This window comes from Suncus etruscus, chromosome 19 (assembly GCF_024139225.1).
Source record: "Suncus etruscus isolate mSunEtr1 chromosome 19, mSunEtr1.pri.cur, whole genome shotgun sequence".
Lineage (NCBI taxonomy): Eukaryota > Metazoa > Chordata > Mammalia > Eulipotyphla > Soricidae > Suncus > Suncus etruscus.
This window is the reverse complement of record NC_064866.1, coordinates 29830090-29974268: the sequence shown is the minus strand read 5'-3', so window position 1 is coordinate 29974268 and position 144179 is coordinate 29830090. Positions and strand designations below refer to the sequence as shown.

Here is a 144179-nt window from a genome sequence, read left to right as displayed (position 1 = left end):
CGGGAGGATTAAATGTTAGTAAAGGGCAGTTACTATAAGAGAATGCTAGACCTTCCCTAATATATCTTAACACAAACTTCAGAATGCTCAAGTTAATTGCAAGTACATTAGTTGCTTATCAACAAAAATCTAAACAACTGGGGCCAGAGAGATAATCCAATGGGTAAGGTGGTTGCCTTCCATGTGACTAATCTGAGTTTGATTTCCAGCATCTTATATAGTCCCTTGAGCTTGCCAAGAGTGATTCCTGTATTCAGAGTCAGTAGGAATTCCTGAATACTGCTGGGTGTGGAAGACCCCAATCTAAACAGCTGTAATATTGAGTACAATAAAATTATTAGATAAGCAATAAAACAATTCAGGAATTATCATTTATAGTCAAGAAATATATGTGTAAATAGAAACATATGTACATAAAACTTTTCTGTGTGTCCAGATCTATATCAAGATCTTTAATCCAGGGCCAGAGCAGTGTTGAAGTGATAGAACATTTGCCTTGCATGCGGCTGACCTAGGACAGACCACAGTTCAACCCCCTGGCATCCCATATAGTCACCCAAGCCAGGAGCATTTTTTGAATGCATAGCCAGAAGTAACCCCTAAGAATCACCTAATGTGGCCCGAAAACCAAAAAAATAAAATAAAATAAAATGAATAAGATCTTTAATCAATTTGGAGTTGATCGTTGTGCATAATGTTAGATGGAGGTTCGCTTTTTTTGCATGTGTCTGACCAGTTGTCCCAACACTTGCTGACGCTTTCCTTGCTCCAATTTGTGTTTCTTGCCCCTTTATCAAAGATTAATTGATTGTATGTCTGAGGAACATTCTCTAATAGTCAAGTCTATTCCATTCACCTGAGGCCTGTCTTTATTCCATTATCATGATGTATTAATGATTATTGCTTTGTAGTACAATTTAAAGTTGGGGAAAGTGATGTCTACATATTCTTTTTTCTAAGGGTTGCTTTAGCTATTTGTGGGTGTTTATTGTACTAAATGAATTTCAGGAGTGTTTGATCCACTTCTTAGAAGAAAATCATGAGCATTCTTAGTGGAATTGCATTAAAACTGTGCAACGCTTTGGAGTGTGTTGCCATTTTAATTATGTTAATCCTCCCAATCCATGGAACCATAGGTATATAGAAGAAAACATAGGTAAAACACTCCATGACATTGAGACTAAAGGCATCTTCAAGGAGGAAATATTATTGTCCAAACAAGTGGAAGCAGAGATAAACAAGTACTACTATATTAAACTGAGAAGCTTCTGCACCTCAAAGGAAATAGTGACAAGGATACAAAGGTTATCCACAGAAAGGGAGAAACTATTCACCCAATACCCATCAGATAAGGGGCTAATATCTAAGATATGCAAGGTACTGACAGAACTTAACAAGAAATAAACATCTAACTCCATTAAAAATGTGGGGAGAAGAAATGAATAGACACTTCCTCAAAGAAGAAATACAAGTGGCCAAAAGGCACATAAAAAAAAAAGCTCCAGATTACTAATCATCAGGGAGATGCAAATCAAAACAACAATGAGGTACCATCTCATACTACAGAGAATGGCACACATCACAACAAAACAAGAACAATCAGTACTGGCAGGGATGTGGGGAGAAAGAAACTTTCATTCACTGCTGATGGGAATGCCATCTAGTCCAGTCTTTATGGAAAACAATATGGAGATTCCTCAAAAAACTGGATATTGAGCTCCCATATGACCCAGCTATCTCACTTCTAGAGATATACCCTCAGAACACAATTACACAATGCAAACATGCTTTCTGCACACCTGTATTCATTGCAGTGCTGTTTACAATAACCAGAACCTGGAAACAACCCAGATGCCCAACAACAGATGAGTGGCTAAAGAAATTGTGGTGCATATACACAATGGAATACATCAGGAAAAATGAAGTCAGGAAACTTTCCTCTACATTGATGGACATGGAAACTATTATGCTAAGTGAAGTAAGTCAGAGGGTGAAAGTTAGACACAGAACAGCCTCACTCATGTATGGGATTTAAGAAAAATAAAAGACAATATTGTAATAATACCCAGAGACAATAAAAATGAGTGCTGGAAGGACTGACCCATGGTATGAAGCTTACCACAAAGAGTACTAAATGCAGTTAGATGAATAACTACACTGACAATGATCATGACAGTGAGTGAGAGAAGTGGAATGCTGTCTCAAATATAGGCAGAGGGTGGAGAAGGAGGGAGATAGTGGGGCATTGGTGGTAGGAAGGTTGCACTGATGAAGGGGTGTAGATTTTTATTTTTTTTGTTTTTTTTTTTGTTGGTTTTTTTTGTTGTTTTTTTTTTTTTTTTGGTTTTTGGGCCACACCCAGCGGTGCTCAGGGGTTACTCCTGGCTGTCTGCTCAGAAATAGCTCCTGGCAGGCACGGGGGACCACATGGAACACCAGGATTCGAACCAACCACCTTTGGTCCTGAATCGGCTGCTTGCAAGGCAAACACCACTGTGCTATCTCTCCGGGCCCAGGTGTGGTTTTTTTTTTTTATAACTGAAACCCAACTACAAATATATTTGTAATCATGGTACTTAAATAAAGATATTAATAAAAACTTTTCTACATGTATTTTTGAATTTTTATTTTATAGTAGGTCAGGTAATATAGCTGTAATAGAATTGTTTTTATGCTCTCCATACAAAGTTACAAAGTTACTGTGCTCCACCACCACTAAAATACTCTCTATCACTGTCTCATGCCATCCTTTAATTGGCCTGTCTCCTCCGCTCCATTCCCTCCCTAGACTGCTACTTAGTATTCTCAATTTTGAAGTTTTACCCTCATTCAATATTGTCTGTCTCCTTATTTGATTCCTTTGTACACCACCTGTGAAGAGATCATATGATGTTTGCTCTTCTCCCTCTGATTTATTTCACCTAACATGATATCCTCTAGTTCCTTTCAAATTTCTGCAAACTACAATATTTTATTTTTTCTTATAGTTCTATTACATTTCGTTTATATAGAGATCACAAATTCTTCATCCAAATGTTCACCTGCCCTTAGGCATTTGATTGTTTCCATATTCTGGGTATTGCTTTAAGCTACAAAAACATAGATGTGTTTCTATTGGAGATTGAGAGATGGCATAGCGGTAAGGCATTTGCCTTGCACGTGGCCCACCTGGGACTGAGTCAGGTTTGATCCCCTGCATCTCATATGGTCCCGAGTCTGACAGGAGTGATTTCTGAGTACAGAGCCAGGAGTAACTCCTGAACCTGCCAGGTGTGGCCCAAAAACAAATAAACAAACAAATAAGTAAGTAAAATAAACATAGTGTGTTTCTGAATGCTTGTGTGTGTGTGTGTGTGTGTGAGAGAGAGAGAGAGAGAGAGAGAGAGAGAGAGAGAGAGAGAGAGAGAGAGAGAGAATGAAATAGTTGCCAAGAAAAGTCATATGGAAGCCCTATTCTTATTTTTCCTTTTTGAGATGTCTTCATACTATTTTCCACAGATGCTTTATTAAATGACATTATCACAGCTGTGAACAAAAGGGCCTTTCTTACCCTATTCCCACCAAAATTGGTTGTTTACAGTCTTTTTGATATATTTAACTTTCCCTGGTGTGAGTTGACATATTTGTCCTTTGATATGTACATCCCAGATAACAAGTGACAATGAGCCTACTCTATGCTCACTGGCCATCCATTTTCCTGTGGAAAGGGTTTGTTCATTTTCTCTTTCAGATTTTGGTATGGATTATTAATTTTTTTGTTCTGTGGAGCTATGTGAATTCTTTGAAAATTTAGATATTAGTTCGTTATATCTAATCTATATGTCTAATAAGTATTCATTTAAATATAAATAATAAATTATAAATAAATTAATATAAATAATAAATTGTGCAAACACTTTCTCCCAGTCAGTAGTGTCTTTTAATTTTATTTTTGTGTGTGTCTTTTAATTTTAGTTTGAATTTCTCAGACCGTGCAAAATAATTTTAGTTTGATGAAGCCCCATTTATTTGTTTTTTTTTTTTTGTGGTTTTTTTTTGGGGGGGCCACACCTGGCGGTGCTCAGGGGTTACTCCTAGCTGTCTGCTCAGAAACAGCTCCTGGCAGGCACGGGGGACCATGTGGGACACCGGGATTCGAACCAACCACCTTTGGTCCTAGATTGGCTGCTTGCAAGGCAAACGCCACTGTGCTATCTCTCCGGGCCCTATTTAGTTTTGTTTTTATGTTCACCAATAAAGCCAAATCATTGAGGGTCTATGTCCTAAAGAGTTATATTTAATGCTTTCACCAATGTATTTTGTGTAACATGAACTTATCTTGAGACCTTTAATCCACTGTGAGTTAACTTATATGTATAATATGAGATATGGATCTAGCTTCACTTTTCTTTTTGACATGCAGCTATTCAATTTTCCCATATATTCCCATTTCCCAAATTTTCCCATTTCTTGAAGCACCTGCCCTTACTTCACTTCATATACCTAGTTCTTTGTTGCTGTTGTTGTTGTTGTTGTTGTTGGCTTTTGGGCCACACCCTGTGAAGCTCAGGGGTTACTACTGGCTATGCGATCAGAAATCGCTCGTGGTTTGGGGGATCATATAAGGCACTAGGGATAGAAATAAGGACTGTCCTGGGTCAGCCGCATGCAAATTAAAAGGCTTACCGCTGCGCTATCACTCCTGCCCCATATACTTACTTCCTTATTACAGATTAACTTTCTCTATATTTGAGGATTTATTTCTAAATTCTTACATCTATTCCTTTGACCTTTATTTTTTATCACACTCTTTTGATTATTATTACATTATGTTATGACTTAAAATTAAAGAATAGAATTCTTCCTATCTTCTTGCATTTCAGAATTGTTTTGATATTTGTGAAGTTTTGTTACTCCATATTCATTTTAGTAGCATTTTTATGAGTCCTTGAAAAATATCATTTAGATATATATGAATATATAAATAAAATATTAGTATAATACATTGTTATAGTATCATTAATAATTATTTTATAAAATATATACCTATATAAACAAATATATTTATATATAAATATCAATATATTTTGATTGGAGGTTGCATTGAATCTATAGATTGTTTTGAGGAAGATTGTTATTTTGTCAATTCTTCCAATGCATGTTGAAAAATGGGTTTGGGGATATAAATTCTAGATGAGGTGATGTTGACATAAACCAGATTAATCTTTTTCTCTAATAAATTTTAATTGAATCATCATGAAGTACAGTTACAAAGTTGTTCAGGACTGAGTTTCAGTCATACAATATTCAACACCTATCCCTTCACCAGTAAACATTTCCTATCACCCATATTTCCTGTTTTCCTCCTGCCTTACGCCTCTATACTTCCGGTTGCTTGATTGCAGGCATTTTTCTTCTTCTTCTTCCTCTTCCTATCTCTTCCTTTTTTCTTTTAGACACTGGTTTGCAATATTGTTACTAAAGGGGTGTCATATATATCACTTTAAGCACCCAGTTCTTGTCCAGAGTGATCACTTCCAGCTATCATCGCTTCCAGTATCATCAGCTATAGCTGATATTTTATCAGCTATAGTAGTCTCTAGTCTGCCCTAACTGCACTCCCCCACTATTTTGCAAACTTCCTACCATGGACCAGTCCTGCTGGTCCTTGTCTTTGGGTATTATTCCCATACTATTTTTTAATATTTCACAAACGAGTGCAATCATTCTAAGTCTATCCCTCTCCCTCCTATTTATTCCTCTCAGCATAATATTCTCCTTATACAGCCATGTATAAAAAAAACTTCATGACTTCATATTCCCTAACAGATATATAGTACTGTATTGTGTAGATGAACCACAGTTTCTTTATCCACTCATTTGTTCTCAGGCACTTGGGAATTTCCAGATTCTGGCTAATATGAATAGTGCTACAGTGAACATAGGAGTGTAGATGCCTTTTCAGAATTTGGATTCAATTTTCTGGTCCGTTTTGTTGCTTTGTCACTTAATTGCTTCATTTAGTCCATTGACAGTGAGATAGATAATTGTCATAGAATTTTGTGCTCCTTTTGTAGAAGTTTGGTGTGTTTGTGGAATTTGTCTTGCCTAAAGTTCTCCTTCACTTTGTTTAAGATTTGTTTGAATCTGTAAAATTCCTCAGCTGTTGTTTATCCATGAAGTTGTGTATCCTTCCTTCAGACATGAATTAGAGTCTTACTAAACCATTCATTTCATTGAGTTTTTTTTTCACTATGTTCCATCACTGCTTTCAGGCCTGGAGAGTTGCTTGTGGTAAATCTGCTATAAATCTTGTGTGTTCCTCAGTAAAATTTTTTTTATCTTACTGATTTGAGTATTCATCGTCATGACATAGATGTGGCTTGGGTTTGGGGAGGAGCTGGGCCACACCCAGCAGTGTTCAGGAGTTACTTGTGGCTCTGTGTTTAGAAATTACTCCTAGTGGACTTGGGGCACCAGCTGGGGTGCTGATGATCAAATCTGGGTGGGCTGCATGCAAGGCAAATTCCCTACTCACCGGTCCAAAATGGTATTTTTATGTGGATATCTTTTAGATAGTATTCTTCAGGTGTTCAGAATGTAGGTCCACGCACTCTTCAGCTCTAGAAACTTTTCAGCAATGATATCTTTGTCAATTCTTCATAGGGGTTTTCTTCCTGGCTCTCTGAGACCCCAATGATTCAAATATTGTTTCTGTTAAATTTATCCCAAAGTTCTATTGTCTGTTTATTTTTAGTTTTTTTTTGCATCGTTTTAGTTGTTTGGAGGTTTTCTGCATTTTATCTTTACTGTTGCTCTGCTGTGAAACCTTCCAATAAATTTTTTCATTTTGCTTACCAAAATCTTCAGTTGTGATATTTCTGTTTGTATTGTTCCCATTTCTACTCTTACGTCCTCCTGTGTTTTATTGGCAGTATGTTCCACTGTTTCTTTTATCTCATTGACCATCCTAAGCATTTCCACTCTGACCTTCATTTCCAAGAATTATAGAAGCAATTAGTACTGATTGGATCTGCAAGACCCAAGGCATTGTGGGGTTTTATGCTGCTTTACTTACCATGGTTCTTTTTGCAGTTTCAAGTTTCTTTTTTTCTATACCACTGCTAAGGAGGTCTCAGGGGAGATTATATGGATGAGAGATTAATTTACAACCACTGGTCAGGCTTACATGACCTGTGAACCCTTGGGCATGGCTTCTATCAGAGTGGCTAGGCCAAAGTTTGTTCTTTCTATCAGATCTACTGCATGCCACTGGCCAGATTAAGATCATTAGGGGCAATTACAAGCATTTAATGATAAAGATGGAAGGATTTTTTCAAGTTCTGTATTTGGAATAAAGTGATATTAATTGTACACCTGGTGCCATAAACTGTATAGAGCAAGAACTATATATCATTTGGGACTGCGTTTAAGTTTATATACATATATGTATATACATACATAATACATACATACATAAATATATATGCATATGTATACATATATATATAAATACCTTGATGACACTATTAGACATATTTGTTCTACATTACTGGTTATCTCAATGCTGTCAGTCTCTCAAAATCATCCTTAGTACCACAGATTCTTGCTACCTTTACTTACTAGAAATCTCTCCTTAACAGATTATATCTTTGCATGTGTGTTTTTTCTTGTGCAACATATGGATGCCAAGATAGCTTCTTAGATTACAGGAAAAGTCAGTAATTTGGGATAAAAAAAAAAGACAAAGAACAAAGAAGGTATTGCTGGTTGAATTTGTCCATTAAACTCCCAACTATAAATGCTTTCCCCAAGGTTTTACTCAGTAAACCTCTCCTCATGTCTCATTGGATCAAGTAGCCCATATAGGAGAATGAGGTTAGTGTGTGTGATCCAGAGGAATTACATTTTCTTTCTTTTCTTTACCCGAGGTGCTCTAAAGGGATGCTTAAAGGGCCTAGGGGCCCTACTATTGATTAAATGCAAGGATTGAGGGTGGTGGCAGGGATAACTTGGGCCACCCCCAGCAGTGTTCAGAGGTCTCCAGGGCTGCATCTAGTGATACTCAGTGGATTGATTTTATCAGGTGGTGCCAGAAATGGAACCCAGAAATATTAAACATGGTTCTATCTCCTGGTCTCTGTAATTGAATTTTTTATTTTCAGAATAAGAGGTCTTTTTTTCCAAAATCAAAGAATTTCTATTGGTAAGAGGTCCAAAAAAAGATTCTCTTGCAGAATCTAAGTGATGTGCATTGATAATATTATTAGACTACCGGGGCCAGAGAGTACAATGAGCAAGGCCTTACATATAAATAAACTGGGTTTGATCCTCGGTACCCAGGACAGTCCCCTGAGCACCATTAGTAGTGTTTTCTGAGTACAGAGTCAGGAATAAGCTCTGAGCATGACACATACAAAAAAAAAAAAAAAGATTGCTAGATTAATGACAAAATCTGTGCCACTGATTATTTGTAAAGCTGCTCCCTACAGAGTTTGGCAACTGCATATAACAAAATTGTACTGCTACCATGATGACACTGAGACATGATGGTCTGAAAGATTTCACCAAGAAGTTGTTTGAAAGAAATAGTTTAAGAGAGGAATATAGAAGGGAAAAGGGTGGTTATGGTTGGTGCTAGTGTGCTCCAAATTAGCTTACAGGAAATCAAATCAAATGAAGTCTATAGCAGATGGTGATCTGGCTTGGTTGCTTCATTAATTATAGGTTACTTTAAAAAGTAGAGAGATGGAGGAAAATTTAACCAGCAGTGAGGGAAAAATACATGTGTGATATATATGTAAATACATGGATATTATGGTATATTAAATATTGTCATACCATGTAATAGAGTTTACTATAATACCACAACAGTAATACAATGTATGTTATAATATATTATACCATATAAAACTGTATATCATATAAATAATACTGTATGTTTTATAGCATACAAAATACATACTATACTTATATTTATTAAAGCAGGAGGAAAATAATATTTTGAAACACATTTATCTTTGCTATTAGGAAAGCACTTGTATAAACTCTTCATTCTGAAAAGTTAGGCCCCAGGAACAGATTTAGAAAGTAAAAAAAGAAAGTAAGAAAAACTGAATTGCTCGGCAAAATTTAAAATTTTGTCTGTTCACTAGAGAGGCATATCAAGGGATCCTCGGACTTGGAAGAAAAGAAGAAAAAGATGGAAACATGAGTCCCTCACACCAGGTCCTACTTCATAGAGAAGTACAGCTTTCCACTGGCAGTGGCAGATTTGAAGGGAGGGTCCACCTGGTTCTGAACTGAAGTATCAGATGCTATTGCTCGAAGCCCCTGGACCACATTGGGGACTGGGCCACTTCCTTTGGTTAGTCCTCAGTGTGCTAGCTCCCCCTGCTTTCCCAGAAAGAGCTGGTAAACAACCTCAACCCTTCTCCTGCCCTCTAGGCCTCCTGCAAGTAGGCCTGGTTGGGTTGCTAAGACAACTGTGCTTTCAATTTCCTGATAAGCAGAGACAACTGGGTCCCCAAAGAATTTGCATTTGGTTTCCTTCATATACTACTACCAGAGAAAAAGAAATAAAGCAAAAGCAAAACAAAGCTGATTTTTAATGGTATGACCCCATTCTCTCTGGGAACCTGCTGCTTAGGGTTTCTCATAAATTGATTGCTGCAAAGACTATACACATGAAGCTCCTCATCAGCTGAGTTCTATGCTCTTCTACTGCTACTAGCTGTCCATATAAGGGACAATCTACACCAGTGAAATACATGGTAACCACATAGGCTCAGAAACAGCAAAAATGGGCCAGAGAAATAGCATAGCAGTAGGGCATTTGCCTTGCAAGCAGCAGATCCAGGGTGAACGATTCAGGTGATTTGAATCCTGGCATTCCATATGGTCCTTCATGCCTGCCAGGAGCGATTTATGAGTGCAGAGCCAGGAGTAACTCCTGAGAGACACCAGTTTGACCCAAAAATCAAAAAAATAAAAGAGAAGAAGAAGAAGGAGGAGGAGGAGGAGGAGGAGGAGGAGGAGGAGGAGGAGGAGAAAGGAGAGAAAGAAAGAAGAAAGAAAGAAAGAAAGAAAGAAAGAAAGAAAGAAAGAAAGAAAGAAGAAAGAAAGAAGAAAGAAAGAAGAAAGAAAAAAGAAAGAAAGAAAGAAAGAAAGAAAGAAAGAAAGAAAGAAAGAAAGAAAGAAAGAAAGAAAGAAAGAAAGAAAGAAAGAAAGAAAGAAAGAAAGAAAGAAAGAAAGAAAGCAGCAAAAACAAAGTGCTTTTATAATTAATTTCTTTTGGGTTACAGTAGTAGCCTACAGCTATGTCTAGTGTGAAAATTCCAGAACTCCTTGGTGCTGGGCTCAGTTCTGTGTAGTTTACCCAGTTGGGTGCCTAGCATCCTCAGGAAATGACAGATCCATGAAGATACATTAGAAAAAGATGTAAAGTGAGTGGAGAAATAGAAAAAGAGCGAAAAGATTATGGTGTTTTTCTCCTCCTATTAGAAAATGAGACAAATGATGTATATCCACTAAGGCTGAGATGGTTTCTTACTCTTCAGTTGGTCCATAATTCCAGAAATACAGATTTTGTGGGGCCACAGAGTTTGGGTCTCCATTCAGTTTAATTTAGTTTGGGAATAGGTGTCAACTGTGCTCATAGAGTTAAATAGATGTGTGGGAGCCTATGGGTGTATCTGTCTTTAATTATGACCAAGATAGGATGGTATTCTTTGCATGGACAAAGGGGAAGGAGAAGAGAGGCATCTCTCAGATCCAACTGGGCAGGGAAAGTTAGGATGACAGGCCCTTAATGGGGAGGGGGCGTAAAGACTCTGTGAGCTTCCCCTTTATTCATAGGCTTGTCTTGTCAAACGTTCAATAATTTCCTTAGCCCTCTATGCTGAGGCCCCACTGAGAAGATAGCCCTTCAACAAGATTGTTCAGCACAGGCTGAGCTAGTGGAGAGGAAGGTGAGAGAAAGAGCTTTGATGGGGAGGGGTCCTACCTTCTTAAGCTTTGCCATTACCTTGAGCATGGAAAGTCAGTATCATTAATCAGTGAACAAGTATTAATGATTGAGTGGTTCTGGAGCTGTGCTTATCTTACTGTTCTTATTTTCTCTACTTAGTAAGAGATAAAGCAGAGGAAGGGGTAATAGAAGACAGTAATCAATCTAGTCTTTTGAGCTGAAAAATGGGAGATTGACTAGAATCTCCTAGCTTCTGGTCCTAGTAATCACTGAGAGATAACAAGGCTTCACTCCCCACTCTCCACTCTTCACTACCCCTTACCCTCAACCCATCCCAAGTAGACTAGAAATCAGCAGATTCAAATTCTCCAGGGTGATATTTTCCAATTGTTGAGACCAGGTCAGCAAAGGTGCCAGTGTAGACAACTTGGGTCATGCGAATGTCTGTGACGCTGTACCTTCATTTTTTTTTTAATGCATAATTTTTTTTTATTTAAACACCTTGATTACATACATGATTGTGTTTGGGTTTCAGTCATAAAAGGAACACCACCCATCACCAGTGCAACATTCCCATCACCCAAGTCCCAAATCTCCCTCCTCCCCACCCAACCCCCGCCTGTACCCTAAACAGGCTCTACATTTCCCTCATACATTCTCAATATTAGGACAGTTCAAAATGTAGTTATTTCTCTAACTAAACTCATCACTCTTTGTGGTGAGCTTCCTGAGGTGAGCTGGAACTTCCAGCTCTTTTCTCTTTTGTGTCTGAAAATTATTATTACAAGGGTGTCTTTCATTTTTCTTAAAACCCATAGATGAGTGAGACCATTCTGCGTTTTTCTCTCTCTCTCTCTGACTTATTTCACTCAGCATAATAGATTCCATGTACATCCATGTATAGGAAAATTTCATGACTTCATCTCTCCTGACAGCTGCATAATATTCCATTGTGTATATGTACCACAGTTTCTTTAGCCATTCGTCTGTTGAAGGGCATCTTGGTTGTTTCCAGAGTCTTGCTATGGTAAATAGAGCTGCAATGAATATAGGTGTAAGGAAGGGGTTTTTGTATTGTATTTTTGTGTTCCTAGGGTATATTCCTAGGAGTGGTATAGCTGGATCGTATGGGAGCTCGATTTCCAGTTTTTGGAGGAATCTCCATATCGCTTTCCATAAAGGTTGAACTAGACAGCATTCCCACCAGCAGTGGATAAGAGTTCCTTTCTCTCCACATCCCCGCCAACCCTGTTTATTCTCATTCTTTGTGATGTGTGCCATTCTCTGGGGTGTGAGGTGGTATCTCATCGTTGTTTTGATTTGCATCTCCCTGATGATTAGTGATGTGGAACATTTTTTCATGTGTCTTTTGGCCATGCGTATTTCTTCTTTGTCAAAGTGTCTGTTCTTTTCTTCTCCCCATTTTTTGATGGGGTTAGATGTTTTTTTCTTGTAAAGTTCTGTCAGTGCCTTGTATATTTTGGAGATTAGCCCCTTATCTGATGGGTATTGGGTGAATAGTTTCTCCCACTCAGTGGGTGGCTCTTGTATCCTGGGCACTATTTCCTTTGAGGTGCAGAAGCTTCTCAGCTTAATATATTCCCATCTGTTAATCTCTGCTTTCACTTGCTTGGAGAGTGCAGTTTCCTCCTTGAAGATGCCTGTAATGTCCTGGAGTGTTTGCCTATGTGCTGTTCTATATATCTTATGGTTTTGGGGCTGATATCGAGGTCTTTAATCCATTTGGATTTTACCTTTGTACATGATGTTAGCTGGGGGTCTAAGTTTAATTTTTTGCAAGTGGCTATCCAATTGTGCCAACACCACTTGTTGAAGAGGCTTTCCCTGCTCCATTTAGGATTTCCTGCTCCTTTATCAAAAATTAGATGGTTGTATCTCTGGGGAACATTTTCTGAGTATTCAAGCCTATTCCACTGATCTGAGGACCTATCCTTATTCCAATACCATGCTGTTTTGATAACTGTTGCTTTGTAGTACAGTTTAAAGTTGGGAAAAGTAATTCCTCCCATATTCTTTTTCCCAATGATTGCTTTAGCTATTCGAGGGTGTTTATTGTTCCAAATGAATTTCAAAAGTGTCTGATCCACTTCTTTGAAGAATGTCATGGGTATCTTTAGAGGGATGGCATTAAATCTGTATAATGCCTTGGGGAGTATTGACATTTTGATGATGTTAATCCTGCCAATCCATGAGCAGGGTATGTGTTTCCATTTCCGTGTGTCCTCTCTTATTTCTTGGAGCAGAGTTTTATAGTTTTCTTTGTATAGGTCCTTCACATATTTAGTCAAGTTGATTCCAAGATATTTGAGTTTGTGTGGTACTATTGTGAATGGGGTTGTTTTCTTAATGTCCATTTCATCCTTATTACTATTGGTATATAGAAAGGCCATTGATTTTTGTGTGTTAATTTTGTAGCCTGCCACCTTGCTATATGAGTCTATTGTTTCTAGAAGCTTTTTGATAGAGTCTTTAGGGTTTTCTAAGTAGAGTATCATGTCATCTGCAAACAGTGAGAGCTTGACTTCTTCCTTTCCTATCTGGATTCCCTTGATATCCTTTTCTTGCCTAATAGCTATAGCAAGTACTTCCAGTGCTATGTTGAATAGGAGTGGTGAGAGAGGACAGCCTTGTCTTGTGCCAGAATTTAGAGGGAAGGCTTTCAGTTTTTCTCCATTGAGGATAATATTTGCCACTGGCTTGTGGTAGATGGCCTTCACTATATTGAGAAAGGTTCCCTCCATTCCCATCTTGCTGAGAGTTTTGATCAAGAATGGGTGTTGGACCTTATCAAATGCTTTCTCTGCATCTATTGATATGATCATGTGGTTTTTATTTTTCTTGTTATTGATGTTGTGTATTATGTTGATAGATTTACGGATGTTAAACCAGCCTTGCATTCCTGGGATGAAACCTACTTGATCGTAGTGGATGATCTTCTTAACGAGGCATTGAATCCTATTTGCCAGGATTTTGTTGAGGATCTTTGCATCTGCATTCATCAGTGATATTGGTCTGTAATTTTCTTTTTTGGTAGCGTCTCTGTCTGGTTTAGGTATCAAGGTGATGTTGGCTTCATAAAAGCTATTTGGAAGTGTTTCTGTTTGTTCAATTTCATGAAAGAGTCTTGCCAAGATTGGCAGTAGTTCCTCTTGGAAAGTTTGATAGAATTCATTAGTGAATCCATCTGGACCTGGGCTTTTGTTTTTCGGCAGACATTTGATTACTGTTTTAATTTCATCAATGGTGATGGGGGTGTTTAGATATGCTACATCCTCTTCCTTCAACCGTGGAAGATTATAAGAGTCCAAGAATTTATCCATTTCTTCCAGGTTCTCATTTTTAGTGGCGTAGAGTTTTTCAAAGTAGTTTCTGATTACCCTTTGAATCTCTGTCATATCAGTAGTGATCTCTCCTTTTTCATTCCTGATACGAGTTATCAAGTTTCTCTCTCTCTCTTTCTTTGTTAGGTTTGCCAGTGGTCTATCAATCTTGTTTATTTTTTCAAAGAACCAACTTCTGCTTTCGTTGATCTTTCGGATTGTTTTTTGAGTTTCCACTTCGTTGATTTCTGCTCTTCAGCTTTGTTATTTCCTTCTGTCTTCCTATTCTTGGGTCCTTTTGTTGAGCATTTTCTAGTTCTATTAGCTGTGTCATTAAGCTACTCAGGTAAGCTCCTTCTTCCTTCCTGATGTGTGCTTGCAAAGCTATAAATTTTCCTCTCAGTACTGCTTTTGCTGTGTCCCATAAGTTCTGAGAGTTTGTGTCTTTATTGTCATTTGTTTCCAGGAACCTTTTTATTTCCTCCTTGATTTCATCTCGGACCCACTGGTTATTGAGCATGAGGCTGTTTAACTTCCAGGTGTTAAAGTGTTTCTTCTGAGTCCCTTTGGAGTTCACAAATAATTTCAGAGCCTTGTGGACAGCGAAGGTAGTCTGCAAAATTTCTATCCTCTTGATCTTATGGAGGTATGTTTTATGTGCCAGCATGTAGTCTATCCTGGAGAATGTCCCATGTACATTGGAGAAGAATGTATATCCAGGTTTCTGGGGATGGAGTGTCCTATATATATCCACTAGGCCTCTTTCTTCCATTTCTCTCCTCAGGTCTAGTATATTCTTGTTGGGTTTCAGTCTGGTTGACCTGTCCAGTGTTGACAAAGCCGTGTTAAGGTCCCCCACAATTATTGTGTTGTTGTTGATATTATTTTTCAGATTTGTCAACAGTTGTATTAAATATTTTGCTGGCCCCTCATTCGGTGCATATATGTTTAGGAGAGTGAATTCTTCGTGCTCTACGTACCCCTTGATTAATATAAAATGTCCGTCTTTGTCCCTTACAACCTTCCTGAGTATAAAGTTTGCATTATCTGATATTAGTATGGCCACTCCAGCTTTTTTATGGGTGTTGTTTGCTTGGATAACTTTTCTCCAGCCTTTTATTTTGAGTCTATGTTTGTTCTGACTATTCAGGTGCGTTTCTTGTAGGCAGCAGAAGGTTGGATTGAGTTTTTTGATCCATTTAGCCACTCTGTGTCTCTTAACTGGTGCATTTAGTCCATTGACGTTGAGAGAAAGAATTGTCCTGGGATTTAACGCCATCTTTATTTCAAAATTTGGTGTGTCTTTTGGGTAGTCTTGTCTTAGATTAGGTCTTTCAGTTTTTCTCTTAAGACTGGTTTTGTGTCTGTGAAGTTTCTGAGCTGTTTTTTGTCTGTGAAACCATGTATTCTTCCGTCAAACCGGAAAGTGAGTTTTGCTGGGTATAGTATTCTGGGTGAAGCATTCATTTCATTCAGTCTTGTCACAATATCCCACCACTGCTTTCTGGCATTGAGCGTTTCTGGTGACAGGTCTGCTGTAAATCTCAGGGAAGCTTGCTTGAACATGATTTCCCCTTTTGATCTTGCTGTTTTCAGAATTCTGTCTCTATCTGTGGGATTTGTCATTGTGACTAGGATGTGTCTTGGGGTGGTTTTTCTGGGGTCTCTTTTGGTTGGTACTCTTCGGGCATGCAGGATTTGATCACATATATTCTTTAGCTCTGGGAGTTTCTCTTTAATGATGTTCTTGACCATTGATTCTTCCTGGAAATTTTCTTCCTGGGTCTCTGGGACTCCAATGATTCTTAAGTTGTTTCTGTTGATCTTATCATAGACTTCTATTTTCGTCTGTTCCCATTCTTTGACTAATTTTTCCATTGTCTGCTCATTTGCTTTAAGTTTTTTGTCCAATCTCTCCTGCTGTATGGAATTGTTATGTATCTCATCTTCCACAGCACCAAGTCTATTCTCAGCTTCTGATACCCTGTCCCAGAGCTTATCCATTTTGTCATTCACTTCGTTTACTGACTTTTTCAGTCCTGTTAGTTGACATGTTATTTCAGTTTGGAGTTTTGTCATTTCTGCCTTCATATTTTCTTGGTTCTTATTAGTGTTCTGTTCAACTCGATCCATGGTTTCTTGGAGTCTGTTGAGCACCTTCCATATTGCTAGTCTAAAGTCCTTATCTGAGAGGTTGATTAGTTGTTCAGTCATTATCTGGTCCTCAGAATTGTCATCTTCATTCTCTATGTCTGATGCTGGCCTGCGTTGTTTCCCCATTGTCACACTTGTATTGTGGGTTTTTCTACGTGTTGTGGTGGTATTCATTGTCTATATGATGTAGGCAGCACACTCCTCTGGCTCCTCCCTTTCTGGATGGGCTGACTTGCCTCTAAGGGAGGGGAGTCCTCCGTGGATGAAGCCTCACACTGGGTCAAATCTTAGGCCCGAGCATGCAACAGAGAAGACAGTCCAGAGAGAAATGTTTGCTTCTGTGATATAGCGCCGTTCTTAGTGTGATTTTTCCTTCTTGTTTCAATGGAGTTCTTTCCTTAGAAAGAGTGCACGGCCGCGTAGCGAAGCGGAGCGGCCGTGCTCCGCTGGAGCCTCTTTTTGCCCCACTCGCAAGTGTTTCACGCAAGAGGACAGTAGACAGACATAGACAGGTCACACTCACAGTCTTTCACAGCTGAGCCCCACTGGGCCGGTGTACTTTCGCGGATTTTCCCCGCCTGGTGTCACACACAGGGAGCCAGCTTTTGCAAAGGTTAGCCGGTTTTTATGCTCTGAAGTCCCTCCCTGAAAATGGCGTCTGGGTGAGCGAGGTTTCTGGAGGCTCTTTTTGCCCCACTTGCAAGAGTTTCACGCAAGAGGACAGTAGACAGACATAGACAGGTCACACTCACAGTCTTTCACAGCTGAGCCCCACTGGGCCGGTGTACTTTTGCGGATTTTCCCCGCCTGGTGTCACACACAGGGAGCCAGCTTTTGCAAAGGTTAGCCGGTTTTTATGCTCTGAAGTCCCTCCCTGAAAATGGCGTCTGGGCGAGCGAGGTTTCTGGAGGCTCTTTTTGCCCCACTCGCAAGAGTTTCACGCAAGAGGACAGTAGACAGACATAGACAGGTCACACTCACAGTCTTTCACAGCTGAGCCCCACTGGGCCGGTGTACTTTCCGACGCTGTACCTTCTGACTTGACATTTTACCTTTCTGAGTTCTACCTGTCAATAAATGGACAGAATAACTGGTGCTTAGTGAAGTGCAGAGAGAGGAACAAACCCGGTGTGGAATCCAAGTAGGCCATAAAGAGATTCAGGCAAAGCAGAAATAAAATTCAAAGTGATCAAAATAAAGATTCATATGCAAGATGCATACCTTCTCAAAATAAATGAAAAGACTGGTAGAAGATGTGTTATGTGGGGGAGAAAAGCTACCATATTCAAGAGTTGCTTGCTTTTAGGGGTTCAGCTTTTTAGCTTATGACTCATCTAATGTAATGTTGGAATGAACGTGCAGGCTTTGACATCCATTCAGAGACTCAAAACAAATCTGGATTCTTAAAATACCAGTTTTTGTTATGTGTATGAGAAATTTTTAAGTCCTTCTATGTAGTTCTGAAAGATCATACAAAGAAGCAGTAAATCAGTAAATGCATAGCCAGTGCCTTTGGCAAATTGTGTTTATTCAGATAAAATTGTTTGATTCATGATACTGCCTGGATGTAACTGTAAGTACAGGCAAAAGCCCCAGATATCCTTTTAGGAATTCCTCTGTATGGAAGAAGATAAGTGTGCCTGTAGTTACAGGTTTCTGTCTGCTTCCCTCATTTAGCAGGTCAACAAGTTTCATTTGTAGAAAATGCTCACATGTTTACAGAAGGATTCCACTTGTTAGAATTATACATTCCCTATTATAAATTTGAATCCTTAGAAGAAAGAATTTTTAAATTTTCTAGCTATAGGTAAAAAGTGTAAGTAGTTTTTAAATTTTTCTGCCATTTTTTGGGGGAGATTCCTGGCTGTGCTCAGGCATCCCTGTCTTTGTGTTCAAGAATTATTCCTCGTGTTTTTTGGGGGTGGTACTGTGGATCAAACAAGGGTAAGCCTCCTGCAATGAAAGTACCCTATTCACTGTATTATCTCTTGAGCCCTCAAGTATCTTTCATGAATTCCAAAAATCCTCATAATCTACAAGTGCTTCTTCCCTCCTCTGACACTGATGGTGGATTCATTTCCCCAGTCTGTTACATTTATATCTCTGAGTATTGTGACCTCTCTTATGGCTAGCATCTGTTCCCTATAGGAAAAAAGCAATGACAACAACCACAGTGGCTAAAAGTTCCAGATATTTTTTTAGGAATTCCTCTGTATGGAAGAAGATAAGCCTGCCTGTAGTTACATAGGGGATCTGTTTATGGCCATTCTAGAAGTTTTTGTGTACAAGGCCTCTCTTGTCAGCTTCATGAAAGACTCCAGGCTATTGCTGGTGGGTTTATCTAGTGTTCCAGAAACGTGAAGATATGGTTCCCATAAGAGTGTGAATTAAAGGTATGCTTGTTGCTTTGTTGCTTTGAATGCATTTCTTTGGTGGTGGTAGTGGTGGTGGTGGCAATGGTGGTGAGAGGGTTCCCAAGCAGTGTTCAGGGGCCATTCCTAGATACACTTGGCTCATGTAGCTTATTGGGACAATGCTAGGATCCCAAAGTAAGTATAGCTTGGTGCAAGCTGTGCCCAGACCACCAGGATCCACCCTAGGAATGCTCTGAGTTTCCATGGTTACATCTAGTTTGCTTCAGGACCATGCAGATCTGGGGGTTGAACCAAGATACACTCATACCTCTATAATATCCCCAATCCCCATTTTTTTTTTTGGATAAGGAACTTCTCCAGCAGTGCTCAACTGAGGGGATGGATAATTTAAGATTTAGACTTGCAATATGGTGATACTCAGCTTAGCAGAACTGGTGGTCACCAGGGCCTCATGGCCATACTCAGAAGACCATGTGGTACTGGGGTGTCTGTAGCCTTTTGAGTTATCGTCTGCCCCCTGGGCACATTTTTTTTAACACTTAGAGTCTGTTCTTCATTTGTAGAGTGGAGAAATAATGTGTAGATCAAGAAATTACTAATAATGCTTATTTGAAAAACTATGTTTGTGAAATGCTTAATATTATCCCTGAGATACATAAAGAGCCCAGTCTACAAGAACTATCTATTATTTAGGACATGGCTTAATAAATACTTATAAATAAAATATTGTTAACAAAATTAATTATGCTTATTCTCAGAACTCGCAATAGTACCAAAAATACTCTTCTTCTTTTCTTCTGAATTTATTCTGTATCACTAAAGCATGTTTTAAACTTAGGCAATGCTAAATGTTGAAGTTAATAAATAATGCTATATTCAGGGCTGGGGTTACTGCTCAGTGATTGTTTTGCATATATGAGTTTGATCCTTAGGACTCCCCTTCCCTTCTACCCTTCCAAAAAGCAAAGAAAATGATACAAACTACATTGTTCCTTGTCTTTGATATTCTGAAAAAGGCAAAACTATGGAGATAGTAAAAACAAAACAAAACAAAACAAAAAAAAAAAAACCACCAGAATTGGGCCAGAGAGATAGAATGGAGGTAGAGTGTTTGCCTTGCCTGCAGAAGGACTGTGGTTCGAATCCCGGCGAGCCTGCCAGGAGCGATTTCTGAGTGAAGAGCCAGGAATAACCCCTGAGCGCTGCCAGGTGTGATCTAAAAACCAACCAACCAACCAACAAACAAACAAACAAAAAAACATCAGAATTTTCAGAGATTCTAATTGAGGGTTGAACAATTTATTCTGTTGAATAAACAAAATGCAAGCTTTTTACAATAGTGAAACCATCCCATGAGCTATTGTAACAGTGAAAATATATCATTATACATTTTCCAAAACAAAAAACATAGGGGACAAAACTGACTCCTAAAATAACTATGGAGTAACAGTATAGTCCCACAAATACCAATAAATGGCTCACATTAACAAAATATGTTAGGAAAAAAAACTCACACAAGGTAGAATGAGGGAATGTATAAGAATTCTTTTTACTTTCTATTCCATTTATCTGTGTACCTGAAATCACTCTAAAACTGATCTATTAAATGTTTGAAAATAATTTCCACTAATGCATGAAATATCCCAATTTCACCTTTTAGAAATGAGATTTGATTCTTGGTTGAAGCATTTGTTTCTACTTCCTATTTATGAACTGCCTGACATTACTCTTTTTTTTTTTTTGGGCCACACCCGTTTGACGCTCAGGGGTTACTCCTGGCTATGCGCTCAGAAATCGCCCCTGGCTTGGGGGGACCATATGGGACGCCGGGGGATCGAACCAAGGTCCGTCCTAACCGCTAGCGCTTGCAAGGCAGACACCTTACCTCTAGCGGCACCTCACCGGCCCCCTGACATTACTCTTAACCCCAGTGACTCAGAATTTTAACATCTTTCTCATTGAAAGGGAGAAAAGGGATCAAACCTTACACATAAGTTTTCTTTTGGGGATTGGGGAGGGGGCACATCCTGCAGTACTCAGGGGTTACTCCTGGTTCTGCATTCAGAAATTGTTCCTGGCAAGCTAGAGGGACCACATAGGATGCTGGGGATCAAACCTTGGTTCATCCTAGAACTATGCTGTCATTCCAGCCCTACACATAAGTTTTCTGCCTATATCTCCCAGGGCTTCCCATATCATGTGTATTGCCTGTACTGACTCATTCAAGTCTTAAAATAATCCAATGATATAAGTACCACACTTATCTCCATCCAAATCCATTATCAGTATAACAAAACTAGTTATTGGTAGAGTATGGTCAATTCAGCTGCTCTGGTTTTAGAGTTTGAAGAAAGTATCAGAAACCCTAACTATTTTTTTTTATTAACAATAAAGTAAATGATTATGGTTGGTGGGTGTGAGAGAGGGGAAGCCAAAAGTTGGGAAGAATTCTAGCTCTGGGATGAAGGTACTTTAGCTACTCCCTAAATATGTTAAACTCCTGGTGACACACTTTTGGGTAGTGAAGTCACTTCAGAATATAAAATAAACAAGTTTTTGCACATGATGATGAGAATGGCCTTGTTTTTGCAAAACTGCATTTTTGTTTTCTATCTTGCACATTTTTGAGATTGTATATAAAATGCATTTTGAAAACAATGTTTTTAGCTAGGGCTGGAGAGCTAGCACTGACTGTAAGGCACTTGTCTGGCATATGACTAACCTGGTTCAATTCCTTTATTTACATTTAGTCCTCTGATCACTACCAGAAGTGACCCCTGAGCTCTGAGTCAGAACCTCAGCACAGTCTGAACATTACTGGGTGTGTCCCCCAAACAAACAAAAACAAAAGCAATTTACCAACAAATGAATAAGAAGAGTTATTACCTGGAAAATGAGTAGTACAGAATAAGTTTGCTCTTGCCCTATTTCAACAGTTTCATGAGAATTCTTGTATTTTGCTTTTTTAGTATAAATGTGCCACATTTCTTCATTTGTTTTATTTTATTTATTTATTTTGGCTTTGGAGGCTACATTCAATGATGCTCAGGGTTTCTTCTGGCTCCGTGCTCAGGGATCATACCTAGGAGTCTTAGGGGACCATCTAGGGTACCAGGGATCAAATTCAAGTCTGTATGTAATGCATGAGCCTTAGTTGCTCTATCTCTCTAGCCCTCTGCTTGTTTTAAAGGAAGTTGTTAGCTTGGACTTTAAAATAGATAGCAAAAATTAAGGCAAAGCCATATTTAGCCAAGGGGGTGAATTTATCATAAACAATTACTCTACTACACAGAGATGCAAAATATGAGTGAAGGCAAGAGCCAGTACTTGGGAAAGAAATGTGTGTTTGCATATGAGAATACACAGAGCGTAGGGAATGGAAACAGACCATGTAATTAAGGACCAAATTGTATAGTTTCCAAGCATATGCAACTTTTAGAATCTCCTGGCTATGACCAGACAGTTTAATACTAGGCTTGATTCCTTCCTTCTGCTCACCCCCACAGACTGACAGGAGAGTTCCTAGAGATGTAGGAGCTGGTGGTTTGGGAGTCATTTCCATCAATGCCAAATATATTTCAGCGAGGGTGTCTCTTTGCACTAGTCCCCACACCTAAAAGGAGGCAAAACTGGCTGTGAATGGACAATCTGCAGGTGTACACGTACAGTACAGGCTGGGCTCTTCCATTCCAGTCTACTCAGATTCAGATCTCTAGTCCTGGAGCCAGAGCAGAAAATCCAACAGCAAACTGGTCAAGAAAAACTTAGTACCAGATCCAGAAAGGTAGCACAGCGGTAGGGCTTTTGCCTTGCATGCGGCTGACCCGGGACAGACTCAGGTTTGATTCTTGGCACCCCATAGGGTCCCCCCAAGCCTGCTAGGAGTGATTTCTGAATGCAGAGCCAGGAGTAACCCCAGAGCTCTGCCAGGTGTGGCCCAAAACCAGGAAGGAAGGAAGGAAGGAAGGAAGGAAGGAAGGAAGGAAGGAAGGAAGGAAGGAAGGAAGGAAGGAAGGAAGGAAGGAAGGAAGGAAGGAAGGAAGGAAGGAAGGAAGGAAGGAAGGAAGGAAAAGACTTGGTATCTAGACCACTTTATCAATCAACTGAAAACCAGAAGGCTGGAAGAAGAGCTAAAAAAAAACGTGCTTTGGGATTTGGTATCAGAAGATAAGTGTAGATGATGGTACATCATGTGGTCAATGTCATCATCACTTAAATTCACGTTGCTTTCGGGTTTATAAAGAGCATCCAAGCTATTGCCCAAATTTTAAGGGTTATTTTCCCCCAAGTCCTATGCAGGGAAGGTGACCAGTGGTCCTCAAACTATGGCCCACGGGCCACATATTGTATTTGTATCTGTTTTGTTTCTTCATTGCAAAATAAGATATATGCAGTGTGCATAAGAATTCGTTCAATAAGTTTTGTTTTTACTATACTCAGACCCTCCAGTGGTCTGAGGGACAGTGAACTGGCCCCCTGTTTAAAAAGTTTGAGGACCCCTGATAGACCCTCTCTCTGAGCCCAGCACATCCTCTAACAGTCCTGTATGACCCAGAAGACACCCTTCATTGGCTTCCTTATTTTTTTTTTTATAAATCTTTATTTAAGCACCATGATTACAAGCATGTTTGTAGTTGGGTTCAGTCATAAACAGAATACCCCCTTCAACATTCCCATCACCAATACCCCCTCCTGCCCTCACCCCTGCCTGTATTCACGATAGGTATTCTACTTCTCTCATTCTTTAACATTGTCATGCTAGTTGTTAGTGTACTGTAGTTATTTCCCTACCAGTGTTCACCACTCTGTGGTAAGCTTCAAATCGTGAGCTGGTCCTTCCGGCCCTTCCAGCTCTTCACTCTATTGTCACTGGGCCTTATTACAGTAATGTCTTTACTTTTTCTTAAAAACCCATAGATGAGGGAGACTATTCTGTGTCTATCTCCCTCTGACTTATTTCACTCAACATAATAGATACCATGTACATCCACGTTTAGGAAAATTTCATGACTTCATCTCTCCTGGCAGCTGCATAATATTTCGTTGTGTATATGTACCATAGTTTGTTTAGCCATTCATCTGTTGAAGGGCATTTTGGTTGTTTCCAGAGTCTGGCTATTGTAAATAGCGCTGCATTGAATATAGGTGTGAGGAAGAGATTTTTGTATTGCATTTTTGTGTTCCTAAGGTATATCCCTAGGAATAGAATAGCTGGATTATATGGAAGCTCAATTTTCACTTTTTAAGTAATATGTACCACAATTTCTTTAGCCACTCATCTGTGTTGTTTCCGAGCCTGGCTATTGTAAAATAGCGCTGCAATGAATATAGATGTGAGGAAGGAATTTTTGTATTGTATTTTTGTGTTCTTAGAATATATCCCTAGAAGTGGATGGAATAGCTGGATCATAGGGGAGTTCAATTTCCATTTTTTTGAGGAATCTCCATATAGTTTTCCATAAAGTCTGGACTAGACAGAAGACATTCCCACCAGCCTTCACTCACTTCTTGACCCCAAGTGCAACAGCCCCCCAACATCTGCAGACAGATGCTGTCCTTTGGGCAGGAAGGACAAGTGGGGGGGGGTTGGAGGGCTGAGAACAGACTAGGGGCTACAGAAAGGAAGTGGGGTGAGCCCAAGTAGTTAGTTGCAAAGCAAGCCTGGGACTCCCGGGTCGCGTGCAGGGACGTGTCCCGGGGCCCGGGGATTTGGGGGCGCGCCCCGCGGAGGATGGCACCGCCTCTCCCGGACGCACGTCGTCGAGCGCGGTCACCCCACGTCGCCTTCCCGGGGCCCCCGGGGCCAGGCGGGCCCGCCCAGGTGCAGCGAGGTGCGCCGCTCCGCCGCCCCGGATCCCCCGCGGGAAAGCGAAAGTGTCGGGGTGCGCCGGGGGCGGGAGCCGGACTCGATCGCTCCAGGGGCCATGGACGGGCTCGGCCGCCGCCTGCGAACCAGCCTGAGACTCAAACGCGGCCGAGGGGGTCAGTGCCGGGCCGAGGGGAGTCGGGGAGGTGCGGGGAAAGAAGATGGGAGTGAGTGGGCTGCAGGTGGAGGTGGGTCCAGGTGAGGTCAGCTAGGGACGGGCTGAATGGAGGTCAGCGTGTGGCCAGGCCGCCTCTGAGCAAGCCCCAAAAGAGGCAGCTAGTCTGCGGAAATGCCTTGGGGCCCCCCGGGGCCACGTGTCCTTTCCACCAGGAACTTGGGGTGTAACCGCAAGGCAACTGCAAATAAGGCAGAAACCCTTCCCTCCCATCTGCTGGGTGGGGGAGACCAGAGGATGTGGGTGCCCTGACATGGAACCTCTCAATGAACTCATCTCCCTCCCAGGGACACCCCACCTGTGGGTGGAATGGAAGCTGCTTAGTGGCCACTGTATGTTTGTGTGTGTATGCCTCCTTCCTTTCTTTCTCTTGCATTGGAAGAAGAGAAGAAAAATCCTTCTTCCCCATCCTCTGGAGGTGGTTGATGTTAGAAGCCCTTTTCTTTTTCTCTTTACACGTTTCCTAATTTGGGAAGGAAGACCTGGTGGGGTTCATGCTTGCTTTCATTCATTTGACATCTGTGGCCACCAGGCCCTTCCTAGGTGACTGGAATGTCATAGTCTTTAGTCACTGTCCAGAATGAGCAAGAAAAGCAGGTTGGGAAAGTCATAGTGGCATTTTAGAGAGTTTCCTCCTTCCGTGACGCTGGAAGTCAAGAGCAAGACCAGCGCAAGACCAGCTCACCCCCTCCAGTCCCAGACTTGTGGAAACTTCAGAGCACCATCTTTCTCCTGTTTTATTTTACCATCCAGGCAATTGTGCCTCCACTCTTGTGGTCCTTCCCAAGTAGGGATCAACTCCATCTGGTAGTACTACCCCCCAAAAGGAATCAGCTCCACCTAGAAAGGTTAGTGACACCGACCCACTCTCTCCCTGGTTTCATTGGCCTCCCTCAACCTTCAAAGATCTATGTGAGGGATCCCATATGTTCCAGACTCCCTGCTCCCCTCCCTACCCACCAAGCAGAGCCGGTTTTGCTGCCTGGAGTGATAACAGCTGGAATTAACTGTCCTGAGCTCTAGCACCTGGGCCTTTATCCCTCTCTCAACCTCCCAACCAACATCTGCATGCCCCCTTTTAGGGATTCCAATTTTCTTCTTTGGCCCTTTTCTCAACTTAGATATGTGTGTGTTAGGAGTGAATGAGTGAGTGGTGTGTTTATGTGTGTTTGTTTGTTTATGTGTGTGTTGGTATGTAAATAATCATAGTTTTCAGGGTGGGGAACCACTTGTCAGTAGTTCTGGAGGAAGAGGTTACAAAAACCTCCTCACCTATATTCTACAGTTGGGAACCTTTGTCAGGTGACTGGGAGGAGCTTCCTGTGGCAGAACAAGTGGAACCAGAGTCTGAACTTCCCTAGAAAAGGTGGCTCCTCCTCAGCTACAAACAGGACTATCATTCCTTTGCTGTGTGTTGGGGATTAAGGAAGGCTAATTATGTAATTATGTGAAGTCTGTGTGTATGGTGGATTCTAGCTCTCTTCTGCTTTTCTCGTCTGTTGAGAACCCCTTTTGAAAAGGGACGTGTATGAAGAGAGCAGATTTTCAAATATATTCTGGGTTCTTAACTTAAAGGTTTGGACATTTCTCTGATTTTTTTGTGACTTTTGTGGTTATGAATGCTTTCCTGATAAAGCAGGAGAAAATTGATGGCAAATGCAGCCCCAAGGATTCAGGGAGAGAACAATTTCCTGAGATGAGTGACAAGTTTTCAGTTCTCAGTCATTTGCAAACAGGAGGCACGTTGCACTGGGTGAAGGTTTGTTGTGCTCTGCATCCGGAAGTCAAGTGTGAGCTTACAGGCTTCATTATAGACTTGTCCAGTCATTTCTGCTTATTGCAAATAGCCCCTGAAGGATTCCATGCCTCGGCATCCCAGTCTTAACAGGATGCTGCTTCCGCAAACAGATGGTGAGGCTTGCCTGGATCTGTTCAGGTTGCAAGTAAGGTGTAGTTCTGTAGAGCAAATGCTCTGCACTGCTCAAGCTATTTCAGCTTTCTATACATCTTTATTGACTATGACAGGCCTCTGTGCTGGAGCATGCCTGGAACACTGGTTTTTGCTGGTTCCCACCATTGCCGGGTATAATGCTCAGGAACAAGGCAGCTATCATCCCTCTCCTGAAACCCTGCTTTCTTCCAGAGAACTGCTATTTCTTGGCAAGTAGGAACACTGATACCAAAACCCACTGCCTTTATGGTTCCTTAAAGGGCATTTTCCTGGTTCAAGTTTTTTTTTTTTAACTACATGCATTTGTCATTCAATGATTTAGGGGGGAGGGGACAGAGTGTACAGGTGATTGCTTTGCCCAGCACCACATACGGTCCTCTGAGCACTGCCAGGAGTGATTTCTGAGTGCAGAGTTAGAAATAAGCCATAAGCACTGCCAGGTGTGATTTCTGAACAAAACAACAAAGGTTTCAATGGGAATTTAGGATAATTTATTATTATTATTATTATTATTATTATTATTATTATTCTCTGGGCACTAGGTACCCCTGAAGGTGCCAATAGAGCCTCAGGGGCTCTATTGCTATTAATTTGGGTGGAACCTTTTACTTGGCCCAATAGAAAAGGGCATGGAGCAGTAGGGAATGAGACACTTTCCCCTGCCACCAAGTTATCCTCAATCTGCTGTAACTAGTTCCCTACTATCAGCTTGGGGAAACATCTTGAGTCAGTCCTTTCTATTTGGCAAGAAGGATTATTTGCCAGAGCCCCAGAACAGGGTTCAGAGAGAAGTTTTTCCTAATCAGCACGGTGCAGGAGATGAAAGCCCCAGCAGAGTTCAGAGTGCCAGCTCGGAGATGGACTTTGCTCTTTTGGGCTACTACAATTGAGGCTTGTAGATCTGAATTGATTAGCAGGACTTCCTCTTTCATCAGGACAATTTCATCACTCACAGGCCAATTCCAGTGCTCTTCCATGGGGAGGCAGTAACCTCCCAGCTCTAGGGGTTTTTGGTCCCATGCACTTGCTCGGGGGCCTGAAAATCCTGGAATGCTCAAGGCAGTTTACAACCTTACAACATGATTTGGCTTTAGCAAAGAAAGTGAAAGGTCAAGAATCTAATTCCAAGGGATATAGGCTGCCTTTCTTTGGCCTTAAGGTTCTCAGGCCTTCTGCACTCATGGGAGATTTTGGTTTATTTTGTTGTCTGAATTTGAGCCTTGGGTGCTCAGGCTGTGAACGCAGAGTCACTCCTAGAAGGCTAGAGGGGATCATATAGGATGCTGTGGTCGGCCACATATAGGCACCTTACCTCTCTGGCCCCAGCATTTTAAATAAACCCTGTGCTAAGCTTGTGGTCCACATTCAAAGCCCTTAGCCCAGCCCATCAACCCAGTCTTGGAGGAGTTAGTTCATGACCTTTTCTCTCACCACACCCCTGGCCTCTTGGGAGGAGCTGAGATCTGTGCTGCATTGCCAGGATGCTGCCTGTCAGTTCGGCTCCTTTGCTGCCTTCCTGGGCCCTGTCATATCCTTTGTGTTCAGCCTGTGGGTGCACAGGATGACAACTGCTCTTTCCAGTTTGGAGGATCACAGAGTTTGGCTTTATTGAATTGCGGTTGGAGTTTGAAGCAGCAGCCTCTTGCTCTGGATTTTGGTAGCCAGTCAGTGCTGGAGAAGGAAGTTCCCCATGCCTCGCAGATTTAAATCGATGGATGGACCAGTGGTAGGAGGAGTGCTCAGACTCTTCCGCAAACGGGGACCCCAAGCAGGTTTGGACTAGATTACCCACTTCCTTTTTTTCCCCCCCAAAATTGCTTCCTTGAAATTTGTCTTCTTCCCTTTCTTTTTATAGCCTGACCTCTACGAGGCTTCTCTAGGGCCAGGTCAGGAGGTTTGCCAGGATGGTTTTTAGAGCCTCTTATGCTCAATGTGGGGGCTGGTGTGTCCACTGTCATTTGTCCCTGAACCCTATTCTAATTTCTTCTGATTAGTTTTAGATCTCTCCCCCTCTTGGGTGTAGTCTCAGTGATTGGGGGGGGGGTGTCGCATATTTTGACTGTGGGGCTGACTTACTTGAGTTGTAGTGCATATAGTGTTACAATTAATGATGATGTTTTGGCATGTGCAGTGTGTGAAGGTGGAGGTGGGAGGACGAGGTTAATGGAGGATGGGAAAGGAATAAAACTCTTTAATATTTGCATGCTTTCAAGATAAGGTCTACATCTGAGCTATCTTGGGGTTCGCAGTTCTGATTAATTTTTTGGGGGGGTTCACACCCAGGGGCACTCAGGGATTACTCCTGGCTCTGCACTCAAACGTGGCTCCTGGAAGGCTTGGGGGACCATAGGTGATGTCTGGATACCCGAGTCCATCCCAGGTCAACCGCATGCAAGGCAAATGCCCTACCACTGTGCTATCCCTTTGGCCCCGAGTTCTTATTAATTAAACATAGTTGACATAGTTCCAGGACATATTCTTGGCTTCTAAATTTCTAGTTTCTTTGCTCTTGGTTCCCCTGCAGGTTCTGGAGGTTTCAGGTATTTCAGGGCAGGCACTGGAAATTGCCCAGTTGGCTCTGATCCATGACCTGAGGTGCGAGGCAGGCTTAGCGTGGGGCAATGCAGCAGCAAAGGGAACAGAATTCACCCTGAGTCTCAGACTACACTTGGGAAGGCCTGAATCAGCGATATACTGAACAGAACCTGTGTCTGACTTTCAGGACCTCCCCAGGACAGTGCTGGGGCCACAAACAAGGAACCAGAAAGGACGCAGGAGTACAGTTTGTCCAATCTTTCTGGAGGCCAGCACTTCTTTGAATACCTGCTGGTGGTTTCCCTCAAGAAAAACCCCTCTGGAACCAAGTATGAGCCCAAGATCACCTACCAGTTTCCCAAGGTAAGGACTTGAGGCAGGAGGAAAGGAAACAAAGGCTTAGGGGTGTTTGGGAAACAGTGGTAGGGTGCCCCCCTCTTTTTTCTCCAACTTGCCCCAAGCTTGCTGCTTCTGTTTCCTCCTAGCCCAGCTCTGTTATCACTCACAGAATCTAGGTCTGGCTTCTGGATGATGAGCTGGCCAGATGCCCTGGCCCGGAAATGAGACTAGTACATCTGCCACTTGGGAATCTCCAGGTTTCTCCAGATTCCATCCACAACCACCTTTGTCTTACCTGCTGCCCGATTCCTGGCCGGAAGTTCCTCCCTGGGGTGGGAGCAGCCTTTGGGGAACCCCAACCTGTGGCCTCAGCCCAAACATCAGGTTCATTCTGCCTGAGGCAGTGGTGCTGGTTGGTTGCAGGGCAAATACGGGGCATCCTTCTCTTTAACCCTTTAACCTTATTTAAACTTCATCCTCAACTGATCTGCTGGCTTTTCTTCTTGGATATGCATTTTCTCTGTTGCGGTTGCCTTCTCTGTGCCCTTCTGAACTCAGGGTGGCCTCAATCCCTTTCCTTACACAGGTAGCTTCATGAGTTCCGATTCACATCCTTGGTTTTGGCCCAGGAAAGGCTAAAAACAGTTCTTGTCACCGGACTCAGAATGAGACCTGTGCACACAGAGACAAGACCAGGATCTCTGAGTCTCTGTGCCCATGAAAATCTTCTTCCATGACTGTTAGCCCCTCAAACAAGCCTGCCAGACTCAGGTCTTCTACCCAAACCCCTAGATCTCCCATCCATTTGTCTCTTCCTATTTCTTCTAGAGGGAGAATCTGCTTCGGGGCCAGCAGGAGGAGGAGGAGCGGGTGCTTGGCGCCATCCCTTTATTTTGCTTTCCAGATGGGAATGAGTGGGTACCACTTACTGATTATCCCAGGTAACTTCCCAGCTATGAGATGGGGGAGGAGGCATTCCAAGGATTGGGACAGGTGTGGGCTGAGTTCTGTGGCCCCTTCCTATGCTGAATGTACTTGTCCCCTCCCATTCCTCTCCTGTGCACAGGCACCGTGTATATTCATTTATAAATGTCTTGCTTGTAGACCCTCAAGCCCAGGCTCTCAATGAATAAGTTGCACCTCACTCTGGTTTAGGAAAGAGATGATTTTTTCTCTTCTACCACAGAAGGGAGAGTTACAGTGTTTTGTTTTGTTTTGTTTTTTTTCTTTAACTCTGGCAGAATCTAGACTCAAAAAAATTTCATTGGCTTCAGGGAAGGGGCCCTGGCCATGGGCCTTATAGAACAAGCATGGAATTGATCAGTTGAATGATTTGGCTCTGAGTTGGTTGATCCTCTCAGATGGTCAGTTCCTACATCTTTGAAATGAGAAAATCACTCACGGGGTTGTTTAGCAAATGAAATGAGCAAAGGCATTCAGGCTTGACACCAGCCAGCACTTAATATGCAACCTGGGGTTATTATTACCCTTGGCTCCCCCACCCCCACCCACCTGTCCAAACCCCTCAGATGCAATCCTCCTTCCTATTTGAGGATCTAGCCAGCAAGTGCCAACTGGATGTTGTCTGTTCTTCCTCAGGGAGACCTTCTCCTTCGTTCTGACCAATGTGGACGGCAGCAGGAAGATTGGCTACTGCAGGCGCCTCTTGGTCTGTGCAGCTCAAAATTGCCCCTCCTCCCTACAGGAGGCTGATTCCACAGCTGGGTTTGTTCAAGGTTGAGCTACAAAATCCCAGGCCCTCAGGCAGCAGTGGTTGTAGCAAGGGCACAGTCTCGCACCTGCAACCCTGCAGTATGGAGACAGGCTTCCAGCCTCTCCCCCTGAGGGACTTTTGCTGGCTAGTCATTGGCCTTAGCTCTCCCTGGTGTTCATCATGAGCCCCTTTCTGTGGGAAACTCCATAAGAATCCTCAAGCTAGCTGTCATGGTCTAGGCTCCTGGGTCTTCAATAGCCCACACACTAATATTTGAATCCTGATGTTCAGGTTTGGAAACCTAGGAGGGTTCACTAAGTTGCTGTCACAGTGCTGACCTCTCCAATCACTTTCAGTCCTGGGGAAGCTATAATCATAATCATAATCATAATTATGCAAGGAATCCATTCCTCAGCCCTAGACACCATGGTCAGGCCCACTCAGTCCCAATCAGGTGACGCTGATCCCTAGAGATACCGTGGTACTAAAAGCATCTCTTTGTCCCACAGCCCGCAGGTACTGGCCCTCGACTCCCGAAGGTGTACTGTATCATAAGCTGCCTTGGCTGCTTTGGCTTATTCTCCAAGGTAAAAGAGACTCTGCACCTCTAACAAGTTGTCCTATGTGTGCTCCCCAAATCTTCCTGGAATTGTACCCTCAAAACCTTCTCCTCTGAAGAGTCAGTCAGGAGGATACTCTTGGAAAAAATGGAGGCAGCTTATGTCTGGGGTTCAACTTGATTTTAAAAGAAAGTAGGAATGAAAATGGAGGCAGCTTATGTCTGGGGTTCAACTTGATTTTAAAAGAAAGTAGGAATGAAATCTAAAGTACAATGCGCTCCCTTCCCAACAGAGGCCTCCTCTCCCACTGTGTTCAGTTTAGAGAGCAATGAGGGTGATGGCAGAACCCCAGATTGGGAATTAGGAGTTTTAGGAGACATCTGCTCCCAAGTTTTAGTTTTCTGTTCTGCCCTATACATATTGGGGTCCTTCATCTTCCATTCTCCCAGGTTGGTAAGATGCAGAATAATGATGAGGTAATATGGGAGAAGTTAAAGAGCTTCTCTTACAGGAAAGCTCACACAGAAAACTGCCTGACTGTGTAAAAGGACCTTCTGCCAACTCCTGTTTCTGTAGTTTGTGTAAATGCCAGAGCTCGTGTGCTGGGGAGTCCCTCATGAGGTGGCAACTGTCAATGCACCAAAGGATCCAAAAAGACCATTGAATATCATACATTTAAATGATGTGGATTCACTTATCCCTGGACTTTCTTTTCTAATTGGTTTATGGACTACAATTGGCTGTGCTCAAGACTTAGTCCTGGTGGAAATCAAGGAGTGCAGGGCCGAGAGATAACATGGAGGTAGGGTGTTTGCCTTGTATACAGAAGGACAGGTGGTTCGAATCCCAGCATCCCATATGGTCCCAACCTCCCCCTTGCCTGCCAGGGGTGATTTCTAAGTGCAGAGCCAGGAGTAACCCCTGAGCGCTGCCAGATGTGGCCCCAAAACAAAACAAAACAAAAAACAAGCAAGCAAACAAACAAAAAGAACAAAAGAGTGCAGGGGATATTAACTGGATTCACTGCATGCTAGCAACTTAATTTGCTATCTCTCTGGCCCCATCCCTGAAATTTTTTTTTTTTGAGGGATCGACCACATCTGAGGGCTTAATGTTAGCTCTATGTTTAGGGATCAATCTTAGTGGGCTCTGAATACATTACTGGGTGCCAGGAATCAAATCCAAGTCAGCCACATGCAAGGCCTTGTCTGCTGTACTATCTATCAGGCCCTTCATCTTTGGATTTTCTTATAAAAAGATGATGTAAACTTTCAAGGTGGTTAAATACAGTAATGTAAATATATTTAACCTTCCTTATGACTTTTTTATTTCATTTTCTTTTCTTTAGCATACTTTAAGAATATAGTATGGAACATACATACCACACATACTAATTATGTGTTGACTGACTTATTGGCAAGATTTCTTTCTTGTCAATTGGCTGGTAATAGCTAATACATTGGGAATTCAGTGCTTATACAGGATTTCTAGCTGTGTAAGGGGTTGGCAGTCTGAGAATTTGCTGCATTCTAGAATGACTCCTAGGAGGGGAACTTTTTGCTGATGTTGGAGGAGGGGAGGAACAGTGTTGGTAGAGGATGAAACGAGGTGAGATAGGAGTAGGTGCTTTCGTTTTGACTGCTACTGACTTTGGTTTGATCCTTGGCACTACTGAAAGTCCACCAAACACAGCCTAGAGTAGCTGCTGAGTACCTGTATGACTCAGAAAAAAAATTAAAAAAGATCAAACTATTTAGCAGAAGGCCTAAATGGCTTAGCAGAAGAACCAGTTGGTGGTGGGGCCTTGGACACACAGAAGATGACCTTGTATCCAAGGGAGGCCAGTGGTGGTCATATTCCCAGATGCCTCCCTTTGAGCAGTGTACCCCACTGCCTCCAACACCATATTCTTTTTCTGTGCAGATCCTGGATGAAGTGGAGAAGCGGCATCAGATCTCCATGGCAGTCATCTACCCCTTCATGCAGGGCCTTAGAGAGGCTGCCTTCCCCGCTCCTGGAAAGTCTGTCACTCTCAAGAGTTTTATCCCTGACTCAGGCACTGAGGTGGGTTAGCAAAAGGGGAGAGAGTTGCTCTGGTTGAAAGCTGGGGCTAACTGACTGCTTCCTCATACTGCTCTATCACTGCTAGGTCTTAGACTCCTGCCAGGCCAGGCAGAAGTTGGCAACAATTAGGGGTACCTGTGAAAACGAGCCTGACTTGTCTGATCTTCCCTACCTCAAGTTCCTAAGGATCTAATTACTTTTAAGGACGCCAGGTTTTCATCTGCAATAAATTAACCAAGGAACTGAAATTCTCAGTTCTAGAAGGGACTCTGTCCCCAGACCTTTATCGACCCCTGCCTTTCCTGTATCTCTCTGTCTGTCTGTCTCTTATTGTCCAACTCCACCCCACACCTCAGCCCCACCCCTAGCCACACAGGCTTGCCATTGTTCTCAGGCACTCAGTTTGACCTCTGCTATTCTGGTTAATCTGTGTGTCTCAACTTTGGTTTCTCCAACTAAAAGGAAGGGCTTTTACACTTACTCAAAAACTAAGCATGGGGTGCTTTATAGGGAGGGACTCCATATTCTGCGGCCTTTTGAGTGTGGTGATACCTTCTTTCTTGTATCTCCACAGTTCATCTTGCTAACAAGGCCCCTGGATTCCCACTTGGAGCATGTGGATTTTCGTTCTCTAGTGGGATGTCTCCGTTTTGAGCAGATTCTCCAGATCTTTGCCTCTGCAGTGCTGGAGAGAAGGATCATCTTTCTGGCAGATGATCTCAGGTGGGTGTAATGTTAGGGCTCCTTGGTACTGCTGGGCATCCCTTGTGCCCAGGGAATAGGTGTGAAGGTCTTCACTTGAAATCACACTGCAGGACCTGATTGCTTGCCTCCACATTTTAGTCCACATAAGTGCTAGAGACATAACTGTTGCAATCTCCTTTTTCCTGACTTTACACACGTTTGCCACTTCCTTTAGTCAGGATTAAAGTTCCTGAATGAATTCTGAGAAGTATCTACCTGACTTTTTGCCAGTAACAGCCAACATGATGACTAGTTAAGGTGGCCTTGTAAGACTCAGGGAAGTGAGGACAGAAGATAAAGAGCACATGGGTAATGCATGTATATGTCTTCACTCATCACATAAGAACTTGGTGTATGTCAGTTGTTTGCTAGATGCCAAGCATTGGGAAGGTGCAGACACACAAGACAAGGTCATTGACCTTAAGTCATTGACTTATAAAATTCTCAAGTGGTTGAAAGTATTGTGTTGAAATCAGTCAAATGAGGTTCAAAACCCATGTGGTTCCCTTTAGGTTCTTAACTTCCTGAAGTCATGATTTTTCTTATCTCTAAAATGGAGATAACAATAACAGTTACCTAATAAGGGTATGTTGAAGAAGTGTAAATGAATCAATATACAGTAGGGTTAATTAATACCTTAATAATAAATCCACTCATGGATCTATCCTTGTGTATCCTTGACACACAGAGTACATCTGAGTAGTTTCAAGTTTAAGAATGATAAGAGAGAATGGGGAAGGTAAACACACATACACACACACACACACACATACACAAACACACAAAATCCAAAATAATAAGAAATTGATTTAACCTGAATAGAGAGAAAGCTTGAGCCTGACTTTAATTCTATATTTTAAGGAAGAAGAAAGAAAGGATGTTAGTGGTGAAACGATTGGACCAGATCAGGAGAATGTCATGTATTTTAGAGGAATGGAAACTTGGGCAGGGAGTAGGGTCTAGTTGTTACAAATTCCACAAAAATTTGATAAGCAATGGAAACTAACTGAATGCCAGCTCATCCTTGAAAGGAACTGTGTCATCTTTTGCTTTGGAAATATCTCTTTGCTATCAGTTAGACAGGGAGATTTTTTTGTAGGGAATTGGGGCTGTGACGTTATCCCCTGAGATCTGTGTTTAGGAAGTAAAAGTGACTCAGGTGTCAGTTGACCTGGAGCTGTGGAACTACTGGTAGGACACTCTTTCAAGGTTAACTTTCTCAAGAGAGAGACCTCTTCCTTCCCCCTGAGATTTTCTGCTCTCTGAAGCTCTGGCTGGGAGGGGACTTTATTCTGAGCTCCATGTTCAGAGACTTGCTCTCCCCAGCACATAAAGTGCCTCCTTGATGCCAAGAATTAAACATGATTTCCACATCTGTGTTTTTACTGGCCTTGACTGTTCAGATAACTTAAGAGCCACTAAAGTAAATGAAGTCTAGAGAAGCTAAGGAGCTTTGTGTAGCAAAGGGCAGAGGGAGGTGCTGAGTCCTCACTTACGGGGTAATTTCGTAGAGATGCTTCCTTAGAAAGGTTCAGACCGTGCTCATCTGTGGGACATTCCCGGTAGGAATCGTCTGGCAGAGGTTCCTGGAATCTAGGAATTTCCCTAGTTAGCACAAGCATTGACCTGGTAACTTTATTTATTTGGTATTTTGATTCGCATCCAGTGGTGATCAGGGCTTCATCCTGTCTGTAAGCTCAGGGATCATTCTTGGAAGGCTCAGAGGCCATACATAGTACCAGGGATTAAATATTTAAGGCAAGTGCCTTAACATTCATGCTGTCTCTTACCACATACCCAAGCTATAAACTAGCATGGCCAGAGGGAATCATAGGAGGAAAGACAGGATGAGATTGGACCAACACAAACAGACTTTTGCTTCAATTTTTACCCCAGTGTTCACATATTTATTTCTATAACTATACTGTGAGTTCCTTTCTGGTGGGGTCTTATATTTTAATAGGGGCCACCCCTAGTGTGTCTTGGAGTGTTTGGGAGCAACTCTTTGCAGAACTTGAATTGGTATGGGAGGAATAAGAACCAATCCCACAGTGTTTGGGAAGGAGCCTGTGGTGCCAGAGCTGGAACTCTGGGCCTCAGCCATGCCAGTCTTGTCTCTATCTCTTGACATTGCTCCCTGGCCAGCCAGAGCAGTCTTTTTTTTTTGGGGGGGGGTCACACCCGGCAGTGCTCAGGGGTTATTCCTGGCTCTATGCTCAGAAATTGCTCCTGGCAGACTCAGGGGACAATATGGGATGCCGGGATTCCAACCACCGTCCTTCTGCATGCAAGGCAAACACCTTACCGCCATGCCATCTCTCCCAGCCAGAGCAGTCTTAACATAGCTTAACTATATGCATATCTTCAGCTCAGTTGTGAGGCTCTGGAAGAGGATGTCAGTGATTGTTTGAATAAAGGCATTTATTTTTTGTTCTTTCCTCTCTTGAGTCTCTTCTAGTTTGGGGAGTCATGAGTGGAGAAGACAAAGTAAAGGATTGAGGAGAATATCTTGGCTACTAGGTTCCATTTCCCCACATTCTATCATCATGAGACCGGCCTTTGCATCTTCCGGACTTGCTTTGAACATGCTCAGGCAGCACTCCTAGAAGCTGCTGTTATGGGTGGTGTGGAAGTGGAGGCCTAGAGAAGCACTGACACCTGTTTTCTGTCCCAGCACCCTGTCTCAGTGCATCCATGCTGCTGCTGCTCTGCTTTACCCCTTCAACTGGGCACACACCTATATCCCTGTGGTCCCTGAGAGCCTTCTGGACACTGTCTGCTGCCCCACACCCTTCATGGTTGGAGTACAAATGCGCTTTCTGCAGGAGGTCCTGGACAGCCCTATGGAAGAGGTAGGATGTGCCAAGAAGAGGGCCTGGTTTGATGCCAAATACACTGGAATTCCCCTCCTTGCAATGCCACTAGCTATGCTGTGATTTCAAGTTTAAAGCATGTTGCTCACTCTCTTTTGACCTGAACATCCTCATCTATAAAAGAGGGACAGTGTTAGGTTCCTAGGGATGACTTGTGTTTTTCGGGAGTGGGGTATGTGGTATGTGGGGTGCATGGAGAGTGGGAAATAACCTTCATACAGGCATATATACTGTCTGCCCCTGGATTCTGTGTATCTGCCTTTGGTTCAAAGGGACAACATATGGTTTGTTCAGAGGTCATCCAGCTGTTCCAGGCAGCTAGTCCTGATGAATATACCCCAGGGTGTCCCCTTATTCATCAATGGATTTGCCAAATGCTCTATTCCAACCCCCTATGCACCCCCACACAAATGCTTTAGGAGTGCTTGGGTGAGCTAACAGCTCTCCTTGAAAATTATGACTTCAAATGCAGCTTTTTGTAGTGAGACTCATCTTTTATTAGTGCCAAGTTTATTTGGTTAATGAGGATATAGGTCCATAACACCTTTGATTTTGTTGTTATTTCTTGGCAACTTCCCAGATACGCCAGAGGGCTTGTTGGTGAAAATGGGCTTTAAGAATTTAAATGTATTCTGTGTTGAAAGGACAACTTAAAACTTTGCCTTAAGCTGTCAATATATACCTTCAAAGGATGGCATGCTATCATCCCAAGCCAGGAGAACTATGTGGGTGCATGTATGTACACCCAGAAACCACAGGTTACAGTGTAGACAAAGGGCCCACCTAGGAGAGTGGCTGGGTCAAAGGAAAACTAGTACAGAGATAGGGAAGGAGTTACGGGGTGGGGTGGGGAGAACTTTTCCTATTTTGCATGGAAAGGATTTCAGTTTGCATCCAGTTGACTGCCCCAAGCAAGATTGAGAACTCTAAAGCCCTTACTCTGAGCACTGCTGGGAAGCCAAGCAGCAGGCTTTTCCCCCTTCCTTGCCTCCCTGGCTTCCCTATTCTCCTCAGAACTGCTGAGTACACTTGCCCTTTGAACAAGCCTTTGCCATGTGACTAATTGGAACACAGTATAAGCCCCATGTTTAGCAACTGATTCTAAAATGTCCCAATCCCCAAAGTTAGGAAATTTCCTGACACAACAACTCTAGCTCCCCAGATGCTGTGACCCCTCCCAGTTGGGCAGGAAGACACCAGAGGCCACAAGGACTGAGACTTCAGTTCCTGCTCCCTAAGAGGAAGGCAGAGTCTGGGGGCCAGGGGTAGTACTGGGAGGAGTCAGTTGACAGACAGTAAGAAGCCCAAATATTGGAAAGAATGCTAGTCACAACTTCATTTTTCACACACTCATCTCTAACTCAACTCTCTATTTCTAAGCAATTCAGCAGTTCAGGTCTGAACTAGTTTTTTTTTGTTGTTTTTTTTTTTTGGTTTTTGGGCCACACCCGATGACGCTCAGGGGCTATGTGCTCAGAAATCGCTCCTGGCTTGGGGGACCATATGGGACACGAGGGGATCAAACCGTGGTCCGTCGTGTGCGAGTCAAATGCCCTACTGCTGTGCCACTGCTCCGGACCCAGGCCTGGACTAGTTTAACTTATTTCCCTAATGGTGGCTAATGTTGGCACCTCCTGTCTCTTCCTTTGTTTTTGCTTGTTTTGGGGTCACACCTGACACTGGCTTACTCCTTGCTCTATGTTCATCGATCACTCTTGGCAGTGCTTGGAGGCCATAAGGAATACTGAAGATTGACTTGGATCTGCCACATGTGAAGCAAACACTCTATTTGCTGTACTATTGTTCCAGCCCCACCTCCTGCCCTTTGACATATTTTCCAGTCTTTTTATTTACTTTTCGTTTGGAAGAAGGGAACGAGGGAGATTATTTCTTTCATTGTCTACACCCAGGAATACCAACTGAAGAGGGGTCTAAATGACCAGGATTTAGATAATCAGCTGCAGTTTTGGGTGGATGTAAGGGAACGACTTTAGAAATTTGTGCCTGAGTTAGAGCTGGTGACTTGTTCGATGTCCCCAAGCCAATCTTTAGATAAAATGTTTTAGTTTAAATATTGAAAAAAATCCAATTGTTTAAAACAACTTTGTAAAGTGTAAATTGGAAGTTCACCAGCTTGAGGCCAGGGCAGGCTGAGAGAGGCCTTCTGGCAGATTGGTAGGAGAGAACTTGGTGTCTCCCAAGTTCCACCCTTGATTGCTTCATTTGTCACCCACAGGCACAGAGCTTCCTCAAGGACTTTCTCTCCCTGCCTTCTGATACTGGGGTCTTCTTGCCATGTCCTTTGGCCAGGAATCAAATTGAGTTTGGCCACTTGCAAAGTAAAAGGGGCCAGAGATAGCACTGGTTATATTCTGGTTAATTTACAATGTGAAAGAAACATTTTGCCAAGTATAGTATATGTTATAAGATCATTGGTTATGAACATTCTGAAGCTTTATGAGATTTAGAATTATTGGGGCCGGAGTGATATGATACCACAGCAGTAGGGCACTTGCCTTGTGTGCAGCTGACCCAGGACAGACCCTGGCATCCCATATGGTCCCCTGAGCCTGCCAGGAGCAATTTCTTAGTGCAGAGCCAGGGGTAACTGGAGTGCTGCTGGGTGTGGCCCAAACACACAAACAAAAACAAAAACACTTGCAAAGCAAAGCTCTTGCAAACATTGAAAGATTGATGAAAAAAAACAAAAATAAAAACCAAAACCTAAACAACAAAACTCCATAGCTGTGCTAAAGCTGAGTAGAGGGGGACAGGATTGAGGGATCATTGTAGAGTGAGGTATGCAATCCCATTTAAGCTTGGAAACCGATTCCACTTTGTTAGTGATAGTACCTCAGGTTAAGATACAGCCTTTTGGGATATGTTTCCTTTCATGCAAAACTAGGGATGGTACTTGTCTCTACAGATTTAAGTGAGATATATCTCACAAAGTATTTATTTAACATGCCATATAACAGGTGAAGGGCATGACTGGCTGGGAACATCCCATAAATATTTATGTCCCTACTTCCTACACCTTTAAACTTTTTCCCCAGGAAGAGAACTGCGGCTTCCAAAGTGGGGGTGTTAAGAAGGAGTGTAAGAGAATTAGAATTGAAGATGCTGATTGATTTTGGGCATCAAAGTACAGGCGTAGGTAGAAATAAAGATGCTAAGTTTTCTTTAACTCTTCCAAGAAAAGGGCAAGATAAAACTGTTGTTGTGTTTCTTTCAGGTCCTCTTGGTGAATCTATGTAATGGTACCTTCATAATGTCAGTAAGTGTCTGCGTTCTGCTCTCATACTGGTCCATCACCAACTCAAACTACACTCACCTTATCCACTTATTTCAATGAACTTCAACTTGCTGTTGAGTGAGAATCCTTACAAGACCTCTCTTCTTTCAAGGTGCCCATAGAAAGACATCAGTGACAGTAAAGCCTCCATCACTGCTTTTAGACCAAATATAAGCCAAGTTGCACAGAGATAGGGATTTGCTAATAGAGTCAAATGAAGACCAAGAAACAACTTATTTTGGGGTCTACTGTGGTTGATTATGTGCGGGTAGGGTAGTAAATACTTCCTTATACTTCCAGTAACTATTTCAATCTACACGCCTCCCCAATGCTTGCCCTAAGTTGAAACTCTTTTCCTAGGTTGGTGATGAAAAAGATATCCTACCCTCCAAGCTTCAGGATGACATCTTAAACTCTCTTGGGCAGGACATCAAACATTTACAGAGTAAGACCCTTTTTTATTTTTTATTTTTACCCCTAAGGGACGGGATGGAAGGCATGATTCACAATATTCCTTTCTAGATCTAGGCTGAATTCAATGAGTAGTCTGGGGCAGTTTTGGAGATAAAACTGTAATTTTAGATTCTAGGGCAAGTCCCAGTCTGAGATTCTTTTCTTCCTAAGGAATGTTGGGAGCCCCAGTATTAACCCCTTCCTAGCAGCTTTCAAACTAGTTAAAAAAATCACTTTGTATAAGTTAGTTTCGTTCTTTATTAAATGATCTCTGTTTCCTGCAGATTCAGAACAAATCAACGAGTATGTGTCAGGCCCTTTTGTTCAGTTCTTTGTCAAGACAGTGGGTCACTATGCGTCCTATATCAAGCGGGAGACAAATGGACAAGGCCGTTTCCAGGAAAGGTCTTTCTACAAGGCTCTGCACCATAAGCCCATCAGGAGGTTTGTGAAGAAGTTTGTGAAGACCCAGCTCTTTTCCCTTTTCATTCAGGAAGCGGAGAAGAGCAAGAATCCTCCCGCAGGTAACTGACAGCCTCCCAGTGATCCAGGGGGGACCAGTTGGGGCTAGAAGAAAAAGCCTTTCAAAAGGCAACAACCGGCAACAGAGCTGTAATTCTATCAGTGCAGTTGGAAAGAAATAACCTGAGGCTTAAGACACTGTCTCCAGGGCTGACCTTGTGTAGAATTTGCTCTATACATTGGAGGTCACATGAAAGTTGCCTTTCCATGTTTTGGTCTAGAGCTAATTAATTCCCAAGATAAACTCTTTGATTGTGGGCCCTTTGTTTGAAGTCAATCAGATGTCCTTATCTCCTGTGGCCTGTGATGTCCAAAGAATCTGGGCAGGTGTGTGTGACTGTAGGGAACAGAGAAGATATGTTTATTGGGCCAGTTTAGAAATCACTAACTCTCTGTATTTGAACCTATAGGATATTTCCAACGGAAAATACTTGAGTATGAGGACCAGAAGAAACAGAAGAAATCAAAGGAAAAGACTGAAATAAGGGTGGTGTGAGCAGGACTGACATGATCTACAGGCTAGATCTGGACTCTGGTCTGAAGGTTGGATCAGCAAAGCTCTTGGCCCACACAATCCAGAGCTCTGACTCTACAACCGGGTTTGTTGTTGAGCTGGTATCGCGTGTGGAATCCCTGGAATCAGCTGTCTTAGACCTTTGGGAGGCTCTGATTTCCTTTTTCACAGAGCTGGGCTCTGTGAGCTGCATTTCTTCAGAGGTGAACCAGAGCAGAAACAGTCCCACAGGTAGTGTAGGGACTTACTTAGAAGCTGCTGCAGCTGTGCTCTCCTGGGAGTCACTTTTATAAAGTTCTCCACAGAGAAAGCAGTTGGCCCCAAGCCTCAGTCTTTCCATATTAAATAAAGAGATCTGTGGGAATGTGAGGCAAGAATAAAGATCAAAATAAAAGTCTTCTTGTTGTTAATGTGCACATATTCAGTTCCCAATAAGGTAGAGGAGAGGCAGGAAAAGGAAACAGTAAATGTGAGTATAAAAGGCACTAAAAGAGGATGGCTTGGTCATGCTTACCCAGGACCTGGGGCATGGTACTTAAGAGGACACAACAGCTCTGTTTTTGTTTGTTTGTTTGGTTGGTTTTGTTTTTGAATCACAGCCAGCAGTACTCAGGAGCTACTCCTGGCTCTACGCTCAGAAATTGCTCCTGGCAGGCTCAGGGGACCATACGGGATACCAGGATTCAAACCACCGTTCTTCTGCATGCAAGGCAAACACCTTACCTCCATGCTATCTCTCTGGCCCAAGAGTTTTATTTATTTATTTTTTTTGGTTTTTGGGCCACATCGGGTGATGCTCAGGGGTTACTCCTGGCTGTCTGCTCAGAAATAGCTCCTGGCAGGCACAGGGGACCATATGGGGGCACCGGGATTTGAACCAACCACCTTTGGTCCTGGATCGGCTGCTTGCAAGGCAAACGCCGCTGTGCTATCTCTCCGGGCCCAACAGTTTTATTTCTAATGGGAGGAAGAGATGCTGATGAAAGAACCACACACAGCCTTGCGGACTAGGCAACTGTTCTTGTTTCTACGCAGATGTACAATCCTGAGTCAAGGTTAGCAGCTACTGCGTATTCAAAATTCTCCGGTCTAGTACTGATGGAAGGAATTTCAGTTAGCTGAAGCCAGTGGCAAACACTATGCCTCTTCCAGAAATACATCATACTATCATTTGCAGTTTAGAACCTTTCGTTTTAGACATCCTAGGTTTTATTTTGTTATTTTGTGTACAGACCAACTCTAGATTGGAGTGATTCCTGCAATGACATTTTCTTTAGAAGAATCTCAGGGGCCAGCACAACAGAACAGTAGGTAGGGCGCTAGCCTCATACATGGCCAATCCATGTATGATCCCCAGCATCCCACAGGTCCTCCTTAATCCCGTGGGAAGAGAGAAGAGAAAGAGAGAAAAAAGAGACAGAAAGAGAATGAGAATAAGATTCTGAAGTGTCCAAAGGAACTTAGAGATCACCTTGTCCAACTGTCCTCTATACCCCTGCTGACACTAGTGGCACGTCAAAAGGATTTAGAACAAGAACTTGAGTTCTAGGAAATGTGAAAAATACTTTTTGAGGCCCTTTTCCATATCTACCAAATCATGTAAGAGGTGAGATCCAGGAATCTGTATTATTAAAAGCTGCTCCAGCTGCTTTTAATATCTAAGACAATAGGATAGATATAAGATGTAAGATAGGATATAGGATAGATATAAGACAATAGGAAGCCCCAGTTTACAATTACTATACCCTGCTGTGGTGTTGTGAATAGCTAGGACTGAAGGATGTACCTACACACTGTGAACCTTTAAGATTCCATTTATGATAGATAAGATTCCATTGTTTTTGGCTTACTGCTGTGTCCACTTAAAAGAAAGAACTGAAGGAGAGAACACTGAGTAGGATTAAGAAATCCTGAATTCTAGTCCTTGTCCCCTTTAAAAAATAAATAGAGCCAGGTGACACATGCTGATTAGCCATTTTGGACATCAATGTGTATGATAGTAATTACATACATCTCTTGTATCTATTGTAGTCATCAGATAATAGATGTAACTAGGCCAAAGAAGCAGAGCTATCTTCTTTTTATTTGTTCCCAACATTCAAATCATGATCTGCCATAGATAGCATTTTGCAGTGTGTGCTTCTCTATCCCAGAGACTGGAGAAGTTGCTAGCAAACAAAGGTGATGTGAGATTTCCCTTTCTTGCTATACGACCTGGCAAAGAAATGAAAGATTATATTGTCACTCCTAGCCAACTCAGATGAGTTAGAAGCATCAAAGACACAAAAAAGCAGGTATGGTCACTAGGCAAGGCAATCTAGTTATTATCCATGACTATGAAAATGGCTTAAGGGGAGGAAATCAGGAAAAAGATACTCATTTTTACCAAAGTTAAAATCTTTTTTTCCTCCTATTTACATCCAAACAACTAAATTATCTATGTATAATAAAGACAGTGGTTTATAATTACTTAGGATACTTTTAACTTGTATAGACATTTAGTAGCTAAAAAGAGACAAAAGCAAATATATAATAAATACATAGAAAGGCCTAGGATACTGACATAAATGTGAGAAAGACTCCCATAAGGCCGATCATACAATTACAACAACAAAATACTCTACTGAAAAGAAATAAATGTAGTTCTACTTTTTTTTTTTTTTGCTTTTTTTGGGTCACACCCTGTGATGCTCAGGGGTTACTCCTGGCTATATGCTCAGAAATCGCCCCTGCCTTGGGGGACCATATGGGACGCTGGGGGATCGAACCGCGGTCCGTCCTAGGTTAGCGTGTGCAAGGCAGATGTCTCACTGCTTGAGCCACTGCTCCGGCCCCTGTAGTTCTACTTTTTTTAAACTAAATAGTTTATAAAAATAGGTCACAAGACACAACTGCAGCTGACGAATCTCCTTATTTATTAAAAACAAATAAATTTTGTTTACATCTTAAAAAACATTAAAACTTAGTTTATTTTTCCAATGAATAAAACAGAAAAAAGCCGGCTTTCAGATCATATATTTATTTAAAAAAATAAAATGGATCGACAAAATTAGCACATTATTTTGCATGCCAACAGGATTTCCCAAGCCCATAAGAGATACCTTTTTTCTGACCAATACAAAAATTACTTCTTCAACAGTGTAAAAGATAGGAAACCTTTCAGTTCAAATTCAAGGTCTTTTCCACTAGTTCATCTCACAAGCCAGTGGGAATGTAGCTGTGCTCCAGCTAAGCTCCTTAGTAAAGAAAGTTTTGAGAAGACATGTAATAAAGATGTCATTAAAATATGATAATTTGTTAAAATTATAAAACAACCATCTTTTGGCCTGCAGACATTGTATATCAGAAATCACCCTCTACCTGCTCCCCATGACAATTTTCTTCTGAATCCAGGATAATTACAAACACATGGAATATTTTCCTGCATGCTTTTTTGGACCAAACCCTGTACAACGACATGTACAATTTACAGGTTGGGAGTTGAAATTCCCATCCTCACACAGGATAGTTAAGGAGTGTTACCAATAATAAAGAAGAAAAGTTATACAACATTGATTATTATAAATTATATTTGTTCTTATCCACCCCATTCCTAATATGTTCAGATTCTTTCCTGCAGAAAACATGAGTTTCCTATGTATATGACAACAATATATCATTAGTGATGATTAGAATGACCCGTTGAGACTTTGATTCTGAAGACGTGTATGTGGAGATGAGAAGCAATCTGATTGCAAACACTGACACAATAGCGGATCAAGTCAAAGAAAGAAAAGACCTGGAAAGAAAAGACATGATTAGATTCTCAAGGACTTGCGTAGGCATTCACACAATAGGTCTAAGCTTCCAGAAAGTTGAGTGGTAGTGTTTGACTTCTTGCTTCAGATTCATCTTCCAAACCATACATTTAATAATTTTGTTTCCTCACAAATCTTCTTTGCATCAATGATAAACTCTCAAAGAGACAGTAAATATTTTAGAAATTGTTAAACATCCTGTCAGTCACAGCAGCTTCACATTCCATTACTGTATTAAAGTGGCCATTACACTAGCAATAAATATCCACGGCTGTGTTCCAATAAAACGATTTGTGAAAATAGGCCACTGTCTAACAGGGAATAGTTTCTCAATTAAGTTTGCAGCCAGAAATCTGTAATTTATGAGTTCTATGTAGGCAGAATTAATCATAATAAAAAATCACGGCTCAGAGATAAAGTCACAGAATTTCAAATAAAGTTTCATAAATGTGGTCTTCTGACAATCCAAATCATTGTAATTATTTGGTTGTGGGGTATGCCTGGCAATAATCAGGGGTTACTTCTGGTTCTGTGCTGGTAGATAGGGGTAGGGGTTTTATATTCCTGGTGGTACTCAGGAATATATACAATTCTGGAAATCAGACTGCAGTTAGCTATATACAAGCCAAGCATCTTTACCTTTGGCTAAATCATTATATCTATTTCTCAGGGCTGACATACTGAAACAAGAAAACAAATAACTTCTAACTCATAAAATAGGACAAAGGACAGTACTTACCAGGGCAATCCAAAGTACAATATATTCATCAATAAAGCTGTTAAAATACTGGTCTAGAAACAAAAGTGCTGGGCCTATAAATGCTGTGTCATGCAAATGCATTTCACTTTTAGTCATGTGTGCGACCTACGAATAAAACACAAAGAGGTAAATATTTTGACATAAGAGCAATTACAAGCTACATAATTCAGTTGTTTCAAAAGCCTCAAAAATTATAAACATGCATTAAATTTCCCAAACTGAAAAACTGAGCTGTTTACCAAAGAAATATATGCACACACTGAACCCCAGAATTCATTTTTTTCATAATGGATCTTACTTTGAGCATAGAGATTAAGTCTAACGAGTGTAAATTAGCTAAGTAAAGTTTAGTGCAAACTAACTTTGGATAGAAAGAAAAAGATTTTTAAAAGTTTAGGGAGCTCCAATAACCTCAGCTGTGATTTATAGAAAAATGAAAATCACTCCCGGGCTTATGTCAAAAGATTCTGGCTGGAAGAAAGCAATCTTGAACAGCTTAGGTGCTACCAAATGAAAACCGTGGCCATAAACCTAAATTGAGATGTAATTTAAAAACCAAAATATTTGTTGCTTACCACAAGTTTGTTAGTTATTTTCGCAGACACAAAACCAAATGTAAGTATATAGAGACAAGGATGCTTTTCAAAAAGCTGAACTGCTGATTTCTTGTAGATCATTGCAGCTAACGTGATCACTGATCCAATATGAAGGAAAGGAGAAAGGACACTGGTTCCCTGTTTAGAGAAAAGAGAATTAATAAAATATTAGCAGATTCTGGAAGAATATTAACTCAGACCATTAAGAACATCAGGTGCCTGAAAACCAAAAGTTTCGTGTGTGTGTGTGTGTGTGTGTGTGTGTGTGTGTGTGTGTGTGTGTTGGGTGACACCTGTTGGTGCTCTTAGATATCACTCCTACTGGTAATCAGAAGACTCTATGTGGTATAAGCAATCAAACTGGTTTCAACCATGTGAACTACCTATTCAGTACTACCTATACCTCTGTCTCTCCAGTGACAGTCATTTCTATAGCTGTGCATCAAGATATCAGATAAAGGTTTGATATCTAGGATATACAAAGTACTCACAAAGGTTGTTAGCTCCACAAAACCTAAAAAATGGGGAGAGAAAAGAACAGACTTCTCTGAGGAAGACCAACAGATGGCCAACAGACAAATGAAAACATGTTCATCATCACTCATCATTAGGGAAATCTAAATCAAGGCAACAATGAGGTACCAGTTTACACCAGTGAGGATGGCATATATGAAAAGTAATGGGAACAATCTCTTTTGGCAGAGATGCAGTGAGAAACGAACTCTCATCCACTGCTGATGGGAATGCTGCTTGGTCCAACCCCTGTGGAAAACAGTATGGAGTATTCTCAGTAAACTCCAAATTGAGTTGCCCTAATGACCTAGCAATCCCTCTCTTGAGTATCTATCCCCAGAATAGAAAGACATTCATCCAAAAGTATGTATGCACGCCTCTATTCATTGCAGTACTCAATATAATAGCTAAAACTTGGAATCAACTTAGATGTCCAACAGATGAGTGGATCATGAAAATGTGGTACATGTACACAATGGGATACTACATAACAGTAAAAATAATAAAGTCACGCAATCTGCAGCAACATGATGGCACTAGAAAATACTATGTTAAATGAAGTAAGAGAAGAATATAGACTGATATCATTTATATGTGGTAATTAGAATAACTCCAAGAAGAAACACAACGGTCTAAATGGTAGATACTCTGAACACCATAGATGCCAGGGTATAGTGAGGAGAAGGAAACAAATCAAGTGGAAGAGGAGAAACACAAAGCCTTTACTCTCTTTTATTCTACAAAAAAAGCTGAACAATAAAATCAGCTATTTAGATTGAATAGGTGTCCAACAACCTCTCACTACAAAGGCCTATAATAATGTTCTAATGTTTCTATCCAAAGAAACAGATGCAGAATATGATTGGAAGCCAGAGACTCCCATTACAGTGCTTACTATCAGTATGCTTTTGTGTCTAGTTTTATTATGTATAAAATAACTCTTTAACTTGTTTGTCCACAGTGGTTCTTGGCAGTATAGAGTGGACGCCAAATCTCTCAATTCAGTGCTCTATCGTTTTAGACAGTGCTTATTAGGATCATGTCTTGACAAAGTTCTCCAATTTATACATTTCTCTTTTGATTACATTTACTACTATGATCTAATGCTTCTGTCCACAGAGACCACTGAAATAGGCAACTGCTTACTTTTGTTACTTTTTGTTACAGGTCTTGGTGGGGTTTTTTTGCAAATTTTGTTTTGCAAATTGCTATTTTTTTTTCTTCTTTCTCAATTCAAGCTATGTTACTCTTAGTTCATAATTCCCATGCTGTCAGTTTCCTTTCAGGAAAGGAACCTCGATGCACAAGACATGGTGGATGATACTACAGGGGGAGACTCCTCTTATAGTGCTCACTACCATACTACTTAGTACTCTAGACATAAAAATTATGTTTATTTCAAAATGCTCCATGCACAATCTAACCCCGATAGCTTCATTTAGCAAACTTCACCCCCACATTAATGAAGTAAGTGCCAAGAAATTAGAAAACCTTTCCCCTCTGACGTAGAGGCCCCATTTTTTTTAAGCGCTCTGACCCATCCCATATAGATCAGGCCACCAATTATAACCTACAAACCTCTAATGTCTTTTTATAAGTGGTATGAGTGTGCATGTGGTGGACTCCTCTGTTGTTCTAATATGTATTGCATATGATCTCTGCCCATATTTTATATAGCTCCTATTATATAATATCCCCTCCCCAGTGACCACCCTATAAAACTTCTTTCCTCTCACACCCTCAGTCCTGACCCCTTATCTCCCCCTATTTAACCTTCTTTACCCTCAGTTCTTAACTTCTCAGGAACAGGGAAGGGAACCTTCTCCCTGCACTACTAAGCTGCCACCTAGCTCCCAAAGTGAAAGGACACCCTCAAGCCCCCAACCTCTCGTCCCAGCAAGGAGCTACAGCCACCACTACTGCTGACTCATTCCATGCAGCCCCTTTTCTCCCACCAGCGCTCAATATGGGCTGTTGTTTGTTACTGGATTCAGCTCCTGAGCGACCCTCAGCTTGAAGACACTACCTGATCCCTGATTGCTTCAAACTATTTCTCAGACTCAACAAGACCACGGTGCAGAATGAAAACGTGTCCTGGATTTTAAACCCCACTTGGATTATTTCAAAAGACTTAATAGGGATATCTGTACTTTGTATATTTATTTTCTTAATAGTTATAACTCTTAGTGTTTATTTTCATATATAGAGGTAGCCTCCCCTATCACCCCCTTTTTTGGTTGCTTGTTTTGTGGTTCTGCTTAGTAAGAAATTCTAGTAGAAAAGTCTTGCTTGGGATAAGAGCTCAGGTCAAAGCCAGAGCACAGAAATTGTATAGCTTGTTATTTTTACCCCCCAAATGTACCAATAATATATATGGCATCATTTTTGCATAGGCACATTAAAATGGGAAAATGTATGTATAGAAAGAAGTTCTATTTAATAGTTATAAGAACCCATACATTGTATAATGTATACAACCTCAACATTAGTCATGGGACTTGATTTAGAGCTCATGTGATCGGACGTCAACCATCCCATCCCACATCCCAGATCCCAACCTTAGAACTGACACAGTTCTCTGCATAAGCACCAGGAATCAAACTCCCCCTCGTCCCCAAGTGAGGCCCTAATATCGTTCTGTCACCAACACGCTCCAGGAGTAGGTTCATGACACCCAGATGAGGAAACAGTAACAACTTGATCTAAGGGCAAGTTGCCCTACCGTACCACCTAATGGTGAGATGAAATCAGAAGACCTTTCATCCTAGGACCTGAGCAAAAACCAAGATTTCTAATTACAGAACACTGACTATAACTACTGCAAATGAGAAGAACTTTTCCTGGGACCATAAAGAAAGACATTATCCATGGCTTTGTCCTAAGATCTGTGTAAAACCCAAGATTCCTAATTACAGTAAACCGACTTTGACAACCCTGTCTGAGCAGAATTTTTCCTGGGGCCATAAAGGATCTTGGGGTTGGACAACTAACATGTCCAAAGCCTGCAGTCGGTCTCATGACACTATGCTTGAAGAGTAAAGACACCCTGTATCTCTTAGGCCAAGGGAATTTCCTTCCAACTTCCCCATATTTTATTGCACCTGTGCAAAACAACAACAAAACAAAAATAAAAGTTGCCACATCTGCCCCCACTTTTCGTCTTTTAATTTAATTTATATTTATAGCTTCCAGATAGGGGCTCCTGCGTTTTTTACAGAACCTTAGAACATGAATCATCTTGTTTTGCCTCATATTTCTATGTCTTCCTACAAATTAAGAAAAGAAAAAAAGTGGATGGGACACAGGGGCCACATGGTCTCAGAAGCATTGTGTGGGAAGGAAAAATCATGAGACCTAAATACCCAAACCAAACAACAATAGAATCAAGACCCAAACTATAACAAATTATACACAAAATGGACCATAGTAGTCCAAGCGGTGAAGGTATGGGATGCATGCTGGGAACAACGGTAGAGGGAGGTCAACTCTGGTTGGGGGAAAAATCCTAATTCACTGTCACTATGTATTTAAATATAACTGTGAGAAACTTGAAATTCACATTGGTCTTAATAAAAACAAAAAAGGCCATAAGTAAATATGCAAGCCAAGTCAACAACAATAGAATCAAGAGACCCAAACTACAACAATCTAAACTTAAAATGGACTTGTTATACTGACAGGCCAGAGGGCAACGGGTGGTGGTAACTCTTCGAACATTGGTGGAGGTTGAAAGTGGTGGATGGTATTGGCCCTGATTCATTTTATGCCTGAAATCCAACAATGAAGGGTTTTTAAAATAACAATAGCTTCAATAAAATAAAATTAAAAAATTAAAAATGATATGTGTACAAAATGTGTACAGAATTTGAATGAAACTTACTTATAAGTAACCAAAATATGAATATGTAAGCATATTTAAGTAAGCATGTACTCAGCCCTTTGACTATTTCTCTTGATGCGAAGAGAAATATCTGACATCCTAAATTACCAAGTGATTTTTTCCCCCCACATAATTCAACTAATTATAAAATGACAATATAACCAGTTTCAGTGTTACATCATTATAAGTTTTAATATATACTCACTGCTATTGTTGATCCATTTTTTCCAACACCACCTGTGAAGATTACACGGAAATAATTTGTACAGGAAAATATGGTCCCGGCTACTGTACAAAGTGCAGGAAAAAGTTTCACTTGAATATTCAGCACTGGAATCTTTAACAAGTAAAAAGAAAAAATAATTAAGTTTTTGTATAAAAACTGAAATAAAAAATTATTTGATTCCTATTTCTAAATATTTTTAAATCCCTTTAGTTTAGTAAATAGTTAATTAAAATTTTCTGCTACTTTTCACTATAAGCACTATAACAAGACTTAAGAGATAAGGGAGGCAATACAGAAACCAACCTTTGAAAGAACAGTGAACCCAAATTTATAAATTTGTGTCCTAAGCTAACTAATACAGGCCAGAAGTTTGGCAACAATGAGCCAGATTTGCTTCTGGCTTTATTTAAAAAAATTTTTTTATATAAAAGAAGTATATCTTGCATTTTTCTTCTTGCAGTTTTGGAATTCTATCTTTAAATATGTAGGTTTCTTTTTTACTAATTGTTATGAAAGAGAAAGTATGACACATAAAGGCCAAAAATATCTGCAACCAGATTTTAAAAATATGCAAACTAAAGAATAGAAGACCCCCCCCACACACAAATAATCTATTTAAGAAGAATTCCCAAATCCAAATTGGTAAGATACAGACAGCTAGTAGAAGCAGAGGGTAACTTAGAAAAATATTCATATACAGGGGCAAATATAAGTCAAAATATATGCAGCTCTACAAAATGCATACATATGTTCACATTTTGTAAGTAGTAAATAAATTTTTATAGTAAACAGATCATAGATTGTTTTACCTAAAATAAGGAGGTGCTAAGTGAGCTAAAACCATGATTTAATTTTTCTTTTTTTTTTTTTTTTTTTTTTTTTTTTTTTTTTTTTTTTTTGGTTTTTGGGCCACACCCTGTGATGCTCAGGGGTTACTCCTGGCTATGCGCTCAGAAGTTGCTCCTGGCTTCTTGGGGGACCATATGGGATGCCGGGGGATCGAACCGTGGTCCGTCCTAGGCTAGCGCAGGCACCTTACCTCCAGCGCCACCGCCCGGCCCCATGATTTAATTTTTCAAGTTCAATGTCCATCATTTAAAAATACATTTGTATTGAATTTTAAAGAATCTTCCTTTTTGCCCCACTTTTGAGCATTTCTGAAATTCATCATGAATTTGTCTAATGTGAATGAACAGTAAAGTGACATATTCTAAAATGGAAACAAATGATTATATGAACAAGATTCCAGATACCCATTTAATATGTATTGAGTTCTGTAAGGCTGTTTGCACATTTTTTTAGGGCTGCCATCTAAACCACTCTTTTAAAATAATAAAAAAAAAAAAAGGAAATGTATTTCCTATTTTTTTTGTTGTTGTTGTATGAAACTCTTGTTAAAAAAAAAAAAAAAAAAAAAAGAAGGGGCCGGGCGGTGGCGCTAGAGGTAAGGTGCCTGCCTTGCCTGCGCTAGCCTAGGACGGACCGCGGTTCGATCCCCCGGTGTCCCATATGGTCCCCCAAGCCAGGAGCGACTTCTGAGCGCATAGCCAGGAGTAACCCCTGAGCGTCACCGGGTGTGGCCCAAAAACCAAAAAAAAAAAAAAAAAAAAAAAAAAAGAAACTCTTGTTAAATGTAGACATGAATCTTAAAAGTTTAGATTCTATATTTCTCCCAAACTATTAAGAATCCTCAGGGACAAAAATGTTCAAGTGACTTGAATTGTTTATACAAAGATCTCTTGCAAAAATGGTGACTCAAAGACTTCTAAATCAACTTCAAACTTCAAGTAGTACTGTGACTGTGTTTACTTTTCTAAAGTGAAACCAGTTCAATTTAAAAAGAGATTGCTCAAAAAATATAGAATATCTTAAATGAGCATCTTCCTTCCATAAATGATCAATTTTGTCTATTCAATGAAGGAGAAAATTAAACCACAGTTGGTTTGGAACCCCAAGAGATTTTTCTTTATTTTTTGACTCTAGTTCAGAAAACTAGGGACATTACAATGTAACTGGCTTAAATTCAATACTCTGGGGGCTAGTTTCATTTTTCCTCAAGAGACAAAGGACCTAACTGGCATAAGGTGAAATACTAGATTCCCTCAGAATTCAAAAGAAGTCAAGCATTTAGCCATTACAGGGGCATCCCTATGATGGGTCATGCATGGTGATGAATGGTTGCCAACTGTTTTGTAAAAGTAATCTGTGACACATGTATTTAAAATTTGGTGAAATGCTTTAGGATCACAGAAACTGTTGTCCCCTGAAAGAATGCACAGAAGCATTAGAAAAGCCAGGTACATTAGTTAAATGTTTGAAGTAGAAGCAGACAAGCAAGCCTGGTTATTGTTGGTGCTCAATAGACACTTGCCTTATAAAGACTAAGATGCTCTCCCTATCTCTCACTCTCTCTAGAGAATTACCCAGAATATGAGAAAACATTAAGAAGACAGGTGGTTGGGGAAGGTTGGGGAGGGAGAAGAGGAAGAGAGGAAATATATCTGGTTAAAAAAAACAAAAACAAAAACAAAAACAAAAACAAAAAAATGGAATCAAAAGAAATCCTAAGGCTTTCTATCTCCCTAAATTCTCCTCTTGTTCTCCTATTCCTAGAATTCATGTGCCCATAATATCATCTGTTCTACAGAAACAGGGAGAAAGCTGTAGAATTTCATCATGGCCCTACCTAGAGTTTCAGGAGTCTTCCAGACTGGGTAGAGTTAGAAATCTCTGGGATCAGGGCGGCCAACACAGGATGAATCCTAGGTTAGAATTCTGGCATCCCATATGATCCCCTGAGCCTGCCAGGAGTGACATCTGAGCCCCACCGGGTGTGACCCAAAAACCAAGAAATAATAAAAAAAAAAAAACCAAGTGTTGCAATTAAATTTTTTAAGGTTAGTGATGAAAAAAAAAACTTAATTGTGAACCAGATAATAGTCATATTTTGTTTTAATCAACCATTAAACTAACTTAATGGCATAACAATTTATTTCTATAAGCTTTGAAAATTTCAGCAGAAACAGAAGCATCCTTTTGCGATTAGAGACTTTCTTCCAAAGAATTTGAGAAAGCTCATTAGTGTGACTATTAGTATAAATGAATTCCATCAAAACAAAATGTAACAACTACTAATTTCCACTAAATGTTGACTAACATTTAATGTTATTTAAGTATAAGGGCAATTTTAAAGTTTTTACTTCAAAATGAGATAAAAATAAATTATAGTACAATACCTTCAGTTCTACATAATGAATTTTGAAACTTTATATGTAGTAATGCTCACTATTTGGCTTAACTGGATTCTTGGAGACTTCTAGTTTAATCAACTACCATATTTTTCAATTCTTTTTTCAATTATTTTCAGAATCAAAAACATCAGTGAAAGTAACTGAAAAGATTATATTTGAGTGCTTTTCAAAATAAAAAATTTTAAAGGTTATATAAAGAAAGTTCTAATCCCAAAGAAAATATTCTTTTGGGGAATATGAGTAATGTGTTTTGTTTCTTACAATATGTAAATAATTCACTCAATTTTGAGCAATAAAATTTTCCTTAAAAAACAACTAAAGAAAAGAAAGAAAGGGGAGATCGTGCAAGTAGAGGAAGACTTGGGTTTTAGTTGTACTAGTGATGTAGGAGAGAGATGTAGCTAAATTCAAAGCAAAGACTCAATAACAATGAGAATCTGCAACCACAGAACTCTGAAATGTGCCTGTCAATCTGGAGGGTAAGAGTTGGGGATGACAGAATATGGTGGAAAGAAGCTGACATTAATGATGGGATTGACATTGAACCTATGCCTAAAACTTGACTATAAATAACTCTGTAAGTCATGGTTCTTAAAAAAAATTTTTCTGGGGCCGGAGAGATAGCATGGAGGTAAGGCATTTGCCTTGCATGCAGAGGGTCGGTGGTTCAAATCCAGACATCCCATATGGTCTCTGAGCCTGCCAAGAGAGATTTCTGAGCATCGAGCCAGGAGTAACCCCTGAGTGCAACCAGGTGTGACCCAAAAACAAAACAAACAAAAATTTTTTTCTTAGGGGCTGGAGCGGTAGCACAGTGGATAGGGTATTTGCCTTGCATGTGGCCAATCCTGGCATTTCATATGGTCCCTCAAGTCTGCCAGGAGTAATTTCTGAATACAGCAGGGAGTAACCCTGGAGTGCCACTGGGTGTGACCCTCCCTCCAAAATACCCAAACAATAAAAGAAAAAAATAACCAAAATCAACAGAAAATAATCATAACCTTTGATAAAAACTCATCTCATAAAAAAGGAACAAGAAATGGGTGGTAAACAATATATATATACATATATAGAAACACGTATATACATATATATATCACTTACCTTTGGAAAAGAGCTAATCTTCTGGAATCAGCTTTATGACAATATTTGCAAATATTTTACCATAAATTTGCTTTCTAAGTATCAATAAAAGTCTTTTAAGGAGAATTTGGAGAGCAATTGCCATTTTATACCCTCAACCTTAAAGGTGAAGAGTTTCACAGCTAAACGTAAATAAATATCTTCTAAGTACGAATAAGTAAAAGCACTACTTGTAGCAATCCTGCTGAATATGATGCAATTCAAAATAGCATATTCAGCAAAAAACCCATAGGGTAAAGGTAAGAGAAATAAGTGGTCTGTGGTCAGTTATGGGAATCTGATTTGGGAATTGCAAAATATTGGGACACAAAATATTTCTCTAAATCCTCAAATATCACCAGATAAATAACTTTTTGTTTACAGATGGCAACAATCAGTTAAGAACTAGGGAGGAACCAGGATCTATTTTCCTAACCTAACTTTGTAATTTAGACTGGTTAATCCTAGAATTAGATTACTGGGTTTAGGAACACCATTTCAGTCTTGAATAACTGAGTTCCTTGGAATACTTTTTTGAAATATGAAATAAAAAAGGACAATTACTTATCTAAATTATAAAGATAGAGCAAAATAGTTGATCCCAGGCTCGGTCCCTGGCACCACAAAGGGTCCTCTGAGCCTCACCTGAAGTAATTCCTGGGCAGAGCCAGGAGTAAACCTTGAGCACAGCCAGGTATGAGTCCACAAACCAAAACAATTTTTAATATAATATAGTCTACTCCCACTGAAATTTTCATACCTTACTAGTTTTGATTTATAGATTTCATGTTTTATATCAAAAATTTCCCAAGTGATTATGAATTGCTTAAACATATATAACCAGAAAAACTGGTTTTATACATATACATACATACATATATATATGCCAGTAACCAGAAAAACAAGGGTTTCTGGCTTGATCAAATTTAATGTCAGGCACCACCTGAAACAAATGTTTTATGCATTCACATATTGATAAGGATAATTAGATATATACCTATATATAATGCTGTATATCTAATTATCCTTATCAATATGTGAATACATAAAACATTAGTTTTATTATATATAGGTATATATATAATTATTCTTATCAATATGTGAATGCATTAAACATTAGTTTCAGGTGGTGCCTGACATTAAATTTGCGTCTCATTTTACTGCTTACATGTTACCTCTTTTAAATAAGTCTTAAATACCTTAAATATACCTTAACCTGTAGCGGTTATGATTTACTTTCTTTCAAAAGAATCAGGTTTTTTTTTGGAGGCATACTCCCTAGTGGTGATCAGGGTTCCCCATGAGGCAGTTCTCAGTCATCTGTCCAGGCATTTCTTTGTAAGAGTCTAAGGATGTGATGCTCTAAAAACCCTGTAGTGCTGAGGATACCAGGACCACCAAGGCAAGGCCCAGGGCCACCAGGACCTGCACCCAGGATGCTGGAAGGAACATGTGGTGCAAGTAATTGAATCAGGGTTAGCTGAATGCAAGTTATCATCTTAACCTCATTGCAGTTGTTTCTGTAAGTACCTAACTGACCACAAGTAGGAAAATTTTTGCTTATCAAAAATCTTTTCTTCTATTTAAAATTATTATTATTATTTTTGGGTTTGGGGTCACACCCAGCTGCGCTCAGGGGTTACTCCTGGCTCTATGCTCAGAAATCGCTCCTGGCAGGCTCAGGGGACCATATGGGATGCCGGGATTCGAACCACCGACCTTCTGCATGCAAGGCAAATGCCCTACCTCCATGCTATCTCTCCGGTCCCTTCTATTTAAAATTAATCTTATTTTATGATTATATTGGCACAGGAGCAACAAACTGTTTTGGTAATATTGTATGAAGGAAATTACAAATAGTATGTTTTGAAGGGGTGATGATAGTTACTAACAGTTAACTGGTGTCACAGGGAGTACAAATTACTATAACTTGAACCTAGTAAGATTCATTCTAATTTTCAAAACAACAGCTTTTATTTAGGGTTTTTGTTTTATGGAGATTGCCCTATGTGTTTTATATATATCTGTACACATTTATCCTACAAAATAATTTTATGAGACTATATACTTTTATTGTCCTCATTTTGTAGAGGGGGAAACTAAGTCACTAAGAGTTAATAAATAAAATCTATAATCTTATAATTAATAAAATTTATAATAGATATAATAAATATAAATCTAGATAGTGGAGCCTGGATCAAAGTGAGGCACTCTAGATCTTGGGCCTGTGTTTTAGGCTCATGTTGAAAATATTGTATTCACTCTTTCAGAAGTTCACTGAAAATTTGTTTTTGTGGGGTTGTTTTTATTTTTCAGCAGGCTAAAAAAAAAATCAATGTCCTAGCTTTTCCACAACCTTGTTGGCAGCAATTCGAGTAAACATTCATTTCATTACAGGGTTGTAATTAATGTATTATCCCAAGCATGTTACTCAGCTTTAGTACACGACTGAAAAACTGAAACTTTCTTTTTTTGTTTGTTTATTTTTGGACCACAATTGGCAGTGCTCAGGGCTTAATCCCAGCTCTGTGTTCAGAGTTTACTCCCAGGGGGGCACCCGGGTCCATATGGGATCTTGGGGATTGACCATGAGTTGGTTGTATGCCAGGCAAGTTCTACCTGAGGTACCATTTCTCCAGTTCATGAAAAAAGAAAATTCTGAAAGAGAATAAAAAGTCTGGTTTAATCTGGCCACTGGCAAATTGGTCATACTAACCACTATTTTCCTTAGCTGTAAAAGAATAACACAAAATGATTCAGATCATTTTATATAAACCTACTTTATCACAGAACTTCAGTGGTAAAATTCACCATGCCCTAAAAAGAAATAGATGTTCTACCCTTGTTGTTTTCTTTTATTTTCAGGAAGAAGAAAATAATTTTAATAAATCAACCTTAAGATTATTTTATATTAGAAAACACAAGCAAAAAACAACATGCATTATGACATACACAATGTGAACAGTTACCATAGATTGCCAAAAAGGTGGTCCTCCAATCACTGCCAGCAAATGCATGATTATTATGAAGATTTGCACTTCAGTCACATCAATTCTGATTAGGTACAAAAAGCCAAAAAAGCAGAATTACTCAAAAACAATTTCAAGTTAATTACTTGCAAGCTTAGCAGCATTCCTCTATCATGCACAATAGAAAACAAATCTCAAATATTGAGGAAAGGGGAAAGGGAGGTGTCAAAAATTTGTTATGAGCATAATCAAATAAAATCTAGAGCCTTTTAATTTGATGAATTTCACAGAGCAATAAAAAACCCCCCTTTCAAAAAGAAATAATCTGACTCTTTGAGGTTGGGTTGAAACTGTAGCTTAACCTTTCCCACCAAAAAAAGGGCAGAGCTATATGCATATTAAATTTTGAACATCAAGCAGAGGATTATAACAAACTATTATATAATACAAAAATCATGATAAAGGGGCTATGTAGCAGCCAACAGAAGAAATGGAGAGCTTTTACTAAACATAACAGTTTCTGAGATCTTGCAAAACTTGCCCTTAAGCCTATCAACGTAACATCTCACATTGTACTTGTGGAGAAAAAAATTCAAATTTTTATGTTTACTCTGTAAGTATCCTAACACTTCTAAAAAGATGAAAAATAGCCACGAATTAGCTTGAAGTTTGCTGAAAATGGCCTTATAGTCAAGAAGAGACAAACCTGGTATAAAAACAGGGCAGCAGAAATTAGAAGTTTGAAAGTCTGAAAAAAAAGAATAGGGGTAAAAAGACTGAGGAGCAAAGCATTAAGTGGCGTTTTCCTTCTGTAGACCAACACTTTGTGTTCTTGAGATTATCATCTCAGACTAGTGGATCCAAAATGCCTTTTAAGGAAAATTTATTCTACTAAATTTATTTATAAATTTGTTTGTAAAGTGTGTGCAAAGGTTATTGAGTAAAATATACTTTCTAATAGGCAAAATTCAAATCATCCTCAGTGACAGAATGATTTATAGAAGTTATAGTATTTCCATAAGATGGAATATTTGGGAGCAGAAAAAAAGAGTTGGAAGGCTCCCTGTACAGTGATATAGAACAACATCAAAGAAAAGGAAGGCCCCCAAAAGGCATTATATACCTATAAAGACTACTTCTCATGTGAAAAAGAAAATATGTTTGTCAATATTTACATAACAAATTTCTGGAAAGATATATGACAGGTAAAGAAGAGGTCACCTACTGGAGAGGTCAATGTGGAGACTACTGGACAGCTGGGGGTTGAGGATTGGAAGGACACCATTCATTGCAGACATTTGCTTATAATGTTAGTTTTAAAATAAAATAGTTTAGCTACTAAGGTAATATTTTGATAAAGCAATCTAAGAAAAATAGGTATCAACAACCGAAAGAGGGATTCAAGTTCTAGAATAGACAAGAGTCCCCCTTTCAAAGACTGATTCAAGCAGAGCACCTATATTATGAGTTTAAATACGATCTATATGGTAAGCTCTCATGCTTATAGTAAATAACTAGGTTAACCAGTCTCTCATAACTGAAAAAAACTGCTCTTTGTTTGCTCAAGAATGTTTTTAAACAGATTAAGCTGCAAACATATAGTGATGTCATTATCTTGATATACACATTAGGAAAAAAATGGTCTGAATTAAGCTAAAAAGAATCTGTAGAGCTGACCTGGTGAGTGGTGTTGCCAATAGGGGGGGATTACACTCAGTAGCAGACTCAGGAGACTAAGCAGGTGTCAGAGATGATCGACTCTGTCTTGTGTGGAGGAGGGTAGACATCTTACAACTTTTTGCTGGATATGTGAAGCAGCCTTTTGGGAGGGGAAGGGCCAGAAGTATAGCATTACAAAATAAAAATGGAGGGCACCTCATGCAGTTCTTCTCAGTACCTTGGAATGAATGCACAAGCAAGAAGGAAACATGAAATTTCTCTTTATAGAACCTCAGACTGAGACTCTAGGGTAGTGGTTTTCAGCCAGTGATGGTCTGCAGGTGTAATAAGGTAGAAAGCCACTGGTCTACAATCATCCCATAGGAAATTATGGGTTAGCCTGTTTGGGAATTTGGAAAATGTTTCTAACCCATCCGGATATTGTCATTGTATTTTAATCAACAATGCCTTAATGCCAAGAGGAAAGGCCACGAAAACTTACTTACCAGAATATTTTTCCTGTTTATCTGATCTAGAGGAATACTCTGTATTCCATGAGCCCCTCAAGCTTTGAATCATGATCATTGCCTAGCACTGCTCCTGGAGGCTGGCTCCATCTTCACTATCAGTGAAAGGGGTGCGATACAAAGCTGTTGCCGGAGAGAGGGAAAACCGAGCAAGCTAAGCAGGGACAGGTAGCAGAAATGACTAACAATGAAGAAGTTAATGATTCTGTTTAGAAAAGAGTGACAGTCAGTGATAGCCCATTCTACTACTTTTTCATTAGGAATTCTCTCAGTATGAAACTGGATTGATGATACACATATTCAGAGGGAACTCATTATATTTTTTTGGCTATGTAGAAAAGCCAACTATGTAGAAGGTATAATACTATATAAGAGCAAAAACCTATTATTTCTCTAGTCACTTATTAGTTTTTAATTTTATTTATTGGTCTTTGCAGTGCTGGAGATTGAACCCAGGCATCATGTATACAAGAAAGTCCTCTGCTGCTGAGCCACACCCTCATCTTATTATTAAATTGAAAACAACCTGGTGATATAATATTCCTAAATACTGGGATTATGGGTAGAAAACAAAGAACAAATAAAATAATCACCTCCCATAACTACACCATACACCAGAGATAAGACTTTCAAGACAGAGTGATACAATGTAGACCTACACCTACGGGTGATTTTTAAAAATAAATATGGGAAAACAAGTTTATCTATAGGAATTCTATTTCAGAAGGAGAAATGAGATTATAATAAGCATAATATTCTATAGCCACGAAAGTTCTGAATAATTTCACTTGACAGTGCTTTTTAAAAATAACTTATTTTCAATTGGGTTGTGAAAGGACAAAACTTACTTCCCCAATTGCGTGGCTGTATATGAGCAGTCTGACAAACGACTACAAGCCAGGAACTATTTCTGATAGCTGTAATGGAGAATAAAGGAGGGAAAAGGGAAGGGAAAGAGGAAGCTAAAGCTCTCTCATTCTTCTGATGGGGAGATGCATATTGTGACAAGTTACATTTAGACCGTCAACACACACAATGCATCCTTTGGGTTGGTAACTCCCTATAACAGTACTGTGTAAGAGGTGAAGATACTGTGTAAGAGGTAAGAGGTAAGCATCTTAAATGAATGTGAGTAATTTTAACCCCAAATATGGAACAGAGAATCTCCTTGGAGTGAAGATACCAGGGACTTTTAGCACCACAGAAAGACAGCTGAGAGTTCCCTGATCAGGGACATTAACGTATAATTTGTTTATACAAATTATAGTTACAAATTATAAATAGAAATAGTTTTAAAAAATATTATAGGATATAACTCCTAACTCCAAATTATTTATGTTGTTTAACCATGAAGAAAATCACCTATACTGAAAGTTTCAATATTATATCTTAGTATTCTGAGATACCTAGCAAATATATTTCATTTGACTTTTAATGAAACTGTATTGAGGCATATGAGGAAATTTAAGAAAATACTGTGAGTTGATGAGAATGTTAATCAGCATTTTTCAGAACTCCTTATTTGGTTTTTGGGTCATACCCAGCAGAGCTCAGGGCTGATTTGTGCTCAGGAATCACTGCTGGGGAGTATATTGGTGCTAGCAATGGAACATGGGTGGGTTTCATTCAAAATATGTGACTTAACTCCTACATTTTCACTTCAGTCTCTCCAGAACTTTCCAATGTTTTTCCTCCTCTAATATCAGAAATGAGACAAGTTAGCCCATTTTTTGTATGCACACGTAACATGCACATTATACATTTAAAGTAAGCTTATAATTTGCAACAAATATATTTTGTTGAATATGCAGATAAATATAATTGTGTTGTACTTAGTCTCTTTATAAATGAAAAACATGTACTAGTGGGGCTGGAGTAGGGCTCTTGTCTTGACCGAGGTTTGATTCTGGGCAGCCCAAATAGTCCCTCCAAGCCTGCCAGGCATAATTTTTGAGAGTAACCCCTGAATGCTTCTGGGTGTGCCCCCCCAAAAAACCCCAAAAACAACAACAAAAATGTACTAGAGCTAAATTCATAATGTCAAAGAAAGTTTGATTTTTAATCATTTAACTTTGTGAGATATTACTTTAAAAGAAAAAAAATTAAAATCCACTATTAAAGGCCTGGAATCCTACCCAAAGATTAGATGATTAACTTGCAATTATTAGTAAACAGATTTGAAGTTTTATAGAATTAGTCAAATTATGATATTTATTATATACTTTACCAAAAGTACCATAGGTAATGGTAGGATTATTGGTAGGTTAAAATAAAAATCAGCCTAGAAATCCAATACACAATATTAATGGTAAGAAAAACTCATAATAATGAGTGAAGAAAACAAACCTATCCTATGACTTAAGTGTAGTAAGAGAAAAATAGTTAAATGCTATGTCAGAATCAAAGGTTACATCTCAAATTTAAGGGAAGCCCTTATCTTTGGAAAACACATCAGGACTATAGTTTAATCTCCATTCCAAAAAGTGAGATAGGTAAACTTATTTTAATTTAATATATATTCTTGGGATTACATAAAGATACCAACAAACCTATTTCTTCCTTTCAAATTAGTACAACTTAATTCTGGAACTAATCTGTAAATTATTAGGCATTATTATCTATCAGGTGCTGTAGCAATCATATCATGTTTTATTTTCACAACAACTTAGGATCTATTTATCATTTTATAGATGAGAAAATTTAGCCAGATGGTTCGACTGGCTTTTCCAAGGTTACAGAGAGACTAAATGGGGAAACATTAAAAGAAAATGAGAATATTGTCCCATGTAGTATTAGAACTCTCAAGTTTTAGTCTACCAATTAATAATGGAGGCAAACAGTCAGGTTTTAACTTACTGTCACTCAATATCCAAAGAATACACTTCAGAATGATGCTTCTCATTTTTTAACACAATATTTTCTAATTGGAAACACATTTGAAAGAAAAACTACAAAACTGACTTTTTGTCAAACTTTCTAAGATTATGTCCATTGGTTTTAAAATCGACTTTTTGTCAAGCTTTCTAAGATTATGTCCATTGGTTTTATAAAAGAGCATACATCATTATCATAGTCAAACAAGATGTGAGTAAACAATAGTCTATAACCTATTAATCTCACTAATAACATCAGTAAAAAAAAAGACCTTTAGTGTATATAATAATAGAAATTGCAGTGATCTTAAAGACACAGATCTTTAGGGAAAGCCTAAGAAGGCAGGTTAGGGTAGAGGGGAGTGAAGAAATGACATATCCAGAATAATGCACATCATTCTGCTCTCTGAGAACCCCCCTGCTAACTAGAGACCATTTCTGTCATTTTAGTGAAGGTTATACGGACTCAGTATAGAAAACCTAATGTAGTCTTTGTCACTTAAATGATCTGCCAGGTGTCCATATGAATACTCAATGTGTCGTAAAGTAAATGAAAGGAATCTAAGCTCCACTTTTACTGTAGAACTGCTCCATACTAACGTCAAGAATTCTATATTAGCCTTCTGGGAAACCATTTCCTAATGAATCCTTCTGAATGTTTAAAAGTCGTAAGGTCAAAACTACAATTATGAGAGGAAAAGATCTGTTACTTTTATCATTAAGTAATTGAGGGCTTATTAAAAACAAGTTGAAAAAAAGGCTGTGCAAAAGTTGACAGTAACACGTAAAGCTAAAGATACTTAGTTTAAAAAGCATAGTTTAGAAGGGAAAATAGTACATAAAATACAGAGAAATGAGAATTGCTTTTAGCTTTAAAAATAAAAATCAAGATCACAGAAAACCCAAGCAAAGGAACTAGTATCAGATTGCTTAAAGGATATGCTAAAGAAGTTAAGAGAATAAAAAAAAATCTTCATAATGTTCCATAGATTTTTCTCAACTTAACATATAAGGAAAACTGCTTGGTCTTTTGTTTACAAAATGTAGATTTTGAAAAAAAATTTCTATTTAATGGTGGAAAGGTATTTTCTTGTTAAAATGCATAAAGTGAAAAGTATTAGGTACAATAAATAAACAGGAGATTATTCTCAGTATCAAATCACCAAATTTTGAAAAAATTCTAACAGGGTGGATTTTTATTGCCCTATCATATTAAAATTACTTGTTTCTCATGACCTTTTGTCTGTGAAATACCACCAGGTTGACGTTTTACTTTTTAATTAAGTGCTCTGTGCATGACAAAGGAGCTGATTTTGAGTTCACGCCATTTTTCATTTGACAGCATGAATATTCTAGCAGTTACCGTGAAGTTCCAGAACCAAGGTCCCAGGGTTCCTGTGAGAAGCTGGCATATTATAATTATGATCTGGGACTCTGTAACATCGAATCTATGCACAAGGAAACAAACATTTCAAAATAAACTTTACTCAAAGCTTTTGCTAAAGACCCCTAAAAAATCAGGTAGTGAAGAGATTTAAAAGGCATTATTCGTACTATAGACATCTAAAACCAATGATACAATTTTATAGCACTACTGCTATCCTTACTCATACATTTATATCTTATATCCAAATCAACACCAGTAGAAAAGTTAAAAGCTTACAGCTGTAACACACTAAATAAACCACTTGTAAATAGGCAGCTGAAAACCCTGGAATTTAAAATGTAGAGTGCGGGGCCGGGCGGTGGCGCTAAAGGTAAGGTGCCTGCCTTGCCTGCGCTAGCCTTGGACGGACCGACCGCGGTTCGATCCCCCGGTGTCCCATTTGGTCCCCCGTGCCTGCCAGGAGCAACTTCTGAGCACATAGCTAGGAGTAACCCCTGAACGTTACCGGGTGTGGCCCAAAAACCAAAAAAAAAAAAAAAATGTAGAGTGCAATTCACCTAGGATAGGTGAATCCTGGCCAAAATACCTCAGTGTATAAAATATTGGTATATGGGGGGCGGCGGGAAAAAAAATATTGGTCTATCCAGCTCCAATTTAAAGTCACTTACTTTTGACAAGTGTTTGACAAGCTATCCCCCCTTCATTGTATCATATCTCATCCTACTCCTAGTTCTGTACTCTCCAATAAAAGCTGGAAAGGGAGAGTGAGAAGTAACTTCTTTGGATATGATTAGAACACAAATCAAATTGGCTATCTCCTCAGCTTGTTTCCTGATGAGATCTAGCTCAGAATATTGACATTTTTTTTCTCCTTTTGCTTCACACAATTCCTCACTAGCCTTATAAATGTCTATGTCGGATTGGTTTCTAAGTGATATGCATGAGTAAGCAGCCAGTTCAGTTATTAAAGATGTTTTGAAAATCAGATAAAACAACAACAAAAAATAGTATAAAATAGACTTCAAATAAAAAATACATATTAAAATTTTGAATGGAAGAAAGCTGTGACTGATTCCTAATTTATCCGATGATATGAGTTAAACTCAATCTAGACTTTGCATGAATACAAACAGATGTTTTAGAAGAATATGGCATCTGAATAAAATAAATTGGGCAGGATTCAAAGGAGTAAATCGTCACTGAGGAAAAAAATTCACAGAGAAACTGGAAACTAAAAGGAACATTTCTGGTACTTAATACATCTTAGACATTTAAAGACATGCAGATTCTATATAGGCACTCAACCTATATTCCTAATCTAAAGAAAGTAAATCATATATTAACAGAGAACAGTTTTTAATTACTAGATCTTCTACTTTATAATGGTTATTTGGGCAAGATGAACAGAATATGCCATATAATCAGAATCCTACTTAACCTTTTTTAATGATAGAAAAGTTAGAAATTTACTTATATAGAAATAAACATTTAATGCCAAGATTTTTAGTTAAAGTAAATGTGAAACCTTGGGACTATGAACTGAAAACTTAACAGATTAAGATAAATACTTATAAGTACACTAAAATAACACTTGTAAATTAATACCAGCTAAAGGAACTTTTGATAACATCTAATTCAAAACTCTTACATTAGAAAATTAGGCAATGAGGCACATGAACGTTTTGGGCCTCAAACTAGCTGATAACAGACAAGATAATGTGGAAATAATACTTGAGGCATGATATGCTGGCCTTAGTTCAATTTATTATTTCTGTCTCCCAAAACATAACTTCATATCTTTTGTTAGTTTTCTAAAACAATAATTATCCACTACAACCAGCTGATAACAGACAAGATAATGTGGAAATAATACTTGAGGCATGATATGCTGGCCTTAATTCAATTTACTATTTCTTTTTGTCTCCTGAAAACATAACTTCTTATCTTTTATTAGTTTCCTAAAACAATCATTATTCTTTTCAATGTGGAAGATTTTATTTTTAAAGGCTCCTGTTTTGCACAAATACAACTTTTTAAAGACTGTTTAGGGTTACTAAAATTTTATAAAAGTTATTCTGTACAGACATCTGGCAGTCATAAAGATATTGACAACAAAGAGTTTTAAGAGAGGTTATGTGAATTCTTTGTTTAATATAATCCTTAATCATTTTTATTCGTAGTATTATTTTGGTTTTTGGGTCACACCTGGCAGTGTTCAGGGTTGATTTCATTGCTGGTTCTATGCTTAGAGATTACTCCTGGATGGGCTTGGGGGACCATCTGGGGTGCTGGGCATCAAACCTGGGTTGGCCATGCAAAGCAAGGGCATTACCCATTTTACTATTGCTTTGTCCTCCATAAACATTTTAATTAAAATATTACAAGGGTTTACTTCGATTTTTTCAACTTATCTTCTTCCATAAATCCAACCAATCCATGAAGTTTCTTCTGACCACACTCCCCACTCTGAGACTTAAATGTTTAAAATAGTAAAAATCCTCAAGGATTATCAGGTCTGGACTAGCTCTAGTGACAAAGAGCTGTATTCCTCTTAAACATCTACTTTCTTTGATCAAAGTCAGGAATAGGGTCAGTTTAAATGTAACAGATACAGACTAATGTTCCCTGCATGAGGCAGGTTTTACTTGGGATCAGAGAAGTGTCAAAAGACTCCATTCATAATTTCAGGGAGGATATAAACAAATCACACTAACATTCTTTTAATACCTAACTTATGACTGAAAATTAGTTACAAGTAAAATTAAGACTGCTTTCTCTTTCCTCTGAGAAGAGAAAGCAAGTGATTCAAGTATTTCTTTATTCCAATTACATTAAAGAACTGACCTTAAGTTTCAGAACTAAAAATAAACATGATTCTCCTTATACAAACTTCAATTCAACTTATAACTGGTAAATACCTCTCCTTATTTTATCTGCATTTAAAAAGAGTATGTGAAATCTAAAACGCTTCTTTTAGAAATAGCTGTATTATTCCATAAGAATCCATTACATTGATATGTTCCTTAAATATAAAGTAGTCATACATATTAGTAAGTGTTATGGCTTGGTTTTAATGCAATGCTTGGATGTGAAGATGAATGGGAAGGATCTCAGGAAATCACTTCATATTTTTCCAAATCAAAACCAATTCCTTATAATATTAACATTTAGTTGAGATGTTAAATTCAAAACTGGTATAATTATTTTGTGATATTACTTTTGCCTCATGTTGTTATGAGGAACACTACAGTGAATATTTCCCTATCTAGTTTCTGTCACCCTAAACTACTTTAGTCCTTTTTTTCCCCTACAGTTTAGTTTCATAAAACATATTCTTTCTCTTCTACTGCCCTAATGTCTTCAATCTTTTCTCTAGTAAATTTCTAAAACCCTGAGCCCATGATTTTAATACTTTGATCTTTCTCATCATAGCAACACATTTTGTAAGTAAACCTGTATAAAATGTTTGCTTATTTATTTTATTCACTTCTCATCCCCTGCAACTGTTTCTATTGCACCACTCTAGAGAAATTGTTCTGGATAGCCTCCTACTGCCAAATTCAATGTGCAATGTTTTTGTCCTCTTTGAATCTTGGCAGCATTTTAAGTTAATCTCTTTCAAAGTTCACCTGTTTTGCTTTTCCATTACAAGATGCCTCCTTCTACTCGCTTTTCCATCACTTTCTTAGACTTTCTTTCTAGGAATGCTATCTAAGTTTCTGCTACATCTAAAATCCATTACACATAAGTTCTAGACCGAGATCTTCTTTCAGTTTATTTTCTCCACTTTCCATCCAATCATCCACAGAAAGGGATGAGAAATCATTCTACAATCTGCTCTCTCATTCACTTTATATGTCCTGTATTTTTACCTTTTCTCTGCAACCTATCTCTTTCTCTTTAAAAAGCTCTGTCATGGTGCTAGTTCAGACTACACCTTTTAAATATTAAGATACCTCAAGTGTCTCCTTCCTTATTTTTTTGTTTTTTTCGGGCCACACCCGTTTGATGCTCAAGGGTTACTCCTGGCTAAGCATTCAGAAATTGCCCCTGGCTTGGGGGGACCATACGGAACGCTGGGGGATCGAACCGCGGTCCTTCCTTGGCTAGCGCTTGCAAGGCAGACACCTTACCTCTAGCGCCACCTCGCCGGCCCCTCCTTCCTTACCTCTATCACAATTTACTTCAATTCAAATCCCCAAGTATTATCAGACTAATCTTTCCAAACATTACATCTGAGGAGATGTGGAGGGGCACATCCAGAGGTTGTCAGGACTTACTACTAGTTCTAACTTCAGGACCATATGGATGCAGTGCTAGAAATTGATCTTGGATCAGTGTGTGCAAGGCAAATGCCTTAACCCTTGCATTATCTATTCAGCCCCTACCTGGAAACTTTTGTCATTTCATTGCTTTAGGTTCAGCCAAAGATTCAGGGAAATAGCTCACATTTCCTGGCAGAATATCAAAGATCTTTCTGAATCCTACTTGGCCCACTGCTTACTTCTACCTTACAGTCATCTTCTGTTGTAATATAGAACTTCTTACAGTTCTTTAAGTATGTACTTCATCAAAGGAGCAAACCATGAGAGAAATTCTAAGGCTGGCAAATAGAAAGTGTGTTAATGAGTACTCCATTATTTACTCTTCCCCTAGTTCCTTGATTTATCCTTTCTGCTTCCTTTAGTCCCCATACTGTATGTTTGGTGTTGCTTTACTTGATAAAGAAAGTACATTAGGGCTTGATGATAAATAAAATTTCACTTTCAAATTAACTGAAATTAGGCCAGGTAGGGGCTCGCCTTGCATGCAGCCAACCTGGATTCGAACCCCAGCATCCCATAGATCCCCCGAGCACCACCTGGAGTAATTCATGAGCACAGCACCATGAGTAACACCTGAATACAGCCAGCTGTGGCCCCCAAACAAAAATCAAGCAAGTTAATTAAAACAATGAGCAATGAAGCAAAACTATGTGAACTCCAGACATTACAAACTCTGCTACTTTTAAAAATAGTAAATGAGGAAAATTAAAAACTGAATTAAAACAAACCAAGTGATCTTATTAATCCATTAACATTTTATAATCTTTAAAATTTGACTTATTTTTTATTTATTGGATTTGGGGGTCACATCTGGTGATGCAGTGCTGGGAATCAAGCCAGGGTTGGCTACATGCAAGACAAGCACTTTACTCCCCCTATTATCCTACAGCTCTATGGATAGTTTTATTTAATGCAAAGAATAAGACAATATTAAGAATAAGTACTATACAATGTGGAGCAAGACTCTTTTTTTCAATTAATATGCTGCTTTTTGCCAGGAATCTCTAGTCTTTTAAAACTATTCATTTTATAAACTGATGATAAATTAGGCAATTTACAATTGTACACTCAAGTCTATTATGAGACTAAAATACTTAAAATAAGGATATTATCAATTGATTGCCTAAAGTATATTCTTTAGACCTCTTTATTTAAAAATTCTTCTGATACATGTCTTAGTTAACACCCAAAATAGTATTAACTAAGTTATTCAGTTAAGATCATAATTTAAGGGCCCGGAGAGATAGCACAGCGGCGTTTGCCTTGCAAGCAGCCGATCCAGGACCAAAGGTGGTTGGTTCGAATCCCGGTGTCCCATATGGTCCCCCGTGCCTCCCAGGAGCTATTTCTGAGCAGACAGCCAGGAGTAACTCCTGAGCACTGTCGGGTGTGACCCAAAAACCAAAAACCAAAAAAAAAAAAAAGATCATGATTTAAGAACATCTTAAATTCTATTTAATTTTTATGAAAAGCATATGAACTGAATTTGTGCAGTTAAATTTCCATGTATTCAGGCTTGTTGAGGGCCTAGAAAAGTTAATTTGTTAAGGATCTAAAAATTGAAAAATCCATTAATAGTTAATCTTGAAGAGAAAGATTCACATATTCTCCTACTAGAGATAGCAGGAGATAGGGGCTAGATAGTACAATAGGTAGGTACTGCCTGGTAGGTGGGCACTTGCATTAACGGGCATGGATTTGATCCCAGGAATCCTAAAAAGTACCCTGAGCTGCAAGGAGTAATTCCTAAGTAAAGAGCCAGGAGTAATCTTGAATTTCCAGGTCTTGTGCTATCTAGTTCTATCATCTATCTAGTTCTATCATCTAGCATTGGAGATTTTTGACATTTCATCAAGTATTATATCAAGCAGTACAAAGGGCTTATACTTAGCTCTGGGCTCAGAAATCACTATTGGCAAGGCTAAAAGACTCTATGTGGTGCCAGGGAGAGAAGCAGTGTTAGCTGCACTCAAGGCAAGTGCCTTAATCCCTGTAGTAATTTCACCAGTCCAAAGTATTCAGTCTTTTTCCAAATGTTTTTCTCTTTTAAACCTATACCATGTAAAGAGGATCTGGGATATTTAAAAACTATTTGGCTATTTGGTGAATATCATCTTAAATTAAGTACACCAAGACAAGTTTACTCATTATAACTTATGGAAAAGTACTGATCTCCAAGTAAGAATTATTCATTTCAGAGTTTAAAAAGAAGTTTGCATTTAATTTAAAACATTTTAAGCTTATGTTGGTAAACTAATCTATATGGTGTGCTCATACCAACAGAATGATAAAAGCAAAGTTGTTGTTTTTTTCATAAATTCTTAAATAGTAGAAAGAAACTCATGAAAAGAATAACATTTAATTAAGCTATAATAGAGGTGAAAATTGTCCCATATTTTCAAAAACAATCTGTTCTTGCCTGAAAATGCACTTTTTTTTTTTTTGGTTTTTGGGCAACACTTGGTGATGCTCAGGGGTTACGCCTGGCTATGCACTCAAAAATAGCTCCAGGCTTGGGGGACTATATGGGACACTGGGGGAAGGAACCCAGGTACATCCTGGGTCAGCCGCATACAAGGAAAAGCCCTACCACTGTGCTATTGCTCCAGTCACTAAAAATGCACTTTTATGTGTCAAAATATTAACAGTAAGGGGAAAGAATCAATTTATCAGAGGGAATGGAAGGCTATAAATGAGAAAGGACTACTGCTTTAATTTTAATTTTAAAATATTGGTTGGGAGGGACCACCGTGATAGTTCTGCAGGTAGATGCTAGTCTTTCAAATGCCCAACAGTGGTATTTTTTTTTTAATTACTTTACTTAAGCACTGTGGTTACAAAATTTTTCATTCTTGGGTTTCAGTCATACAATGTAAACCATACAATATCTTACAATGTACACCAGTTCACAGTTCACCCTTCCCATCACCTAAGTCTCCAGTTTCCCTCAGACCCCCTCACCCCTGCCTTGCTTTAGGGCAGGCAAATTCTTCCCCCCTTCTCTCTCTCCTCTCTCCTTTTTTTTTTTTTTTTTTTTTTTTTTGACACTGTGGTTTGCACTATTGTTAACAGAGGGGTGCCTTGCCTGTTTCTCCACTTTCAGTGCTGAATCCTTGTTCAGAGCAAACCATTCCAACTATCATTGCCCTAGCAGACTCTTCTCTACTTCTAGTTACACTTACCATTTTTTGTGGCCGAGGGGACAGAGTGGTGGCTTAAGTGGTAGTCTACCTTGCCCACGCTAGCCTAGGACAAACTGCAGTTCTATTCCCTGGCATCCCATATGGTCCCCCAAGCCAGGAGCGATTTCTGAGTACATAGCCAAGAATAACTCCTGAGCATCACCGAGTGTGGCCCCAAAACCAAAAAAAATCATTTTTGTGGCTGAGCTTTCTACCCTGGACTGAACCTCCTGTCTCTATTGTCTCTGGGCATTATTACCATACCATTCTTGTTTTTTCTTATATCCCATAAATAAGTGAGATTATTCTATGCCCATCCCTTTCTCTCTAGTTCATTCCATTCAGCATAATAGTCTCCATGTCCATCCACGTGTAAGCAAATTTCATGACTTCATTTTTCCTAATGGCTGCATAGTATTCCATTATGTAGATGTACCACCATTTCTTTAGTCACTCTTCTGTTCTCAGGCACCTGGGTTGTTTCCAGATTCTGGCTATTGTAAATAGTGCTGTACTGAACATAGGTGTGCAAAGGGCATTATTATATTGTGTTTTTGTATTCCTAGAGCATATCGCTAGGAGTAGTATTGCTGGAACATATGGAAGCTCAATTTCTAGCTTTTAGAGGTACGTTCATATTGTTTTCCAAAAAGGCTGGACCAGCGAATGAAGTCCTTTTCTCCCACATCCACACCAGCACTGGTTATTCTTGTTCTTTGTGATGTGATAGTCTCTGTAGTGTGAGATAATATCTCATTGTTGTTTTGATTTGCATCTTCCTGATGATTAGTGATGAGGAACATTTTCTTATGCCCCCTTTGGTCATCTGTATTTCTTCTTTGAGGAAGTGTCTGTTCATTTCTTCTTCCCATTTTCTGATGGAGGTAGATTTTTTTTCTTGTAAAGTTCTATCAGTACTTCGTATATTTTAGATGTTAGCCCCTTATTTGATGGATATTGGGTGAAAATTTCTTCCATGCCACGGGTATCCTTTATGTCCTAGTCACTATTTCCTTTAAGATACAGAAGTTTCTGAGTTTAATGTGGTCCCATTTATTTATCTCTGCTTTCACTTGCTTGGTCAGTGCCAGCCATGGTTTGATCCCTGATATTCCATATCATCCCCAAACCCTATCAGGAATGATCCCTGAATGTAAAGCCAGGAGGAAGCCCTAAGCATCACTGAATGTATTCCCAACATAATACCCCCTATACCCTCAAAATTTTTTTTTGGTTAGGAGATTCAGGTATTTCCTTTTAAAGAGTGATAGGAGAAAACATGACAGTGATTATGAGTAATGTTTTAAACTTATTAACTAGTTTAGTGCTTGATCAATTCCTCATACTCAATACCAAAAACAAAATTCTACATATTTGAAAGAGTAAACATAATTATCATTAAGTGCTACTTACATTCCAAATCGCAAGGTTCCAGAAACATACGTTTGCCAGTGTGCACAATAGAACATAAAAGTGCCAGCAAAACAACAAAAAAACATCCAGTCAGGGTTTGTTCCCAATTGTACTGCAATACATGTTCCAAGAACCACAAAAACTGCAAAAGAAACATCACAATGAAAAAGCTACAATTGTAGAAACAAAATTTAGCTTAGTTGAAAATAATTTGGGGGGGGGGAGGGTTGGTTATTTGGTCATACCTGGCAGTACTCAGAGGTTACTCCTGGCAGGCATCCATATGGAATGCCAGGATCAAAGCCGGGTTTATCATGGGTCGGCTTTGTGCAAGGCAAATGTCCTACCATTGTGCTATCACTCTGGCCCCTAAAAATGATTATATTTTTTTTATTTCCCCCCTCTCTAAAAATGATTTTAGATGTGGCAAAAGATTTGCTATAAATGTAAAATCAATTGATCATTACTTGTGGTAATAGGAAAGTAGAATATGATTTTCAAATTATCTTTATTTATAATTTCAACCTCTTCTTTCTTTCTACCATTTAGTGAAACCAAAGGTCTTGAAAACTGAAAATATTTCAGCATTTTTTGGAGAAAATTCTCTTATCCTAGTGATAGCATAATAATAAGCAATAAAATTTACAAGGCAGACTCAAAAAGAAAAAAATAAAAACCAAGGTAATTCGCAAAGAAATTCATTAGTCATAGATTAAGAGTTATCTCTTCTCATTCAATGGATATCAATATAAAACTCTGACATTCAATGAAATTTGAATACTGGGGATGGGTGGTTTGGGGGGAGAGCACAAGTGAAATGTATTGAGGTCGTGGACCCCCACCCAACAACCCCAGTATTCCTTCTTTCTACTTGCTCCCAAAAATTTGGGAATTTAAAAATATTACAAATATATATCTATATTCATTTTTTGTTTTGTTTTGTTTGTTTGTTTCTGGGTCACACACAGTGGCGTTCAGGCGTTACTCCTGGCCCTGTGCTCAGGAATTGCTCCTGGCTCCAGGGACCATACGGATGCTGGGATTCGAACCACAGTTCATCCTGGATCGGCTGTGTGCAAGGTAAACACCCTACTGCTGTGCTATCTCTCCGGCCCCACATATCTATATTCTGACTACAGTACTCATCTACTAATAAATATTAGTATATTGTTTTAGTTTTTATCTAAACCCATTTATTGTAGTTATATTTATAATTAAGTTCACAGATATTTTTACTTATTATATTCTTGGGTTTTTTTTGTTTGTTTTTTTTGGGTCACACTCAGCAGGTTACTCCTGGCTCTCAGAAATCACCCCTAGAAGGCTTGGGGGACTATATGGGATGCCGGGATTCGAACCACCATTCTTCCACATGCAAGGCAAACGCCTTACCTCCATGCTATTTCTCCGACCCCATATATATTCTTGTTTTTTATGGTGCCACAGATCACCTAGCATCTCATAACATGGAAGGTAATACAACATAATTTTATGAATAAATCTGTATTTTTGTGATACCAGGAGCCTGAATGTAGTACCTCACACAGGCAAGGGAATCACTCTACTGGTAAACTACAAATCTGGCCCCCTTCAAAAAACTAATGCTCTCTTTTGAATTGAACTGAGGGTCTTGTATGTGTAAGTTACACATCTGTCCAATACAGTCTTTATTATTTTTATTATGATAAACTTAAAATCACTTATCTGATCATTATTCTAATACTACAGACCTCTCTTGTTTATCTAGCATTGTTTATCACATTCCATGTTTCACTGTTAATCATTAATATTAAAAAGTCAATAATACCTGTTGATAGTGAATCACAACCATGATCAAAAAGTTCTCCCAAAGGAGAACTACTATTGGTTCTTCTTGCCTGCTTCCCATCTATAGCATCCAAAGACTGGTAAATGAAAAGGCCACACGCACAGGCAATATATGCCCACAGAGGTGCCTGTGAAGTAAAAGGTAAGAATACTGAGACACATTAACTGCTATAGGTAGCTAATATATTTCTGCTTCTATATTTTTTCTTCTTCAGAGAAGCATTATTGCTTCGAAGTTATGAGAGAGAAGATCCAAGCACTAGATAATGAAAAACTTTTTGAAACAAATCGTATTTGTTTTATAATAAGAATTACATTTTCTGCTCTGCAGGTGCTCAGGCAGATGTTGCACAACTTTTATTTTATGAAAATAACTGAAATTCCATGAGAGTAAATACAAAGATCACTCCTAATACATAGTCTCTATGAATCAATATTTTTCAAAAATCAGCATTTTTCTTAATTATAACTTCAAGGTAACTGCAGAAAAAAAAATCAAACTAGACTCATGTCAAAAGCATAAACCATGTTACACAGATTTCTCTATTACAGCTCTTCATATCATTAGTGCCTATTGTGAATATTCAAGACAGGATACAATATGAATCATTTTCAAGTCAATTTGAGCATGTAACTTATTTTCAAACACACCACCTCTTCAGCATTCCATGGATCAAGAGGGGAATGATGGCCTAGGACAGAGTGCCAGAATGTTGTTTTTCAGATACTCATGTTCACTTTCTGGGGAGGGGAACATCCATACCTAGCAGCGCTAAGGTGATCATATACAGTGCAGGGGACTGAAATGAGGTCCATCACATACAAGTTAAGTGTCCAAATACTATCTCCCTACAATGGTCACATTTTTACAGCAACATTTTTTTTCTTTCCACAGAGAAACTTAATCAGGTCATTAGTACTCAATTTAAATATTAGATATCTAAAAAAGAAGAGCTTATTATTCTATTGGTTTATTCTTTTTAAGAATGGATGCTCAGGATGTAAAAAAACTTCATAATTACAAGATATTTCCCAAATACTGGCTATTAAGTTGAGCTGTGAATCTGAAATGCAGAAAGTTACATATTAAGAAAATTGAGAGATGTAAATAATGTTGTTTATTTCAAATTGCAGGATCCAAATTATAGGATCTACTTATTTAGTTAAAGATAAGGATCTTCTCAAACTTTTCCTGAAGTTCACATTTTAGGACACTGAAGCTGTCAAAAGAACCATGGTGTATATGTTCCTTAAGTCAAACTTACAAATCCTGAAAGCAGAACTTGTGATTGCATAACATACTTTATATGTAACCACTGTGGGTAGTGATTAATCTTGTGTGATTAAGAAAACCATCTTGGAGAGGTAGTACAACAGGTAGGGAGTTTGCCTTGCATGTGGCAGACTCAGTTTGAACTCCAGCATGATGTCTGTCCCCTGAGCCCGCCAGGAGTGATCCCTGAGTGCAGAGACAGCAGTAAGTCCTGACCACCACTGGGTGTGGACCTCAAAAAAAAAAAAAAAACCAACAAAACAAAACAAAAAACTAGAACCCCACCTTTTAGATTTTGGGCCTGTTGCTTTCTGCTCCTAAAGAATTCAGTAAATTTCCAAAGCTGCATTGTCCTATATAGCAGACATTAGCCCTGTGGCCACTGTCTTTAAATTTTTAAGATCATACCAAAGTAAAATTCATTTGCTCAGCTGCAAAGACATAGATAGTCAGATGTAGCTGGACCACATACACACAGAACCCTACCTACAGAGAGAACTCCATTAGATAATAGGTCTTTTTATTTTTTTTCTTTTTGGGCCATACCTGACAATACTTAGAGGTTACTCCTGGCTACATTACATTCAGAAATTACTTTGGGCAGGGTCACTGGACCATATGTGATGCTGGGATTAAACCCAATTCAGCCACATGCAAGGCAAATAAATGTCCTGTGTGTTGTGCTCTCACTCTGGCCATATTCTTTTATGGAACAGAACACAAGGTATTTCATTGACCTTAAATTTAAGACTGCTATAGGTCAGAGTGTTACTCTGCACTATAGGCAACTTCAACTTTTAGTAAAAAAAAAAAAAAGATACTATCTTAGGAAATAGCAAGATGGAAATTATATATATAAGATCCAAGCCTTTTTATATTTGAGTTTTTCTCCCGGTGAATCTGTACAATTCTAAAACTAGTATATATTTTTCTCTTGTTCCCATGATTTCACAACTCTCAGTGGTATTTTCAAAATGTTTTCTTAAGGACAAGTTTGATCTCAGCTAGGTTAAGAACTTGGGAGGCTAATGAAAGAATTTACATATTGGACAGGAAGTCAGGTGGGTGGGGAAGAACTAGCTTAAGCAAATAATTTTATCAGAATGTGATAATTCATTAAGTTGCAAAACTTTACAGTGGTACTATTTATTCTACTTTGTGTGGTACCCTCCAAGTAGTGCTCAGGAGATTCTGAGAATTCCCCTCTCCTCTTCATCCACTTCTCCACTCCCTACCCCTCCAAATTCTCAGCCAATGAGGTTATCAGTTTCACACAAGGGTGATGAGAGGTTGCAGCATTGCAAGGACAAGACTTGTGATGTTTGGGCCCAACAGCACCAGGATTAAACCTGAGCCAAAAGGCAATAGAGGTTATAATGTTGTGCCAAGTATTTACAGTAGGCTGCATGAATGGCATGTGCCTTAAACTCCCTTATGCTATCTCTCTGGCCCCAAATAAAAGTATTTTTATTTGAATCAAATAAAGTAGTAAACATCTTAGAAACAAAGGGTGTTTTTTTCTGAACTTCTGAAGCAGATCTGATCATTTACATAAACACGAATGTATATATACATTAGTACAAGTGTCTCAAAGAATACATAAAAATTGTTAAGTATTCTATATGTCTGAATGAAGAGATAGTGAAGGGTTAAGGAGTTAAGGTGCTTGCTGTATGCAACACATCCTGGTTTGATCTCCAGCACTACATAAGGTTTCCATGCTACACCAAGAGTGATCCCTAAGTACAGAGCCAGGAACCCTGACCAACACTGGCTTTGGCACCTAAAACTCACACAAATAGCAACAAAAAAATTGCATATGAAAGGATGAATTCAAGAAAGGAAGTCAGGTTTTAAAAAAGCAGAAGGGGCCTGAGCATTAGTACAGGGCCTCATACATATGAAATGTCCTCTCCTCCCTACACCCCACCCCTCACCAGTATTCCATGTTCAATCAAGGCCAAAGCTATCCATTGACTAAGAGAAGATAACTCTTAATCTGTGACTATTGGGTTTCTTTGTGAGTTACTGTGGTTTTTCTTTTTTTCTTTTTGAGTCTGACTTGTTAATTTTATAAATTTCCCAAGGAGAGTTCACTAATTCTGGGGTTGCCCCAACAATTTCAAATCACTCAACAATAAGTATTATAAATAATATGGTCTCTGTAAACTCTTTTTAAACAGGGGGCCAGTTCACTGTCCCTCAGACCATTGGAGGGTCTGACGATAGTAAAAACAAAACTTATGAACGAATTCTTATGCACACTGCATATATCTTATTTTGCAATGAAGAAACAAAACAGATACAAATACGATATGTGGCCCGCGGGCCATAGTTTGAGGACCACTGCTCTAAAGAGTTCAATAAATACCTACTAATAGCTGAGAGATCTTTGGACCTGCTCTTTCGAATTCCCATTCTGAAACTAGCTCAAGATTACTGGAGAGCTTCCAGAGAGAATATATCAGTTTTCTATTGTTCAACTATATTTTTAAAGGCCTGTGAGATTTGGGAAAATTACTCTAGAAATAATTACTTAGTTTCCCAAATAAGCTTCAGAGGTGATTCTGAAATATAATAAATCAAAGGACATATAAAAAAAAAAAAACACTCTAAGACAGGGACCACAGAGAAAGCTCAATGGGTTAAAATGCATGTTTGCAGAGGCCCAGGTTCATCCCTGGTACTATATGGTCCCCATGGCATTGCCAGGAGTAACCCCGCACTCAGTAGGGTACAACTCCTGAACACCACTGGGAATGGCACTTCCAACCCTTACTTCTTATCTCCCCATCTGAAGACAGAGATGCTAGGATGTGATTCAGTGGTGGCATACTTGCAAGTGTGAAGCTACAATTTGATCCCTGGTACTGCTCCATAGCACCAAGTATAATTCTGGCTCTTCTCCCAGCACTACAACAAAGTGTGTTTGACTTGCAATGATAACCACTGCAATGATAAACTTAAGAATCACACCTGGCAAGCTTGGGGCCCTATGGGATGCCAGAGAGAGAACCTGGATTGGTTGTGTACATGGCAAGAGTCTTAAACACTCTCTGCCCCTTATTTCTTCAATCTTAAACAAGACAAGGAATGTTGTAACCATAATTTCATTTAGCCCACAGTCAATTCTGACCTCTTTCTTTGAGAACCATCTTCTATCTCCTGATTATTTTGATTAATTACTAATTATTCTGATTATATAGATATAACAAATAACTCTTTTGTACATAACTTCAGGGACTAGAGATATTGCCTTATATGTAGATGACCCAGGTTTGATTCCCAGAATCCCATCTGGTCCCTTAAGCACTGCCAGGAATAATTCCTGAGTAACCAAGAGTAATTCCTAAGCATTGCTGGGTGTAGCTTATAAAAAAAAAAAGAAGAAGAAGAAAGAAAAGGTTCTAGTTTAAATGTTGGTTTTAAGTAATGAGTAGCAGAGAGAAAAAAGGTAACAGCAGTAGAGAAACTTGTATTTGAGAAGGCCCTGGAGAGTCTTTGTAAGCAATACCATGCTTCATTTCTTTAATGGCAACAAAAGCAAGACACAAAACACAAAATAGTATGAATTTTTTCTCATATTAATTCCTTAGTTTTTGTTAGAATAATAGAATAAAATCTGAGGTCCATCAGCTATGTGTGTTTATAGAAGAGAAAAGGTATATTCAACAATTTTCACTGAGAAGGAGAGAAAACTAACTTTCATAAGACTGGTTTCTTGCTGGTCATCTCATTATTTATTTACTATTGACTGAAACTTCATTCAGCCATTAAAAATAGAATAAAACTTTCATAAAGAACTCAGAGTTTTTTAATTTTTGAGCCACACCTGGTGATGCTCAGGGGCTACTCCTGGCTATGTGCTCAGAAATCGCTCCTGGCTTAGGGGACCAAACAGGATGCTGGGGGATCTGAATGCAGTCCATCCTGGGTCAGCCATGTGCAAGGCAAATGCCCTACTACAGTGCCACCACTCCGGCCCCTATAACATGTTAATCTGCGGTTTGGAGGGGCCACTCAGTGGTGTCAGGATCACTTCTTGTAGGACTTGTGGAACTATGTGAGATGCCAGGGATTGAAGCAAGGTTTGCCACATGCAAGCAACAGCTATACTAAACTCCAGCCTATTTCTATTTGTTGTTAAGAAATTCCTCTTACCTGCTCTGTAGCTGTGGGGCAGTAGAAGACTAATAAAACAGTTGTACAGATGTTTATCGACAATCCAATGATGGTGATAAGATTTGGGGCAATCCAAGAGGGAACTCTTCCAACTAGCCATTCCCAATACCCTTGCATTAAGGGTTCAAGTAGGGACCGTCCAGCACTCTGGTATCTGTGTTCTTCCAGCCGCTTTAGTTGGTGTCTTGACAGTGGTGGTGTAGGTAACTGAAACAACTTGTTTAATATACAGCCCGGAGTACTCATATGCCCGAAGCCCATAGAGGACTCCGGGTGAGTCTCTCCACCTCGTTTCCTTGTTGACCGATGCCCACTCATGGATCTTGGTTTCTTTTATTTGGAGAGAATAACAGATCTAGTTTTACAGCTGTTTATAATTGATAGTTATCTGCAAAAGAGATAATACTTTGTTAATCACTATACAATATTAAACTTAAAACAACCCATAAAATGGAAATAAGTCAATACATATATATAACAGGAATGACAAAACCAGAGATCAGTTTTTAGTTCTATTTCTATTAATAGTAAAAACCAAGAGATGTCATACAACTTTCCATTAAATAAAACAGTAAGGATTTTAGTATTTTCAGGTAGACTCCCTTCAAAGCTCAGGCTCTTTATTTTTTCTTTCAGTAATGAAATAATTTCATATGGTCTAGTCAAATCTGACTAAAAAATTAGTAATATTAGAGAAAGGGCTACTTACTAAGCAATAAAAAAACACATTTTTGTTGTGGTGGTTTTATTTTTGTTTTGTTTTTGGACCATACCCAGTGTTGCTGCTGGGCTTGGGGGTAGGACCATATGGGGTGCCGGGGATCGAATACAGGTGAGCAGTGTGCAAGGCAAATCTCTACTTGCTGTACCATCATTCTTGCCCCTAAACATATTTTTTAAATATTAACTCATCTAGTCCTCACAAAAACCCTATAAATTAAGAACTATCAACTGATTCTCTTTACTGAAAGAAACTAAAGTATAAGGAGACCAATTATGCTCATTATAGCTAACAACTAAGATGATAAAGTACATGGTTTCTGTCCATGCTACACTAAAACAATGTATTACTAATAGAAAAAGATATAGATGTTATTTCAGGTAAAGGTAAATAGCAATAAAAAATTAATTTTGGGGGTGGGGGAAAAATAAAAAAATAAATTTTTAGGGACTGGAGCAGTGGCGCTAGGAGGTTAAGGCGTCTACCTTGCGCTAGTTTAGGACGGACAGCGGTTCAATCCCGGCATCCCATATGGTCCCCCAAACCAGGGACAATTTCTGAGCGCATAGCCAGGAGTAACCCCTGAGCATCAAATGAGTGTGGCCCCCCCTAAAATATTAATTTTGAGGGGCTGGAGTGATCGTACAGCAGCTAGGGCTCTTGCCTAGCATGCAGGTGACCTGGTTTTAATCCCTGGTATCCCATATAGTCGCCCAAGTCCACCAGGAGTGATCCCTGAACACAGAGCCAGGAGTAAGCTCTGAGCACTCTTCATTGTGACCCAAAAAGAAAAAAAAAATTAATTTTGAGTGTACAGTATACATTAGCAAAGACAGCAAATAAACTGACACAGTAAAGAAGTTTAGATGCAGTGAGGACTGAGAGTTTGATCTATCAAGTACTTGTATTTAATACAAAGAGATTAGGGATAATGACTGTTTAAGTGGCTTAAAATAATGATAGTAATAATACAGTGGTCAAAGCACTTGCTTTCTCTTTACTATGCTCAGGAAGGTTGTGCTGAGGGGTCATATGTGGAGCTGAAGATCAAACCAGACCAGAGTCCATTCTATTCGAGGCAAGTGCTTTAACCCTTGTACTCTCCAGCTTGAAAAGCAACTTTTAAGTAAGTATACTTTATTATTTCTTTTCGTTTGGGGGCCACACCCAGTGGTATCTGGGTGTTCCAGGGCAGGCTAGGGCTGGAAGGGGGGGGTGTGTAAAAGAACCACATGTGGTGCCAGGGATCAAACCAGATCCACCATAAGGCAACTGCCTTACCCACTGTACTGTCCACCTCAAAAATAGAGATCTTTGGAGCTGGAGAGATAGCACAGCGGTATTTGCCTTGCAAGCAGCTAACCCAGAATCTAAGGTGGTTAGTTCGGATCCCGGTGTCCCATATGGTCCCCCGTGCCTGCCAGGAGCTATTTCTGAGCAGATAGCCAGGAGTAACCCCGAGCACCCTGGGTGTGGCCCAAAAACCAAAATAAAATTAAATAAAGATCTTTTAGCTAAAACCAAAACAATTTAGTGAAAAATGAACATTTCAAGCTTAAAAACTTAAGTTTAATATGGCTAGAAAGTAGATATTCTTGTATAACGAGAAGGGATTATATACACTGAGAGAACGAAACGAATAAATAAACTGTGGGAAACTCACTATGAGCAGAAGAAAAAGAAGCCATAGGATTAAAAAGAGAAGAAAATAAAAGAAATATAAGTATGTTTGTGTGTGTAAAATACCAGAACTAAAAGGGTAATAGCCTTAAACAGGTACTTTGATATCTCTCCACAGAAAGCTATTAAGAATCGCTTTTAAGAATAAAATTCCCAGAAATGCTGTACTCTGGGAATACAGACGGTGATATAGTATTTAGGACACTTAAACAATGGACCTACTTAAATTAACATGCCCAGAACTTCTTACCTTTGTTTCCATTAACTTCAAATTCTAAAATTTCACTGTCATCATGATCTATAGTAGAATTCCCTCAATCTGGGCCAATCTATATAGTTTATAATTAATTTAGATATAGTCACAGTGAGGGGCTATAGTGCTAATACAGAGGGTAGTGACTTTGCATGCAGCTGACTGGATTAGAGTCCTGGAGCAGGGGTCCTCAAACTTTTTAAATAGGGGGCCAGTTCACTGTCCTTCAGACTGTTGGAGGGCCAGATTATAATAAAAACAGAAATTATGAACAAATTTCTATGCACACTGCATATATCTTATTTAGAAGTGAAAAAACAAAATGGGAATAAATACAATATGTGGCCCACGGGCCGTAGTTTGAGGACCATTGTCCTGGAGTCTTGCCAGAATTCTGAGCACAGATCTAGGAGTAAGCCCTGAACATCATTTGGTGTGACATATAAAGCCAAAAAAAAGAAAAAGGAAAAGAAATATTCATTGTGAATTTAATAATCTTTCTTTTTTTTTTTTTTGTTTGGGGGCCACACCCAACAGCACTCAGAGATTACTCCTGGCTCTGCGCTCAGAAGTCGCTATGGTAGGCTCGGAGGACCATATGGGATGCCAGGAACGGAACCCACGTCTTCGGTTGTGTACAAAGCAAACACCCTAACACTGTGCTATTGCTCCAGCCTCAGGTTAATCATCCTACATTATTATGAGCTATAGTCAGTGACTTAGTGAGCTACAGCCAACTTTCATGGAATTCCATTTAAGCCAACTAATTTAATAAATCGATTTATAGTTTTTACTGTAGTGTTCCATTTTCCTAGACTGGGGGTGGGGGAAATTTGACATCTTGAGAGTGCTGGTTGCTTTTGGCACTAAATAGCTAGAAGCAACTGATCCTAATGGTTTTAAGTTTGAACAGTTGGCAGGAATGTCTGCTAAACTGATACTTTCCTTCTGAGAGTCTTCCCCTCCTTTGGCCTAATTTTATTTTAACCTTCTCTTTCTTTTAGGAAAATCAACATTTTGACAAGCCTTTTAGATTTAGCTATTATATAATTCATACACGGGGTGGGGGGGAAGCTAGAGTTTTAAAGGTTGGCAACACTGTCCCTATGGAGTGATGATAAACAAGAGTGAAAATATAAATTCAGATACATGTAGTCTCACACATACAAACACACACACAGAGTTACTCTGCCTTCAGATGACAACAACAACTGAAAGCTGCTGAGCACATTGTAGTTCATCTCTACTCTTCCTTCCACAACCACAATTGAGAACCCCCCAAACCTCCCACCCCCCCAGCTAGTGCTATCAAAAACTTCTCAAGCAAAGGGACTAGAAAGACAGCAGGTCAAGTGCTAGGCCTACACATGGCCAACCAGGGTGTTTGATCCCTGGCACCCCATTTGGTCCCTTGAGTTGCCCAGGAAGTGATCGGTGAGTACAACTAGAAGTAAGCCCTGAGCACTGTCAGGTGTAGCTCAAAAACAAAATAACAAAAATCCACATAGATAACCAAAGCGTTTTCAGGCAAAACAAAAAAAAACCAGGAATGTCAGAATTTCAGCAAATAGCAGAATCTTTTCAAGGGAACAGGAGAGGTTATAACAGAAAGATTGGATTATATCAAAATATTGGTGGAGGAGAGAAAGATGTGGAATAGAAATACGTAAAGTAAATACAAACATTAATAAAGTATTCTAGCCTAGCCACTGTGATTCTGTATTTTTGGAGTCAAGCCTTTGCCTAAAAGAGTGAAGATGGGGGCCAGAGAGATAGCACAGCGGTGTCTGCTGTGCAAGCAACCAACCCAGGACCTAAGGTGGTTGGTTCGAATCCCGGTGTCCCATATGTGCCTGCCAAGGGCTATTTCTGAGCAGATAGCCAGGAGTAACCCCTGAGCACCATCGGCCCAATAACAAAAAAAAAAAAAAAAAGAGTGAAGATGAAGTGTCCTTTTCATGGCACACTCTACGAAACTTTAAAAAAATGTAATTAAAGAAAATTATTGCTGGGTGGTCTAGAAGCATGACCACCAGTAATATGTTTTATGAGAAAATAGATTCAATTTCCAGGTGTGTTCAGTCAGTATCTAATTACAATAAACAAGGACATGGTTCCAGTTCCCTTGACCAATATGAGATTTAATCATTTAAAAATAACCTTTATAGACTGGAGTGAAATAACAGTGGATAAAGAGCTTGCCTTGCACATGGCAGACCTGGGTTCGATCCCCAGCATCTCATATGGCTGGTTCCCCAAACATCACAAGGACTGAGCTTTTAGAGATAACCCATGAGTACATCAGGTGACACCCAATGACCCCCCACAAATAAATAAATTAATAAAACAGAAATAACATTTTAAGAATCTCACATTAAAAAATATTAAAAACACAAATATGCACTTGCACTGTGATGGGTACTATGAGGAACACAAGAGTGCAGACAGAAAGGAGCTAGCTGAGAATATATATTTCAGGTAATATGGCTGCTTTCTCTAAGAAGATATATAGAGAGTAATAGGAGATGCACCCAATTCTGAGAGCAGGAGGAAGGGAGGTTCAAAAGGGACAAAGCCCAAGTAAGGAGCTTTCTAGTTTCTTGACAATCTCTAGGGCTAGGTAGTGGCAAGCCAGGTGAAAGGTGAAATAGTGGGGCAATATGAAGACACTCAATGCAAATTTCAATTCAGAGAGTGGCTTTATAGACCATGGTAAAGAATTGAGATTTTATAACTGTAACTTAGCTGGGTCCCTTCCCTTTCATAGAAATGATCACTTTTAACTGTTTTTGTTCCTTCTCTTACAGTTCCATGCATGAGGGGGGCAGGTTTGTCTAAACATTCTTTTCCCCAGAATCTCATCCTGTACCATATACCAAGCATGTATTCAGTACTTATTTGTTAAATAACAATCATGATTCACTGAGTATATATTGAGCCCCTACTTATCTGCCCTAGGCCCTAAACAAACAGAAAAGCAGAAGTATGCTACTTATGCTCAAAACAAACAAACAAACAAACAAACTCAAAGGGGTAGTTGGGGGATTCTTGTAAATAGCTAAGTTATAACAGGTTATGAACACTGTTGTGGGGGTCCAGAGAAGGAGACATATATTGTCTAATAAATTATATTCCTTGTGCAGAAATATTTATGTGAAAAGTGTAACAAAGGTACAAAAGTGTACTTGGGATATTTAATGGACTTTACTAAAATTATCCGCAACAGAGATCTTAAATCTCTGATAAAGACTACCTGTGTAATAGCAGTGGCAAATAATGGCATGCTGCCTGTCTTGTCTTCAGCATTGGGGAATATCTGACCAGTATCATATTGAAAAAAAAAATGTCCAACTGCAAAAGGTGAGCTTATACAACATCCAACCTGTGGAGTGAAATTCCAGAATCCCCATCCTCCCATAGTAGCCAGTGCCAATTTTTGAGCTGCACTGATTGGGCAGTATGTTTACAATTCTTTCAGAGGAACTTGGTAACTACAGACCCTTTTCCAACCTTTATGACAAGACTAAAGACTAAAGGGCAATACTAATGTCCAACAGTTATGGGCAGGCAGAAGAAGTTAAAAAAAGAGAAACGAAAGAGAAAAAGCAAATAGGCTCGCAGGATTATAGCCAACATTACTTAATAAGTGTAACATAGAACAAGTTAGCAAAAAAGAAAAAAAAGGCGGCATTTTCAGCAGTCTTGGAAGCAAAAGCAGCACAGTAGAACACAACTTAAATCTACAGTTTTACTTAAGTGAAATATTGCATTTCTTTATAAAAGGGGGGAGTAACTTCTCTGGAAAAATAAGAGAGTCTGACAATTTCCTATCTTAAAAATTAGACAGAGAGATAGGACAGCAGGTAGGGGCATTGATTCTCAGAAACACTCCAGTGCCAGGAGTGACCCCTTAGCACACAGCCAGGAGTAAGTCCTGAACACTGCTAGTTGTGACCCCCAAACCAAAAAAAAAAAAAAGACTTGGCTATTCAAACAGATGAATAAGAATGCAGGAGGCAGATAGTTGATTTCTTAAAATGAAAGTGTAGGAAGACATAGTACAGAATCTCTATCAGCACAATATTATTATGCACCCAAATGTTTTTTAAAAGCTAAATCGTTAAATTTCACATAAACACCAATGGCTTAGGGTAATCAAAACAAACCCAATACATCCATCATGCATGATCCTATTAGTTCCAGAGCAGAAAATTTGATCTTTGAATTTCCCGTGTCCACTTACACTAGACCTTACAATTTGCAGATCCACATACATCAATCAATCACACCCTAGTTTCCTGAAAGTTAAAATTATGAACAAGAACTCAGGAGAGATTTGAAGCATGACACACTCAAGACCAACCGACCCCAGATGCCAAGAACAACAACAACAAAGGGTCACAAAAACGACCCCAAGTGTCAATCAAACTGGAGAAGACAAGTTCCAAACCCATCTCAAAGGGTGCTCCTCCTGGGCGCCATTGGCACACCTCAGCAGCCACTTGCAGAGGGAGAGTATTGGGGAGGCCTTTTCTCTTTCCAAAAATCAGCTCCAGCAACCTCAAAGCTCATTCGATTTTGGGTAGGCTGAAAATTTTGGAAAAGTGCCCCCCACCCCAAAAGAAGAGCCTAGGCCTGAAGCACACACCACAAACACCTCACATCACAGGCAAGGCAAGGAGGAAGGTGTAGTATGGGGCTGACAGGCCAGATCGCTTTCACACCCCCTATCCCCATTTTGGGGGTCACTCCCCAAAATTTCCACACACAGTGAGTGCCCCACCCGAAGACCTGCAGTCCTCTCACCCTCACTTCCGACAGCCGTGACCTCCAAACACGTCCTTCGTACCCCCCCCCAGAAAAAAAAAAAACAATTCCACAGTCTTACCCTGAACCCCCCGCCCCCAAAATAGCAAGCCGCTCAGGAGCAAGACCTCCGACTTCCGCCGACTGACTGATTGACTGAGTGTCTGGGTGACTGAGCGAGGCGAAGCGCTTCTTTCACGACGCTTTCACGACAGTCGTAAAGCAACAAGGGTGGGAGGGGGGGGAAAAAAGGCGAGGCCGCGCAAGCGCGTTAACTCAGCTGGCGAGGGAGCTGCTCGGGCGAGTGCGCGTGCGCGTCCCGAGGCCACGCCCCCTTTCTCTTCTCCTCCCGGGACCGTCGCCACCCTGCAGCCTGGGCTCATTTGGGAGGTGAGGGAGAAAAAGAGTGGGGACCCCGTTGTTGCTCTCTGCGGAGTGAGTTGTCAGTCTGAGGACTCTGATGGGCGTCCAGCCTCAAGGTAGGTTTGCTCCAAGGTAGGTCAGGCGCTGCACAGGCTGACTGGGCTGCTTAACGGGGAGCCGATGCTGGTCCAAGGGGTGGGGATTTGGGGGTGCAAGCCAAGCTCCCCTTGGGGCCTGCACCCCAGGAGACTCACACTCCACCTGGTGCCTGTTTCCTCCCGTGCATGACAAAAGCTGCGGGGACATTGTTGTGTTCTTAGTTCTTGGCCTCTGGAGCAAAGCAGCTATCTCAGTGTTTGCTTTTCTTCCTCGCTCATTAAGAAATAATAAAACCCTAGAAATGCAAAAAATCAGAAATGGCAAAAGCTGAGGTGAGGTTGTGTTCTTAGTTCCTGGCCTTTGGAGCAAAGCAGCTATCTCAATTTTTGCTTTTCTTCTAGCTCATTAAAAAATATAAAACCCTAGAAATGCAAAAAATAAGAAATGGCAAAAGCTCAGGCGAGGTTGTTGTGTTCTTAGTTCTTGGCCTCAGGAGCAAAGCAGCTATCTCAATTCTTGCCTTTTTTCCTATACCCATTAAAAAATGCAACCCTAAAAAAAATTAAAAAAAAAAAAGAAATACAGCTATAACTATTATAGGGGGCTTCCTGCCAGGCCCACCAAAACGGGGTGCGCTTGAGTAGGCGCACCGTTATTTTCTCCCTGAGTGACAAAGCTGAGGTGAGATTGTGTTCTTAGCCTCAGGGGCAAAGCAGCTATCTCAATTTTTGCTTTTCTTCCTATCCCATTAAAAAAATAAAACCCTGGGGAGATAGCACAGTGGTGTTTGCCTTGCAAGCAGCCATCCCAGAACCAAAGGTGGTTGGTTCAAATCCTGGGGTCCCGTATGGTTCCCCGTGCCTGCCAGGAGCTATTCCTGAGCAGATAGCCAGGAGTAACCCCTGAGCACCGCTGGGTATGGCCCCCCAAAAAACAAAATAAATTAAATAAATAAATAAATAAAACCCTAGAAATAAAAAATAAATAAAAAATTAAACCCTAACTATTATGGGGGGCCATAATATGCCAGGCCCATCAAAACGGGGTGCGCTTGAGTAGGTCTACTGTTTTCTCCCTGAGTGACAAAGCTGAGATGAGGTTGTGTTTTTAATTCTTGGCCTCAGGAGCAAGGCAGCTATCTCAATTTTTGCTTTTCTGCCTATTCCATTAAAAAATAAAACACTATTATGTTAGTGTTATATATATTTATAATATATATAATATATTATTATTACTAACTACTTCCTGCCAGGCCCACAAAAGTGGGGTGCGCTTGAGTAGGTGCACTCATTTAGGTTCAGCTGTTGCCCTCAGACTCAGAGGCTTTGGTGGCAGGTGGAAGAAAAATTTGCAATTGAGATGTTCTGTGGACTTGTGTTTACACCTATTTAGGTCAGCCAGGTGCAATTGTATTGCCAGGGGATGTCCTTCCAGGTAATTGCTTAATCCTCTGTGTTATCTTCACATCTGTGCTTGGCAGGGTTTTTTTCTTAACTTTATTTATTTATTGATAAATGGGTTACTCCTGGATCTACACTCAGAAATCACCCCCTGCCAGGCTGGGGGACCATATGGGTGCCAGGAATCGAACTGGGCCCATCCCAGGTCGGCAGCATGTAAGACAAATGCTCTACCACTGTGCAATCTCTCTGGCCCACAGCATGTGATTTTGAAACTCCGAAAGTACACCACTGAAATGATTTTTCCATTTGTTCCATATTTTAATTTGTATGTGCATTTGTGATTGTTAATGCAACTTTAAGTTCTTCCCTGAAATTTTCTGATTTAAATTTTAAGTTAAACTTCTAAACACTTTAGAATTTTTACCAAGAATATTACATGAATGGGGTTCCTGAAGGGATAATTCATTTAGCTTGCTTTTCAAGTGGGCAACCTTGGTTTGATCCCCAGCACCCCATCTTGTCCCTGGAGCCTGCCAGGAGTGATCTTTTAGTGCAGATCCAGAGAAAGTCCTGAGCATATATATTTGTCAAGAGATAAGTCATTTTTTAGAAAAATCATTTTCTATGATCTTTTTATTAAGGGCCCATTGCTTCTTTGTATCTGAAAATACAAAGGGCTTTCTTTCTACACTTTGAATATCCAGAATTCACTTTCGTATTATTTCTTATAGGTTTTTTAAAAAAAGCAGAGGAAATAGGAGAGATGCAAGAACATTTTGTTAAACACTTATACAATGGTTAATCCAGCATATTTTCAAGTATTTGGAAAGGTTTCTTAAATTATTTATCATTTATAATTCCATTTAGCTTGATTGTCTACTAGCTAACCATGCTTCCAGATTTCCAAGGTGAAAAATCCATGCATGGACTGTAGTGATCATCTTCCGATAAACCCACAGTTCTTTGATGTTGTTAGCAAACTGATAAACTCTTCAGTCCCTGCTCCTTATAAATAGCTAGATACCTTAATGAGATCCGAATGCATATTGCTTCCAGTTATAATAGGAAAAAAGTGGCTGGAGAGAGAGAGTACATAAATAAGAGATGGTACATGACTTGCATCTGGCCAACCCAAGTTGGATCTGCGCAACCCATATGATCCCCGAGCTCACCAGGTGTGATTCCTGAATGCAGAGCCAGAGAGTAACCCCTGAGCACCACAGCTGTGCCCCCAAAATAACAAAAATAAATAAATGGTTTTTTCTCCATCACTGTGGCTATTATAATTGTGCAGATTTGAAAAATCCACTTTCATAACATTGTTTACTTATTATGAGCAATTTGAAAACAATCCTTGGAGATGACTTCGTTATTAGTTGGATTACTCTAATTTACGGAAATTGTTACTGGATGAAACATGAATTGGAAGGTGGTACAGCTAGAATATGCGTTTGGATAAGTCATCTCACAGTTGTGTTCCTTCAGTGTCTCACGCAGACCAGTTAATGCATTATTTTTCCTACTAATGAGCTGTATTTATTTTTCTCTTTTATAATTAAAAATGATTTTCTCTTAAACCGTTTTGATGTGAGAGATGCCTAATGTGAGAAGGAATGAAAAAAAGATACTCTAGTTTAAAAATTGGAATATTATTTAATTCCAGATTCTGCACAATAGAAAACATACAAGTATTGACTATATAAAATAATGTGCTGCCCATACACATTATGCCCATAATGTTCTACCATGAATGATATTAGCACATTAATCTAAAATTTTATGTATTTAAAAGTAAGTAAGTTGAAGCAACCTCTTATTTTCTTTGTATATTGATTCGAAGATTGACAAAAGTTTGAGTTTTGGGTAGTTATGAAGACTAACATTTTGTGAACATGTAGAATAGTTATTCATTGCTTACATTTCTTTAAGGAAAAACCATTTATTAACATTTCTAAAATTAGACAATATAGTATCCAGTGATAGCTAACCTTTTTGAGCCCAAGTGCCCAAACTGTCGCACAATGCCCGGTCCTCCCAATGGCCAGTCTGGCCCTTTTGCCAGGTGAGCTGCAAAGCAGACACTGGCACACTCTCCCCCCCACCCCCATGCGCTGCATATCTTAATTGTGGACCCCTTCCCGCTTGTCACCTGCAAAGTCTTCGCGCGCCACTGCTGGCACGCTGGCACGCGTGCCATAGGTTCACCATCGAGGGATGCTATCTGATTTCGTTTTTTGTTTGTTTATATTTGTTTTGGGTCACAAATGGCTGTGCTCCAGGCTTACTGCTGACTATACTAGATCAATCTTTGTGGGACTTGGGGAACAATATATGATGTCTAGACTCAAAACATGGTCTGTCTCATGCAAGGCAAGCAACCTCCTGTACTATTTATCTGATCTCTTTTATTTAGTTCTTGAGTAAATTTTTATGGAGTATACTGCAAGCTAACACTTGTCATGTATTGATCTTAGGTTCTTAGGTTCTTTACTGTGATATAACAATGCAATTTCTGCAATAACATACCAGTACAACTCAGAAGAACTTTTTATATAAACTTTCTTGTTGCTTTTTGTTTTTTTGTGGTTTTGGGGTCACACCCAGCAGTGCTCAGGGGTTACTCCTGGCTCCATGCTCAGAAATTGCTCCTGGTTGGGGCCGGGCGGTGGCGCTGGAGGTAAGGTGCCTGCCTTACCTGCGCCAGCCTAGGAGACGGACCGCGGTTCGATCCCCCGGCGTCCCATATGGTCCCCCAAGCCAGGAGCGACTTCTGAGCGCATAGCCAGGAGTAACCCCTGAGCGTTACCGGGTGTGGCCCAAAAACCAAAAAAAAATAAAAAAAAAAAGAAATTGCTCCTGGCAGGCACGGAGGACCATATGGGACACTGGGATTCAAACTGATGACCTTCTGCATGAAAGGCAAACACGTTACCTCCATGCTATCCGGTCCCTTATATAAACTTTCTACATATTCTTTTCTTTTTTAATAATAGTTTTATTTAAGCACCTAGATTATAGACATGATTGTAGTTGGGTATCAGTTATATAAAGAACACCCCCTTCACCAGTGCAACATTTCCACCACCAATACTTTTCTTTTGTTTTGTTTTTTTGGGGGTCTACACTTGGTGGCACTCAGGGGTTTTTCCTGGTTCTGCACTCAGAAATCTCTCTTGGCAGGCCAGGCCAAGGGACCATATGGGATGCCAGGAATCGAACCTTTGTTGGTCCTGAGCTGGCTACGTGCAAGGTAAACGCCCTACCTGCTGTGCTATTGCTCCAGCCCCTAAACATTCTATATTTTTAGTACTCTTTTATGACACCAACTTGGAGGTATTAACTTTTGAGCCCTTCAGTTAATATAACTGAAGTCAGAAGTTTTTGTTTTAATTGAAAATGTAATTTGAATCACAACAAATAAGCTAGTAGATTTAGTGCAGCAAAAGCAAATTGGTTCAGTAAAGTCATTAATGTGTGCCCTTTTTAAGTTTCCTTGAAAAAAAATTGTTGAGTAGAAGAATGATTAGTGGCAATACTTATAAACTGGATGGAGGGAAAGTATCCCAGGCCAGCTGAGTCAGGCGGCTGTGAGAGGGGCGTCAGAGTTACTCAATAAGAGAATGGGAGTAAGGAGTCAGCAGAGTGAATACTCAGAGACCATACACATTCAAGAGTAGTTGGAACTGAACCCGATTTATTGGGAGTTCTGCTTTATATTTAAGTAAACGATTAATAGTAGGGAGTTGAGTAGGTCAAGTGACATGTTTTTTAGACATAAATATACATTATGTGTCAGCACAATCATTAGACAGCCATCTAAACATTGTATGTATTTTATAAATTCTTTTGTTATCAGTTTCATTTACATAAACAGAAATCAGAAAAATACTTATTCTTTCCTCTTTAATATGATTCTTTTTTTTTTTTTTTTTTTTGGTTTTTGGGTCACACCCGGCAGTGCTCAGGGGTTATTCCTGGCTCCAGGCTCAGAAATTGCTCCTGGCAGGCACGGGGGACCATATGGGGCACCGGGATTCGAACCGATGACCTCCTGCATGAAAGGCAAACGCCTTACCTCCATGCTATCTCTCCGGCCCCTTTAATATGATTCTTGCTTGCCAAGTATTAATCAACAAAATACAAGCCCATTGTCTATTTAATGCTTTACCAAGAACTATTGTAAAAAGAGGGCAGAGGTAATTGAAAGACCAAACATTTTTGTAGCCTACACATTACTAAGTAACTGACTAAAAAATATTATTGTTGATTCTACCAGCTAGGAAAAATATTATTGTAGATTCTACTAGCTTGAGAAAAATATTATTGTAGATTCTTCCATCATTTTAGGATAAGTCAGGTATGTTCCAACAGTCCTTGTATTTATGCAAGGGTTAAAGGCATACATTATTTTTTTCATGTACTCAGCATTGTTAGTTCTCATTATGCATTAGTGTTTAATAAGTTCATTGTTGCTATTCTGCCAAGCACTAACCTAGAGCACAACTGGTCTTTTCTCAACAGTTAATGCCAGGACAGCATCCCCTTTTTCAGGGGAGAAGCTAGGCCTGCACCGAAGCAGTCCTGCAGATATTCAGCCATCATGCCTGTAGGCCAGAGGTTATGGCAGGAAAGGGTGGAGCATGAAGCAAAAGGAACTGAGAATTTGTCATACTGGAAAGAAGAATGATTACAAATGACTGAAGGTAGAATTAGCTTAATGTATATGAGAGCTTTGGAAGAAAGAAATTTTTTGCTTGCTTTATTTTGGGGACATACCTGATGGCACTCAGGAGCTCCTCCTGGCTCTGCTCTGGAATCTCCTGGCAGGCTTAAGGGACCCTATTGGATGCCTGAGATCAAACCCTGGTTGATGAAGTACAAGACAAATGCCTACCACACTGTGCTATTGCTCTGGTCTAAGAAGAAAGAATCTTATAGTTACTTTGCTGTCTCAGAATTGGAGTAATTCTGGAAAATGATAAGACTGTATACTAAGAAAAGTCATGGGCCTTTGGAGGTTTAAAAGGATTGGGTTTTGATTATTTGTTCATTCAAAAACTATTGTAGGGCTGGAGAAGTAATGTAGGCGTTAGATTAGTGCACTTATTTGGCATGTGACTGTAAGACCACAAATGGACCTGTATTACAAAAGGACTTCCAAGCACTGCCAGGCCCCTTTGCCTAGAGTAAGGTATAGCCCCTGAGCACTGCTGAATGTGACCCTCAAACAAAAAAAATGTATTGTGTAATTATTATGAATAAGCTTCTTGCTATCCCTTTATAGAGAAATGGAGCTCCTCATCAAGGATTTTACACATTTGAAATACCCTCTAGGGGCCGGAGAGATAGCATAGTGGGTAGGGTGTTTGCCTTGCACGAGGCTGACCTAAGATGGACCCGGGTTTTATTCCCGGCATCCCATATGGTCCCTTGATCCTGGCAGGAGTGATTTCTGAAGTACAGAGCCAGGAATAACCCTTGAGTGCTGCTGGGTGTGGCCCAAATTTCTGCCCAATAAAACCCTCTATATATTTCTATTTTAGAACTGTCAGAGATGAAGTCGGAGTGATAGCATAGTGGTAGGGCATTTGTCTTGCACACGGCTGATCCAGTACAGACCTTGGTTCGATCCCCGGCATCCTATATTGTCCCCCGAGCCAGGAGTAACCCCTGAGCATCACAGGGTGTGGCCCAAAGAGCAAAAAAAAAAACCTGTCAGAGATGTGTTAATCACAAATTCTGAGTAATTCCTATTTCCTGATGCAAAGGAATACAGAAGTCTTGTAATGGGAGATGGTATTTGAGCATGAGTGTGAAGACATTGTAAGGATTCGTATTTGGGGACAAAATTAAGGGTGTAGAAATTATTCTTAGCAATGGAATGGAGAGAATGTTTTGAAAAATCTCTTTTGTCCAAGAACCTAAAGTAATCAATATTAGCCTCTTCATTAGCATTCCTTATAGGAAAGAAGAGGAAATATGCAGAGTTACAAAATCAAAAAGGGATATGAAATCTGGTGAAAATTAGCAGTGTGTTTTCTTTAGGGATGTTTTTTCTGGTAGAAGAAATAAAGCATAGTAGATAACAGGTAACCACTTCCCTTGTTGCCCCTCAACCTGGACAGAGTTCATACTTTTTGAATCCCAGATGCACAACAAAGAGGCACTGGAAAACTGTGTGAATGGTTCCTGTGTTTACTAAAAATCACAGCTTTTATGTCAAAAGCAAAATATCGCTATTCTCACTATAAAATGTAGTCTTAATAGCTTTAGAGAACCAGCTTGCCCCAAAGTGTAACCAAGACTGTCCCCAGGCTACACACTTAGTGAAAAGCGGGCAAAAAAAAATTATGGCTTTCCTGACAAAGAGAAAACATTAGGAAGTTTGTTCATTTTTACCAGGTAGAGGAGTAAATTACTAGTTATGTTAGTAGGGTTGACTGCATCCATATTCAAGATATACTTTATTCACATATCTGAGAACTATTGATTGTGACTCCTTATGGAGTTTGTAACTTATAAAATTTTTGTTTAAAAATAAAATAGCACAAATTAAATTTATTTATTTTTGTAATTGTTGTTGCTTGTTTTTTTCTTTTCTTAGCCTTTTTTTCCCCTGTGCTTTGGATCACTTTATTTTAGGACCGTGGTTAATATTTGGTTGTTGTCTTTATTGTTGTGGTGCTTTTCAGGTTTTTTGTTTGTTTGTTTGTTTGTTTTTGTTTGGATTTTGTTTTGTTTTGGGGGGTTGATTTGTTTGGTATTATTTTTGTTTTCCTTCCTTTTTCCCTTTCTTGTCTTAAACTGATTTTTATAGTCTCTAGAACTCCTCCTGTTATCTGCTTGTTTGAATTTTTGCCTCCCTCCCTTCTTTTTTTATTTTTCCCTTAGCTTCAAACAGAGCCACATAACTTGAACCATCTTGTTCTGCCTCACAAATTGAGGGGGAAATAATGGAGGGCACCAAGACCAGTCTTATGAACATTGAGTAGAAATAAAAAATGATCAGACTTAAACACCAAATCCAAAGCCAACTACAACAGAATTGATACCCAATCTACAACAAGCTAGACACAGAAGGGACCACTTATACTAGCAGCCTTGGGAGGGGGGGGGGGCAAAGGAGAGGCTATATGGGATGCATGCTGGAAATAGGGGTGGAGGAACATAACATTGGTGGTGTGAATGCCCCTGATTCAATGTCACTATATACCTAAAATACTACTGTGATTTGTAGTCCACTTTGGTCAAAATAAAAATTATTAATAAAAAATTTCTCTATAATTTAGTATTTATACATGTTTGATCTTTCTACCTATTATCTATATCTGTGTTCCCAGGGTAACATAAACATTTCATAGACAAAAAGATTTGCAAGTACAAAAGGCTTGAGCAACTGTCGTCTAAAACACTCAGAAGATGGGGTCGGAGTGATAACATAGCAGTAGGGTGTTTGTCTTGCATGTATCCAACCCTGGATGGACCCTGGTTCCATTCCCAACATCCCATATGGTCCCCCAAGCCTGCCAAGAGTGACTTCCAAGTGCAGAGAGAGGAGTAAACCCTGAGCGCTGCCAGGTGTGACCCATAAAACCAAAAACACCTGGAAGAAAAAAATTTCAGTTCTCTCAGGTTAAAATGATAGAGTGCCAGGCTGGAGCTATAGTACAGCAGTTAGGTGTTTGCTTTTCACACAGTTGATTGGGATTTAGGGGTGTTTTATCTCTGTTGTCCCATATGCCCTACTAAGCCCGCCCACCAGGAGTGACCCTTGAGCACAGAGCCAGGAGTAAGCTCTAATTACTGTCAGGTGTGGGGCACACACACACACACACACACACCCTAGACAAAAAGAAAACACCTACACACACACACACACACACACACACACACACACACACACACACACACACACACACACACCCTAGACAAAAAGAAAACACCTACACACACACATTAGATACCTAGACAAAAAGAAATATAGGCTATCCCTGGAAATAATTCATATATATATATATATATATATATATAATATTTAAGCACCATGATTACAAGCATGATTGTAGTTGGGTTTCAGTCATAAACAGAACACCCCCCTTCACCACTGCAACATTCCCATCACCAATGCTCCCACCTCCCTTCCCAACCCGTCTGTATTCGAGACAGGCATTTTACTTCTCTTACTCATTAAGATTGTCTGATAGTTGTCAATGTAGTTATTTCCCAAACGGCACTCACTACTCTTTGTGGTGAGCTACATACTGTGAGCTAGTCCTTCCGGCCCTCATCTCTATGAGAATTATTACAATAGTGTTTTTTATTTTTCTTAGAACCCATAGATGAGTGAGACTATTCTGTATCTGTCTCTCTCCCTTTGACTTATTCCTCTCAGCATAATACATGTACATCCACATATAGGAAAATTTCATGACTTCATCTCTCCTGACAGCTGCATAATGTAAGAAACTGTTACATATACACAATGGAATATTATAATTCACTCTTAATCTAAGACTTTAGAATACTTGTTTGTTTGGGGACCACACCCAGCAATGCTCAGGGATTAAGATGATCACAATTTGAACTCTTAGGAAAAAATGAAAATGAAGAAAGCATCTGCAAAGGTCAACAAAGCAACAAATGGGGAACAGGACTCCGAAGAGCTATAAGTTAGGAATTGCCATAAAATAATTAAAATAGGGGCCGGGAAGGTGGTGCTAGAGGTAAGGTGTCTGCCTTGCAAGCGCTAGCGTAGGATGAACCGTAGTTCGATCCCCGGTGTCCCATATGATCCCCCCAAGCCAGGGGTGATTTCTGAGCACATAGCCAGGAGCAACCCCTGAGCGTCACCAGGTGTGGCCAAAAAAAAAAAAAAAAATTAAAATAGTGCTTAAATAAATGAGAGGTTCCACTGACCAGAGGAAACAAAAACAAGGCAGTGGAGTGTTAAGAACTGGCCAGAGATATAGAACAGAAAGGTGATACATGATAATGTAGGCAGGACTTCACTTATAGTATGCTTCTAATAACAACTGCAGGGATAAAGGAAAAGAAATGGACTTAGTAGGATTGAAATTTGCATGTTTAGCAGTGAATTGTTAGGTGATTGTGAAAATGACAATAATAACTCAAATGACTGAGATATGGCCACTGGAGGGTGGTGGAGGTAAATGTTTGAACTGTTTATATATAAAGTTCATTGAAAAAATTTTAATTATTAGGGCCGGGAGAGATAGCACAGCGGTGTTTGCCTTGCAAACAGCTGATCCAGGACCAAAGGTGGTTGGTTCGAATCCCAGTGTCCCATATGGTCCCCCGTGCCTGCCAGGAGCTATTTCTGAGCAGACAGCCAGGAGTAACCCCTGAGCAATGCCGGGTGTGGCCCAAAAACCAAAAAAAAAAAAAAATTTTAGTTATTAGACACATCCAAATATGGGTTTTTTTTTTGTCAGGCATAGGAGTAATGTTTATGTTTTGAAAGTATTTTCATATTATTTGAGATGAAATACATGAAAATACTGATGTTAGATTAATGTTACATTCCTTACCAATGTCTTCAAGCCAGAAGTATAAGTGTCAGATGTGCTCTTTATTTATTCGGGCACTGTTTGATTTTGTCCCCTTCTCATGTAGGAACTGGAAATGGTGAACTGCTGTCATAGACCTTAAAAATATAAGTGAGGAAGATAAAAACCAAACAAGCAAATAATAGTTACGTGTGGTGAGTACCATGTTTGGGCAAGTAAAGGCTATTTACTAGAAACAAAGCCAGCCAACCAAAGCTGGATATTGAACAATTGTGTAGATTGGTTGTGGGAGGAAAAAACAAGAGCAAAGTAGTCTAGTCCAGGGTTTCTCAGCGAGTCGTCACATGGCCCCCTGTGAGACCCTAGGATATTAAAATGAGAGCCACATGTGAAATTTGCATAAATATGGGGGGGGTGGCTGGCGCTAGACTCTGGGGCCAGCCAAAAAGATAGTAGCCACTCAGAAGAAAAGGTTGGCAAAATCAGAAAACACTGGTTCTATTCATCCATATGAGAAAATGTGCTTCGAGATCTGTAGGTAGGGACCAAGAGATCAGAGCACATGAAGATCTGTCAGAAGTTTGGTATCACTGAAGAGCTTAGTGATTTGATGTTAGAATGAAACTGAATTTGTATACATCTTGACCCTCCCCTTTGACAGTAGACTTAACTACTGTAGTTCTGTTGAAATGCCTATATATGAGATCATGACTTTTTTTGTTTGTTTTATGTTTTGTTTTTGGGCCAATGATGCTCAGGGGTTACTCCTGGCTCTGCGCTCAGAAATCGTTCCTGGCTAGGGGGACCATATGGGGTGCCAGGGATTGAACCAGGTCCGTCCTGGATCTGCAGCGTGCAAGGCAAATGCCCTACCACTATGCTATCACTCCAGCGCCGTGAGATCATGTTTTTAAGGTATTCAGTAACATTGTTTCACAGGAGTAAATACCAGCTGCCTTTGTAATGATGGCAGAGATGGTGATAGGTAGAGCCAGAAATTGGGAACATGGTGACCCAGGGATAAATCTAGGAAGGTAACTGGAGACCTGAGATGCAAGGACCTTATAGATTATGTAAAGGAAGAATTGGTAAGGGTGGAAGGGAGACACAGATACATCTTGGTAGAGCAGGATGATCAGTTTGATACTTTAGTATTAAAAGAATCAGTCTGTGGTAAGGGAATTAAGATTTGTGTGTTCCAAATTAGGAGAATTATTTAGGATATTATAATTATAACCTGCAACAAATCATGGTAGTTTAGGCAGTGAAGATGGAGAGAAAGAAGTATAGGAGATGGAGTAAATAAATAATAGTCTTGGTACGTGATTATATTGGGAAGATAAAGTTTCTGGATATGGCAAGTGGCTGGCTTTTGGTTCCATTTACTGAGCATGTGAAATAGAATTGGTATTTGTAAATGCTTTGGGGATGGCTTTAGAAGTGTGGCAGGAAGCTTAGGGTGATAAGTATCAGGTTTGGGGAATGGAGGACTAAAGTAGAATACAGGAAGATTTGTGACTAATCTTTTTTAATTTATATGTTCTGCTTTAGAAGATCTGTTTGAAATGTGGTGGTTTCAGCAAGGCCTCAGTTTTCTTCCTTCAGCCGTTGTAATTTGGACAGCTGCTGCTTTTATATTTTCATATATAACTGCCATTGTACTTCACCATGTGGACCCCGCTTTGCCTTATATCAGGTCAGTGAGATATATTCTTATAAAACATCTGTGATATATCTTATTAGCATTTTAATGTTAACTGCCAACTTTTAATGTTAATGTATTTAAATTCAGAGTTTGTATTTGGCATATAACAATAAAAGGAATATAAAAAGGATGGGGCCAGAACTATAGTATAGTTGGTAAGGTGTTTGTCTTGCACGCAGTCAACCTGAGTTCAATCCCATATGGTCCTCAGAGTAGAAGTAATCTAGAAGTAATCCTGAAGTAATACCTAGAAGTAATCCTGTAGTGCTGTTGGGTGTGGCCATAAAACCAAACAAAGGAATATAAAAAATAAGTTGTAGAATATAAAAAATAGGTTGGACTTATTTCTTTATATGTATTTGAGAAATGTGGAGAGAGAAGCAATTCAGTTATTGATTTATTTAGTTATTGTGACGCTGACATTCAAAGAAGTAGTTGAGGTTGTTTCAGAAGATAGGGTTGGAATTCTCTTAAAATAAAAAAAAAGTTGTAAATTTAGACTTACAATATGACTAATTATTAAGTATTAATTACTAAGTATTAATAACAGTAATAAGAACATAAACATGATGTTATAGAATAATGTATTTTACATTATATAGATATTTTATATTATATAGATATATTGCCATTTAGTTTATATAGATATAAATTATGTATAATTATATATAATATATGGGTTATAAAATATGTTCAATATAAAATTATACTTTATATACTTTATTATATGATATTAGATATAAGATAATGATAACTTATATTAATATACCTATTGGATTAATAGATTGAATCTATTAGATTCAAGGTCATATTTTTCAAATCATGCTTCAAGTCTATAAATAATTGAATCTTCTGAACTGTGTTTTGAGTTAGGAGCTATTATCTCTGTATGATAGAGGAGGAAAAGAGATCCAGGCAGATGAAGTTCTTTTCTAAGCACACACAGCTCAATCAATAGTGATGGAACCAGATTCCATTTGACTGAAGGTTTTGACCCTGAATACTCTTGTTCTTTATGACACATTGTGATGTCAAAATTAAGTCTGATGGTCATACAGGTTCGGAAAAACATGGCAATTCTGAATTCAACATCATGAATCATGATGTCATAGTCATGGCGTTGAATTGACATTTCTGCATTCAGCACATGGAAATATGACTTTAGAGGCAAGAAATTTGTTGTCTACATTTTTTACCAAATCAGCCAAATATGATGTCAAAATCATGTCTTATGGTCACACAGGTTCGGAAAAACATCTAGATCACTCTGATATTTTAGGGATCAAATTTTGTTAATATTTTTGAAATTTCAAATATTATTACATTGTAAGTATAGGCATTCAGTTTCTGTTCATATACATATATGATATAATGTTATATACTCTAATATCTATTATATATGTATTTTATATATAATATAAATAAATATATAAATATGTATATTTATCTTCCTTTTGGTAATGGCTGGAGTATACCCATAGGGGAGCCTATCTGGTGGTCCCCAGCCAATCAGAATGAATGGTTCAATGCTTGTACCCAAGGATAGTGACACTTGGTCTCTGTGGCCCTTCTTGGTGCTAGAGGTCTCTAGGGTTCCTAGCCTAGTTCCTCCTAACAATGATAAGAACCGGAGTTCCCTAGGGGACAAGCAGTGTTGGGTGTCAGGGAATGCAGCGCCAGAGATCGAGCTGGGGTCCTGCCTGGAAACCCTGAGCCCTGTGCTCTTCCCCTATCCCATTACCTTTTATTTTAAAACATTTCATCTCTGGCACACATTCCTGATTCTTTTCCAGGTATAATCCTGGAATCTCTAGGCACCACTAAAAAGGCTATGGTTATCTCTGGCACTGTACAGGGCCCTAGCACAGAGCTTTCAGTCCACTTGATAGAGTATCAATGGGAGTGATCCTGGGCCTCAGAATGCTGTCACCGATGAAGAAGTGGAAAATAGGAAGTACCCCCACCTCCCAAAATTATATAGTAGATTTTTAAATACTACTAATGATTATAACATAAAAAGTGAAAGTCTCTTGGCCAGTGTAATAGCTTAAAGAGATGGAGTACAGAACTTTGTACCTGGAAGATCTGGGTTGGATCCCTACTATTGCCTGGTCCCTCAAGCACTCCTAGGAGCAACCCCTGAGCACTGGACCAAGGTTACTCCTTTATGTACCACAGGGTGTTGCCTCAATCCTCTGTCGTATGACATATACAACATATAATTATATATTCCATAGCTCAGAGTATAGCAAATGCCTTGCTTCCTATGTAAGACCATAGTTTCGATCCCTGGCTCTTCTAGAATTTCTTTCATTTCCTGTCCTTTGGTTGGTTCCCTTCCAGATTTTAGTTTGCTTTGTCATTTATGTTTATATAAAGCTTTCTCTCTCCCTCTTCCTTCTTCCTTCCTTATTATTTTCATTATTTTGAGGGATGAGAAAAACAAGGTTTGTTTATTATAAAAATGATATAGCAGGTTTATAAACAAGTTGCTTTTACTTTTTTAGCTGTTATGAACAATGCTATAATGACTATCTCATGATACATAAATTTACTCAGTTTTGCTGATATTAATATGAGGTAGATTTCTAGAAGTGGGATTACTGCATAGGTAATGAGGCATCAGCTCTTTTAATTTGACACTGCCAACTATCCCTCTGAAAGAATTACTTCAGTCTTTAGGTTCAGAAGGAACATGAAATAGTGTTAAAGGTTATCAATTGTTTCTGCATCTGAATCTTTTATATAAAGTTAAAAGACTTTACTAGGGAGGTGGAGAAAAAAGTATTAAAATGCCATTTTATAATATAATTCAGAAATCATCAGTGTTATAATCCCAATGATTCCAATAAGGATAAGTTTTTTTTTTAAGTATTTTACTTCTATATGGACATGACAAATAAATTGATTTTTAAAGAAAAATCATTTTAATTACTATATTGTTACTTTACCTTCTGAATAATATAGCCTTTATAAAACAGAAAGTAATAAACTTTTAAAGGAAATAAAAACCTAAATATATCTTTTAAAAATGTTTATAGGCATTTTTACCTAGCAGGGGAGATTCCATGAACACAAAGATGGTTTTCTCAGGATGAGGCATATACCTCATCATTCTGGATATGCTGACTCCTGAAATTTCTCCAAATATGAAAAACTCAATTATATAATTTGTAGTAGTGGGTGAGTGCATTCATGCTCACCTCTGAAAAGAAAAATGAAAGTGCTCAAAAGGACTAGAGTAAGATACAACAGTTAAGGCACTAGCTTTGCACACAGCTGACCTGGGTTCAATTCCTGGCATTACATAGGGTCCCCCAAGCATCACCAGGTATGGCCCCAAAACAAAATAAAAAGATTAAAAAAATGCATATAAAACATTGCATTGCCATCAATATTTGTTGTTTCTCAGTAATATACTATGATTTTGGATGCCTTCTGCGACGCTATTCCTGAATTGCCTGGCAGACCAAACGCCTGTAGAGCTATTGATTCCAGGTAGCCTGTAAAGCGATTCTTCAGGGTATTCTCCTTGAGGCTGAAAGCTTTGGAGACACCATGATATGATACCAGATATGGGTATGAGTAGCATGAAAAGGAGCACCATCCTCCCATGATCAATGATTCCTAATTGGGCTTGACCTTAGGCTGCTCCTCCTTCCTCAGAAAGAGCTCTGATGATAATAATATCAATGCTGCCTTGGTTCAGGGCACTCCTAAACCCCACTTCTGTTGCTGAACCCCACTTCTGTTGCTGAGCTTTTCCCAGAAACTCACCTACTCCGTAGGCTATGTCCTGTTACCCTTTAGATATCCCATTATATATAAACTTGGTTAGGGGAGAATAAATCTGTCTTGGACCATCAACCGTTCCTTCTTGGCTATCAACTAGGGAAACATCCTTGGTCCCTGGATGCACTAATGGAACAGAAATTGACCCTTGCCTACTGACAGGATTGGCACACTATAGAACAGTGGATTTAAACAAATTTGTTTGCTTTGGGATAGTTTAGAAAGCCCATCACTTCTCGGCCTTTTGGCTAAGATCAAGTGTAGTTTAGAAAGCCCCAAATCTTTTAGAATTTAAGGTGTCAGTTCTAAGAATGATTTGTTAAACAATCAAACTGTTTCTGACATTGCTTGGGAAATGTAGATTAAGGAGCCAGTTTATTCTCTTTTTTTATATTTAATAATTTTTACTTTGACCAAACTGGATTACATATCTTTCACAGTAATATTTTAGGTAAATATTAACATCAACAAAGTTGTCCTCTCTTCACCCCCGTTCCCATCTTGCACCCCATATCCCCCAATCTCACCCCCCAGACTGCTAGTATAAGCAGTCCCCTCTGTCTAGCTTATAACTTAGTGATCATACAACTGTTTGGTCTTGGTACCCTCCATTATTTCCCCCTCGATTTGACGGGCAGAACTAGATATAGTTCAGGTTATGTGGTTCTGTTTGAAGAAAAGCAATAAAATGGGGTAAAAATCAAATAAACCAAAAATGGGCAGAGTCGAGACCAGCTCTTGCCAGGTATGGGGTTTGGGGAGGCCCCATACCAGAACCTTTCTCCCTAGCCTGGGGAGTGCTGGGAGGCTTGGCAGGCCCCCAGCCGTCCTTGTCTTTTTCCCCTGACTCCAAGCCTTCCCTGGGTGCCAGCTCAGATGGCAGAAGTGGGTTCAGGTGGACTCTTAGTGGTCCTCAGGTTCCCCCCTTCCTCCGTAATCCAGGGGGAGGTGCATGGGGAGGAGGGCGGGCAGACATCTGGCTTCCGGTTTTCTCTTTGATTCTGGAGACCAGCTCTTGCCAGGTATGGGGTTTGGGGAGGCCCCATACCAGAACCTTTCTCCCTAGCCTGGGGAGTGCTGGGAGGCGTGGCAGGCCCCCAGCCGTCCTTGTCTTTTTTCCCCTGACTCCAGGCCTTCCCTGGCTGCCAGCTCAGATGGCCAGAAGTGGGTTCAAGTGGACTCTTAGTGGCCGTCAGGTTCCCCCCTCCCTCCGTACTCCAGGGGGGAGGTGCATGGGGAGGAGGGCAGGCAAACATCTGCCTTCCGGTTTCTTCTTTGATTCTGGAGACCAGCCCTTGCCAGGTATAGGGTTTGGGGAAGCCCCATACCAGAGTTTTTCTCCCTAGCCTGGGGAGTGCTGGGAGGCTTGGCAGGCCCCCAGCCGTCTTTGTCTTTTTCCCCTGACTCCAGGCCTTCCCTGGGTGCCAGCTCAGATGACCAGAAGTGGGTTCAGGTGGACTCTTAGTGGTCCTCAGGTTCCCCCCTCCCTCCGTACTCCAGGGGGGAGGTGCATGGGGAGGAGGGCGGGCAGACATCTGGCTTCCGATTTCGTCCCTGATTCTGGAGACCAGCTCTTGCCAGGTATAGGGTTTTTCTCCCCTGGACTTCAGTCTTTCCCTGGGCACCGGTCTAGGTGGACTCTATAGGGGTCAACAGGCTTTCCCCCTATCTCTCCCTACACTAATGGGAATGCACTCTGGGAGGAGGGCAGGCTGTTCTAGCACTGGTTTATATAGGGACAGTCAGTGGAAATTTTTTCTCGTTTTTTTCATAGTGATAATATTGTGTGTGTATATTCTATATATCCATAATATCCATTTTGTATTGGGACCTTGATACTGCCCTACAAAGCTCATTTCTAATATTATACCCTTACTTACCCCATCCTCCCATGTAGGTGCAGCTAATGACATGAAGCTCATCACATAGAATGATAAGTGCAGTTAGAGAAATAACTACACTGAAAACTATCATAACAATGTGAATGAATGAGGGAAAAAGAAAGCCTGTCTTGAGTATAGGTGTGGGTGGGGTGGGGAGTAGGTAGATCTGGGAAATTGGTGGTGGGAATCCTGCACTGGTGAAGAGGGGTGTTCTTTACATGACTGTAATCATACAACTACAATTATATTTGTAATCACGGTGTTTAAATAAAGATAATTTAAAAAAAAATGGACAGAGTCCTTCTAGAGGCTCTCAACCTTACTTTGAGAGAAGGAAAAAGGTAGCGAAACACCACAATAATACAAAAGGAAACATCAAATAAAAAATCCAGAGAGCACTACATCAATAACGACAAGCACCACATAATAACCAAGGTTCTGAAATGAAAACAGAGCGCAAAAAGAAAAAAAAAATGGAAACAACATCATCAATATCCAAACCAAAGCAAAAAAATAAAAATAAATAAATAGATAAATTAATAAAAAAGATTATTTTGTGCTGCTTTTTTTTTTTTCCTGCATAGGCACAGTAAATATTGGGGAAATTAGAAAAGAAATTCCCTTGTCTTAAGATACTTGAAGTATACTGTCATGGGAATAACTATAGACTCCTTGCATGTTCATTTACTCTCCCCTCGGTGCTTTTGTGGTGTATGGAAGGCTTCTGCTCCATCATGGGTGATAAAAATCAGACATCTGTATCTAGAGATCTTGGTCTCTAGAAGCACAGGTCAAGGAATGTAGCTTATGATGAAGTCTTTCTTTGTGGTTCTAGAAGTTCTGTTCCTTCACTGCCATTTTAATCTATCTTCTGTACTTGATGGTTTTGGTCATTGTGCTGATCCTAGGATGGAGCCTGGGGTAGAGTCTTTCATTATGTTTCCAGAAGACCCATTCAGTTGCCAGTTTATTCTTTAGATCTTTTAAGAGAATACTATTTTTTAGTCTTTTAAGGAGCCAATTTACCCTATATAGATATAGATATAAATGATTCTGAGGCTTCCCCAGGATTTTTATGTCCTCTTAAGAAATAGACGTGCTCTCATTTTAAGGAACTTCTAATAGTTTAAGTAACTATTTAGTTCTTTTTCAGTTTCAGTTCTCTCATGATGCTGCATGTGGTTTTCTGATAAATGGTACCTCCAACACTTCCATTTCTGTTCTTGTCCTTTTGCCTATTTATTTTTTTTCCAATGAAACTAGTATTCCTCTAAGATCTTTCTACAACATTCTAATATGTGGTTACACTCAATACTATTTCTTGTTAAACTTACTTTTTGTTTTGTTTTGGTTTTTGGGCCACACCCAGTGGTGCTCAGGGGTTACTCCTGGCTGTCTGCTCAGAAATAGCTCCTGGCAGGCCTGGGGGACCATATGGGACACCGGGATTCGAACCAACCACCTTAGGTTCTGGATCAGCTGCTTGCAAGGCAAATGCCGCTGTGCTATCTCTCCAGGCCCCAAACTTACTTTCTTAATCTGCATGAGTGATTGATTATACATTAAACTAGACTTCTACAAAGTTATTTACATTTTATAAAACCTGTCTAAGAAGTTTTTAGTTAAAACCCCCAAAGGACATAATCGATGTAAATTCCACTTGTAAGAAAATTTCTCTGTATTGAAGCCTAAATGTGATGGAATTATTGTAGAAGTGAAACCATCAATTGGCTCTAGTAGAGGACAGACAAGTAGATTGCATAAGGCTAGCCACTGGAGTCTGAGAAGAAACTACAAGAACCTCTGTGCAGTATGTACTCTCAAAAACTTAAATTTTATTATATATAATGAGATCATAAACATATATAAAGACATTTTTTTAGTGGTAGGTGATAAAAATAGTGTGATGACTACTAAATGGAAGTGCACTGCTGAGGAGTGGACAGATCTGGATAATTTCACTTGTATCCAGTTTATGCCCTCCTCTAGAGCCAAGAAAGAAGGGCACCTAGACATCTTGATTACATTCTTTTCTTTTATATGGAATGTTGTGGAACAAGAACATAATTTGTAATACAACTATTGGGATTATGGATTTTCCCCTTGATTACATTAAATTGAAAAACTTCTACACTTCAAAGGAAACAGTACCTAGGATGCAAAGCCTACCCATGGAATGGGAGAAACTATTCATCTAAAACTCAACTGATAAAAGGCTAATATTTAAGATCTATAAGGTACTGATAGGAGTTAACAAAAATAAATCCAACCCCATCAAGAAATGGGGAGAAGAAATGAACATTTTCTCAAAAAGAAATACAGATGGCTAAAAGGGTATGAAAAAAAGTTCCACGTCACTAATCATCAGGGAGTTGCAAATTGAAATACCAATAAGGTATCATCTTACACCACCAAGGATGGCATTCATCACAAAGGACAAGAACAGCCAGTTCTGGTGTGAATGTGAGGAGAAAGGAACTTTCATTCATTGTTTTTGGGAATGTGGTCTAAATCAGCCTTGTGGAAAACAATATGGATATTCCTTTAAAAACTGAAAATTAAGCTTCCTGATGATCCAGCAGTATCACTCCTTGGAATATACCCTAGGGACACAAAAACACAATACAAAAATGCTCTCTGCATTCCTGTGTTCATCACAGCACTATTTATAATAGCCAGAATCTAGAAGCAACCCAGGTGCCTGACAACAGATGAGTGACTAAAGAAACTATGTAATATCTATACAATGGAATACTTTGCAGCCATTAGGAAAAATGAAGTTATGAAATTTGCTTGTATATGGATGGACATGGAGATTATTGTGCTGAGTGAAATGAATCATAGGGAGAAGGATGAACATAGAATAATCTCATTCATCTGGGATATAAGGAAAATAAAAGTCAATGTGGGCTTCATATCCTGGTACAATAGAAATGAGGGTTATGAGTACTAGTCCATGGTAGGAAGTTTGCCACAAAAGGCAGAGTGTGCAGTTAGAGAATGATCTTCTATAAAAAGGAAAAGGACATGCCTAGCACCCCTTTCATTAACAGTAGTGCAAAACAAGGGCTAATATTTGGCACCCCCAAATACCTCAACTTGTAATGCATGTACATTGTAGAAAATTTAAAAGGTAGAAGAAATAACTGAAAAACCATGATCCTTACTCCCTAAAGGAAAAGATTAACAAAAATATTTGGTATCTGAAGTGTAAAGTCAGAATATTTTATGATTCATATTTAAGATACTTTTCTTAAGCTTATTTCTTTTGTTTTTGTTTTTATTTTTGTTTTTGGGCCACACCCAGTGACGCTCAGGGATTACTACTGGCTATGCCCTCAGAAATCGCAGAAATTGTTTCTGGCTTGGGAAACCATATGGGATGCCAGGGGATCAAACCATGTTCGTCCTAGGCTAGCACATGCAAGGCAGATGCCCTACTGCTTGTGCCACCACTCCAGCCCCACTTTTCTTAAGCTTATTTAAAAATTCACTAAATTTTATTAATTTTTTAATTAAATATAATTTTCCACTTCTTAAATTCTTATTGTGTTGTCTTAAATGAGATCCCCTTGGTCTCTTCCTTTCTAGTATTTGGAGATCAAGAATTTATATGTTGGGCCGGAGAGATAGCACAGTGGTAAGGCATTTGCCTTAGATGCAAAACGATGGTGGTTCGAATCCCGACATCCCATATGGTCACCCAAGTCTGCCAGGATTGATTTCTGAGTGCAGAGCCAGGAGTAACCCCTGACCAAAAAAAAAAAAAAAAAAGATATGTTTTATTAATTTGTATACTAACTGAAGGGAAGAGATAGGAACTCACATTTAATAGGTATTTCTGTGTGTCTTCTCCTGTATATTTCATGTATTTTACCACATATTTCATCTTACAATATTGATCCAGTGAGACTGGGAGCAAAACAATGGTGTGATTTTTTTTTTTTTGCCGATGAAGAAACTCTTTAGGGAGATAAAAGAACTTACCTGTGATGCCTGCTGTAATATTATCTGGATCTGTTCATTCCATGTTTCCCTGGAAGACGGGCATATATAGAGAGATATGTTATACTATAACTATAGTATGATAAATGATTTAACTAGAAGTCTGGGAAGAATTCTTTATGGGTTAACATTCCGCTTAATGTGATAGTCATGACTATAGTGAGGAGGGACTCAAAGTGATCTTGAATGGAAGCTCCAGGGGGGTGGGCTTTTTACTTGACACTGTATTCATGTTCTTAAAAGGTTGTTTGGCTGTGGTAGGTGCTTGATTAATATTTTTTAATCAGAAAGTAGTTAAGTTAGGTGTTAATTGAATTATAGCTGCAAAAAGACAGAGTTGTGAGGGACATGTGATATTATTAGGCAATAGTCAAGTAAGAGATAAATGTGTCTACTTGAGTAATACTGATTCAGTACAGGTGTATTGCTTTCCAATGATAACTTAAAAAACTATTTATATTGATTTTTATTAAGGTAAATAATATATGAGGGAAATGATACTGAGAGTTCTAATTCTTATGTGCTCTTTATAAAACTATATCTGGGATGCATTTATCGCTTTGCTGAAGAGGTAAAGGATTTTAAATAACTGCTATTATCTGTAAAATACAAAAATTTATTTGCTGTGGGAATTTCATAGTTCTTTTTTTTTTTTTCTAGTGACACTGGTACATTAACTCCAGAAAAATGCTTGTTTGGGGCAATGTTAAATGTAGCTGCAGTTTTATGTAAGTAATGAGAGTAATTTTCTTTTATTCTTTCTTTTTTTTTCTTTCTTTTCTTTCATCCTTTTTGGTTTTGTAATTCATTTGACAAATATTTCTTTAAAGTGCCATTTTATGGCAAATATCAGTAAGTGCTCAGCATCTAATGTTCTAGTTGGAAAAGTATATAAAGAACAAATAAAGACATATAAAACATGACTTAAAAAGTGGCTCAAGAATATCAAATCTTTGTATACCAGGTTATGTCTAACCTCAACTATATTCTTTCTTGACTCTATTTCCACTATTTTATTCAGATGGGGTGATCTATAAATGAGTGATCGATCATAGCCTGCTAGGGTAGGTCATTTTATTTTTATGAAAATTTTAAAATATATTTAAACATGAATACAAACATGTTTTTAGTTGGTTTGCAGTGATAAAAAGTAAACCCTCCATCAGTAGTGCAACCTTCCCACCACCATGACCCTCATTCCCCCCTCCTCCACCGGCCTGTCTTCAAGATAGGCATTCTATTTCTCTCTTACAATGTCATTATCAGTAGTTGTTAGTGCAGTATTTCTCTAACTGCACTCACCAATCTTTGTGGAAAGCTTCATATCATGGCTTGGTTCTTCTAAACATCATCTCTTGTCTCTGGGTATTATTACTACACTGTTATTTTTCTTAAATTCCACAGATGAGTGAGACTATTCTGTGTCTGTTTTTCTCCCTCTCACTCATTTCACTCAGCATAATAGTTCCTATGTTCCATCCTTGTATAGGAAAATTTCATGACTTCATTTTTCCTGACAGCTGCATAGCATTCCATTGTGTACCAAAATTTCTTTAGCCACTCATCTTTTTTCAGGCATCTGAGTTGTTTTCATGTTCTGGCTATAGTAAATAGAACTGCAATGAACATAGGCATGCAGAAGGCATTTTTGTGTTGCGTTTTTATGTTCATAGGATATAGCCCAAGGAGTGGTATTGATGGATCATATGGAAGTTCCATTTTTATTGCATGTGGCTGACCAGTTTTCTCAAAACCACTTGTTGAAGAGGCTTTCCTTGCTCCATTTTGTGTTTATTGCCCCTTTATCAAAGATTAATTGATTGTATGTTTGGGGGACTTTCTCTGAATATGTGAGTTAATTCCATTGATCTGAGGGTCTGTCTTTATTCCAATACCATGCTGTTTTAATGACTATTGCTTTGAAATACAATTTAAAGTTGGGGAAAGTGATGCTTCCCATCTTCTTTTTCCTAAGGGTTGCTCTAACTATTCATGGGTTTTTATTGTTCCAAATGAATTTCAGGAGTGTTTTATTTACTTCTTTGAGTAATAACTTTTATATCCTTAGAGGAATTGCATTAAATCTGTATAATGCTTTGGGGAGTGTTGCCATTTTAATGATGTAAATCCTCCCAATTCATGAACAGACGATGTTTCTCAATTTTCTTGCATCCTCTTTTATTTCTTGATGAAGTTTTTTGTAGTTTTCCTTGTATAGGTTCTTCACCTCTTTAGTTAAATTGACTCCAAGCCATTTGAGTTTCTGTGGCACAGTATGAATGGAATTGTGTTTTTTAAGGTTCATTTCTTCTCTATCATTAAATGTGTATAAGAAGACCATACATTGGTGATGAGAATGTTGCACTGTCGAAGCGGGATGTGTTTTACATGACTAAAACCCAACTACAATCATATTTGTAATCAAGGTGTTTAAATAAAGATATTAATAAAAGAAAAGGCTATTGATTTTTGTTAACTTTGTAGCCTGCCACTTTGTATATGAACCTATTGTTTCTAGAAACTTTTTGATAAAGTCCTAAGTGTTTTCTAAATATAGTTATCATGCCATCTGCAAAGAGTGAGAACTTGACTTCTTCCTTTTCTATCTGAATGCCCTTGATAATTTTTCTTGCCAAAATGCTATCACAAGTACATCCAGTACTATGTTAAATAGGAGTGGTGAAAAGGACCAGCCTTGTCTCATACCAGATTTTAGAGGAAAGGCTTTAATTATGTTGATTATAATATTAATAATATAATAATAATATTGCCACTGGCTTGTGGCAAATGACCTTGACGATATTGAGAAAAGTTCTTTAATATCTATCTTGTTAAGAATATTTATCATGAATGGTTGTTGGACCTTATCAAATACTTTCTCTACACGTATTGATATGATCATATGTTTTTTATTTTTATTTTTCCTTTTGTTGATATGGTATATAATGTTGATTGATTTATGTATGTCAAACCATCTTTGTATCTCTGGAATAAATCCTAATTGGTCATGGTGTATGACTTTTCATACATTGGATGAGGCATTGGATCCTATTTGCTAGGATTTTTATCCACCTGTGTTCATCTGGGATATTGGTTTGTAGTTTACTTTTTTTGAAACATCTCTGTTTTTGGTATCATGGTGATGATATTAGCTTCATAAAAACTATTTGGGAGTTTTTATGTTTCTTCAATTTACTGGAAGAGCCTGAAAAGAATTCATAGTAGGTACTCTTGAAGGGTTTGAAAGATTTGATTTATGAATCCATCTGTGACTGGTCTTCTATTTTTGGAAAGACTTTTGATTACCATTTTAATTTCCTCAATATGATGCGTCTGTTTAGGTATGCTGGATCATCCTTGTTCAACCGTTGAAGATTATAAGAATGGGATAAGAATTTATATATTTATTCCTAGTTATCATATTTTATGGCATAGAGTTTCTCAAAGTAGTCTCTTATTACCCTTTAGTCTCTGTAGTTTCTTTAATGATCTTCCTCTTTTGTTTTTTAATCCAGTTTATTAAGTTTCTCTCCTTTGTGAATTTTGTTAGTGGTTTATCAATCTTTATTTTTTCAAAGACACGCTTTTGCTTTTATTGATCTTTTGGATTGTTTTTTTGGATTTCCAGTTCATTAATTTCTGCTCTAAGCTTTGTTATTTCCTTCTGCCTACCTATTTTTGGTTCATTTTGTTGATCATTTTCTAATTTTATAAGCTATGCCATTAAGCTATTTTTGTAGGCCCCTTATTCCTTCCTAATTTGTGCTTGCAAAGCTATAAATTCCTTCCTAATTTGTGCTTGCAAAGCTATAAATTCCTTCCTAATTTGTGCTTGCAAAGCTATAAATTTTCCTTAGTACCACCTTTGCTGTGTCTCACAAATTTTGATATTTCTGTCCTCATTTGCATTTCTTTTCAGTAACCCTTTGATTTCCTCTTTGATTTTATCTCTGACCCACTGATTGTTCATCAGTAAGCTGTTCAATTTCCAGATGTTAAAGTTCTGTGTCTGTTTGTAGTTCACTTCTAATTTCAATGCATTATGATCTGAGAGGGTAGTTTGTACAATTTGTATCCTCTTGATTTTGTGAAGGTATGTTTTATGGGCCAGCATGTGGTCTATCCTGGTGAATGACCCAGGTGCACTGGAGAAGAATATGTATCTCGTTTTCTGGGGGTGGAGAGCCCTATATTTATCTACTAGGCCACTTTTTTCCATTTCTCCTTTTAGAGCTAGTATATTTTTGTTAGTTTTCAGCCTGGTTGACCAATCAAGGGGTTACAGTGTGGTGTTGAGGTTTCCCACTATTATTGTGTTGCTATTGATGTCTTTTTTCAGTTTTGTCAACAATTAAATATTTTGCTGGTCCCTCATTGGGTGCATTTATGTTTAGGAGTGTGATTTTTTTTTCTGTTTTACATTTCCTTTGGTTAGTATGAAATGACCATCTTTGTCCCTTTTATGTTTTCAGAGTCTAAAGTTTGTGTTATTTGATATTAAATATGGCCATTCCAGCTATTTTAAGGGAGTTGTTTGCTTGGATGATTGTCCTTCAGCATTTGATTTTAAGTCTGTGTTTGTTCTTAATATTAAGATGTTTGTTTTGGGCCCGGAGAGATAGCACAGCGGCGTTTGCCTTGCAAGCAGCCGATCCAGGACCAAAGGTGGTTGGTTCGAATCCCGGTGTCCCATATGGTCCCCCGTGCCTGCCAGGAGCTATTTCTGAGCAAACAGCCAGGAGTAACCCCTGAGCACTGCCGGGTGTGGCCCAAAAAAAAAAAAAAAATGTTTGTTTTGTAGGCGGCAGAATGTTGGATTCAGTTTTTTGATCCTTTTTGCCACTCTGTGTCTCTTAACTGGTGCATTTAGTCCATTGACGTTGTGAGAGTTAATTGTCACGGGAATTAGTGTCATTATTTTGTAGGACTTTGGCATCTCTTGGTCTGTCCTGTCTTAAAGTAGACCTTTTCGGTTTTGTTTTGTTTTGTTTTTTCAGGCCACACCCGTTTGATGCTCAGGGGTTACTCCTGGCTAAGTGCTCAGAAATTGCCCCTGGCTTGGGGGGACCATATGGGACACCAGGGGATCGAATCACGGTCACGATCTTTCCTTGGCTAGCGCTTGCAAGGCAGACAGACACCTTACCTCTAGCGCCACCTTGCCGGCCCTCAGTTTTTCTTTTAAGGCTTGTTTTGAGTTTGTAAAGTTTTTAAGTTGTTGTTTATCCGTGAAGCTATGTATGCTTCCATTAAACCTGAATGTAAGTCTCAGGTGAAGTATTCTAGGCAAAGCATTTATTTTGTTGCATTGTCACTATATTCCACTACTGCCTTTGGGCCTTGAGGGTTATAATCGGAGCCCTATGCTCCAAAATAAGGATCTGGTGAGACATAGCTCTTGAAGCAAATGTTGCAGTAAATAATCCACACAGTGAAAAGGTACAAGACTGGGTTCAGGAAATCCAGCACTCAACCAAGGAATCCCACCGCACAAACCTTCTGCTCCTAACAAGGAAAGCAGCTCTGTGGAGGAAGCCCAAAGAGTGAGGACCTGTCATCCTCAGACCCCTGCTTTTATTGACAAGAACCAGGCAACACCCTAGGGTAGAAGAATACCAAGTAGGGAATTATCCAATAATACATACCATCACCAGATCACACCTACAGGTGGAGTATGAATATTGATTAGAGTTGGACCAGTAATCTAACCGGTTTCTTGTGACAGGTTTGCTGTAAATCTTTAGGATGCTTCTTTGAACGTAATTTCCCTTTATGATCTTGCTGATTTCAGTATTCTATCCCTATCTGTGAGATTCACTGTTACTAGGATGTGTCTTGGAGTACTTTTCTTTAGATCTCTCATAGCTGGTGCTCTTTGGGCATACAAGATTTGGTTGCATGCAATTTTTAGCTCTGGGAATTTCTCTGCAATGATGTTTTTGACTGTTGATTTTTCCTGCGGATTTTCTTCCTGGGTCTCTGGAACTCCAATGATTCTTAAGTTGTTTCAGTTTACTTATCAATGACTTTTATTTTCGTCTATTCACATTCTTTGAAGATATTTTCCATTGTCTGATCATTTGTTTTAAGGCTCTTTTCCAATCTTTTCTGTTGTATGGAGTTGTTATGCATCTCATCTTCCAGCTCACTGATTCTGTCCTCAGCCACTGTTCTTCTGTTGGAGAGGCTTTCCAATGAAGTTTTCATTTCGCCTACCAAGTTTTTATGTACTGTTATTTTATTTTTGATTTTCTTATTTCTGTTTTCACATCCTCTTGATTCTTATTTGTGGTTTGTCCAGTTTGATCCATGCTTTCTTTGAGTTTTATGAGGATCTTCCATATTGCTTCTCTAAACTATCTGAGAGGCTAAATAGCTGGTCTGCACTATTTGGATTATTAGAACTGCCATCTTCATTCTCTATGCACTGTGGAGCTCTGTTTTGTTTCCAAATTGTCACGCTTGTAGTGTGTTGTCCTAGGGTTCATTGACTTGGAAATGTTTATGGCTGCAAAGTGGTAGGCTCCTCAGACTCCACCCTTCATGGGCAAGTCAGCTCACCTCTGTTATATACCTTCAGTGAGCTTTTCTAGATGGGATGGTTTCCAGCAGTAGCAGTGGTGAGTCAACATGGTATCCACATTAAAATGCTCAAGTTAGCAAATCATTTTTTGTTTTGTTTAAAAAAATTAGCTAATCTGTTTGTTTGTTTGTTTTTAGTTTTGGGGCCACACCTGGTGATGCTCAAGGGTTATTCTTCCTAGCTCTCTGCTCAGAAATTATTCCTGATGTGCTTGAGGGACCATATGAGATGCCAGGAATTAAACTTGGGTTGGCCACATGTAAGGCAAATACCCTACTTGCTGTACTATTGCTTTGGTCTTTTCTTTTAATAGTAATTTTTATATATATAGAGAATATAGATAACAATAATCACACATACTCATTGCAAGGAAAATGGTTTCTAGGAATGTGAAATTATGGAAAAATCTTTTATAGGTATAACCAAATATTACTTACAGGAAGAAGTAAATTCTTTAACCTGTAGTGGACAAAAATTATAGACACAATGACTGAGAAGTAACACCAACCAAATTTGTTTAAAATAAATAAATTTAGAAGTTTGAGAGGCACAATGAAACCAGGTTTTGATTTTTAGGATTATTCTTAATTCCAAAAGAATGGATGTAAGCAGTATTTTGCAGGTCTCTTATTTATTTTTGGAAGCATATTTTTACTAATGCTTTATTCAGATATTTTATCAGTTGTTTTAAATATTTGCATAAAAAATGAAGTGGGTGAAAATGACAGTCCAGTGGCTAAGGTACTTGCCTTGCACATGGCCAACCTGGGTTCTATCCCTAGCATCCCTAATGGTCTCAGCACCAGCAAGAGTGATCCCTGAGTTCAGAGCCAAAAGTAAGACCTATGCACTGCTGAGTATTACCCAAAAATACAACAAAACAAAACTAAAATTGGAGTCAGGAAAATGATTCTGTTTATAGAATTTGTTCTTATTAACCAAAAATTTTAATAACTTAATTACAATAAAACATATCTCTTTAAAATTTTGAATTTTTTGAATAATAATGATAATAATAAAACTTTTGAATTTTTTGATAATATTTTCAAATGGAAAATTTAGTTTGATTCTCTTGACCAATAAGAGTGATGTAGCATTTTTCTGTCTGATTACTATTTTTGTTTGAACCACTTAGTGTAATTTAAATTTTAAATTTAAAATGAACACTACAGTATTAAAAAAGTTTATGCTTATTTTATTCATATGTAAGTAATGACTTTAAACACTGGAACTAATGTATTTTTTTATAATACCATCATTAGACATGGTCAGAAAGCATCAAACTTATTCCTTACATTTATATCTGTTTATATGTATCAGAAAGTTTTTTCAAATCTGTATTTTGTTTTATTTTTTCTTTTTCTCAGAGGGAGATTTGTTTCTATCAGTGACTATTGTAAACTCTTGTTGGCAATTTCATTCCTTGGCTGTTTAAAAGTTGTCTGACTTGGCGTTATATCTTCCCAGGCATTGCTACCATTTATGTTCGTTATAAACAAGTACATGCTCTGAATCCTGAAGAGAATCGTATCATCAGATTAAACAAGGCTGGACTTATAATTGGATTAATCAGTTGTTTAGGACTCACCACTGTGGCAAACTTTCAGGTTTGTATTTCAGTACAGTATGGGTATTTCATAAGGTATATAGGCATACCTGATGAAAAGAAAACTGAAATGTTAAGTAGCATCCTGTTGTTGTTTCTTTATTTTAACAAAATTGAATCTATTACTTTTTTTTGTTTTGTTTTTGGGCCACACCCGTTTGATGCTCAGGGGTTACTCCTGGCTAAGCACTCAGAAATTGCCCCTGACTTGGGGGGACCATATGGGACGCCGGGGGATCCAACCACAGTCCTTCCTTTGTTAGCGCTTGCAAGGCAGACACCTTATCTCTAGTGCCACCTCACCGGCCCCAGAATCTATTACTTTTAAAATATATTTCACCCTCTTAGGAATGGCAGCATTCACAAATAAAGTACCTCATATTTTTTTTCTTTAGTGAAAGACATATTTTCCATATATATATATATATATATATATATATATATATATATATATATATATATATATATATATGTGAATTTGTGTATGTGTGGCCTTCCAAGTGATGCTCACACTGAGGTCCACTCCCAGCAATTCTTAGCCAGACTGGCCAGGGATAAGGTGCTGTCCTGTTGTGCTGGAAACCACAGAGACCCTGTGATGGTACCCTGGGGCCTTCAGGGCTAAATTTGGCAATTCGGGGAATGGGTACAGGCGTTTGGTGCCAGATATCAACCATGAGTCTACACCTAGGTTGCATGTGCCCTCCTCCAGCTATATCTTCCCTGCCCTAATGTAATTCACTCTCAATTTGTTCAACAAACATAACTTATTTTCTAACATTTTAGGAATCAGTTACTAGATTCTTAAATGAAATGGCTTTCAGGCCAGAATTGACATAAAAATATACCTCACAAGTTACACCTATATATAGATGATTTTGTATTCTTTTTATTCTTTTTTTTTTTTTTTTTTTTTTTGGTTTTTGATCCACACCTGGTGATGCTCGTGTTACTCCTGGGTATGTGCTCAGAAGTCGCCCCGGCTTGGGGGACCATATGGGATGCCAGGGGATTGAATTGAGGTCCATCCTAGGTTAGTGCGTGCAAGGCAAATGCAGTACCACCTGCACCACCGCTCTGGCTCTGTTTTTCTATTCTTGTTTTGATGTTGTCATTGATTGATTGCTTACTAGCTGCCCATCATCTTATATACAGATATACAAGGAAGACCTGTGGTTTTGTAGCAGTGACCTTTATCAAATTTTTAAGTTCTCTAAATTCCTTTCTTTTGTTTTGTTTCATTTTGTTTGGGTCATACCCGGTGGCACTCGGGTTACTCTGGCTCTGTGCTTAGAAATTGCCACAGGCAGGCTTGGGAGACCCTGCAGGGATCTCAAACCCAATTTACCTGGGGGCTGCAGGAGGCAAAGTCGGGGTGATCCTTGAGTGCAAAGTCAGTAGTAAGCCTTGAACATTGGGGGGGTGTGACCCAAACAATAAAACAAAACAAAACAAAAAAAGATTCCTCTAGGGCAGGCCACAAAATGTTGTACGGAGGACTGCAAACGGCCCACGGGCCACGAGTTTGAGACCCCTGCATGGGATGCTAAGATTCACACCACTGTCTGACCTGGATCTGCTGCATGCAAGACAAACACCCTAACACTGTGCTATCTTTCTGGCCCTCCACATTCCTTTTTATTGACATTTTTAAATGAAGTTTTATTGTTGTTGTTGTTGTTTTTGGTTTATGGGCTACACCCAGAAGCACTCAGAGGTTACTCCTGACTTTATGCCCAGAAATTACTCCTGGCATGCCATGGATCAAATCTGGGTTTCCTTTTTTACTAGTCAAATGCCCTACCTACTATGTGATCACTCCCTACCCACTGTGCAATTGCTCCAGCCCTTAGATGAATTTTTTATGAAAACAGCTGTATCCTAGGCATTCCCAGGCATTTTATACTTTTTGAGTAATCAGTCAAAGCTTTCGTTTGGATATTTGATAATCCATGAGAACTTCTTATAATCATTTAGACTTATGTTCATCATACACTAATAATATAGGCAATTTTTTTTTCATTTCTCTCATTCTCTGTCACATGCACAAACACACACACACACACACACATACACACACACATACACATATTCAGGGATCAATTCTGTGGGCTGGGGATGATATGTGGTGCTAGAGAGAGAACTTGAGTCAGCTGCCTGCAAGGCAAATGCCCTCCTTGCTAGACTATCTCTCTAGCCCCCAAACTAACATTTGTTATTGTTTTGGGGCCATGCCCAGTCTATCTGTTTGAGGACTCTGCCACTCTTTGTTTTCTGGATCTCATTGACTGAAACATCAAAATAAGATTCATACCCACGCCTTAGGAACCTTGATCTGGCATTGAATTACATTATTCCATGCACATTTTATACATGGGCTAAATCTAAAGCTTGGGACATTTGCTTATTATCAAGTTCTCTGGAAGCTATGATATCTTCTAAGAGGTAGCAAAAATTTGGTGGACCACTAAGTATTAGTGTTTGACACAAACAGGGTCCTGCCTTCCCTAATCATTTCTAAAGCTTAGTAGCAAGAATATATTTTTTGGAATTTTAGTATCTAGATGGTGATTCTCTGCTTTAATTGTTGCTTGATCAATTTACTAACACATTTGATCACCATGTGACACAAATGAATTCCAAAGTGATGTCCATATACCATTTCTTGGTTTAGGACCACACTAATAGTTCTAAGGGTATCCTATAGGATTTTTGGGGGTTTTTTTGTTTTGTTTTGGGGGGCCACCCCCAGTGATGCTGACAAGTTGCTCCTGTCTCTACATCCTGAAATCATTCTTGGCAGTGCTTATGGGAACATATGAGATGCCAGAGATCAAACCCTGGTTGGCTGCATACTAGGCAAGCACTTTACCTGCTGTACTATCACTAGCCTAGGATCATGTACATTTCAGAATTGAACCTCCCAAGCATATAACCTAGCCTTTTGAGCCATTGCCCCAGCACTCCATGTATTATTTCTTTTTAGTAAAATATTTGCTTACAAAGCACAGCACATTCTAATAGTGCCTAACAACACAAAAATTCTCAAAGATTTGTATTTTCTCATTCATCCTATTAGATGTTTTATGTTTACATACCTATGTTTCCCAACTTAATTCTAATTCATCTTCCTTCCCAACCAGATTCTCTGTGATATTGTAGTTTTCAATCAAATTACTTTTTCTCACTTGATTACATTTCTTATCTTACAACTGTGACTTGTTGAATGTTTCTACATCTTTCATTTTTGATGTTTTTGATGTTTATAGTATTACCCAGGTGGGTTTTTTTGTTTTGTTTTTCTTTTTTGTTTGCTTTGTTTTTATTTTTGTTTTGGGACCATACCAGGCAGTGTTCACTTAGGGGACCATATGAGGTCCCAGGAATTAACCTGGTATTGATTGTCTGAAAAGCAAACAGCCTAACCACTGTATACCTCTCCAGATCCTTCTCCTTCCTTTCTAATATAAACTTATTCCTCTTATTTAAATTAGCAAGTGTGGGGCTGGAAAGATAGAAAAGTTGGTAGGATACTTGCCTTGCATGTATCCTACCTGTGTTTGATCACCATATCTGATCTCTTGACCATATAAGGCCTTCCAGGAGAGATCCCTGAGTAAAAAGTCATAAAGTGGCGTGTATCATTGCCTTTTCTTCCCTTTTATATTGCTCTCAGAGTAAAACAAGTTGAAGTGTATAGGTAAAACATATGGATACTAGGTCTATAAAAGCTTTACACTTGGAGTGTGGAACTTGGAAGAGATGTTAGTACATTTATATTTGGGGTTCCATGGATTGAACCTTGGGCCTCACACATATGAAGCTTGTGCTCTACCATCTTACTCCATTCCTGGCCAAGTGCGCTCACTCTCTCTCTATTTTTTTTATTTATTATATTTATATATAAAATGTACACACACACACATACACACATAGTTTTTTTTCTCTTTTTTATAGAAGCCATCCTCAGTAGTACTGAGTGGGACCTAAGGGCCATACTCAGGTTACTTTGTTTGTTTTATTTTGGGCCACACCCAGTGACACTAAGGGGCCACTCCTGGCTCTGCTCTCAGAAATAGCTCCTGGAAGGCTTGGGTAACATATAGGATGCTGGAACCGAACCCGGGTCTGTCCCAGGTTAGCCACGCGCAATGCAAATATACACTGTGCTATTACTCCAGCTCTACATTCACATTGATGTGACCTTTAACAATTTGGGTTCAGGCTGATGATATAGTGCTTCTTAGGACTAGTATTGCTTGGGAACCACCAGAACCACTGCTGCTAGAGCTCAGGGGTCACAAAGACTGCACTTGGCAGTAGTTCAAAGGTCATTTAGTGTGGGAAATCACATATGCTAGGCTCCTGAGTTATCTCCTAAAATATCCCTCAAGTACCATAATCTAAAGTAGGTTGGCTTTACCAAAGATATTTCTTTTTTCCCTTTCTTTTTTTTTTTTGGTTTGGTTTTTTGTTTGTTTGTTTGTTTGTTTGTTTTTGAGCCACACCCATTGACGCTCGGGGATTACTCTTGGCTATGTGCTCAGAAATCGCTCCTGACTTGGGGGACCATACGGGATGCCAGGGGATTGAACCAAGGTCCGTCCTGGGTCAGCCTCATGCAAAGCAAATGCCCCACTGCTGTGCTATTGCTTCAGCCCTTACCTAAGATATTTCTTAAAACCACTTGATTTTGTCATTTGCTTTACTTTTTTCCCTACATTTCCCTCTCAGTCTATATAGCTTTTCTCACTTTATATATGGACCACTGTCCAAACCACTTTAATGGCTATTCTGAATTTTTTCTTGTATTCCTTTCATACTGTAACCAAAATAATCCTTTAAAATGTATATATTTCTTACTAAGACTAAGTTTCCCTATATCCTTGCTTAAAGCTAAGTAGATCCAAAATTATGTGTAAAATGATACAATTAAAAGAGAAAAAGTAGGGCCCGGAGAGATAGCACAGCAGTGTTTGCCTTGCAAGCAGCCAATCCAGAACCAAAGGAGGTTGGTTCGAATCCCGGTGTCCCATATGGTCCCCCATGCCTGCCAGGAGCTATTTCTGAGCAGACAGCCAGGAGTAACCCCTGAGCACTGCCAGGTGTGACCCAAAAACCAAAAAAAAAAAAAAAGAGAGAGAGAGAGAGAGAAAAGTAATTTGGAAAGCTGCCTCGATGCTTAATTAACTCAAAGATCTCGTATGATTTGGCTCTGACCTACCTCTCTAACCACATTTTGCATAATTAACATTTATAATGCTTCTGTTGTACATGTGCTGGCGTATTTCTATGTTCTTTAAGCAGGACAAGTTTCCACAATCCCAAACCGAAATAAAATTAGGCTTCTTGTATATACTTTCTTAGGGAAATAATTTGCTATAAGTAATTTTTGATATATTTCAACTTTTTGTATTATCCAAGCCTCTGTAAAACTAATTCTTTGTACCGCTTATTATAATCTGCTTTTTATATGTACATTTTTCACATTTATTAAAACTTTGATGTCTTTCTCTGTTGACTATGATGATATAACCAATATATAACTTAGTACTTAGCATTAAATACTTAACTTAATGAGAGATTAAAAAGTGATCAAGCAAGACAAAAATAAATCTTATTGCTATTATTATTGTATTTAAAAAGATATAGGGTGGGTCAAAAAAGATGGCTCAAAAGGCTGTGCACAACAGGACAGGTTTGATCCCTGAGCACAGAGCTAGAAGTAGCCCCTTAATCCCATTGGATAGGGCCCCCAAACCAAAATTAATTAGTAAAGAGATACCTAGTAATTACTTTATTTGAAAAAAAATTAAATATTAATTTTTAGGACTAGAGTAATAGTACAACAGGAAGGGCATTTGCCATGAACATGACCAACAGTTCATTCCTCCTCAGTCCATATGGTCCTCAGAACACCACCAGGAGGGATCTTTGTGTACAAGGCTAGGAGTGAGACCTGGGTACCCATGTGTTGATCAAATCAAAAAATATGTATTAATTTCTTTGAGAGAAATTACGCATGATAATATTCAGTAAAACAAGCCCATGATAAACATCTTTATTTTCTATTGAGAGGTGTTTTTCCCTTTTTAGCTAATTTGTCCTTAAGAAAACTTGGAAGGGATGAGTAGGTAGACATCTGCTTCTTTCCTACTGCTGCCTTGCAAACTACTACAAGCTGCGATGATGAAAAGAAGAAAAAGTTTTTCTCTTAAAGTTAAGGAGGCCAGAAGTCTGAATTGAGGTAGTGGTTAGGTTGCTGCCTTTGGGGGCTTCAGAAGGAGGAATTTGTTAGTGTTTCTCTACTCAATACTGGTGGTTATTTGTTTATAGGAGGACAGCTCTATAATTTATGTCTTTGTTGTCATATTTCATGAATCTTTAGAAGGAAAAGGATAAGAATAAAAGCAGAAAAGAAGCTTCTGGTTTCCTCAACTGCATTTAGGTGACTATTACAGATTATGCAATATGTTTTGTTTTGTTTTCATTTGGTCTTTGGTCCTCAATCTTTGGCACGCAGGAGTTACTCCTGGCTCTGTGCTCAGGAATAACTCCTGGAAGGCTTGGAATACCATATGGAATGCCAGAGATCGAACCCAGGTCAGCTGCAAACAAAGCAAACAAACACTCTACCCACTATGCTATCATTCTGGCCCAAAGACCATGCAATATTTTTGTTGTTTGGTTTTGGTTTGTTTTGGTTTTGGGGACACATCCAGCAGTGCTTAGGGGTCACTCCTGGCTCAGGTAATTATATGGGATGCCAGGCATAGAACCCAGGTCTGTCCTGGGTCATCCATGTGCAAGGCAAATGCTATACCACTGTGCTATCACTCTTGCCCCAATGGAATATTATATAAGGGCTATATCAAACATTTGCCTCTGAACAGTTTACCCTCTTTTGTGTCTCTTGATTGTCTTTTGTTATAGGGTATTTTTATAAGTAGTTAACTGTAACTTTTTGTATATATTTAATGACTTAATTTAACTTACTATTTAATAATAAATTACTAATTAAATTGTAAGCATTACAATTAAATTACAGATCAAAGTCAAAACACCACACTTTTATAGCTAGGGTGTGCTAACCTTAATTTATGTTTTTTTGTTTTGTTTGGGGGCCACACCCAGTGTTGCTCAGGGGTTACTCCTGGCTATACTCAGAAATAGCTCCTGGCTTGGGGGACCATATGGGATGCTGGGGTGGGGGGGAGGATATCAAACCACGGTTCATCCTAGGCTAGCGTGGGCAACTGCTTGCACCACCGTTCCGTACCGCTAACATGAATTTAAAATGGTATTAAAAAAATGGAACTGAAGAGGTAGTACAGGAGTGAGAACACTTGCTTGGAACACAACTGACTGAAATATCACTTTTCAGTGAACAATGCTTTAAACAAAAGAGGCAGCCAAGTTAATAAAACAATAAAGTTTACTTTTATATCTTCTGTACCCACCTTGTAGTTGCATATGAAATGATTTGGTTTTAGTCAGACTCAGATTTTTGGTGATTACTTTGAGGGAAAAAAATGCCTCCAAAAATAACATATCTGAAAAAAAAATTAAGAAAAAGAGGCCAGCGTCCCATATGGTCCCCCCAAGCCAGGGGCAATTTCTGAGTGCTTAGCCAGGAGTAACCCCTGAGCATCAAACGGGTGTAGTCCAGAAAAAAAAAAAAAAAAGAATAACATATCTTATCTTTGGAGCTGTTCCACTCAACTATACATCTTACTAAGTTCTCTGGTATATTGCTGGCAATGTTATTTGACTGTCACTTATTTGTTTCTTCTTTCTACTTCAGAAAACAGCTATTTTTGTTGTACACATATTTGGAGCCACACTCACCTTTGGTATGGGCTCAATATATATGTTTGTTCAGACCATTGTCTCCTATCGAATGCAGCCCAAAATTCATGGCAAACAAGTTTTCTGGATAAGACTTCTGATAGTTATCTGGTGTGGAGTAAGTGCCTTTAGCAGTATCCTTTGATCTAATGTGTGGTTATACTTGTTTTTTTTTTATGTTTTTTAAATATGAACGCTTCATGAATTTGAATGTCATCCTTGTGCTGGGGCCATCTTTTCTGTATCATTCCAATTTTAGTATATGTGCTGCCAAAGCGAGCACCTGTAATTTTACTTGTAAGGAAATTAAGAAACAAAGTTTACTTATTTTGTCGGGTTTTTTTGTTTGTTTGTTTATTTTTGTTTTGGAGTCCATACCTAGCAGTGTTTAGGGCTTACTCCTGACTCTGTACCCAAAGATCTGTACTCAGGAAGGGCTCAAAGGGCCTTCAGGGCAAGTGAGTGCTATACTCTGTACTATTTCTCCCACCCCTTTGGAATAACAAAATTTAAGTGAAAATATGTTTTGTTGCCATATTTTGATTTTTGAAGTAATCATGCAGATTAAAGAACTTGAAACATAAAAGTGGAATTTTACAAAGACCCTTAGTAACTGTGTTAAGAACTAAATGTTTGAGGCCAGAGTGATAACATAGCCATAACCTCTGAGCACCATCTGGTGTGGCCAAAAAAAAGCAAAAACAAAAAATAAACAAAACAAAACAAAGAACCGAATGTTTATTTTTATTCTGATCATTCTCATTTCTGCATCACAAGAAACTTATGAGCAAAGAAGGATTGACTATACAAAAGGATTTATAGTAATCCTTTGGGAAAATTTCAAAGATTTGGCTGCCATTAAATTACAAATAAAAGTCAAAATACCACGCTTGTTATAGCTAGGCAATGCTAACATGGATTTATGTGGTATTTATGGATTTGTGGTATTTAAAAATGGATCTTGAGGGGGCCAAAGAGATAGTACAGCAGTAGGGCATTTGCCTTGCACACAGCCAACCCATGACAGATGGTGGTTCGAATCCCAGTATCCCATATGGTCCCCTGATCCAGGAACGATTTCTGAGTGAAGAATCAGGAGTAACCCCTGAGCACCCCCAGGTGTGACCCAAAAACCAAAAAAAGAAAGGAACTAGAGAGGTAGTACAGGAGTGAGAGCACTTGTCTGGTACACACTGACTGAAATATCACTTTGCAGTGAACAATGCTTTAAACAAAAGAAGCAACCAAGTAAATAAAACAATAAAAATTACTTTGTATTTTTTGTAGTTGTATATGAAATAATAATAATTATTATTATTATTATTTTGGTTTTTGGGTGACACCCGTGGCGTTCAGGGGTTATTCCTGGCTTTGTGCTCAGAAATCACTCCTGGCAGGCTCAGGGGACCACATGGGATGCCGGAAATCAAACCTGCATCAGTCCTGGGTTGGCGACATGCAAGGCAAATACCATATCACTGTGCTATTGCTCCTGCCCCAGCATATGAAATTATTTTATTTTAGTCAGACTCAGATTTCTTTTGACTACTTTGAGGAAAATGTCTTCAAGAAATAACATATATTTGGAGCTGTTCCACTATACATCCGACTAAATTCTCTGGTATAGTGAATAGAAAATTATTTGGACCTTGGAAACAAATATATAAGCAGTTCCTTTGGTCCTCTAAAATGAATTTTGTTTTGAGTTTAATTTAAACTTACAGGTCTTTTTTGAGAGTCTTCCTTGACTTCTTTTACAGTGATGATTTGTTCAGCACTTTTGTACAGTGGCCGTTTTGGTAATGATGTAGTTCAGAAACTCCATTGGAACACTGAGGATAAGGTAAGAATTTAAAGTTTATAAAACTTAGTTGTATAATAAAGATGGACTCGTCATATTGTGTCATCTCTAATTTTTGGATAGTTTTAGGATAAAATTGCAATGGCAGAGTTTTCTCAAAAATTGACTTCTCTAAATATGAATATAGTACAGCATATTTCCAACTGGAATCTATTATTAGAATACTGTTTTACAAATTTAAAAGATGTGATTTAAAAGATATGATTGGAGACCACATCTTGGGATGCAGAGGTGGGGGAAAAGGAATATTAACTGAGTAGGTAGTAAAATGTGTCTACATTTTTTTTAAATAAAGGTTTTTATAAAGCACTGGGAGACATTTGTTTTGTGCTTGTGTGTGTAGTCATGGTAATGGTGGTGGTAGGACGCCGGGGGATCGAACTGCAGTTCTTCCTAGGTCAAAGGGTGCTAGGCAAATTCCCAACCGCTTGCACCACTGCTCCAGCCCCAGAATATGTGGGTTGTTTTTTGTTTGTTTGTTTGTTTTCGGTTTTGGGGCCACACCCAGCAGCACTCAGGTTACTCCTCGCTCTATGCTCAGAAATCGCCCCTGGCAGACACGTGGGACCATATGGGATGCTGGGATTTGAACCACCATCCTTCTGCATGAAAGGCAAACGCCTTACCTCCAAGCTATCTCTCCTGCTCAGGAAAATGTATTTTTAAATGGTGCCTACATTCAGTTTTCCACTCCTTATGGGGTTACATCTGTTTGTATTTAGGAACCTAGACTCTGAATGAAGCTACATTATTTAGGAGGACTTTCCAAATGCCTAACTTTTCATTCTCAAAATAATGCTCCACAAATTAGTGGTTAATATCAGAATCCAAATTATATTTATGTCTTTATTTTATTTGAGAGTAATTCTAGATAATTTGAAACAGATGTACAGAACTCTTCTTTTCTCTTAAGGGCTATGTGATTCATCTGATCACAACTGCAGCTGAGTGGTCTATGGCATTTTCCTTCTTTGGTTTTTTCCTGACTTATATTCGTGATTTTCAGGTAAGAAAATACAGAATTAGACCTGGGCAGTCATGTTTTCTCTAGATGGAGTAGGAGAACTTTCTGTAGGCAAAAAAAATTTTTTTTAATTAGTATGAAATTCGGCACTATAAGAAGTGATGCTGGAAGAGGAACTCAGATGAGTTGGAGAGGTAACATGTTGCTAGCCAGGTTCAGTTTTTTTTTTTTTAATCCATTTTTTTTCACACTTTCTCTCCATTTCCAATTTTTACTGAAGCACCCTGATTTATAGTACTGTTAGTAACAGAAATTCAGGCTTATGGCATTCCAGCATTACACCTCCACCAGTGTCAGTATTTCTCTACCACTGTTTTGCCTCTCTTATACCCTCATTGCTACCTCCTTAGCACACGATAATCAGTCTTGTAAGCTAACTTTTAGGTCTATTACCAGTGATCATTTGTTATTCCCTTACTATGTCTCTTTATATCCCACATACAAGAGAATCATTTTATATATGCCCCTCTCCCTCTGGCTACCTCACTCAGCATGATACATTCATTCATGTAGTGTCATATTGCATAATTTAACCTTTTCTTATAACTAACAGTATTTTGTTGTGTGCATATACCACAATTTGTTTATTCATTCATTTCTGTATACTTGGGTTGTTTCCATATCTTAACGACTATGAACAACATTGCTATGAAATAAAAATGCAATATCTTTTCAAAATACTGTTTCTCCTCAGGGAGAAACAAGTATAGAAATTGAGGTTCATATGGACAATCAGTTTTTAATTTTTTGAGAAGTTTCCACACTGTTTTCTACAAATCTACTGATCCAGATAACATTCCCACCACAGTGGGTAAGGGTTCATATTACCTCACTTACCACCAACTCTGGGTTTCTTTTCTTTTTAAATGTGTGGCAAGGTTCAGTTTTGAAAATAGAGTGGTAAAATTGGTAGGAACTCTTCTTAACATAAATTTCAATTATCCTCTCTACAAATTCAACATTAATTTTACTGGAGAAACCAAAGGAAAAATAATAATTTTATGAGCAGAAAGATTTAATTTTCCCCACTCTATTGAAGTTACCTATGGTCCCTTTGATGGTACAATAACTATTTCACTCTTAGTTGTTATTAGTATTGATTTACATTGCTAATTGCAGATGATACCTCACAGAATATATGTCTATCTGAACATATATATATATACATATATATATAAATATATATATACATATATATATATAAATATATATATATATCTGATCTGTCTTTTAGGAACTAACTTTTATATATGATTTCTTTTTCTGTTACAGAAAATTTCCTTAAGGGTAGAAGCCAATTTACAAGGATCAACCCTCTATGACACCGCTCCTTGCCCTGTTGTTAACGATGAACGAACACTACTACTTCCCAAAGAAGTATGATGAAAGGATAAAATATTTCTGCAATGATTATAATTCTCAGGGATTGGAAAAAATGATCATGAAAGTTACTTATTTTGCTCTGAAATTTTCAGTCAACCAACCAAGACTGACACTGATCATGATGGATGCTGATGATTGAGATGTGAAGTAAACTATTGAAGAACTTGTTTAAGGATATCATAGAGAGTACCACATCAAAAGATTTATGCCCATGCCTATTTTTTTTAACCCTAGGAAATAATACCAAAGGACTACAACAATGCAACAGTGAAGTTTGTTTCCTTCTTTCAGAAGAAGACAAGACAGTCTAAAAGACTCTGCCTTTCACATTTTATAAATCACTGTAAAGCATTTTTTATTTGCTTTAAGCACTTTAATGAGAGACATGTTCAGGACTCTAATTATCATTGCTGAGTAGCCCCTATAGAACTACTGGTTTTGAAATAAGAGTTGATGACATAGTTTTTATCAATGCAATACATTTCTTAATATGTTTTTTAATTTTTCTAGATTCCACTTATAGAAGGTAGCAGATTACATGAGTTATTTCAGTTGCTTAAGTTTTACGCAGAAGAGTCTGTGAGTATTGATTTGACTTCTACGTGGGGCCAGAATCTTTGGCCTGTCACAAAAGGCTTTCAATAATTTAATGAAACTTAGTCTCTGGTATATTTTAATCACTAATGAGAGAGGTGAATTTATGTCAGTAATATTTTATATAAAATACGAGCCAATATTCATATTGTAAGACTGAGAATTTATATAAAATAAAATTATCCCAAACTAGAGCTTCTTGGATTTTCACATACAAAATTACTTGTAAAAAAAATTGTGATTACTTGTATTAAAAAGTAGCTTTAAGCTAGCAAATATTGTTCTACTTGGAAGACAAATGCATTACATACTATGCTCTTACTCCAGACCCACACAAACAGGTTTTTTTCCCCACAGATTGAAGCTGTTCACAGTTGAGTTACAATTATACAAAATAAAATGTATTCACCAGTGTGGATTTCCCATCACTAATGTCCCCAGTTTTCCTCTCATGCTCCCTAATGCCCTCTTCCTTCCCACCTACCCTCCCCTGCCAGCTTCTGAGTCAGGCATTTTACTTCACTCTGTTATATTCTCTCTCTCTCTCTCTCTCTCTCTCTCTCTCTCTCTCTCTCTCTCTCTCTCTCTCTCTCTCTCCCTCTCTCTCTCTCCCTCTCTCCTCTTTCCTCTCTCTTCTTTCTCTCCTCTCCTCTCTCTCCTCCTCTCTCTCTCCTCTCCTCTCTGTCCTCTGTCCTCTCTCTCTCTCTCTCTAACTATGGGTTATACTACTGTTAATGAAGAGGTGATGTCACTTTATCTCCTTTCAGTATTCAGTTCTTATCCAAAGTTTTCAGATCCAGCTATCACTTTCATAGTAGACCCTTCTTACTCTCTGCTAACTTCACTCTTCACTCTTTGTGGCAAGTTTTCTACAATAGACTGGTCTTCCTAATCCTCATCTCATCTCTGGATCTCATCCCCACAGTGTCTTTTATTTTCATTGTAATTCACAGATGAGTAAGAGTATTCTATGTTTACCTCTCCCTCTGATGCATTTCACTCAGCATAACAATAATCTCCATATCCATCCTTCTATAAGCAAATTTCATAACTTATTTCCTAATGGATACATATTAGTCCATTGTGTAGATGTATCATGAATTCTTTAACCATCTGTTGTTGGGCAGCTGAGTTAATTAAAAGATCCTGGCTATTGTAAATAGTGCTGCAGTGAACTTAAAAATGGAGAGTGCTTTTTTGTGTTGTGTTTTTGTGTCCCTAGGAGTGGTATTGATGGAACATATGGAAGCTTTATTTCCAGTTTTTTTAGTATATCCATATTGTTTTCCAGAAAGGTTGGACTAGTTGGCACTCCCATCACCAGTGAATGAGAGTCCCTTTCTCCCCACATCCACACTACCATTGTTGTTCATGTTCTTTGTGATGCGTGCCATCCTCTGTGGTGTGAGATGATAGCTTATTGTTTTACATCTCCCTGATGATTAGTGATGTGGAGCAATTTTTCTTATGTCTTTTGACCATCTGTATTTCTTCCTTGAGGAAATGTTTGTTCATTTTTTCTCCCAACTTTTAATAGGGTTAGATTTTTTTTTTTTGTAAAGTTGTGCTGGTGCGGTGTGTATTTTAGTTATGAATCCCTTAGTGGATGGGTATTGGTTGAATAGTTTCTCCCATGACATGAGTAGCTTTTGTTGGATAGTCACTGTTACATTTGAAATGTAGAAGATTCTGGGTTTAATGTAGTCCCATTTGTTTTTCTCTGTTTCTACTTGCCTGAACAGTGGTGTTTCCTTGTGCCCTTAGTCCTTAATATCATAGAGTGTTTTGTCTTTGTTTTCCTCTATGTACCTTATGGTTTCAGGTATGATATTGAGGTGCACGGTGTTATTTGCTGCTGAATGTCATTGCATTGGGCTATAGCCTGACCATTGGCTGTGGCTTTTGAAACCAACATGGCCCAGAAGCATCTGAGGAAGTTGCATGATCAGAGATGAGTTTGAAACGTCAAAGGAGGGTGAAGCCAGAGGAGCCCAGACTCTCCGCTCTGGCCATGTACATCTTCAAGACAATGAACCCTAACATAACCCATATTAAAAAACACACAACAAACTAGACAATGAGCAAACAACACAGGCCAACACCAGGCATAGAGAATGAAGATGGCAGCTCTGATTACCTGAAAAAAGTATAGAGAATGTTCATAGAAGTCAAACTATAGATCAAGTTGAATGAACCACAAATAAGATTCAAGAGGATATGAAGATAGAAATTAGAAAACTTCAAACTAAACAGATCTGAAAAACTCAGTAGACGAAATGAAAACCTCAATGGAAAGCCTCTCGAACAGAGTAAGAGTATCTGAGGAAAGAATTAGTGACCTGGGAGATGAAATGCATAGCAATTCCATACAACAGAAGAGATTGGAAAAGAGCCTTAAAGCAAATGATCACACAATTGAAAAAGTACTCAATGTGAACAGATGAAATAGAAGTCTTTGAGAAACTAAACTGAAACAACATAAGAATCATTGGAGTTCCAGAGATGCAGAAAGAAAATTCACAGGAAGTACCAAGAGCCAATAACATCATTGCAGAGAAACTCAGAGCTAAATACTAAATGCAACCAAATCAGGATAGGTCCTCAGATCAGTGGAATAGGCTTGAATACTCAGAAAATGTTCCCCAGACATACAACCACCTAATTTTTGATAAAGGAGCAGGAAATCCTAAATGGAGCAGGGAAAGCCTCTTGAACAAGTGGTGTTGGCACAATTGGATAGCCACTTGCAAAAAATTGAACTTAGACCCCCAGCTAACATCATGTACGAAGGTAAAATCCAAATGGATTAAAGACCTCGATATCAGCCCCAAAACCATAAGATATATAGAACAGCACATAGGCAAAACACTCCAGGACATTACAGGCATCTTCAAGGAGGAAATTGCACTCTCCAAGCAAGTGAAAGCAGAGATTAACAGATGGGAATATATTAAGCTGAGAAGCTTCTGCACCTCAAAGGAAATAGTGCCCAGGATACAAGAGCCACCCACTGAGTGGGAGAAACTATTCACCCAATACCCATCAGATAAGGGGTTAATCTCCAAAATATACAAGGCACTGACAGAACTTTACAAGAAAAAAACATCTAACCCCATCAAAAAATGGGGAGAAGAAATGAACAGACACTTTGACAAAGAAGAAATACACATGGCCAAAAGACACAGGAAAAAATGTTCCACATCACTAATCATCAGGGAGATGCAAATCAAAACAACAATGAGATACCACCTCACACCCCAGAGAATGGCACACATCACAAAGAATGAGAATAAACAGTGTTGGCGGGGATGTGGAGAGAAAGGAACTCTTATCCACTGCTGGTGGGAATGCCGTCTAGTTCAACCTTTATGGAAACCGATATGGAGATTCCTCCAAAAATTGGAAATCGAGCTCCCATACGATCCAACTATACCACTCCTAGGAATATACCCTAGGAACACAAAAATACAATACAAAAACCCCTTCCTTACACCTATATTCATTGCAGCACTATTTACCATAGCAAGACTCTGGAAACAACGAAGATGCCCTTCAACAGACGAATGGCTAAAGAAACTGTGGTACATATACACAATGGAATATTATGCAGCTGTCAGGAGAGATGAAGTCATGAAATTTTCCTATACATGGATGTACACGGAATCTATTATGCTGAGTGAAATAAGTCAGAGAGAGAGAAAAACGCAGAATGGTCTCACTCATCTATGGGTTTTAAGAAAAATGAAAGACACCCTTGTAACAATAATTTTCAGACACAAAAGAGAAAAGAGCTGGAAGTTCCAGCTCACCTCAGGAAGCTCACCACAAATAGTGATGAGTTTAGTTAGGGAAATAACTACATTTTGAACTGTCCTAATAATGAGAATGTATGGGGAAAATGGAGAGCCTGTCTAGAGTACAGGCGGGGGTCGGGTGGGGCGAAGGGAGACTTGGGACATTGGTGATGGGAATGTTGCACTGGTGATGGGTGGTGTTCTTTACATGACGAAACCCAAACACAATCATGTATGTAATTAAGGTGTTTAAATAAATTTAAAAAAAAGATTCAAAAAAAAAATCTTGCATGCCCAAAGAGTACCAGCTAAAAGAGACCCAAAGAAAAGCACACAGAGACACATTCTATTCACAATGATGAATCCCACAGATAGGGATAGATACTGAAAACAACAAGATCAATAATGGAAATTACATTCAAAGGAGCATCCTTAAGATTTACAGCAGATCAAGGTCAGAAGACAGTGGTGGAATATAGTGACAAAATTCAATGAAATGAATGCTTCACCTAGAATGCGGCAACCAGCCAGACTCACTTTCAGGTCATAAGGAAGTATACATAGTTTCACAGATAAACATCTTAGAAACTTTACAGACTCAAAACCAGCCTTAAAAGAATAATGGAAAGGTCTGCTTTAATACAAGACTGACCAACAGACACACCAAACTTCTACACAATAATGACACTAAATCCCATGACAATTATCTTTCTCAATGTCAATGGACTAAATACACCAGTTACAGAGATACAGTGGCAAAAAGCATCAAAAAACTGAATCCAAAATGTTGCACTGGTGAAGGGGGTATTCTTTATATAACTAATACCCTACTACAATCATGTCTGTAATCAAGATGCTTAAATAAAAATATTACTTTAAAGAAGCTGAATTCAAAATTCTGCTGCTTACAAAAAGCATATTTGAATAGTCAAAACAAACAGACTCAAAAGCAAAGGTTGAAGGACAATCATCCAAGCAAACAACTCCCTTAAAAAGCTGGATTAGCAATATAAATATCAAATGACACAAACTAGAATCAGAAGTTATGAGACAAAGATGGAAATTTTGTAATAATCAAGGGATATATGCAACAGGAAGAAATCACTCCTAAATATATATATATATGCACTCAATGATAAACCAGCAAAATATTGAATAAAATTGTTGACAAATCTGAAAGACATCAATAACCACACAATTATTAGTGGGAGATGTCAACAATGCCTGTCACCTCTTGATAGGTCTGAAACACAACAAGAATATACTAGTTCTGAAAAGAGAAATGGAAGAAAGTGGACTAGTAGATATACATAAGGCACTTCATTCCCAGAAAACTGGATACACTTTCTTCTCCAATGAACTTGGGCCATTCTCCAGGATAGGCCACATGCTGACCCATAAAACATATCTTTATAAAATCAAGAAGAGAGAAATTGTACAGACTACCTTCTCAGATCACAAGGCACTGAAATGAGAAGAAAATTACAAAGGGTCATAGAAAAATTTTAACACCTGGAAATTAAACATCTCACTACTGAAATGGGTCAGAAATGAAACCAAAGAGGAAATCAAAACATTCCTGAAAACAAATGCCAATGAAGATGGAAATTATCAGAACTTATGGGACAGCAAAAGCAGTACTAAGAGGAAAATGTATAGTTTTGCATGCACACATCAGGAAGAAAGAAGAAATGTAATGACACATCTTTAAAATTAGAAAATCATCAACGAAATAAGCCAAAAATAAGTAGGCAGAGGAAATAAAGCTTAGAACAGAAATTAATGAAGTGGAAGTCAAAAAAATAATAATCCCAAAGATCAACAAAACAAAATTTGGTTCTTAAAAGAAAAAAACAAGATTGATAGACCACTAGCAAAACTCACAAAGAAAAATAGACATTTAATAAACTGGATGAGAAATGAAATAGGGGAGGTCACTACAGATACTGCAGAGATTCAAAGGGTAATTAAACAGAGCTTACTTTGAGAAACTATGCCATGAAGCATGAAAACTTAGAAGAAATAGATAAATTTTTGGACTCTTATAATCTTCCATGGTTAAACCAGGATGATCAAGCATAGCTAAACACACCCATCACTACTGGGGAAACTAAAATGGTAATCAAAAGTCTTCTGAAAAACAAAAGCCCAGGCCCAGATGGATTCACTAACCAATTCTTTTAAGAGGAAATACTACCAATCCTTTCAAGTTATTTTGAAAATGAACAGGAACACTTGCAAATAATTTTTATGAAGCTATTATCACCCTGATAACAAAACCAGAATACTACAGACCAATATCCTTGATGAACACAAATGCAAAGATCTTCAACAAAATCCTGGCAAATAGGATCCAATTCCTCATGAAGAATGTCATACAACACGACCAAGTAGGTTTCATTCCAGGAATGCAAGAATGGTTACAGGGGTCTCAAACTCAATTTACCTGGGGACTGCAGGAGGCAAAGTTGGGTGATCCTTGAGTGCAAAGTCAGTAGTAAGCCTTGAACATTAGGGGCTGTGATCCAAACAACTAAAACAAAACAAAACAAAGATTCCTCTAGGGCAGGGCCACAAAATGTTGTATGGAGAACCGCAAATGGCCCGTGGGCCGCGAGTTTGAGACCCCTGGTTTAACACAAATCAACATAATACACCATACCATTATGAAGAATAAAAAACACAAGATCATATCAAAGATGCAGAGAAAGGACTAGAAATGGTCCAACACCAATTCTTGATTTAGAAGAAAAAACTCATCAAAAGATGGGAGTGGAAGGAATTTTACTTACTAGAATCAAGGCCATCTGTAACTATTCTCAATGGAGATAAACTAAAAGCCTTTCCTCTAACATCTGGTACAAGACAAGGTTGCCCTTTCTCATCACTTTTATTCAACATAGTGCTGGAAGTTCTTGCCATAGCGATTAGGCAAGAAAAAAATATCAAAAGTATCCAGATAGGAAAGGAAGAAGTTAAGCTCGATAATGATTGAGGAGAAATGGACATCAAAAAACAATCCCATTCACATTAGTCACACAAACTCAAATACCGTGGAGTCAACTAAAGAGTTGAAGAACATATACAAAGAAAACTACAAAACAGTGCTTTAAGAAATAAAAGAAGACACAGGAAATGGAGAGAAGTACCCTGCCTATAGCTTTGGAGGATTGCCATCATTAAAATGGCAATACTTCCCAAAGTGTTGTACAGATTTAATACAATCCCTATAAGTGTGCCCATGACATTCTTCAAAGAAGTGGATCAAACAATCCTGAAAATTCATTTGGAACAATAAACACCCAAGAATAGTTAGAGAAGCCCTTAGAAAAGTGATTATGGGATGCATCACTTTCCCCAACTTCAAATTATATCACAAAGCTATAGTCATTAAAACAGTGTGATATTGGAATAAAGATCGACCCTCAGATCAAAGGAATAAACTTGTGTATTTAGAGAATGTGCCCCAGACATACAATTAATCTTTGATAAAGGGGCAAGAAATGCAAAATGGAGTAAGGAAAGCCTATTCAACAAGTGGTGTTAGAACCACTGGTCAGCCACGTGCAAAAAATAACATCATGCAAAGGTCAAATCCAAATGGATTGAAGATTTTGATATCAGACCGAAACCATAAGGTATATTGAACAACACTTAGGTAAAACACTCCATAATATTGAGACTAAAGGCATCTTCAAGGAGGAAACATCACTCTCCAAACAAGTGGAAAGCAGAGATAAACAGATGGGACTATATTAAGTTGAGAAGCTTCTGCGCCTCAAAGGAAAAAGTGACTAGGATATAAAAGTAACCCACAGAATGGGAGAAACTATTTACCCAATAATCATCAGATTAGGGGCTACTATCTAAGATATACAAGGTACTGACGGAATTTAACAATTAAAATATATCTAGCTCCATCAAAAAATGGGAAGAAGAAATGAACGATTTCTCAAGGAAGACATACAAGTGGCTAAAAGGCATATTAAAAAAATGCTCCACATTTTTGATGTTTTGATGCAAATCAAAACGACAGTGAGGTACCATCTCAAGCCACAGACTGGCACACATCACACACACACACACACACACACACACACACACACAAACAAGAACAATCAGTGTTGGTGGAGATGTAAAGAGAGGAACTTTCACAGCTGATGGGAATGCCATCTAGTTCAGACTATATGTATGTAAAACATAAATATGGCGATTCCTTATAAGATTGGAAATCGAACTTTTTTTTTAAGAATTTTTAAATTTTTTTACTGTTCACATGGAACCCTTCTCCACTTCAGCCTTCTAAGTTCTTGTTTGAATATTTGCTATTACCACCAAGATCTGCACCTGCAGCAGCTCCACCTGGGCCTGCGCCCTAGGCTTCAAGGCTCACCTCAGCGGCCCTCCTCGTCATGGCATAGCGTCCGTGGGGGGTCAGGGGAGGTATTGCCCCCCCAACGGGTCACTCCTGTCCTCTCATGCGTCACCAACTGCCAGCAACGGCCAGATATGGGCCTGACGCTCCAGCGCTATCCATTTTCAGGGCTAGTTGATTCTGCAGGTGAGTTGTTACACACTCCTTAGTGGATTCCGACTTCCATGGCCACTGTCCTGCTCTTGGAAATCAAACGTTTATATGATCCAGCTAGACCACTCCTAGGGATATACCCTACGAACACAAAAACAATACAAAATTGCCTTCCTTACACCTATATTCATTACTGCACTATTTACAATAGCCAAAATTTAAAAACAATCAAGATGCTCTTCAACTGATGATTGGCTAAAGAATTTTTGGTATATAAACACAATGGAATATTATACAACATCAAGAGAGTTGAAGTCATGAAATTTTTCTTTACATGCATGGACGTGGAAACTTATGCTGAGTGATATAAGTCAGAGAGAGAGAGATAGACAAGAATAGTCTCATTCATCTATTGGTTCTAAGAAAAATAAGACATTATTGTAATAATGCCCAGAGACAATAGAAAGACTGGCTCACAATATTAAGCTCACCATAAAGAATAAAAAGTTCAGTTACAGAAATAACTACACTAACTTGACAATGTTAATAAGTGAGAGAGGCGCCGGGCAGTGGCGCTGAAGGTAAGGTGCCTGCCTTGCCTGCGCTAGCCTTGGACGGACCGCGGTTCGATCCCCCGGTGTCCCATATGGTCCCCCAAGCCAGGAGCAACTTCTGAGCGCATAGCCAGGAGTAACCCCTGAGCATTACCGGGTGTGGCCCAAACCCCCCCCCCAAAAAAAAGAGAGAGGTAATGCCTGTCTCAAACACAGACAGGGGTGGGGAAATAGGGAGATAGGGGTGGTGGGAATTTTGCACTGGTGAAGAGGAGTGACTTTTATAACTACAAACATGTTTGTAATCATGGTGCTTAAATTAAGATATTATTTGACATATATAATAAAGTAGCAATTGCTATTTTAAAAATAAAAGTATAACTTGCAGTTATTACAATTTTTTCTCTGCCTCTGTAATTCACTTCTAAATTCAGTGTGTGGTGATCTGAGAAGGTAGTTAATACAGTTTCTATCTTCTTGATTTCATGAAGGTATTTTTAATATAATTATTATTTTGATCATAGTGGCTTACATATTGTTGACAATAATATTTTAGGTACATGTTTACATAAAATCAGGGGGTTTCCCATCACCAATATGTCCTCCCTACACCTCCCATATCCTCCTCCCTCACCCCGGGGGCTGCTAGAAAATGTCCCCTCTGTACCTAGTTTACTACTTAGTAGTCTTGCACCAATTTGGTCTTGGTGCCTCCCTTATTTCCCCCTCTAACTGGGAGGCAGGACTAGATAGTTCAAGTTATGTGGTTTTGTTTGAAGAAGAGAAAAGTAATAAACTTAAAGTATAATATGCCAAAAGTGGGTGGAATCTCATGAAGGTTTTTATGAAGATAGACCAGTATGTTATCTATCATGGAGAATGTCTCATATTTATTGGATAAGAATATTTACTCAGTTTTTTGTGGAGTGCTTTACATATATCTACTAAGCCACACTCATTTCTTCCTTTAGAGTTGTATATCACTGTTGAATTTGAACCTGGTTGACCTAGTAACGAGTGATAGTACAGTGTTGAAGTCTCCCACTATTATTTTGTTGTTACTGATGTATGTCTTCAAATCTATCAGTAACTGTTTTAAATACTTTGCTGGCCCCCAGGTTGAGTTTATATATATTTAGGAGTGTGATTTCTAGTACATATGTGCATACATCTCTTGTATGTATGTTGTACATATTCCTTGATTATTCTGTCTCCTAAACTTTATAGGCTTAAAGTCTGTGTTGTCTGATATTAGTATGGCCACCCCAGACTTTCTATGGGCATGGGCGTTGTTCACATTGATGATTGTCCTCTAACCTTTGACTTTAAATCTATAATTGCTCTGGTGTATTCAGATATGTTTCTTGCTGGCAGCAAAATGCTGGTTTCAATTTTTTGATTCATTTTGCCAGTTGGTGCCTATTATTGTCCTGTGATTGTGTCACTTTTTTTTTTTTTTTTGGTGTTTGGGCCACATCCTGTGAAGCTCAGGGATTACTACTGGCTATGCACTCGAAAATTGCACCTGACTTAGGGGACCATATGGAACACCAGGGGATTGAACCGTGGTTTGTCGTAGGTTAGCATGCACAAGGCACACACCTTACAGCTTATGCCACCACTTTGGCTCCTAAGTGTCATCATTTTTTTTTGGGGGGGGGGATCATACTCGGCAGCACTCAAGAGGTTACTCCTGGCTCTGGGCTCAGCAATCGCCCCTGGCAGGCATGGGGGACCATATGGTATGCCGGGATTCAAACCACCGTCCTTCTGGATGTAAGACAAACACCCTACCTCCATGCCATCTCTCCGGCCCCATTAAGTGTCATCTTTTTGTAGGAGTTTGATATGTTTGTTGAGTCTGCCTTGCCTTAAAGTAGACCTTTCATTTCTTCTTTTAAAGTTGGTTTTAAGTCTAAAATTTCCAACTTATTGTTCATCCAGGAAGTTGTATATCTATTCTTCAAGCCTGAATGAAAGTC

At 38.9% G+C, this 144179-nt stretch overlaps 3 protein-coding genes, 1 non-coding gene and 1 pseudogene across 4 annotated transcripts; 3 read left to right on the top strand and 2 right to left on the bottom strand.

The window, feature by feature from the left end:
* The first annotated feature begins 24627 nt into the window (after positions 1–24627).
* On the top strand, positions 24628–42821 carry DENND2D (DENN domain containing 2D). Its single transcript, XM_049765748.1, has 12 exons — positions 24628–24800; positions 29533–29708; positions 30513–30625; positions 31284–31353; positions 31908–31985; positions 33882–34022; positions 34597–34745; positions 37441–37618; positions 40875–40916; positions 41295–41379; positions 41672–41911; positions 42320–42821. The coding sequence occupies exons 1-12, from the start codon at positions 24743–24745 to the stop codon at positions 42403–42405; spliced, it is 1416 nt and encodes a 471-aa protein (XP_049621705.1). The 5' UTR covers positions 24628–24742; the 3' UTR covers positions 42406–42821.
* Positions 42822–45315: 2494 nt separating this feature from the next.
* CEPT1 (choline/ethanolamine phosphotransferase 1) lies at positions 45316–89793 on the bottom strand. Its single transcript, XM_049765752.1, has 9 exons — positions 89774–89793; positions 82165–82573; positions 76711–76858; positions 74904–75045; positions 59538–59622; positions 52175–52306; positions 47556–47714; positions 46960–47085; positions 45316–46201 (listed from the first exon to the last, which is right to left on the bottom strand). Exons 2-9 carry the CDS (start codon positions 82501–82503, stop codon positions 46082–46084), a joined length of 1251 nt encoding a protein of 416 aa, XP_049621709.1. The 5' UTR covers positions 82504–82573; positions 89774–89793; the 3' UTR covers positions 45316–46081.
* Positions 89794–90099: 306 nt separating this feature from the next.
* On the top strand, positions 90100–133410 carry DRAM2 (DNA damage regulated autophagy modulator 2). The gene is made up of 9 exons (XM_049765793.1): positions 90100–90124; positions 101144–101231; positions 102589–102733; positions 113083–113150; positions 120473–120612; positions 128416–128593; positions 130220–130302; positions 131234–131326; positions 132617–133410. Exons 3-9 carry the CDS (start codon positions 102603–102605, stop codon positions 132725–132727), a joined length of 804 nt encoding a protein of 267 aa, XP_049621750.1. The 5' UTR covers positions 90100–90124; positions 101144–101231; positions 102589–102602; the 3' UTR covers positions 132728–133410.
* LOC125997846 (U1 spliceosomal RNA) lies at positions 105786–105948 on the top strand. The gene has a single exon (XR_007491849.1). It is a non-coding gene; the product is annotated as a U1 spliceosomal RNA (small nuclear RNA).
* Positions 128642–128742, bottom strand: LOC125997729 (uncharacterized; annotated as a pseudogene).
* Positions 133411–144179: the final 10769 nt, after the last annotated feature.

Coding starts and splice junctions, on each gene's coding strand:
- DENND2D (XM_049765748.1), top strand. CDS start 24,743: ATGGACGGGCTCGGCCGCCGCCTGCGAACCAGCCTGAGACTCAAACGC. Junction 24,801..29,532: donor ACTCAAACGCGGCCGAGGGG/GTCAGTGCCGGG, acceptor TCTGACTTTCAG/GACCTCCCCAGGACAGTGCT. Junction 31,354..31,907: donor GCTACTGCAGGCGCCTCTTG/GTCTGTGCAGCT, acceptor TTTGTCCCACAG/CCCGCAGGTACTGGCCCTCG.
- DRAM2 (XM_049765793.1), top strand. CDS start 102,603: ATGTGGTGGTTTCAGCAAGGCCTCAGTTTTCTTCCTTCAGCCGTTGTA. Junction 102,734..113,082: donor CCCGCTTTGCCTTATATCAG/GTCAGTGAGATA, acceptor TTTTTTTTCTAG/TGACACTGGTACATTAACTC. Junction 113,151..120,472: donor AAATGTAGCTGCAGTTTTAT/GTAAGTAATGAG, acceptor ATATCTTCCCAG/GCATTGCTACCATTTATGTT.
- CEPT1 (XM_049765752.1), bottom strand. CDS start 82,503: ATGAGTGGGCATCGGTCAACAAGGAAACGAGGTGGAGAGACTCACCCG. Junction 52,307..59,537: donor CACCTTTTTGGCAATCTATG/GTAACTGTTCAC, acceptor TACTTGTTAAAG/ATTCCAGTGCTGAATATTCA. Junction 47,086..47,555: donor AAATAACTAACAAACTTGTG/GTAAGCAACAAA, acceptor TTTTATTCGTAG/GTCGCACACATGACTAAAAG.